The following is a 107,323-nucleotide window of genomic DNA, read 5'->3' as shown; positions in this document are numbered from 1 at the left end:
TTATCAGAATTTCAAAAACAAAAAAGGATCAACTTATGAGAATGGATAATAGAGGATAAAAGTGTAACAGACTCGAATCATATCAACATTCTTGTGTACCAGTTTTTTCCAAACAATATACATCTAAATATTTACAGAGATTCCAAAATGTAGAATCACATATTCCCAGACTAAATACTTCATTTAATCAGTTATGCAAGTCTTAAATAGGAATAGTGTTAAGAATTTTACAAACATCTTCTAAAGGGAAATTAGTAAGAATTATCAGACTTGCAAGGCTCAGAAGCCATACAAATATTAGTCAAAAAAAGAAAAAAGAAAACATTAATCAGAAGCAAGGTTAAAAAAAACAAACGCAAAGAGCTTAATTGCTTGTATAACAAGAGTTTTTGGATTGGAAGATGGAAACACAGTCAAATAAAAAAGCCAAATTCAAAACCAGGAAGTGAATTAAATGAAATACCAATGCCAAAATGCTAAATCTCAACAGTAGGAGAAAACATGTCAATGAAAGACATGAAAAAATCTTTAGTGAAATCCACAATCTTGGATAACTACTAAGTGTGTGGTGCTGACATTTATAGTGTTGACCAAATGGTGTCACAGGCCCCATGCTGTCAACCACCTTAGCAACAGAATGCAAAGAACTTACAAAATTGCATCAGAATAGATGCGAACACCTTGCAAATATATAAAACAACTTCAAACAAAAAATAAATATTGGAAATGGAAACTACAGCCCAAAACCATTCATTGGGAATAAAAAGTGAGCATAGCATTGTGTTTTTGAAAAAGCCAACAGTGTTGTCCAGCTGCATATCATCCTTAAATTTGCAATACCAATCAAAGATCAGCATTAAGTGCTTTTTGAAGTTAAAAAAATAAAGAGGGAATAAAAAAGAAAAAAATAACAATGCAAATTAATTGATACATCCAAGGCATTATTGAACAGAATGAAGTTTGATTTTTGTTTGTAATTTATTTTACAGATTTTTTTTCACAATGCGATAAGAGATGAGCAAGATAGTTTTACTCACTCAAAAGCCTAAATAGCAGCTTTTGGTTTTTTTTGGTAGGCATTTATCCAAATCCAATGCACCATACCATAATGCTAATGGGGAGTCAAGATTTTTAGCAGTTTTTAGCTTTGAATGAATCAACTTCAAATCATCTTTGTAATATTACCAAATACCGCTTTAATGTAGAGTTGTTCTGCTATTTCACACTAACACCACCAAGGACTGTATGTAGCATTTTCAGCAGTAAGCAACTCAAAGCTCCTGGTTAAAACAAAACAAAAAACACACACACACACATACTGTACATAGATACTCGAGTACACAGTTGCATAGTACTGTACTTCTGATATATCCTGTTAACCAGTCCCATTGACTTGAAAAATTTCCTGGTCTAGCACAGTGCAACAAATAAAAACAAGAAATTTCCCCGCATATTGATAATGTTTGCTTCGTGATAAACAAATATTTTCTTTTGGAGTTTAATCTAATTATAATTTGTTTTTGATTTGCGATTCTGTAGTTAATTGAAATTTGTCCTCTGTGCTTGCCACGTTGGCTGCATTGTTCTATTACTTCGCCTTCCTCGCTTTGCACCCGCCTTTCTCTGTCGAAGATTACGGAACTCTTTTAAGCGCGAGTTAATGAGTATGCGTAATAGGTATTGTTCAATGAAACTACATTTCCCACAATAACTCACTAAGAGACGCGGACAAGTTATTGTATTTTAAATTTCTATTACTATTCTTTGCAGCCATTTGTCATTTTCTCAAGCTTAGTACTTTTCATTTATTATATATATAATTAATTTGAAACTTGTTTTTCTTATATGTTGTTGTGAAATATGGTCAAATGTGAAAGGTTAAAGGTTGGCGGGAGATTTTGTTTTACTCCATTGTAGCGTATCGTAGAATTAAGTGATGCCGATTTTCAAAGTGCAGGATTGAATTTACACTGATAATGTGTAAACGCTAGCATAAACAATTAATATTTTAATATATATGTTAAAGAAGAAAAAAGACAGCAGGACGAAATTAACGATTGAAAAAAAAAAAACGCATTGTTAAATACATACCGTACAGATTTAATAGTTAATTTAACACGGAACGATTTAGCACTGAAGATTCTGCCATGTTTGTTGTTTTTTTTTTTTTGTGTGTTTCTTTAAATAATAAAAGCCAACTGAGGATGTTACATATGTAAACCAGCTCCAGTTTGCCTAGGCTCAGGAAGAAACTTTAATCTTGAAGAAGTATGGCTCCGATTAAAATTAAACATGTAGTATCTTTCAGTTCGCAGGTAAGTCACGATTCATTAAGACCTAATGATCATATATCTACTTCAGACGTCTGCTGTTATGGCATTGCTATAAAAATATTTTTTTAATCATGTAATTACAGTACATACTTTATGTGCGACTTAGATTCTCGTTTGTTGAACAATGTAATGCAGATTTGAAATAACCAGCGTTTTATTTGTCGTTTAATTGCAAAACATATGTATGTGCATCTGTGTGTTTGTGAAATATTAAGTGACTATTAAGTCCTTCGTTGTAAATTTGGCCGCGAATGGCAACTTATCACTAAATGGCATTTTGAGAGTTTTGTGGGTGGCCGTTGGCTTAAAGTAAAGGTCACACAGACGTATCGTGTGTGTGTATGTATGTATGTATATATATATATATATATATATATATATAAAATACTGTATATAACATATATATATATATACACACACACACACCCAATAATATGGTAGTAATTTTAAAAGGTTCATTTGTTCTTGTGGAAGTATTACTAACGGACAACTATGCTGGACTGTTAATCAGAGTTTCATATCAGAAAATGAGAAACGTGATTCCACATTTTCAGAACATGAAAGCATACTTCACCAACCTCTTTGCTTTTCATTTCTTGTGCATTTTTATCGTTAAGAACAGGCAATCCACCTGAAGGTAAGCATGTTTGGGCTTGGCCAGTACTTAGATGGGAGACCAAAAAACACTTGGGTTGCTTGTGGAAGAGGTGTTGGTGAGGCCATCAGGGGGCACCACTGTAGTCTGTGTGGCTCAAGATGCCCCACTTCAGTGACAGTAATGCTGTGATGTAATAAATGGTGCTGTCCTGTGGATGAAATGTAAAATTGAGGTCCAGAGACTCTTTGTGTCATTAAAGATAACTGGGCATCCTTCGAAAAGAGTAGGGTGTTTTCCGGCTAATATTGGCCACTACAGCCTGGTCATTCTGCCCCCTAATCATTAAAGTGAGAGAGGATAAATTTAGTATAATGATGTATAGAGGTATTAAAGCAAATCTGTTCTTAGTGAAATAGGTGGCTTATGGATATACAGTAAGAGACATTGTACAGTCTCCCTTTTATTTATCACAGTTTTTTCTTAAGTACATTGCCTTGTGAAAGCATTCATCCCCCTTAGGTGTTTGTCCTGTTTTATAACTTTAAAATGGATTTTTGGGGGGTTAGTACCATTTCATTTACACAGCTTGCCTATCAGTTTGAAGGTGAAACTTTTTTTTTTTTTTTGGCAACATAAACAATAATTCATGAAAAAAAATTGAGTGTGCATAGACATTCATGGCGGCACGGTGGCGCAGTGGGTAGCGCTGCTGCCTCGCAGTTGGGACACCTGGGGACCTGGGTTCGCTTCCTGGGTCCTCCCTGCGTGGAGTTTGCATGTTCTCCCCGTGTCCGCGTGGGTTTTTTCTGGGCGCTCCGGTTTCCTCCCACATTCCAAAGTCATGCACGTTAGGTGGATTGGCGATTCTAAATTGGCCCTAGTGTGTGCTTGGTGTGTTTGTGTGTGTCCTGCGGTGGGTTGGCACCCTGCCCGGGATTGGTTCCTGCCTTGTGCCCTGTGTTGGCTGGGATTGGCTCCAGCAGATCCCCATGACCCTGTGTTTGGATTCAGCGGGTTGGAAAATGGATGGATGGATAGATATTTATTCCCCAAATTCAATACTTTGTTGAGCCATGTTTTGGTGTAATCACAGATGCAAGTCTCTTGGGGAATTTCTATGTTACCTTAGCAAATCTAGCCACTGGGATTTTCGGCCATTCTTCAAGGCAAAACTGCTCCAACTCCTTCAAGTTAGATGGGCTGCATTGGTGTACAGCAATCTTCAAGTCATGCCACAGAGTTGGATTGTGGTCTAGGCTTTGACTAGGCCATTCCAAGAGATTTAAATGTTTAAATCTTTAGCATGTTTATATTCACCGTCCTGCTGGACGGTGAACCTTGATCCCAGTCTCAAATCTCTGGCAGACAAAAACATATTTTCCTAAAGAATTGCTATCCATCTTTTCTGCAATTCTAACCCATTTTCCTGTTCCTGTTGATAAAAAAAAAACATCCCCACAGCATGATGCTGCCATCACTATGTGTCACCCTGGGAATGGCGTTCTTTAGGTGATGGGAAGTGTTGGGTTTATTCCACACATGCAGCTTCCTATGATGGCCAAAAAGTTCAGTTTTAGTCTCATCTGATCAGAGAACTTTCTTCCATGTGATTGGAAAGTCTGCCACATGGTGCTGGGCAAAGTCCAAATGTGTTTTCTTAATTTTTTCTTTAAGAAATGTCTTCTTTTCTTGCCACTCTTCCATAATTCCCAAATTCCCCATGTGTGGAGTATATAGCATAAAGTGTAGCTGTGGACAGATACTCCCATCTCCACTGTGGATCTTTGCAGCTCATTCATTGTTATCCTAGGTGCCTTTGCATCTCTGATCAATGCCCTCCTTACCCGGTCTTTGAGTTTTGGTGGGCGGCCTTCTCATCAGGTTTGTACTGGTGCCATATTCTTTCCAGTTTGTTATGGTGAATTTAATTATGTTTCACGGGATATTCAAAGTTTGGGATTTTTTTATAACCCAACCCTGATCTCTATTTCTCTACAACTTTGTCTCTGACCTGTTTGGAGCTCTCCTTGGTGGTCTTGTTCTTTGCTTAGTGGTGTTGCATAGTTGGGGGCCCGTCAGAACAGGTTTGTTTATACAGACATAATGTGACAGATCATTGGTCACTTTGATTGCACACAGGTGGACCTTTATCAACCAATTATGTGACTTCTGAAGTTGTGGTTGGACCAAATGTTATTTAGGGGTTTCATAGTAAAGGGGCTGGAGGTGGGGCTCAATGGCGAGCGCCTGGTGGCCGGGCTTGCACCCATGGGGCTTGGCCGGGCACAGCCCGAAGAGGCAATGTGGGTCCCCCTTCCCATGGGCTCACCACCTATGGGAGGGGCCAAGGAGGTCGGGTGCAGTGTGAGTTGGGTGGTGGCCGAAGGCGGGGACCTTGGCGGTCTGATCCTCAGCTACAGAAGCTGGCTCTTGGGACATGGAATGTCACCTCTCTGAAGGTGAAGGAGCCTGAGCTAGTGCGCGAGGTTGAGAGGTTCCGGCTACATATAGTCGGGCTCACCTCGAGACACAGCTTGGACTCAGGAACCAATGTCCTTGAGAGGGGCTGGACTCTCTACCACTCTGGAGTTGCCCCTGGTGAGAGGCTCCGAGCAGGTGTGGGCATACTTATTGCCCCCCGACTTGGAGCCTGTACATTGGGGTTTACCCCAGTGGACGAGAGGGTAGCCTCCCTCTGCCTTTGGGTGGGGGGACGGGTCCTAACTGTTTGTGCGTATGCACCGAACAGTAGTTCGGAGTATCCACCCTTTTTGGAGTCCCTGGAGGGGGTGCTAAAGGGCATACCTTCTGTGGACTCCCTCGTACTGCTGGGAGATTTCAATGCTCACGTGGGCAATGACAGTGAGACCTGGAAGGGCGTGATTGGGAGGAATGGCCCCCCCGATCTGAACCTGAGTGGTGTTTTGTTTTTGGACTTCTGTGCTCGTCACGGATTGTCCATAACGAACACCATGTTCAAGCATAGGGGTGTTCATATGTGCATTTGGCACCAGGACACCCTAGGTCTCGGTTCAATGATCGACTTTGTGGTCGTGTCGTCGGACTTGCAGCCACATGTCTTGGACACTCGGGTGAAGAGAGGGGCGGAACTGTCAACTGATCACCACCTGGTGGTGAGTTGGCTTCGATGGTGGAGGAGGATGCTGGAGTTTGGGGAGGCCATGGAGAACGACTTTCGGACGACTTCGAGGAGATTCTGGTCCGGCGTCTCAGGAGGGGGAAGCAGTGCAGTGTCAACACTGTGTATGATGGGGATGGTGCGCTGCTGACCTCAACTTGGAACGTTGTGGGTCGGTGGGGGGAGTACTTCGAAGACCTCCTCAATCCCACTAACATGCCTTCCAATGAGGAAGCAGAGCCTGGGGACTCAGAGGTGGGCTCCCCCATCTCTGGGACTGAGGTCACCGAGGTGGTCAAAAAACTCCTTTGTGGCAGGGCCCCGGGGGTGGATGAGATACGCCCGGAGTTCCTCAAGGCTCTGGATGTTGGTGGGCTGTCTTGGTTGACACGTCTCTGCAACATCGCATGGACATCAGGGACAGTGCCTCTGGGTTGGCAGACTGGGGGGTGGTCCCCCTATTTAAGAAGGGGGACGGGTGGGTGTGTTCCAACTACAGAGGGATCACACTCCTCAGCCTCCCTGGAAAAGTCTATTCGGGGGTTCTGGAGAGGAGGGTCCGTCGGATAGTCGAACCTCAGATTCAGGAGGAACAGTGTGGTTTTTGTCCTGGTCGCGGAACAGTGGACCAGCTCTACACCCTTAGCAGAGTCCTGGAGGGTGCATGGGAGTTTGCCCAACCAGTCTACATGTGTTTTGTGGACTTGGAAAAGGTGTTCGACCGTGTCCCTCGGGGAATCCTGTGGGGGGGTGCTCTGGGAGTATGGGGTACCAGACCCCCTGATAAGGGCTGTTCGGTCCCTGTACAACTGGTGTCAGAGCTTGGTCCGCATTGCCGGCAGTAAGTCGAACCCGTTTCCAGTGAGAGCTGGACTCCGCCAGGGCTGCGCTTTGTCACCAATTCTGTTCATAACTTTTATGGACAGAATTTCTAGGTGCAGCCAAGGTGTTGAGGGGGTCCGGTTTGTTGGACTCAGGATTGGGTCACTGATTTTTACAGATGATGTTGTCGTCCTGTTTGCTTCATCAGGCCGTGATCTTCAGCTCTCTCTGGATCGGTTCGCAGCTGAGTGTGAAGCGGGTGGGATGGGAATCGGCACCTCCAAATCCGAGACCATTTGTCCTCAGCCGGAAAAGGGTGGAGTGCCCTCTCAGGGTTGGGAGCGAGATCCTGCCTCAAGTGGAGGAGTTCAAGTATCTCTGGGTAATTGTTCACGAGTGAGGGAAGAATGGAGCGTGAGATCGACAGGCGGATCGGTGCGGCGTCTGCAGTGATGCGGGCTCTGCATCGGTCTGTCGTGGTGAAAAAGGAGCTGAGCCATAAGGCAAAGCTCTCAATTTACCAGTCGATCTATGTTCCTACCCTCACCTATGATCTTGAGCTATGGGTAGTGACCGGAAGAACGAGATCCCGAATACAAGCGGCTGAAATGAGTTTCCTCCGCAGGGTGTCTGGGCTCTCCCTTAAAGATAGGGTGAGAAGCTCAGTCATCCGGGAGGGGTTCAGAGTAGAGCCGCTGCTCCTCTGTATCGAGAGTAGTCAGATGAGGTGGCTCGGGCATCTGATCAGAATGCCTCCTGGACGCCTCCCTGGTGAGGTGTTCCGGGCACGTCCAACCGGGAGGAGGACCCGGGGAAGACCCAGGACACGCTGGAGGGACTGTCTCACGGCTGGCCTGGGAACGCCTTGGAATTCTCCCGGAAGAGCTAGAAGAAGTGGCTGGAGAGAGGGAAGTCTGGGCATCTCTGCTCAAGTGCTGCCCCTGTGACCCGACCTCGAATAAGCGGAAGAGGATGGATGGATAGTAAAGGGGATGAATACATATGCAGTCACAATGTTTCAGTTTTTATGTTTTGTTTTTTTAAATATACTGTATATACAAGGTATTTTATTTTCATTCCACTTCTGTAATTTGGACTATATTGTTAAGCCCATTGCATAGAATCCAAATGAAAATCCATTTTAATTACGCATTGTAATGCAACAAAACAGGACAAACACAGGGTGGTGAATACTTTCACAAACCCTTCCCTGTTGTAACAGATAACTCAATAATGGCACACTTCTAACTAAAGTGAGTGATCTTAATATCTAGTACTTGCTTCAAGGGGAATGTATATAAGTGTGTGTGTGTGTGTTATTTGTTTATATACAGTGGGGGAAATAATATTTGATCCCCAGGTGAATTTGTAAGTTTGCTCACTTACAAAGAAATGAACAGTCTCTAATCTTTGTGGTAGTTTCATTTTAATGGAGAAAGACAGAATATCAACCAAAAATCCAGAAACAACACATTACACAATTCATGAAAGTTATGAATTGATTTGCATGTCATTGAGTGAAATAAGTATTTGATCCCCTACAACCAAGTCAGAATTCTGGCTCCCACAGATTCCCTGTGTGCTCATGTGGATCACAGATTACAATTTGTCAATCAATCAATCAATCAATCAATTACAGATACTCCTGATCTCAACTCGTTGTGTATAAAGCACACCTGTCCACAGAATCAATTTCTTATATTCCAACCACTCCACCACCATGGGCAAGACCAAAGAGCTGTCGAAGGATGTCGGGGACAACACTGCAGATCTGCACAAGGCTGGACTGAGCTACAAGACCATCAGCAAGAAGCTTGGTGAGAAGGTGACAAATGTTGGTGTGATTATTCGGAATTGGAAGAAATATAAAATGACCATCAATCACCCTCGGTATGGAGCTCCATGGAAGATCTTGCCTAATGGGGTGAGAATGATCATGAGAAAGGTGAGGGAGCACCCCAAACTACACGGGAGGAGCTAGTTAATGATCTGAAGGCAGTTGGGACCACATTCGCCAAGCGCACCATTGGTAACACACTATGCCATAATGGATGGAAATCTTGCAGCGTCTGCAAGGTCCCCCTGCTTAAGAGTGAACATCTAATTGATTCAGAGAAGGCTTGGGAGAAAGTGCTGTGATCAGATGAAACCAAAATCAAGCAATTTGGCATCAGCTCGACTCGCCGTGTTTGGAGGAAGAGAAATTCAGAGTATGACCCAAAGAACACCATCACTACAGTCAAGCACAGAGGTCAAAACATTATGCTTTGGGGCTGTTTTTCTGCTCAGGGTACATAATGACTTTACTGCATTGAGGGGCCATGTACCATAAAATCTTGGACGAGAACCACCTTCCCTCAGCCAGAACATTGAAGATGGGTCTTCCAGCATGACAATGACCCAAAACCTACCCCCAAGGCAGCAAAGAAGTGGCTAAAGAAGAAGCACATTAAGGTCATGGAGTGGCCTAGCCAGTCTCCAGACCTAAATCCTATAGAAAATCAGTGGAGCCAAGAAACCTAAAGGATTTAGAGAGTTTCTGTAAAGAGGAGTGGGCCAAAATCCTTCCTGAGATGTTTGCAAACCTGGGGGGTATTTTCCGTACGTTGCTTAAATCATCCGAGATCAGATGCCTCATCTTGGATGAGTTAATGCTGGTGAAATTCATCCAGATAAGTCGGTTTTTCAAATGCAGCCGTGTAGTAGATTAGTCGAGCTGGATCTAATCATCCAAGATGAATGCGCGCGCTCATGCTGATTGAAAAGCCCATATATATTGAGTCTAGAAAACATGATCAGCAAGTCTTTGATAGGCTGTAACAAAATGACGAAAGAACGGGTGCATTTTTTTTTTTTTTTTTTTTTTCTTCTCTCACACAAGCGGAGCAAGACCTTTTATTCGAAGGACATGAAGAATTTCAATGTTTAATATGCACAAGGGGTAACACTGCAAAAGCAGCCCAAACCAGAAAAGACGGCTGGCAAAAAGTGGCCGACAAATTAAACGCGTGTGCATTGTACTTACTGAAATGTCAGATTATTATTTAATATGTCATAATTCCAGATCAAACGTGAGCACAAGGAGAACATGGAAACAGTTTAAAGTGAAGTACAAGAATATACTTCAAACTGGTAAATATCGGTATATAACTATTTAAAGAATTGTTGACATAAAGAATCATATATAATGTAAAGAACATTAATTTTAAAGCTAATAAGAAGGCAGACAAGCAAAAAACAGGTGGAGGTCCACGCGGTCCAGACCTAACCCCTGCAGAAGAGTTGGCTCTCCAGCAAAATGCCCATCGCCCTGTTTCTGAGAGCATTCCAGGGGGAAGCTCCTCTTCAGAACCAGTGGCAGGATGCAGTGGTCACTTCATTTCAGATAAAGGATGGCCAGTGCATATATTTTTCCTCAATGTGTGCCATAGGTAGGTTCCATATAGCCCTCTTTTTTGGGTCAGTTGCAGGGAATGTCATATCCCTAGAACCTGTGTCTGACCAACGAGATATTGACAAAGGTCAAATATTTGATGAAGACACTTTGTACCTCTCCTCCCGATGAATAATCAGACATTTTCCAAATAATGTTTGATCAAACTCCACTGTGATCAGTCCCATGTGCCCCAATCACATTTGGAAATCCTGGGTAATAAGAATGTTAGGCTGATTGTGAGATTCTTTATGGAACTGTGGGTGTTTTTGCCTGTGTATTCCCCATACCTGCAATGGCATGAAATGCCTCTTTTATTGTCTGCAGACACAGGTGTCCAGGAAACACTATGAAAACCCGAAGGAAATATTTCAGAGCCAAACAAACTTTACAAATTGCCTGGCAAACTGCACTTTTAGATAGATTTTCCGCATCGCCTACAGTATATAAAAAAAGTGCCACTTGCAAAAAACCTCAAAGCAATGCATACTGTCTGTGTGGTTGTGAGAGCCCGACTTCGAATATAAGGTCCTAATACATTTTTGAGGTACAATATTCCCCCTTGGCTAAAGCGGTATCTTTTGAAAAGAATTTCCTCCGGGAGCAATAAAGGATTTTGCCGATTGCGCAAACCCCTCTCTATATGACATTCTTCTCTTATAATTTGCGTACCGATATCAATTGGTCGCTCATTCATGAACAGTGAAGTCATGACTGAATGAATTCCATGCACGGACACTGATTAAGTGTGTGAGCTAATCCTTGTTTACATAGAACAAACCTGCTCCGAGCAGGTTTGAGGATTAGGATGTGTTTCTATGACCACGCTTCCAGCAAGAGTTTTGAAAAACCGACAGATCCAGGATCGGGCCAAATCATCAACAATTACATCCGGCTAAACGAGTAATCCACGTACGAAAAATACCCCCCTGGTGACCAACTACAAGAAACATCTTGCCGCTGTGTTTGCCAATAAGAGTTTCCCAACCAAGTACTGAGTCATGTTTTGCTTGGGTATCAAATACTTATTTCTCTCAATGACATGCAGATCAATTTATAACTTTTATGTAATGTTTTTTTTTTTATGTATTTATGGCTGATATTCTGACTCTTTCCATTAAATTGAAACTACCATAAAATTAGACTGTTCATTTCTTTGTAAGTGAGCAAACTTACAAATTCAGCAGGCAATCAAATAATTTCCCCCACTGTGTGTGTGTGTGTGTGTGTGTGTATGTATGTGTATATGTATGTATATATATATATAATATAATATCCATCCATCCATCCATTTTCTAACCCGCTGAATCCAAACACAGGGTCACGGGGGTCTGCTGGAGCCAATCCCAGCCAACACAGGGCACAAGGCAGGAACCAATCCCAGGCAGGGTGCCAACCCACCGCAATAATATAAAATATACACACACTTTTTTTTTTTTTTTTTTAAACTCACACTAGTGTTGGATCTGTACCAAAATTTTGACTTCGGAATTGATATCAGCTTTTAAACCTTAGGACCTATACCAATTCAGTTCTGAAACGAATAATGCCTAAATGCAAAACTCTTACTTCACCTTCACAGGAGCGTGAAAAGCTGTCTCTTTATGTAAATTCCAACATGCTGGCACTGTGCTGTTTTAAAATGTGGGTTTTTCTGTACTTTTCCAGTACTGTGCAATCCTAATACACACACATTAGATTTATACCCCATCACATTCTGCACGTTTTATTGTATAGCATCCTAATTTTAAATTTGATCAGTGTTCCATTTTTGCACTTTAGTCAACACTCTTATAATGACAAATTGAAAACATGTTTCTACAATGGTTTACAAATGTATTAAAAATCAAAAACTGAAACCTCTCATTTATCTCTCTATTATAATAAAAAAATCTTGGGTCGATACGTGATCTTCTCGGAAGACACTTTGACATCCCGCGAGAGACAAGGCAGTGAGACAAAAGGACAGCTGCTGTACAGGCTTTTAAATGATCGACGTGCAGCACGACAAGCAGAACACGCAGCTCTGCAGCAGCAGCAGAAAGCCAGCAGCTGATCCGTTTGCATCTCCTTAGCATGTGTTCAGCGCCCCCCCCCCCCCCCTTCACAATTCGAGTGGCAGAGACATGAAGTGGTGAAATGGCAACCCGGGGGGTGTGGGCGAGTGAAGCGAGCAGGGGGCAAAGCCCCCTAGTATTGCATACATTCAGTGCATTAGCTGTGGTGCTCAGTTGTGATGAAGTGTGTTAGGTTTGCTTTAATTGTTCTTAAAATGTGTCTAAAAGTGTATTGGAGTCCACCTGTGGCAATCTGAATTGACTGGACATCATTTAGAAAGGTACCCACCTGTGTTTATAAGGTCCCACAATTCACACTGCATGTCAGTACAAAAACCAAGCCATGAAGTCCAAGGAACTCTCTGTAGACCTCTGCTCTGATTAAAATTTTCAATGTTCCCACTAGGGGTGGGCGGTATGACCAAAATTTTATATCACGGTATTTTTCTAAATTATCCCGGTTTCACGGTATTCAGCGGTATTTTTTCCCCCATGCATGAGTGGATGTTTAACCACATTTTCCACTGCAATTACTGGCTAAGAATAACCTATTCCACTGTCAAGAGTATTGTACATTGTACAAAAAAAAACATTTTAATGTGCACACAAGTATTCATACAGTTTTGCATTGCCCCATAAAGTGATAGTTTTCAAGGGGGTGGCACTAATGGAGAAGGTATCACATTGCATGACAGATGCAGTCAAAATATAGAACCTTTTTATTGAACAAATTTTGCAAAAACAAACTAATTTTGACAACATATTTTCAACCATACAAAGAGGCATTTAGACTTAGTAAAATATCCAGAAGTGCTTGTCAAAAATTGTATTGCACCGAATATCTCTTAGAAAAGGAATAAATAGTAAATATTTTTTGTAAACCAACTACACTTTCCGTTAATGTTAACAATCTCTGTCCACTGACACGTTAAAGTGACTTTTTAAACAACTTTATCATCATTAAACTGCATAATATTTAAACTAATAAATAATAACAATAAAAATAATAGTATTATTATTGATAGTTGCACTATTACTTCAAGCCCAGGTGCATTACACAGTATTCACCAAATTAAAATAAAATACAAGTGCAACTTGGTGATGACATCTTTACCAGCTGAACCATCATTTAGGCAAACTGCATTAATATGGACCTTGCTTCAAGCTAAGCTATACTGGGAAGAAAAAAACAAACTATATGTCGAGAACAAAGTCAACATTTCTTCTTTATTCTCGCCGTTTATGTTGAGATTAAAGTCGACATTTCCACTTTATTCTCATAGTTTACTTCATAATTAAAGTAGAATGTCGTAAACTAAACTTCTTCCTAAAATCAATGTTTAATCAATTACTTAATTTACCCCGTCATAAATTAATGCAGCACATTAAATGCTTTGTGTTACGTTCCCCGACCCAGTGGTTAATCACTACGCTTCTTAAACTGACTTCCTCCGCACTAAGAGAAGACAGCAATCACCATACAGGATCCATTCACTTCATGATATTCCTGCTTTCTGAAAATTTAGAATGCTAAGATAAATACTTGATATCATTTTCATGATGAAATGCATTAAAGCAGGTATTACACATGCACGGTAGTGAGGTGGTAGTGCTGCTCCCTCGCAGTAAGGGGTCCCCAGGTGTATGTTCAGTGTAGAGAACTTTATGGCAGGTGTGACGAGGCTCCAAAAAACTGGATGTATGAATAGCTATCACACAGGTTTAACTTTAAATATTGTGTAAATGTTGGGTTTGTGATCTGCTGGTCGGAGACACGAACACAGAATTCAATGCATGTTCTTCTGAGCGGGCTATCTTTATTGCATGCATGCTGTCTCTATCTGACGTAGGCTACCAAAACCCCAGTTACTATCCTTCCTTTTTCTTTCACCACATAACCAATCACCACTCGATAAACGTCTTTGTGAAATTAAACTATTTATAAACTTAGCCCACGGAGTGTTCAGAACTTTAAAAATATCTTCGTTATACATGTTTAATTATGCCATCCATTCAGAGTTGCGCCCATCTCTGAACAAATCACTTAACACAAAGCATTTAATGTGCTATATAACTTATGACGGGGTTTGAGAAAATCTAGTAAATATTCATTTTATGATGAAGTTTAGCTTACGATGTTCTACTTTAATGACAAATTACGAGAATAAAGTCTGTAGTACTAGGGTGTTGTACCGTCAAAAGAATATATTCTCGTCATAAGCGTCAAGATTAAAGTGGAAATGTCGAGAATAAAGTCAAAATGTCGTCACACTATTACACAGTACCCAGGTACGTTACACTGTATTGAAAACAAGTACAACTTGGCTTGCAGTATTACCCAGTAGTATAGAAACAGTATTTACACATCTGACCTTTTAAAACTAAAGCATCTCCAGGCGACAGACGTGACTGCTTTTTTTTGGCTCTTTGGAGTTTGAATCCATCCGGAGACAAGGAAGAGTTGGACATCTAGCCAAACTGAGCAATTGTCAGGGCAAAAAGGGCCTTGGTCAGGGTGGTGACCAACAATGAAATGGTCTCTCTATCAGAGGAGTGAAATGGGAGAACCTGTTGAAAGGACAATTATATCCACAGTGCTCTATCAATCCAGGTTCTGATGGCAGGAAGTGGAAAGTGCAGGAAGGAGTGGTGGTGGCTGCAGCAGAGTCTCGGCATCAGCCTGGATCATCATCATTGGGCCTGCTCAACACCACATCACATTCAAGCTGATTTGGGAAGGCAGCTGAAGTTTCTTGCACACATAGAAACAATTTCACTAAGGCCAGATGTAGTTCTCTTTTCATTGTCCACAAAGGATATTATCCTTATCAAGCCGACAGTTCGCTGAGAGGACCACATTGTAGAGGAAAAAGAGCAAAAGTGAGCCAAGTACCAGGAGCTGGTGAAGCACTGCCGGAGGCAAGGTTGGTGGGCTCCATTGTAGCAATAGGAAAGCCATCAGGGCGAGCCTGGAAGCTGCTGAGAGTGCCCCCAAATTGTTGTATACCAGAATGGCTGATCCATTGGCAAATGCTGCTAGGAAAAAAGCTGGGGTTTGATCAACCTTCGCTGCGTTGCCTGGGCGAGGGTGTATGATGCTGAAGTACCCAATGCCCCATGGTAACATCACTGTTGATGTAGGGTGTATGATATAGCTCTGTGTTTTATAGTATATGTAGTATTAGTATTGTCATGTATACAGAGTGTGCAGGCAAGTAACTAATCAACAGTTAAGTACGGCAAGTCAGTGTTTATTTAAAAAAGTGAATAAGTGAAAAAAACTGTGCTCTAAGTATTATTCTCAGAGATACAAACCTTTAGTAGTTGACTTCATACAAGACCGAAAATGTACTGCCTCGGATAAGAAATAAGAAACTGTATACAGTACATCTAATGGCCAAGGTTAGTCAGTAAATCAATCATTTCTTGAAACAAAGAATCAGTCCAATTATTCTCATATCTTCACATATTTATAACCTGTGAGGTCAAATAAAGTTTACAGCACCTTTAAATAAATGAATCATTCTCTCCTTCTATGCATCAGGTGCTGGACACAGAAAAACCATGGCAGGCAAAGTAATGTCAAGTAACAAGTTTTACTGTATTTCCAAAAGCAGAGTGAAATTTTTACTTAAATGTCCAACCAATATGCAATGTGTCACCATTGTATGTCATCGTGAAAAACAAAAATGTATTAAGCTGTACATTAATATGATGTAATTAAGTTGAGAGTAGTTTAAGTCTCAAGTCTATTGCACTAATTTTTAAGCAGTCGCTGGTGTGCTTATTGGGTAAAGCAGCAGGAGAATGGCTCTGCTGTGTAAACTGCCTTTGCAAACACACTTTTCCTGGCGTCTGATTCACTTGCAGATGATTAAAAGATAAAAATATACAAGTTCAAGCGACTGCTGTCAAGGTAAAATTGAAATCTAATTTGCATTTGAAGTTGCACAGAACATTGCTCTATTTTAAGTTACAAGAATCTGCAAATTTGCCAGTGCTTTTCAATGGAAGATTTAAAAATTCCCAAGACTTTGTATAGCATGAGCATTTCAGGATACCACAGCAAAACTTAGACTGTCTTGATAAATTTCTTTGAAGAACAAGTGAGTTACTTTCAAGAAAATCTGTCTTTGAGGGGTGGTTGTTGTTTCATGTGGACAGATGGATGGACGGACAGACAGACAAACAGATATGGCTATTGCAATAGGTGTTTTGTGCATTATATGTGAACACACCAAAAAAGTTGTAAAGAAAACTGCAGAATTTTAAAGAAGGGCTGCTGTAAGTAATTTGAAAGGAATGTGGTGGCCACCGGGAAGAAGAACAAACCCTGCAAATGTAAAAAGAATCCACAACCTAAACAGCAAATGTACAGAAAAGTATGCAGAGAAAGTAATTTTCTTATTTTGCCCCTTTTCTCATTGAGAATAAAATGTGGACAACCTTTTCATTTTTTTTTTTCTTTTGTCAAGAATAGTAGTTATTTCATATTGAAATATTTAAATAGTGAATTGTCCATTTATGTTAAGGCAAAAAAAAAATATATATATATTTTTTTTTTTTTTTTTTAATCGCCTAGCCCTGAGTGTAGGTGTGGATGTAGGCACAAGGGTACCTTTCAATTGAAACACATTTTGCTGAAGTTTAACTCTTGTGTTGTGTGTAACAGAAAATTCACGTTTTCTGTATAAATTGATGTTTTATAATGCATTCATTTTACTGTCATTTAATTTAGGAAATATGAGTGAAAAGGTTACATCTGTGTGTTGTATTTTTAGGACCCTAAGTACTGTGTGGAAAACATTTTCTGTAGCGATGCCATGAGGCCCTGGCTTTGTTCTTCTAAGGACCACAGTGGTATATTAAAGGTTGATCTACAACTGGAGAAGGTCTCTGCTATTGGATATATAGATATAGGTAAGCAATGGAGAACATAATTTCATTACTGGTATGATCTTATGTATGCATGGTATGTTGTTGCCTCTTTGAATCCGCATGCTTTTTGAGTAATGTTTAAGTAGTCAATTTCTGTAATTTGTTTTTCATTTTTTGCTGTTGCGTCTAGTACCATGATACAGGTTAATGAGAGGAGAACACATCATTTTTGGAGATCCTGTAGATTAAATTTCAGTTTTCTTGTCTGGTTAACAGGGAATTGTGGGTCTGCCTTGATTCAAGTTGATGTTGGTCGTTCTTCGTGGCCACATGACGTACCATATGAGGCGCTACTGGCTACTGCAAGCTTGATGTCCCCTGTAGAATCCCGGCAGGGTATAAACCGAACAGGTGTACGTATGTTCAAATCAGGTGAGACTGTCAGTTTTTAGTGTATCATTATTGATTAATAGGATATTCTACTTCACCATAATTTCAGTTCTGTTTCTAAATAAACAATGTAAAGTGCTAGTCAATTAATCCCTTTTGTCATGAGTATGTTTCTTTATCAGGCAAAAATTTATCTACTAATGAGAATAATTGCCCATATATTTCATGTTATGTTATTGAAATACTTATTTGTTGATCCATGCACATTTTTAATACGTTGTTTATGATCAGTGTTAATGAATATAATTTGTATAAGTTAAACTGCCTGAGATAAACATAAAAAAATAATTGAAGTTATTTTTCTATAACATGAGTCAACACTTTAAGTTTATGTAAAACGGCATGCTAATTTCAGTTATTCTATGCAATTACAATTTAGCCTTGCATTGTTATCCCTTTAAGCCGAATATTTCATCAATTTGATTAATATTTGGCTGTGCACTGCAATGGGAAGGGGTTCGCTGGTAAGGACTCTGATGAAAAGGAAGAAAGGGCATCATAATGTTACAAAATAAAACACGCAAGGGAGTGAAACACACAGAGCATGGAAACTGCTGCTTTTCTGGACTTGTCACAACAGGTTTTGAACCCTGTCATGTGGAGTGGCTTGCCCATTTGCCCTCTGCTAAATATCACAAAGCAGTTCCTTTTCCACCTCCTGTCACTCTTTCATATAAACCTAGCCTCCTCTTCCTGCCGGTGATGTTTACCAAACTCTTCTCCTAACGCCATACCTAAACAACTCCTCCGGCAGTAGGTACCTATGAATCTACTCCGTCTAAATTCTAAACCAATCCCATAAACACTTTTGGGGACAGTGAACGACCTTATTTAGGTACAGGGAAACCTTGGGCCCACTGTAGTTCTTCAGGCCTTGGTCTCTCAAATTTTCTGGGATGCCTGCTTTCAAAAGGCAACACATTTCCTCTTGAGTTGCATTCTGTCAATTAATCAGCTGGAGAATTATAACTGGTTTTCTACCGGTCTGTGTGGACCTCATACTTTAAAAGGCTAATATGGTCTCTTTTCCTCCCATTTTTATTGGGGGGATTTTTGCCATTTAAAAGTTTCTCTTTAGACCTGCCTCATCCTGAGTGTAGTGATCAGCACCCTGGCCCATACTGTTGCCTCATCTCTAACATCCTAAAGGAAATCTCTTCTGAATATTTCATTTTGGGGTATCTACAACATGTGTAGAGCCTACTGCCATCTGAATGTCTCCCTTTTCCTATACTGACATGTAAAGGTGTATTCACATTAATACCAGTGAGGAGGATGATCTCAGTATAGGAATGTGTACTGGCCTGTGCCAGCATTAGATTATACTTTATTTGTCCCCAAGGGGAAATTTAAACATTTTACAGAAGTTCCAAAAGAAAACATTAAAAACAAACAGCAACCCAAACTGGATTGGATAACTGAGAGCTGCTATTGTCAATACAGGCTTGTAAGATGAGGTCAGACCTGCTCAGATTGTGCCACAGGTTTATATTTTAAAGTCATTAATATTTGGATAGAACAGTGTCCATGAAAGGAACAGGCCTAATAGGCCTTGAATTCTTTCTTTCTTTCTTTGAAGTCACCAGCATTAAGAACGATCCATCAAAAAGATGATGATACAGAGTGAATCATTTTTGTTGCCGAGTCAGCAAGGATGATGTAATTTACTGTCCTGGGCAGTAACATGGACATATTCAGTCTGTAATTCAGTGTCTGGATCACAGATTTAGTTTTATTTATACTGTGCTCCATTTTTTCTCACACATTCACAACAGTCCCCATTCCTCTGCTTTATCCACTCAGTCTGATGAAACCTGTCCAGTACAGTATTAAAATTGCGTCTGAAATAAAAGGTGTGTAAGCCTTTTCTCCGCAGTACTCCAATATCACAATATGCTATAACTCAATATGGGATGTAACAGTTCAAATAAAGTCAGTCCAGGTCTAGTCCCATTTACTAATTAAAATTACTATATTGCACCTTTCACATTATTGGGAATGGGCACGAGTAACTATATATTAAACCTTTTTTTAAACCTTGTTTATATAAAAAAAAAAAAAAAAAAGTCTTCGACTGAAAATAATACTTGGTGACTACATAATACAATAAAGATGAATTTTCCAGTAAATGCCTCTTAGCTTTGGTTATATACATTTGTGTGTAGGTGTGTGTATGTGAATGCATGTACTATATATAAATTTGAAGCATTTAATAATATAAAAAATCCTCATACATCAGGGTGGTGGTGTTGCAATGCTTGTGTTTTGAACACACCACTAGAAGTATGATTAATTATCAATAGCCCACCCTTGTCCCCAACTACCACCACCCTAATCTTACACAGTCTGTAATCAGCTTTAATTTTCTATAACAGTTTGCAATGCCAAGCTGTTCTTCCAGAAACTAAGCAAATTCCAGTGTTCCTTACTTTTCAGAGCAGGCTAGGCAGTGCAATCAGACTCTACCAGCTGACAAGGAATAATTAAATGCATAAAGAAACAAACTTGGCAGGGATAGAGAGCATTACATTTTAATAAATAAGCAAATTATAACATGCTAATGTGATGTAAGCCTTTATACCACCATTCTGCATTCTGATATGACTTGATTCTGTAAACAGCCAAAATCCATATGGGGTGTGTATATCTATTTCAATTCAAATTACCCATATGTGATCATATTTTAAAAGTCAGAATGAAATTTTGCTCCAGGAGTTAACTTGATTACATAATATTTGTGCATCATGTAAGATGTTAAAATGATCTTGGCCAATGAAACAAATTTTCAGTGCCACAGATGTTGAAACTTTCTTTGTCATTTGAAAACCGCTCAGCCACAGGGAGTTATCAAAGCAGCTAATAATAGTCACACCATTCTTGTCACTTGATGAGTATCCAGATTGGTTGAGGAAATCACAGTGCAAAATGTCAAGGCATACTGCTGCCCTTTTCTGACTCATTGTATTTAGCAAATGGGCACCTAAATTGTAGAAAACTTACATGCAGGGCCATGTTTACGCCTTACCTGAACTGTACATTCCACATAAGCAGAATGTGAATATAAATGCTCGGGCCATATCTTGACTGCGTATTATAAAAAACACAGACATCGCGTCAGTTTTCTTCACCAGTTCCAATATGGGCATCAAGACCTTATATTGTAAACGCAGCCTAAAGTAGCCTAAGTAATACAGAGACTTACTACTCACGTCAAAGTCCCCTTAACTCTTAAATTCACAAAGGGTAAGCTAAACTGTCAATGATGATGAAGTATAAGAAAATATATTTTCCTACTCCTCTCAATCACTTTGTCACACACAGGGAAAGGCTGCTTCAAGCATGTGAGCTGTATGTTGGAAAACACTGCTGTAGCTTCTGTGGGAAAAATATATATTTTCTTTATAGTAGCAATGTTGCAAGATTCATTAAGTCTTACTCTGTCCTCCTTTGATATAAACCACATCTGTCATTGGTACATGAATAGAAAGCAATCAGCTGTCCACTCTTATAAATTAAAGTGGATTGTTACAGTGTTACATAAGTTTCAATATATTTGTTATAATGCCTTGTGATATTTAAAGATAACACACCACCAAATTCAACTTAGATTTTTTTATTAACTAGGCTATTAAAACTTTTTTTTATTTTGAAAATTTAGTCTGGATCATGATTCCTTGTTGGTACATTTCTGTTTGAATTGTATGTGTTGTCGGGTAATGGATAACTTTAAATTAGCCCATTGTGAATATCTGTAGGTGTCTACAGCACAGCACTGTTTTCTGTAAAGAAGTGGAGTTATCTCTCTTTGTTAGTTTCTTCCTTGTGCTCATGGCTACTAGCATAAATGCCAGCTTCTAATACCTCTGTATAGGAAAAGGCAGGTTCTGAAAACTTTGGCACAGATGGAAAAACTGCATTACATCCACACAAGATTTAATTGTCATAGTTGTCTTATATAAAGATATGCATGAGAAAAATACAAATACTTTACTAATATATAACATTAAAGAAATAAAATATTGCTTGCTTCCTCACTCTTTAAGGAGATTTTCTAAGTCAAGCTCGTAATGAACTCTGGGACCGTGTGCGAGTGACCTGCAGCCAGCCTTTCAACAAACATACTCCGTTTGGCCTGTCTTTTCTAAGGATTCGCACTCCAGAAGATGAGAGTGAACATTCTGAGAGCACAGAGACTCAGGTATCGTACCTGTAGCATGAAGTTGTTTGCAGTACAGCTGACAATGGATTTAAGTTTAGGACTCTGCTGTTATTAAAGATTGTAATTTTTAGGGTGTTTTTGCCAAATATACATTACATTAAGGAAGCAGTTCTTCTAACATTCTGTTAATTAAACAAATGACTTAATTTGCAATCGATTCTTTTCACAGATTGTTCAAGAGAAAAGCAAGTCTAATGATATAAGAAAACAAGCCCAAGATTGGTTGTCAAGTCCTACTGTTCAAAAGATTTTTAACGGACAGATGCAGATGTAAGTGAAAAGGGTATTTTTTTCCCCACAGCTAGGGCTGCACTGTTAGTTGTATTTGGTTTGTCAGATCAAGTTTTCCCAGTCAGAAACTGCTCTAAGCAGCATGTGAGTGTTGTAACTCATAAGAAATGCATTCGCTAAGCCTGAGTGTATTGGGAAATCCAAGGGGCTCTCATCATATGACTATAGAAGCGACCAGGGTGAATGAATTTTTAGGATTCTGATCATAACATTGTCTTTTTAAAAAGTTAAAATTTCTTTCTCTCCTGTTTGCAGAGGCTTCCCGAAAAACTGGTAATTGTAGATATATTTAACCTAGATTGCCTGACATTTTTTTTTAACATCTTAGAAACCAAATGAAGAGAATTGTCTGTAATATGCACTTATTTTGTTTTCAGTAGCAATGATGTTGATCAAAAAAGAATACAGTGCAAACTGCTGGACCGCTGAATTCAAATACTTGTACAGCTTGTACAACCACATACTCTTCAAGGTTACATGAAAGCTAAGCAAACAGCACCAAGTCCTAGAAACGTTAGGTCTGTGACACAGAAAACCAATACCTGTTTACACCGTATCTAGCAGGCTATTGAAGCCAAATTCAGATAACTAAATCGTGAAGACTTTGGTTATCTAAAGACAAGAGCATGCGCTGATAAAGCACGATGCTGCACCCCCACATGACAAACCACCTCAAGATCCTAGATTAGGACCCGAGTGTGGCCATGCAACGGGTGACACCTCGGCACCACATTAGTTCAGATCGAATGGAGCTCTGTGAGGTTTTTTATGGTGACTGGAGTGCCAATTTAAAAGGCAAGGCTCTGATTTAACTCTGCCATCAATAATTGGACCAGACTCCTGAGCTTTGGTAATATGCCACGTGTAGCCATTGGTTGAATATGCTGTGATATTTATGGTAAACCTAAACACTGTATTGCATGGTGTCTTTGCAGTTGAAATATTGCCATATCTTACCCAGGACAACTCATTACCCGATATTGTGCAATGTAATTAGTGAATGTTAAAAGCTCGTATTTAGACAGTGATGGCCTTTTTTAATTTCATAGTGCTGTATGTATATTCTAGCACATTCAATAAATGATACCATGGTACCAGCATGCAAAAATATGTTACTATCTAAACAGCTCCTGAGTTTGCTATATACTAATATTACCTTTATTGTTGTTACATACCAGTAAAATGGAATTATTAGGCTGTGTTTAACTTGCATTACTGTTAAAATTTTATTCTGTGCTTTAATTTTACATACTTGTGCAACTTTTTTGTTTTCTTAATGCAGTAGAACCCAAATTAAACATTCCCATTCTCACAATTTGCATTTTTGAATGGTGAGTGGTGGTGATATGTGGTTTTTTAACCCCCCCCCCCCCCCCCAACTGAAATAAAATTTGTTTTGGGGTGGGGGAAAAAAATCTTGGTTTATAAACAATAATTTGTTTCAATTTTTCAATTAATCCCGCATTTACCAATTTCACATTAATATATATTTAATAGTGCTATTAATTTACATTAATAACAATTGCAATATTTATGGCAATATTCATCAGCTGTGCACAATTACCACAAAATTCCCCCCAATCTGTAATCAAAGCTAATGAAATTGTTAATAATCCTATGTAGTGAGAAGTCAAGGAAAATGACACCTTTTATTGGCTGACTAAAAAGACTGTAATATGCAAGCTTTCGTGACAACTCCGGTCCCTTCTTCAGGCAAGATATAATACCTAATCCTATGGTAACAGAACATATTTCTTGCTCTGCATACTCGCACCTTTATAGTTAGGAGTTTTTGTACATTCATTTCAAACAATATAGTTGTTCCATTGAAGAACATACAGTGTATAATGTATATCTTGTGTATAATATATGTATCTTTACTTTTACAGGCTTGAGAGCATTGTACTCCATTTGAAATTATTTTGTTTCTGTAAAGCCACTCTAATGTAGCCAATTACAAAACACAAATCAGATTGATTTTATGGAAAACTGTTATTCGCAGATTATTATTCTTTATTGGGTGGTTTACAAAGAAAATTGTCAAGGTGATTTACCAAAATGAAACCTAATACATAAAGGTCAAGGCCAGTTAGAAGTATTGTAAGCTTCAAGTAATGTGATTAGAAGTGTACAAAATAATGTTGGAATTTTGCAGCAATACATTAATTGTCATAATTGTGAAGTCAAAATATCTGAATGTTTAGACTACTAGGTTTTTCCTGTTTTCACTACAGGAAATGTTCTACAGAAGTAACTCAAACAAACTTGCTGAGCATGGATTCCACATCTAACTGTTGTATGAAAGATCTTGCCTTCCTGAGCCGAACAGCAAGGATGGTGCTTTCTGCTAGACAGTCTCAGTTACCTGACCGCAGAATGTCCGGCACGGAATCTTTTCACTGTGAAGACAGCAATGGTAAGTTATATTTAAAAAGAGTAAAAAGAAGTGCTTTAGAAATATAGAAACATTTCACTAGAACAGTGGTTAGTCTTCCTTCCTTACAGTCAAAGGAGTCTAGATTCTTAGCCTGCACATTCTCCCCATGCACATATTTTTTTTCAGGCCTGAAGAATGCAGTCTCTTCAAAAACCAAACAGATGAAAAACATTATGTAACTTTGGTTTCTTCTTTCCATCTAAGACTCCTCTTTAAAATCCAAGAAAAGATCCTGGGAGGGTGTTCCACGAAGTATGCTTAGCAAGTAAGTCTTGCTTAAATGGACAGGATGGGCTTATTTCAGCCACTTTCAGTTCCACCAAAGGGGATTAGGGTAAATCGTGCTTTGTAACTAAGGCACCTAGGCGTCAGTGAGGATTGGGCAGAGTATTACGGATTTAGAGTTCATGAAACTCCTGTTCGATTTAAAAGAAAATCACAGACAAAGGTTCCAAGGATTTTTAAGCATATCTAATGCTGCTGAATTCTTGTTGAAATTAATCATATAGGTTCTTTACAAAATGGTAAAATATCATAAGCTGAACTGTCCATTGAAAATACCAAGACTTAGTTCTATACAACCTTTACATTATGTAATTTGTCACCACAAATTTTTTTGTGAGAGAATATTTTATCATATTTAATGTTAATCCATTCCTAGTTACATTATCATTTAAATTAATCTGCTACAAAATGATAAAACATTGATATATTATCTGTTGAAAATGACAAGAATTATTAATACATTTCAATTATGTCATTTGTCCTTATTGTTTTTTTTTTTTTTTTTTTTGGCAAGTGGCAATACAAAAATTTGTAGTAATACAAAATAGGTTTTGGTGTGTTCCGTAATGTTAAAATCATCACAAAATGAATATCACCAATTCTAAGTCAGTAAGTCTCTTAACACTAAGTAGCAAAGATAAATATTCATAGTAATGTCCAAGAAAAAAAAATGGCTTATTTCAAGACCTTTTAGGATCAGTCATGATGTGCTGTGTTCCGTATAATCTCATTAAAGTGGAAACCTGCTTACTATATAGAGCTTTTAAACCACCAGCACAAATAATGGTTAAGACAAAAGCCCATTGTCATTTCTGATATACTGTATATTACAACAGTATTTTGTATGTATATTGTAATAGAGTAACAGATTCAATAATTCATTTGACCAGTTAGGTGTTTTATAGTAATCCATTTTTTCCAATGTTGATATATTATAATTTTTAATATTTTGTAATTGAGGATTCACTGGTAAAATAGAATCATTATAAAAATTGGCAAATATGGTCTGGTACTCTTGCTGATGATTTTCAAACAGATTTTTGTGGTTAGATTCAATGCATAAAAAGTTAAGGTGCTTTCAGCAACTCTGTGGGATCATCCTTTGCATGTGTATTTTGTGAAAATCCGATGAATGAGGTACCTCTGATTTTTCGTAATAAACATATATTAAATGACAGCACTGACCCCTTTGCATTTCCTGGTGACTGCAGAGTTCAGAAAAACAACTTTAGATGCAATTGATTGAAGCCAAACATTGCCAAGTCATCTTGCTACAGGAAATGCCTGACCGTTGCACAAACCATCTTATCAATTTAATTTTTTTTTTTAATAAATATAGTGTGTCTATGTAAAATACATTCGTCCAAAGTTGTGTCAGTGATGCTGGGTGTTTAGTTTTCTTAAGTATTAGTAGACAGAATAGACCATATTCATGCTAATAATGACACCAACAAATTTATTAAAAAGCTGACCATGTTAAATACAAATGATTCCATAGCATTAGGGCTGCACGATAACAGAAAAAATGATCATCACGATTATTTTGCTCAAAATTGTTATCACGATTAATAATGACGATTATTCCTTTGGTAAATGAAGTCTGTGACCAAAGCAGTGTAGCCTTGGCCAGTTATTCACAGATGCTGCCCTAATCATATTAGCTGCGTTGTCCGTTGTGATGCACACAAGTCTTTCTTCCACCAAGCCCCAAGTGGACATCGCTTCTTTGAGGCCCACTGCAATAAACTCCGCTGTATGGTCTTGTGGGAAAAACGAAGTTTGCAAAAGCTTGCTTTTCATCTCAAACTCGCTGTCAATAAAATGAACTGTCAAGCTCAAATACGGTTCCGCAGTTCTGCTTGACCATAAGTCGGTCGTGGCAGCAAAATATTCAGCCTGAGAATTTCTCTTTCTATTTCTTTTCGGCATTTCGCATACAGCGAGGGCAGCGCAACATTGGAAAAATGGTTGCGTGAGGGAATGCTATATCTTTTATCAAGTGTTGCGATCATTTTGTTAAACCCCTCACTGCTCACGGTGGTTATTGGACACATATCCTTGGCTATATGGTACGCGATCGCCTCTGTTATTTCCCGGTGTCTTTGCGAGCTAGGCAGATATGGTATTGCGTTGAACAATGTCCCTGATATTGTTGTCTGTGTTGTGGATGGCTGGTAATTTTTTGTTGTTGCTGTTTGTGCCTTCAGTCGTTGAAATTCTTGATAGTGTACTTTGTGGTGGCTTGATGAGGTTTGTTGTGTTACCTTGGGATGTTTGGACGGAACAGGAGCAAAGTTTGCACAAGACTCGTACCTGATCAACATCACATTCCTCGAAATCGAAATAGTTCCAGACAACTGAGTATGACCCCTTTTTAGGAACTAACGATCGCACTTCTGCAAGTTGCTCCGCCATCATATGTTTATTCTGACTGACTGTTATTGCTGCTATCGACTTCTACTGCTTCAGAAAGCGCTTGCAATCTAGACGCAGTAACGTCATAGTGACGCAGTCCAATCCGTAAACTCAGCCCATAAAAAACAGTTTGGTCTTTATACTGTAAAATCGCGACGATATTTATTAACTGATCGTGGGTCATAAATATCGTTATCATGAGAAAAAAAAGATTAATCGTGCAGCCCTACATAGCATTACTGCACAGGTAAATCATTTTAAATGTCATTGATATGTTTGCCTAGTTCTATTGTGCAATCAACATTCTAATGAGGACAAACTCCTTCAGCAGGACTGACACTAGTGTATCACATCAGTGGCAGATGCAGCACCTATTGTTTGGTTGCTAAATGCACTATATACAGTATGTTTACATACAACTGTACATTCTAGTAATTATGAACTATGTTGTTATTGAATTGTTAGTGAATTTTTACTTGCTGCAAAATTTGCTTCACCTTGCTGATGAATATTTCATTGTTTGAAGTATGACATTCACAGACTAGTACATATAAAATCAAACTAGATAATTAAAATTAAACGTTTTTTAATCTAATTAATTCCATTAACATTTAATTATAAAATGCACAAATTTAGAACTATAATGTACTTTGGCATTTAGTCCGTCTTCTCTAGATTGCCACACTGCCTCTCTTCCTTTCGTAATAACAGATGGATTTCCTTTTTGTAATGTTATAGATCAAGAATTGCTTCTTGTTAAACTGCAGTAAATGATACCACACATACTCCAGCAGCAGCATACTGATAAAGAAAATATTAAATTAAAGAGTGATAACAATGCAGGTATACAGACAGACAATATCTTTGTATAATGTTAACGTCCCCCCCCCCCCCCCCCCCCCCCCCCCCCCGGTGGAACTGAGGAGTCGCATAGTGTGGGGGAGGAACGATCTCCTCAGTCTGTCAGTGGAGCAGGAAAGTGACAGCAGTCTGACGCTGAAGCTGCTCCTCTGTCTGGAGATGATACTGTTTAGTGGATGCAGTGGGTTTTCCATGATTAACAGGAGCCTGCTCAGTGCCCGTCGCTATGCCACAGATGTCAAACTGTCCAGCTCCATGCCTACAATAGAGCCTGCCTTCCTCACCAGTTTGTCTAGGCGTGAGGTGTCTCTCTTCTTTATGCTGCCTCCCCAGCACACCACCACGTAGAAGAGGGTGCTCGCCACAACCGTCTGGTAGAACATCTGCAGCATCTTATTGCAGATGTTGAAGGACGGCAGCCTTCTAAGGAAGTATAGTCGGGTCTGTCCTTTCTTACACAGAGCATCAGTATCGGCAGTCCAGTCCAATTTATCATCCAGCTGTACTCCCAGGTATTTATAGGTCTGCACCCTCTGCACACAGTCACCTCTGATGATCACAGGGTCCATGAGGGGCCTGGGCCTCCTAAAATCCACCACCAGCTCTTTGGTTTTGCTGGTGTTCAGTTGTAGGTGGTTTGAGTCGTACCATTTAACACAGTCCTTGATGAGATTCCTGTACTCCTCCTCCTGACACAGCCCACGATAGCAGTGTCGTCCGTGAACATTTGCACGTGGCAGGACTCCGAGTTGTATTGGAATTCTGATGTATATAGGCTGAACAGGACCGGAGAAAGTTCAGTCCCCTGCGGCGCTCCTGTGTTGCTGACCACAATGTCAGACCTGTAGTTCCCGAGACGCACATATTGAGGTCTGTCTTTAAGATAGTCCATGATCATAATAAGTGATGGATAATAACATAATAAGTGATGCATCAATGTTGTTTACCTTCTCTTGTAAATTCAATTTATTTGAGCAACTATTAGTTTAAAGAATGAGTTTTGTATTGTTGAAGTTCTTTTTTCAGTCATTGCATACATTTACGGAAACTTGGGCAATTAAGTGAAGCAGCAGCTTACACCGATTGACTATATGGCAGCAAAGAAAATCTGCAATAAAAGCCTTAAACTTTTAAAGCTGAGAATGTATTGATTCACATCCAGAGACTTCATATACAATTTATTGGACAAAGTGTGTACCCATATTATTTTTACAAAAGTGTCATTTATTTTTTGGTACGCTTCCATTTTTAAAGAATTCTGGCTGTCCTTGTCACTTTATTACATATCGTATGCAGCAGCTTTTCACCAGCAGACATGTTGTTTCTTGCTTGTTTCATAAAGCATCAGTAGATTGAGGCAGTTTCTATCCATGGATCATAAGGTTACTGTACAAACTGTCATAATAACTAATACTTTACATGTTATTCTATATGCATGTATAATTGTTAAATTTAATTGCAATAAAATGCTGTATTCTCCATTTTTCACCTGATATTCTTTATGTACTGCCACATTATTTTAATATAATTTTTGATTAATAAAACAGTCCAAAACTCTGTTGGGAGTTCAAGCTTATTGGCAGTGGCTCTGGTTATTAATTGGCTACCAAATGTTTTTCAGTTAACAATGTTGATTAGTTAACATTTCTTGTTCTATTGTACCGTATGTGATTTCCTCAGATAACTTGTCATCATAGTGTTCTCTTCATGTGCTGCTAGCATGGTAGGTTTATGTAATCTGACCTTTTAAACCAGCATGCATTTCAGCATATTTATTCTATAATCTATATATATAAAATCCCTATGTGCATCCAGGTGTCTGTGTGTGGGTGTCTTCTGGTGAAGTGCGCATGCGCGGGGCACGGTGCGATGCGCGATATTACTGTCAGAGAATGTTAGAGGCGTTTTACGGAAATACAACCCAGTATTACTGCAAGAGGAAATTAAAGGTACACAATACAGTGATGCATATTACAGCCACATACAAGCCAGTATTACTGTCAGAGGAGATTAAAGGCATATTACCGACACGCACGCCTGTATTACCGCCAGAGAAAATTAAAGGTATATTACGGACGTACAAGCCAGCGGACGTACAAGACGGTATCCTTCAATAAGGGCGCGCACAGGCATCCTTCAATAAGGGCGCGCACAAAAAGGCGAGCCTCAAAAGGGCGACCTCAATTGGGCGCAGCGAATAAAGGCGCGCGTAAATAAAGATCTGCACCTTTGTTGCTCTTCACATATTCCAGAGCCATTTGAACTAAATTATCTATGAACGCCTTTATTCGCCGTGCTCAATTGAGGTCGCCCTTTTGAAGCTCGCCTTTTCGTACGCGTCCTTATTGAATAGAGCCGTACAAGCCAGTATTACTGTCAGAGGAGATTAAAGGCATATTACCGACACGCACGCCTGTATTACCGCCAGAGAAAATTAAAGGTATATTACGGACGTACAAGCCAGCGGACGTACAAGACGGTATCCTTCAATAAGGGCGCGCACAGGCATCCTTCAATAAGGGCGCGCACAAAAAGGCGAGCCTCAAAAGGGCGACCTCAATTGGGCGCAGCGAATAAAGGCGCGCGTAAATAAAGATCTGCACCTTTGTTGCTCTTCACATATTCCAGAGCCATTTGAACTAAATTATCTATGAACGCCTTTATTCGCCGTGCTCAATTGAGGTCGCCCTTTTGAAGCTCGCCTTTTTGTACGCGTCCTTATTGAATAGAGCCGTACAAGACAGTATTACTGTCACAGAAAATTAAAGACACACAATACACGGCGGCAGCCCACGAAGAACGGTCAGCTCAGCAAGTAAACATCAACAAAAGAAAGGCTGAAAGAAAGAAAAATACGACCACCAAAAAGAATGAGGTCAAAGTCCCTTGCCATTTAATGTGGACTGTTCCTACTAATGGTTATGCACTACTGTTCTAGCGCCCATTATTGTAACGGGCTAAATGACTAGTTTGCAATAAACTTGGCTACACTTAAAATACTTTCAGATTGACCTTAATTTAGCTTGCCACATTTTTATTGAAGGCATCTGTTCAACCAGACGTAAAACATGTCTCAGCTTAAGTGTACATCAGGCATTACAGTGAAACAAGACAATTATTTTAACTTGCATTGGTTTATTTAACTTGTATGATCTTCAGCTTAAATCCTTAAAGGTTAATGATTAACATCCATTATAAAATCAAATCTAATTAGTTTAATTCTAGTGTAACGTGTGGATGTTTATGAGCATTTTCTTTTCTGAAGAGTTGTTTGTTGGCTTATTGAATAATTACTCATAGCTTGCAATCTATCAATTTCATTGTTAACATGGCAGCTGACATTTCTTGTGTGAATGGGTTTTCAGAGATAGTCTATCAGCAATTAAGTTCTTCATGATCTGTCAACCAATCGTATTTGAAAATTTTCAACCTACACTATAGACTGATCTTAAACTTTGCTGTAGGATTTGTTTCTGTTGAGGGAAATAACTTTCTTTGTGTTTTTATGTTTTAGTAACCGATCAAGTTAAGAATGAAAAAGATAATTCAGCTGGCTGCAAGAATAAGCAGGTGAATAAGAAGAAAAAAACTGGAGACAGTATTTTAAGGTATTATGTGGATAATGTTGGTGTACTTTCTAAAACCAGATTTAGTCATTTCTTGTGTTTCAGTCTTAGCTTGGAATTTGAGCACATGTAATCTGCTATCCAAATGTGAACACCAGGTCTTGTATTGCAAAACAGTGTGAAGGAATGAAACTGACACCTTCTATAAATATGCAGCAGTTTGGAGCTGTTTCTGAGCACATTGTTATGCAAAAAGAATTAATATTTTTCTGAGTTTGGTAATGATTCCTTTTCTTTGCTAGTTTAGTGCACTAAAGAAAGACATTGCCTACATGCACAAGACTCGAAAAAAGCAAATATTCTAATCTGAATCTTGGACCACCAGTCACAAACCGTTTCTCAGCTCATATGCAATACACCTACCAACCCTTAATCAGTCTTGTATAGGCTCTTGAACCCTGCTTCCGTTCCTTGTCAGTCTTGATCTGTGTATGTTGCATTGGATAGGAGCTTTGAAGTTGCTTTCCAGATTCTTCTCCTCTTTTTTTCTTATACAGCAGACTTGTACCTACCCCTGTGGTGGTGGGTTGTAAGAATATGAACTACAAATTTTAATTCAATTATCATATTCAACCCCAAATGATAAAATGGCCACAGTAATAGATTTAGGGGTAGCAGGACTGAATTGAATGAATGTTAGTCACACTTTGGCACAAACCCATTCTAGGCCTGTTTCTATTCATTAGTTAGCATCACCTATAAGTAATTGGAATATGGAACAGTACAGAGACCCTGGAGAAAATCCCTAAACAGAGGAAAAAGTACACATCAACAGAGACGGTGACTTCATTGTGAATTGAACCTGTGTCCCTAAACAAAAAAGGCAGCAGTGCTATCAACTTCATTGTAATAATACTCTAAATTAGCTTTCAAGTGGAAAATTTGTAGCGTGTACAAAATGCACAGTTCCACGCAAAACTCTGTTCCCACTTTTTTTTTTTTTTTTTTTTTGCATTATTGTATACTAGCCAACGCCCGTTGTAGCATGCGGAGGTGTAAGAATATGAACGGAAATCAGTGAGAAAGGAATTCAAAAATCAAGAAGAAATAAATACTTCTTGAAAGACGCAGTGTGCATGTAGAATTTCTGGCCAAGTAGGATTACATGTGAAAGTGATAAATAAATCAGGCTTTCCGAATTTACGTACTATGGCCATGGCATCCTGAGAGTTTTGTTGCATGTATCTAGGACTTCCTGGAAATGTGGACGGTAATATGATCATTTTGCCTACACGTACGTTGTTATTTTCAGCGGTTGCTTGCAGTGCGTCTGATAGTTCTACGCGCAGATCTTGTTGATGTAATCTGAGATAGTTGAGACATGGCGCCCTGTTTTAACATACGCATCTACGATGTACTGTTGGAATAGTTTGCCGCTGGAGTGCAAAATACTAAATGTGTTCCTCATTGCTAATCTGTACGCGTTGTGGAATAGGGCGACCCGGACACAGGCAGGCAGACACGTCTAAGTCCATCACCACACGTTTATTATACACACTATTATTTACAAAGTCAATAAGTGCACCAACACTACTCCCCACAGTCCTGGCTCTCATTAGCCATCTCTCTTCTTCCCAAACTCTTCTCACACACAGGGCCTCTCTTCGCCCCCTTCTTTCACCGACCTCGTCCAGCTCCTCACCTGACTCCAGCCTTGATTGTCGGGAGGCGGACCTTTAAATAGGCAGCTGATTGCCGACCACACCCAGCCACCTGTGACATGACACCCGCGCAAGCTGAGACCTCCAGGGGCCAGCGGACCGATCCGCGAGGACTGGCCTTCCTCGGCGGCAAGCCGACACACTGTAGCCTAGGGCCCGATCCTATAAAAAAAAAATAGAAAAACAAGGGGCGGAGACGTTGCCCTGACGCAGCCCCTCGGCTCGTCTTCTCGGTTGGGCCAACGCTCTCCGCTCCGATCGGCACCCCGAAGCTCCCTTTTCTGGCTTCCCTGCTCAAGCAGTCCGTGATCCCCGCCACGGGACCACCAGCGGGAGCACACTCGCTCGTCTCCTCTCAGAATGCGGGTTATTCCTCTGCCCCCGCAGAGGACGGCCCTTCGAGGGACGTGCGCACCCAGCTGCATGTCCCTCCCGTATCGGAGGAACAGGCTTTCTCTAGCCGCTTCCTCCTTTCACTTTGGGACGCCGTGACGGTTCGGATCTGCCCATTGCCAAAGGGCAGACCCAGCCCCGCTGGCGTCCGGAAGCTTCACGGGGTCGGTCTCACTTACCTTCCCCGCTGTGCCTCTCCAGTCAGAAATTCCCGCTGCGTGCCAATCCTCCTTCGCCAGCGGCTCTCGATCGCACGCCACTGCCATCCCTCCTGAATCCTGCGTCTCCGCCCGGAGGGCACATCGCTCGGCCGGCAGCGATCGCACAAGTTGTAGGCTTTCCTGCAGAATCGCTGCCAAGGAGCGAGAGAGAGCCGGCGGTGAGCTTACCTTTTGAGCAGCGCCACTCGCCAACTGCTCTCCATGGGCCCTTCCCTCCGTCCCACTCGGGTTTCTTCCAGGCACGAGACGGACATTCCCTGCTCCCGCCTCCGACCAATCGTTGGCAGGAAGACAGGACACGCTGTCCAATCCCGTACCTGTCACGAGGAGGGACTTCCTGTCGGCGGCCATCTCGTCGTCCTCCTCTCACAGGGGAACAAGCTTTTGGGCAGCTCCGCTGCTGCTGCGACTTTCCCAGCTGCAGCCTCTCCTTCCCGGCAGTTCCTTGCGTTGCCACCGAGTTGGTGAGCCGCCCCTGAAACACACAGTCCTCCCGTGGACCGCTAATGGCCCGGGTTACCATATGCCCCTGCGGGGTTAGGTGCACGGCGCCCCTGCGGCACGTGTGTGAGGTCTCCTGCCGTGCCGGGTCGTCCACAGACAATTTCTTACTCGCAGGCCCCCACCTTGACCCAGGTGGAGCATCCTGCTGACTACGCCACTGTGGAATAGGGTGACCTGGACACAGGCAGGCAGACACGTTCTAAGTCCATCACCACACGTTTATTATACACACTATTATTTACAAAGTCAATAAGTGCACCAACACTACTCCCCACAGTCCTGGCTCTCATTAGCCATCTCTCTTCTTCCGAAACTCTTCTCACACACAGGGCCTCTCTTCGCCCCCTTCTCTCGCCGACCTCGTCCAGCTCCTCGCCCGACTCCAGCCTTGATTGTCGGGAGGTGGACCTTTAAATAGGCAGCTGATTGCCGACCACACCCAGCCACCTGTGACAGCGTAAAATTGGCATTGAGTAAGCCTTATTCAGTTGGTGGTTCTTTTATCGGGAACATGTTGTAAATCTTTGTGCCAGCCAATGTCTCCGTAAGGGAATAAAGTGGATAAACCATAGGATCACAATTCATATTGAGCGTGGAAATCTGTTTACAGGAGTTGCCTATGGGATGGATGCAAATGTCCCTTTCGGCAGGCGTTTCGCCATCTTCTCCAACGAAAAATCGCTGAAATGTCGGGGCATTGTATTGTCGTAAATCTTGCCCAGGGTTTCCCTTGAAAACCATTCATACAGATGCTGTTGGATTGGACTGAGCGATTTCATGCATGTGTTTGTATGATTTAGCGAAGGGGTTGATGGTTCTGAGCATGGAATCTAGCTGGAGAAGTACATTTTCGCTGCATGCAGAGTTTGCTTTATTTTGTAAGTGTACTTCAGTAGCTTGCGCTGTGTCAAAAACATTCAACTATCCATATCATGGAGAGGTAGAAGTGTTAGCGTATAGTAGAGAGATTTGGTGATAAATTTGCCTGTGTATTTTAAAACAGTATGGCCCGTGGCCAGGAGGTTGAGTTATCTATGCACCCATGGAAGCAAACGCTAGAGAAGAGTTGTATTCTCAAATGTGTTCACAATAATTTTTAGCTTCTGATGATTGCTGCTGTAAAGACACAGGTGGCTCCTGCAAAGGTGGTAAAGCTACTTTATTGTTGTGGCAGCACCTCGAGTACTTGTTGAATGTATTACGCTCAGCAGGCCAGTATAGTGCATGACATGGAAGAGGACGAATAGGAATCGAGAAATGCCAGTCGGTTGCATGTGGGCGGGACCGGTTTTGAAGTGGAAGCAGGACGAACCAGAAGAGAAGTATATAAGATTTTTCACCGTAAGTTTAGTCGTTTTTTTTTTAATAAATTGTGATATTTTATATGAGACTTGAAGAAAATGCACTGATGTTTAGTGATTATCTTTCCTTTCCTTTCTGTTTTGATTACCTTACAAACCAATCATCAGATATTAATATTTGAATAATGTATTTTAGAATCAGGCCTGATTTAGTTTTCCAGCAAAGTGAAATTATCAGTATACAGGCACATCATACCAATAAGTATGGAAGCAAAAATTATTTAAGCCTTCAGCAGGACAGAGGGTTGTTGATCACTATCAGCTTTGGTGAGAGAAAACTATTCCTCTAAGGTTGTAGTGCTGCAGAATGACAATTTGTGCCATATTGGTCAACTACCTTGACAAAAATCTCTTCAAGATGCAAGTATAAAGTTACAAAACTGGGCAGCAACATTTAGAAATTTGCAGGCTTTTATCTTTGACAAAGGATTATGTTCATGATACTGCTGTCAAAAACTGTATCCGTGGTACAGTGATTCTGGGAAACTCCTTCCTAACATTTATACTGTATAATGCCTATAGGGACAGATGGCCAGTTGGCCTAACACAGCAAAACCGTTAATTTAACAGTTGTAAATGACTGGTTACTTCTGTCACTCAATTCTACATCCAGAGGTTTACTTTCTTCAGAACAGATGCTGTAGAGATTGATGTTTTACTCCTTATTTTCTGTCATCCAGCTTCATATCAATTCTTATATTAATGGAAATTTATTGTATGATTTTACTTATGTCTAACCATTAAAATCTACTTTATGTGTGTACTTTGATATGTGTTTTTAGATATCTAATTGTATTTTTTTTAGCTTTAGTTATTATAGTTGGAAATGTGTGCAAGAGTCTGTACTTCATGAAGACTACCAAATAATAATAAACTAAAATTAATATCAGTGCTTCCCTAGGGTTCTTGTTCTTCTTCTTTCAGCTGCTCTTGTTAGGGGTTGCCACAGCAGATCATCTTGTCCGCATTGTGCATCTGAATAACCTTCAAGAATTCAGAAGTTGACAGATGAGTAAAAACAGTAGGTTTTCACCTCTGCTAGCCCTGTTATGTCTGAAAAAATTGAAAACGATTGTCAGAAGTAAAATCTCATTCCAGCAGTCAAACATGAAGCTGGTAGTGTCAAGGTTTAGATGGCCTTTGATATATTAGAACCTGCATGAAGGGCAGAGATTAAAGTATCCATAATGAAAATTATTTATCAGAGAATGTTGAGTTTTGGAATGGGTTGGTCAAAATAAAACCTGAAAACTATTGGGTTAGTATGAGAAGACGTATAAAGTAATTCATGCTCAAATCTGCATGTGTTGTTAAATATGCAAGGAGTAGTAGGCTATAGCTCTTTACCAATATTGTGAGATACTAATAAGTAAGAGGAATTGTTTGTTTTGGTGTAGTTACTACTGCTAAAGTTGGTGTTACCAGTGATATCTTTTTATGTGGGGCATTACAATGGCTATTGCATTATTCTTTAATACTAAAATTTTGTTTCAGGTAACTTATATAATTCAAAGTTTGTTCTTTTTATGATCTGATAGCAATCACTGTGGAAATGTCCAATAATGCTGATAATAAGTCGGGGATGAAATACTTTTTCACTGAATGTTATGCTACTTGTGTGAATTTATAGTTCCTAAGTCAGTAGTACTAGGGTATTGTACTGTGTTAGCCATTAAGAATGTAGTGAGAAGTCAAGCAAAATGACACCTTTTATTGGCTAACTAAAAGATTACAATATGCAAGCTTTCGAGGCAACTCAGCCCACTTCTTCAGGCAAGATGTAATCAGTAATATAGTTCCTAAGTCAGAAATTTAAATTTTAAAACAACCACCAGGAACTAAGGCATTTACTTTTTGAGTTACCTACAATACCATAAATATTACAAGGTATGAAGGTTCCATCTACTTGTATTATAATTACATGTTGTTTGTGATTGATTGGTGTAGTTTTTAAAGTTTTGTTTGTTATTTATACAGTTTATATATTGTATTTTAGATGTAAATCTAGTTTATACTAAATCTAGTATAAATTGGAGGTTTTTGTTTTGTGGTTGTTACTGGTAGAGTTAAAAAAAAAAAAAAGGCCACAATTTGAGGTTAGTCATAGTTATAATAGTCTAAGAAGTCTAAAATAACCGTGATATTCTTATACACATTACATGTGCATGGGATTCCTAAAAGTCTTCCGTTAATTTGTGCACATTTACTGTTCCTGATTTCCACTGGGCATATAACTAAAATCCAGTGCAGGCAACTAGTGTGTATCAGATATCTAGCTATTTATTGTTTTAAATTAAATAAGGTGCATTGTTAAATATATCTCTGCAGAGATTAGCCCTAGATGGTAATCCATTCTCCAGATTTTTTTCTTCTAGACACACCTATAACACACACACATGCAGTCACTTGAGTATAACCAATTTAGAATTACCAAGATGCTTGATTGCAAGTTTTTACTGTTCATAAAGAAGTGAGTGTCTCTGGAGGAAATCAACAAAAACATCAGAAGAGCATACAGGCTACACATAGAGGACACCACAGATACCCTGGTGCCAAAGATAACTGTAACATATTATAATGTGTTAATTTTGTCTGCTTTGCCATTTGCCTAAAGAAGATTTTCAGTAGCTTAAATTGGTGCTATAGTCGTAATGATTTTGTACTTGGAATATTCCTTTAACATGTTAGTCCTTCAATATACTGTACTGTATAATATTGATTTCTATTATTTTCAGCCTCTAAAATATGCCATTACTGCATTTTTGTAAAATTCCTAAGAAGAAAAAAATCTCTCCTAAAAAGAAAATGCTGTATTTGTGAATAACCAGCAAAGTCCGTTTCCTGGGGACCTAAATTAAGATTACAAAATTTTATAAATGTCTGATTACATCTTGCCTGAGTTGCCTCGAAAGCTTGCATATTGTAATCTTTTTAGTTAGCCAATAAAAGGTGTCATTTTGCTTGGCTTTTCTCTACATAAATGTCTGACAAAGTTAGTACTGCAGAATTCCCCTAGCTTAATTTTGAAAATAATTATTTCCTTCCTTATTATTTGACTGATGCCTTTATCTAAGGAGTCTTCTGGCATCTGAGATGTAGTTGATTTAAATCTGAGCTACAATTGGTTACTTTTTTTTTTTGTTTTTTGAATTGGAGCTCTGACAGGTGAAGTGACTTTATCATGGACACACAGTGTCAGTAGCAGGATTTTTAACCCTCCGTGTCATGGTTTAAAGGCCTAGGTCCAAAGCCCTTAACCACTACACCCCACTGCCTGCTGGAACACCTCCACACACAAAAGTAAAATTCTCTTTTGCGCTATGTAATGGCTTATGTATTACTTGGTGAATCTCTTTATAATTTATTTTTTATTTATAGAATATAATGAAATCATGTAGCCTATTTGATAAGGTATATGATCACAAAACCTACTTAACAATGTGTGCAAGAATAGATAGAAAAAGGAGTGCAAGAATGAAATATAACCAAGAGAAGAAAGTGCCAGATTAAATTTGAATTTTGAGATCAAGAACTCTTCAGACAATGGGGGAAAAAATATTTAAAGAATTTAATTTTTTTATTTGATTTTATGAAAAATCAAATATTCCATGCAAATAAATCAAGTTTTACGAAAATAGGTTTGAAACAAATCGGCCCCCACCCCTGAGAAAGAGAGGTATGCCAGCAGAGTAAAACTTTAAGCTAGTAAAAATAAGTAAATTAGTATCAATAAATGAATAAAGATAAATGGAGTAAAAAAAAAAAAGAGGGGAGAGAATCTGCTTCCTCAATTTAAATGCTTATTCTAAAATGTTATTGATTAGATCCTGCCAGGTTTTGAAAAGGTTTTATACAGATCCTCTAAGTGTGAATTTGATTTTTTTTTCCAATTTCAAATAGTATATAACATTGGTTACCCACTGACTTGGAATAGGAGAGTTAGGATTCTTCTAGTTGAGCAAGATAAGTCTACGTGCCAATAGTGTAGTAAAGGCAATTAGTTTGTCCTTCACCACTTTAAGCCCATCTGGAAGTACACCAAACACAGCTGTTAATGTGTTAGGAGGGATTGTGACTCCGAGGCTGTCTGAAAAGCATTTAAAGATTTTGGTCCAGAATGATGTTAATTTGGTGCCCATCTAAAACATGTGGCCCAGTGAGTCTGGAACTTGATTGCAGACTTTTGCAGGTTGGATCTTGCCCTGGAAATATTTTGGACAAATTTAATTGAGACAGATGTGCTCTATATATAATTTTGAGTTGAATACTTGTATGCTTTGCACATATGGAGCTCGAGTGAATTCTGTGCATTGCTACCTCCCTGTGTGGATAGCGCTTTGAGTACTGAGAAAAGCGCTATATAAATGTAATGAATTATTATTATTATTACCTTCCACTCCTTTTCTGAGATGTTGAGTGAGAGATCCTTTTCCCACTGTACTTTTGGATCTTGAAAGGGAGGGACTGTAAAATGGTTTTATATATTACGGAAATGCTGTCTGAGTCCTGAAGACTAATCAGTATTTTTTCTGGCATAGAGGTAGGTGGGAGGTGAGGAAAATTGGGCAGGTTCTGTTTAACAAAGTTTATAATTTGAAGGTAGTGAAAGAAATGTGTTGCTGGAAAGTTAAATCTATACTAATTAATAAAAGGCAAAGCCCTCACTGACTGACTGACTCATCACTAATTCTGCAACTTCCCATGTAGGTGGAAGGCTGAAATTTGGCAGGCTGATTCCTTACAGCTTACTTACAAAAGTTAGGCAGGTTTCATTTCGAAATTCAACGCGTAATGGTCATAACTGGAACCTCTTTTTCACAATATACTGTAATGGACGGCAGCTCGATTGCCGTGGGGGGAGGAGTTGAGTGTCACGTCATCACGCCTCCCACGTAATCACGTGAAAAGACTGTGAATGCAGTCGGGAGAAATGAAGGAGGAGCCGCAAACAGCGAAGAACAAAAAATTCATTAAACAATTGAGAAGGGAGTGAAATAATAAGAAGCGAGCGAGTGAAGCATACAAGCATCTTCATAAGGGAAAAAAGCACGGTGTAAAACGTAAGTTTAAATTAAGTTTATAGAAACGCTCCTGCTCGGCGGATTGCAATAACATATTCGCGAGATAAAAGTTTAATGAGAAGACAACAGGTATAAACGAACCACACGCCGTAGCGCAACGTTAGGGGCTTCACCTCTGGCGCTGACGTTCGAGATTCGATTCCCGAGAGCGGATGCAGTGAGTGTGTACGCCTGATGAGTCCAGAATTAGGGAGAAACACGTGTCGCATACTCTTTGCATTATTTGAAAGTAAACTATTAAAACCATTCTATGATCTGCTTCTCGCAACTGAAAGACGGCACATGGCGGATGTTAGCCGACTTGCTGACCGCAACGTTAGGGGCTTCAACTCTGGCGCCGCAAACAGAGAAGAACAAAAAATTCATTAAACAATTGAGAAGGGAGCGAAACAATAAGAAGCGAGCGAGTGAACCATACAAGCATCTTCATAAGGGAAACAAAGCACGGTGTAAAACGTAAGTTTAAATTAAGTTTATAGAAACGCTCCCGCTGCGGATTGCAATAACATATTCGCGAGATAAAAGTTTAATGAGAAGACACAAGTATAAACGAACCACACGCCGTAGCGCAACGTTTAGGGGCTTCACCTCTGGCACTGACGATAGAGATTCGATTCCCGAGAGGGGATGCAGTGAGTGTGTACGCCTGATGAGCCCAGAATTAGGGAGAAACACATGTCGCATACTCTTTGCATTATTTGAAAGTAAACTATTAAAACCATTCTATGATCTGCTTCTGGGAACAGAAAGAGGGCACGTGGACGACGTAAGGCGACTTGCTGACAAACCACAAGCGTGACCTGGCAGGTAACCACCCATACAATCAGATTGTGATTCAGAAAACGAATGCCATGAATGTAATTACCACGATCTACATACTGTCAAATAAACGAAACACACGCTGTAGCGCGACAGCTGTGAAAAGGGAGCTTCACAAAAAAACAGATCCTTAACAAATTGTTATTGGTATATTTTCGATCCGTTTAAAAAGGTTTTCTTTTGTTCTTAATAAAAAATTAAAAGCAGTACTTCGCCGCAATGAAACGCGAGAATTTGGCTATATATATCTGCTTCTCGCAATTAAAAGAGGGCACGTAGCGGATGTTAGACGACTTGATGACCAAGCATAAGCGTTACCTGCCAGGTAACCACCCATACAATCAGATTGTGATTCAGACTAGGAATGCAATGAATGTAATTACCCCGATCTACATACAAGGCGAAAGTCTTAGCAACATTCAAAGATGATGGTTTGGGATAAGTACACCATGGAACATAAAAGAGCTTATGAAGCCTTGAACCGAAAAAAGCAAGATCTCAGAGATCGTAAAAAAAAAAAAAAAAAGGAGGTAATGTCGGTTTACTCGCTGTAGATTTTAGTCAAACATTACCAGTTATTCCACGAGGGAGACCAGCAGATGAACTCAACGCGTGTTTAAAATCCATGCTTCTCCCACGGTCGGTTATATGTCGCGTGTTCTCGGGTAGGTACACCAAAAAATGTATACATTTAAGCATGTAATGGGCAAAGAAAAAATGAGGTATACCCGAAGGCACTGCAGTAGTACTCAATGTAACTTTACTTCTTAAATGTTAATGTTTTTACTGTTTAATAATTTATACGCTTCTTATATGTTGTTCAAATTCTTTTATCAAAATACCAGTGACAGCGGCAATGCACGATAACATGGAGTGAATACACCAAACGCATCCGCCCACGGCCGCCCTGGGTGTGCACAGATAGGAGTTGATTCTACAATAAAATAAAATAAAGATAAAAAGAGTAATACAATCATCACCCATAAAGCGGATAGCAGACGTGACGTACTATATGTGTACCAGATTTCAAGTCAATAGGTGAAACGGTTTGCGAGCTACAGGTGATTTAAAATCCTGGACAGACAAACGAATAGCCACGGTAGCAAATTATAGAAGAAGATTTTACTGTTTAATAATTTATATTTATATGAAATGTGCTTCTTATATATTACTTCATATTCTCATATGATAATGATGTTAATGTTGTTTATATTGATTTCTATGTTATTGTAAGTGCATGTATGTGTGTATATGTATGTATGCATGTATGTGTGTGTGTGTGTGTGTGTGTATATATATATATATATATATACACAATTACATTGACAATCATGTTACGTTATTTTTAAAATGTTTCCTTTACTTTTTCATAACCTCTTTAACACACTACTTCTCCGCTGCGAAGCGCGGGTATTTTGCTAGTTTGGAGTATAATTGTTCGTAGGATGCAAAGATGTTGTCTATGTACAGATCTCTAAGTGATTTAATCCCGATTGTTTTCCAGACGTTAAAAACTGCGTATGTTTGAGAGGGTGGAAAAAGGTGGCTCTCATGCAGAGGTGCCACAGATAAGTTTCTCTATCTTAAAATACTTTCTACATTGGTTCCATATTCTGAGTGAGTGAAGCACAATTGGGTGGTTTGTATATTGCCGATAACTTTTATTTACCAACTGGCTCCAGACTGTGACACTCGGCCCCTACCTCCTCCATTCACACACTGAACACCGTACCCCACAAGGCTGTGTGATGAGCCCCCTCCTGTACTGTCTCCACACCCACTGACTGCAGTCCGGCCCACAACAACCACCTCCTTGTCAAGTTTGCTGATGACACCACAGTGGTCGGACTCCTCTTCAAAGGGAGACGAGGCAACTTACAGAGAGGGAGGTCCTGAAGTTGGCAGCCTGGTGTTCAGAGAACAATCTGGCTCTGAATACCAGGAAAACCAAGGAGATCATTGTCGACTTCAGGAGGCACAGCACAGACTTAGCCCCCCTTTACATCAACGGCGAGTGTGTGGAGATGGTTCATACCTTCCGGTTTCTCTGCGTCCTTATCTCCGCTGACATCTCCTGGACAGACAACATCACAGCAGTCATCAAGAAGGCTCAGCAGCGGTTACACTTCCTGAGGGTCCTCAGAAAGCACAACCTGGACTCCAACCTGCTACTGACTTGACGCTCGTCCATCGAGGTGCTGCTGACGTACTGTATCACAGTATGGTACGGCAGCTGCACCATGGCAGACGGGGAGAGGCTTCAGAGAGTAGTAAAGGCAGCACAGAAGATCATCGGCTGCCCTCTCCCCTTCCTGATGGACATTTACACCCTCCCGCTGCCTCAGCAGAGCAAAAAACATTATCAAGGACAGCTCCCACCCTAGCTCTGATCTTTTGACCTGTTGCCCTCAGGGAGGCGCTACAGGTGCATCACAACAAGGACAAACAGACTCAACAACAGTATTTTCCCAAAAGCCATAACCATTCTAAACTCACACATGCACTGACTACACAGTCTAACCCCCCAACCCCTGGACGTCTTTCTATTCATCAACTATGCAGTATCCAATATCTAAATGATATTGATAATAACTGTGCAATATCTGTATACTGTACAATATCATTACTCTCAGGGTCCAACATCCACTACTCGCTGCACATGATCATCATTATTGTGCAATATATTTTTTTTATATTATTTAAATAATGTACAATAGTTATTTATTCTTTCCATATGTATATAGCATTGCAGAACTTTTTTTGCAACTTTTTGCACCATTTGTTTGTTGTGTTCTACATACATGTCTGCACTAGAGGAGCTGCTTTTAATCTCATTGTACATGTGTATAGTGACAATAAAAGGCATTGTATTCTACAAAGCAAGGAATATAAAGAAGTACTGGCAGAATTTTATTTTTATTGCGGACCAAGCCTGTGTATGTCCATCTATTTGTGTCCATGTCCAGGTTTTTATAGCTTGTATATTTGCTGCTCACTAATAAAATTGAAAGTTAGGTAGTGCAATACCACCTACCACCTTAGGTCTTTGTAAGGTTGCCCTTTGGATATGTGGATGTTTTGAATTCCAAGTAAAAGAGGTTATGGCTGAATCTAGTTTCTAAAAAATGATTTCTTGATGTACAGTATATTGGAATGTTTTGAGTAAAGAGAAATTTTAGGAAGAATATTCATCTTAACAACGTTAATTCTTCCAGCTAGAGAGAGATAAAGGGTTGACCATCTGTGCAAGTCTTGCTTAATTTTTTCTATACAGACGGCAAAATTTTGTTGATGAAGAGCTTTGTTTACTTGTGATGTTTACCCCTAGGTATTTAAACTGATCTGCGATGATAAAAGGGAAGGTGTCCAATCTAATATTGTGTGCTTGAGAATTCACTGGAAAGAGCACACTTTTATTCAAATTAATTCTGAGACCAGAAATCTTTTGGAATTCTGTTAGTGCTGTTAGGAATGCAGGCACAGTATTTTGTGGATCCGGTATATACAGTTCCATATCATTTGCATATAGAGAAATTTTCTGTTCATGTCCTTCTCTGATAATCCCCTTTATCTCATAAGCATTTCAACATTAAACTGCCAGTGACTCAATGCTGATTGCAGAAATCAGTGCTGACAGGGAGCATCCATGTCTGGTACCATGTTCTAGTTTAAAGTAGTCTGAATTAATGTTGTTAATACAAACTGAAGCTCCTGGCTTGGTATACAGTAGTTTGATCCATGCACAAATGTTCAGGCCAAACCCAAATTTCTCCAATGTCATAAAAAAATAGTTCCATTCAACCATATCAAATGCTTTTTCTGAATCTAACGATAGTATCATCTCTGGGGTGTTCGCCTTTATGGGCGAATATATTACATTCAACAGTCATCGAAGATTGGAAGTTAAGTGTCTGCCTTTAAAAAAAAACAAAAAACAGTTTGGTCTTATGGTATTAACGAAGGGAGCACTTTCTCCATCCTTCTAGCAAGGACTTTAGGGAGTATCTTAAAGGAATTACAATGTGCATCATACAGACCAATTTCACTTATGAATAATGATATTATTTTGTTTAGGAAAGGTGGTAATTAAAGCTTGACGAAAAGTTTGAGGTAGAATTTTATTGTCTCTAGCTTCTGTAAATGTTGCTAATAAAAGGGGAGCTAGCTGAGTTAAGAATTTCGTATAAAATTCAACAGGGTAGTCATCCGGGCTTGCTGCTTTCCCACTCTGAAACGAGTTTAAAGCATCTAGTAATTCTGATAATACCAGAAGTCTATCCAATTCCTCTGCACTAAGCATCTATTTGTGGTATCTGTTATGCATCCATAAAGCATTAGATTGTGTATTGTCTTCTTTAAACTCACTAATATATAAGGATTTATAGTAGTCTCTAAATATGTGCATTATATTTTTATGGTCAATGATTTTGTCTCTGTTTGTATTGGTGATCTGCGGTGGGCTGGCACCCTGCCCGGGGTTTGTTTCCTGCCTTGTGCCCTGTGTTGGCTGGGATTGGCTCCAGCAGACCCCCGTGACCCTGTCGTTAGGATATAGCGGGTTGGATAATGGATGGATGGATGGATGTATTGGTGATTACTGGGATTGCATTGTGAACTTCTTCGTTGTGGATTTGTTAAGCTAAGATCTTAGCTTTCTCTCCATGTTCATAGTATTGATGTCTTGATTTACAAATGATTCTGTTTCTTTAGTTGTTGAGAGGTTAAGTTCTGAATGCAGAGCCTGTCTTTTCCTATGAAGTGCCTCACTTGGTCACCTGGCATATTCTTGATCTATTCTAGCAATTACGCTAATTAGCTCTGATATCTTCTTGGTTTCCAATTTATTTCTATTGTAAAGATATGAGATAATCTGTCCTTTTAAAGTCCTTCAGGGTTTCCCAGAGTTTTCCTACAAAAACCACTGAGGATGTATTTGTCTCCAAGAAAAAAATTATTTGTTTGGATATAAATTCTATACAGTTTTTGTCTGCTAATAAAAGTGGGTTAAGACGGCATCTGCGATTTGAGTATGTGGGGCATAATAATTTTAGCTCCAAGATCAAAGGGGCATGGTCAGAAATAACAATAGCGTTGTACTTAACAATTTCTTGCCCAAGATTAAATCTTGTATCTACAAAGAAATAATCAATTCTTGAGTAGCAATGATGCACTGGTGAGTAGAAGGAATTGGTCTTGAGTTTGGGTTTAGAAATTTCCAGGGGTCTGATAAGTTGCAGTCAGTTACAAACTGCATAATTGTCTTTGCAGTGTTAGTTGTCATCGTCCCTGTGGCAGGAGACATATCAAGGTCTGGATTTAAAACACAAAGTCCCCAGCCATTATAATTTTATGAGTGTTCACATTGGGAATTGATGTGAATACATTTTGGTATGAAGTCCCTATCGTCGACATTGGGTGCATAAATATTTATCAAAATCACTTTAGAGTTATATAAATTACCTATGACAATCGCATATCTCCCTTCAAGATCAGATACTGCATCTGATACTGCAAATGAGACTGTTCTATGTATAAGAATTCCTACACCTCTAGTTTTCTTTGTAAAGCTGGAATGGAACATTTTGCCAGTCCTGTCTTTGTGCAGCCGAAACTGATCCTTGCTTAATAAGTGGGTCCGTCCATCCATCCTCTTCCGCTTATCCGAGATCGGGTCGCGGGGGCAGCAGTTTGAGCAGAGATGCCCAGATTTCCCTCTCCCCGGACATCTCTTCTAGCTCTTCCATGAGAATCCCAAGGCGTTTCCAGGCCACCCGAGAGACATAGTCCCTCCAGTGTGTCCTGGGTCTTCCCCAGGGCCTCCTCCCGGTTAGACGTGCCCGGAACACCTCACCAGGGAGGTGTCCAGGAGGCATCCTGATCAGATGCCTGAGCCACCTCATCTGATTCCCCTCGATGCGGAGAAGCAGCGGCTCTACTCTGAGTCCCTCCCGGATGACTGACCTTCTCACCCTATCTTTAAGGGAAAGCACAGACACCCTACGGAAGAAACTCATTTCAGCTGCTTGTATTCGTGATCTTGTTCTTTCGGTCACTACCCATAGGTGAGGGTAGGAACGTAGATCGACTGGTAAATTGAGAGCTTTGCCCTGCGGCTCAGCTCCTTTTTCACCACGACAGACCGATGCAGAGCCCGCATCACTGCGGATGCCGCACCGATCCGCCTGTTGATCTCACGCTCCATTCTTCCCTCACTTGTGAACAAGATCCCAAGATACTTGAACTCCTCCACTTGGGGCAGGATCTCGCTACCAACCCTCAGAGGGCATTCCACCCTTTTTCGGCTGAGGACCATGGTCTCGGATTTGGAGGTGCTGATTCCCATCCCAGCCGCTTCACACTCGGCTGCGAACTGATCCAGAGAGAGCTAAAGATCATGGCCCGATGAAGCAAACCGGACAACATCATCTGTAAAAAGCAGTGACCCAATCCTGAGTCCACCAAACCGGACCCCCTCAAAGCCCTGGCTGCGCCTAGAAATTCTGTCCATAAAAGTTATGAATAGAATCGGTGACAAAGGGCAGCCCTGGCGGAGTCCAGCTCTCACTGGAATTGGGTTCGACTTACTGCCGGCAATGCGGATCAAGCTCTGACACCGATCATACAGGGACCAAACAGCCCTTATCAGGGGGTCCAGTACCCCATACTCTCGGAGTACCCTCCACAGGATTCCCCAAGGGACACGGTCGAACACCTTTTCCAAGTCCACAAAACACATGTAGACTGGTTGGGCAAACTCCCATGCACCCTCCAGGACCCTGCTAAGGGTGTAGAGCTGGTCCACTGTTCCACGACCAGGACAAAAACCACACTGTTCCTCCTGAATCTGAGGTTCGACTATCCGACAGACCCTCCTCTCCAGGACCCCCCAAATAGACTTTTCCAGGGTGGCTGAGGAGTGTGATCCCTCTGTAGTTGGAACACACCCTCCGGTCCCCCTTCTTAAACAGGGGGACCACCACCCTAGTCTGCCAATCCAGAGGCACTGTCCCTGATGTCCATGCAATGTTGCAGAGGTGTGTCAACCAAGACAGTCCTACAACATCCAGAGCCATGAGGAACTCCGGGCGTATCTCATCCACCCCCGGGGCCCTGCCACCAAGGAGTTTTTTTGACCACCTCGGTGACCTCCGTCCCAGAGATGGGGAAGCCCACCTCCGAATCCCCAGGCTCTGCTTCCTCATTGGAAGGCATGTTAATGGGATTGAGGAGGTCTTCGAAGTACTCCCCCCACCGACCCACAACGTCCCGAGTCGAGGTCAGCAGCGCACCATCCCCACCATATACAGTGTTGACACTGCACTGCTTCCCCCTCCTGAGACGCTGGATGGTGGACCAGAATCTCCTCAAAGCCGTCTGAAAGTCATTCTCCATGGCCTCCCCAAACTCCTCCCACACTCAAGTTTTTGCCTCGGCAACCATCAAAGGCACATTCCGCTTGGCCTGCCGGTACCTATCGGCTGCCTCCGGAGTCGCACAGGACAAAATGGTCCTGTAGGACGACTCCTTCAGCTTGACGCCATCTCTCACCGCCGGTGTCCACCAACTGGTTCGGGGATTGCCGCCGCGGCAGGCACCGACCACCTTACGGCCACATCTCCGATCAGCCGCCTCAACAATAGAGGCACGGAACATGACCCATTCGGACTCAATGTCCCCCACCTCCCTTGGGAGGTGGTCGAAGTTCTGCCGGAGGTGGGAGTTGAAGCTACTTCTGACAGGGGACTCTGCCAGACGTTCCCAGCAGACCCTCGCAACACGTTTGGGCCTACCAGGCCTGACCGGCATCCTCCCCCACCATCGAAGCCTACTCACCACCAGGTGGTGATCAGTTGACAGCTTCGCACCTCTCTTCACCCGAGTGTCCAAGACATGTGGCTGCTGGTCCGACGATACCACCACAAAGTCGATCATCAAACTGCCAAGTGCACATATGAACACCCCTATGCTTGAACATGGTGTTCATTATGGACAATCCGTGACGAGCATTGAAGAACAATAACAAAACACCGTTCGGGTTCAGATCGGGGGGGGCCATTCCTCCCAATCACGCCCTTCCAGGTCTCACTGTCATTGCCTACGTGAGCATTGAGGTCTCCCAGCAGAATGAGGGAGTCTCCAGAAGGTATGCCCTCTAGCACTCCCTCCAGGGACTCCAAAAAGGGTGGGTACTCCAAACTGCTGTTCGGCGCATACACACAAACAACAGTTAGGACCCATCCCCCCCTCACCCGAAGGCAGAGGGAGGCTACCCTCTCGTCCACCGGGGTAAACCCCAATGAACAGGCTCCAAGTCGGGGGGCAATAAGTATGCCCACACCCGCTCGGCGCCTCTCACAGGGGGCAACTCCAGAGTAGAGAGTCCAGCCCCTCTCAAGAAGATTGGTCCCAGAGTCCAAGCTGTGCGTCGAGGTGAGCCCGACTATATCTAGCCGGAACCTCTCAACCTCACGCACTAACTCAGGCTCCTTCCCCTTTAGAGAGGTGACATTCCACATCCCAAGAGCCAGTTTCTGTAGCCGAGGATAGGACCGCCAAGGTCCCCACCTTCGGCCACCACCCAACTCGCACTGCACCCGACCTCCTTGGCCCCTCCCATAGGTGGTGAGCCCATGGGAAGTAATAAGTGGGTCTCCTGTAAAAATACTATTTTAGCGTTTAGACCTGTTAGGTGAGAGAATACTTTTTCTCTTTAATTCGTGATTCAGGCCTTTAGCATTCCAGCTCACAAAGTTAACTGTCCAGTCATGGAGACATTGCTTCTAAACTTTTGTTATCATTTTGTAGTCTTAACTGAAACTAAGACAGCTTTGACCTTAATTTCCAGTTTTCCTAGGAGTTATTGCCATGAAGCCTATTGCTATGTTGGCACTTATAAGGATTGAAAGGATAAATTAGAGATAGCTTAGTCTCTTTGTCCCCCTACCCCCCCCCCCCATTTTGCCTCCCTACATGAGGCTGAACCACACTTCACAAAGTCCCAGTCCACTGACATACCTAGAGAAGAAACACGTCCAAATCAAGGCCCCCTGCAGTGGCGTATGAGGAATTAAAATTGTGATATCTAATGCCACTACATTCCAAATACTATAAGCATAAAATTTAATCTTCAACAATCCTGAGATAATAAGATGGTAAACCCAGGAAATGGTGTTAAAAAGTGGCCCTGGATATGCATGATAAGCCCTAATACAATAATAACAATAAACCAAGGGTATGATGTTAAACAGTCTCCTTTTTTTTTTTTTTTTTTTTTAAAAGATTAATTTCTTCCCCACATACATGGCGCCCTGCCTGGAACTTGTTCCTGCCTTGCGCCCTGTGCTTGGCTGGGATTGTCTCCAGCAGACCCCCATGAACCTGTGTTAGGATATAGTGCGTTTGATAATGGATGGATGGATACATACATATACGCATATACTGTAATTGTAATTAAAGACTAAACAAGAATTTCATTTCTATCCAGACTTCAGTTTTCTAAACATGCATTAACCATGTCTGGATTATGACCTTTCTTGGCATTTTTGGATATAGGGGAAGGAACCATTTCTAATCAAGGAAGTACTCCAGATAAAACATATCTAGACATGGAAAGACTATGTAATCATGTAATCCACTGTTCATACTACTCTTTTTGTTTTTTGATATATATAATATTTTAGGTCATCCTGTCGTAAGAGGCTGTATAAAGGACAAAGAAATCTAGTAAATATTTCATCATCTAGGCGGCATACAAGAAGGAATTCTCCCAGCTTACCTGATGATGAGGAAGAAGCCCCTCTTGAATGTTGTCCCATTTGCAGAGGTGAGAAAGCTTTGGTTTTTTTTTTTGTGTGAAGAAAAGGCTTTTATTGAAGGAGGTTGAAAGGGAGGTAATGGTAAACTGTGAATTAGTAGCAAATGTGAATTACTGTTTAAAAGTTAAAATGACTGAAAGAATGACAACATCACGTTTTGTAAATGCAACAATAATGAATGGAACTGTAACATACAGCTTCTAGAAAAAGATTTGCTTCCTTACTGGTGTGTGTCAGAAGTCACATGGTATATTTAGAGGAGATCTGAGTAATTAAAAAAAAAAAAACAAATAATAATAATAATAATAATAATCAGGAATATAGTCATTTTTTTTTTATAGTATAGTCATTTTTTTTTTTTTTTTTTTTTTTAACAGGTCATGTCAGTTTTGAATACCTACCATTACATGCTTCTTCGTGTCATGGTGCAGGAGACATGGGCATTCCAGATTTGGAACAAGACTATAATTTTCCTTCAAGCTCAGAAGAGCGGGTGCAGTGTCCTGTTTGTGGATTCCGCTTTCCCTTATCTGAAATTGAGCGCCATGCCAGTGACTGTGGAGAACCAAATTCTTCTAGCTGGATTTTTGTGGACTGACCTAAATGATTTAAACTAAACTTTAAAGTTCCCTGTCTTCACAAATAACTCATTTACTGAAGTTTGTGGAAGACAACATATCTTTTGCAATTAACGGGACAGTTGGGACATCAATAATAATAATTAATAGTAACTTTTTCCAATATATTAAAATCTGAACTTTTTTATAAATTGGTTACAGTATCATTTACTGTATAAACAAAAGAAAAATTTGTAAATATTCTTTTCAAAACAATCTCATTTTGTCTTTTTCTGTGCCTTTTCAATTATAGGTGATGTACAGCAAATGTTAACCTAAGAAATCAACAAAACATTTATTGTCATTTTTCCTATGAAGCTTGTACTGATAATGGCTAAAAATTTTAAAGACTCTGCAGCTGAACATGACTGATGTATGTCATGGGGGGGGGGGGGGGGGATTAGTTTTTTATTTTATTTTTTGTATGTTTTGATAAATCTTTTCTTATGTTTTGATCTTACTGCTAAAGGCTGAAGTATGAATCCGTAACAATGTTGACTGTTCCATTCATTCGTCAAAAAATGGTGACAAAATTAAGTTTCCATAAAGAAGTGAAGCTCATGTAAAATGGTTCATAACACGGTTCACAATCTATATCGCCAAGCATCTTCAAAACGATAAATCGCTAAAGGTTGATTCTACCAAGGAGAGCAAACTAAAAGTGAAATGTTCTTTATAACTTTATTTTTCAATGTAGAATTAACCTTCATCCATTTCTTTTTTTATTATATCGTATCCGTTGGTGTTCAGCTTTGCTGCCTACTTGATGTGTGTTACATGATGGTCCGACATACAAATAAGAATTTCACCATGCTCTGTACATGTTATAATGAACTGGCACTTGATAGTTGTCTTTCTGTAAATGAACACCACCATTATTGTTACTGCAGCATACCATCTCACATTTATCCTCTAGAGGGCATCATTGTATTTGAAATTAATCTGAATTAAGTAATGACAGTTGCTTTATATGTCATCAGAAAGATACCTTCTTCCCTAATGTTGAGGAAATTGAATGCTCTCCATACAGCATGTATTCCGACCTGGCATTTCATGTCATCCAGGGAATGATCTGACGTAATTTACATGTAAACGCTAAACCCTGCCACTTCTTCTGTTTTTCTATTTTCAAACCTGTCTGTTGTACCATATGAGACACACCAGATAAGTGAAAGGAACACTTTCGTTTTCCCAAAAGATATTGGTGGCAGAGAAATTATTCAGAGTTCAGTGCATTTCTCAGAAATATAATACAACAAAGCAAAAGCATTCCTGAACTTGCTTGGGGAAATTATTTTAAAGGATTTTGTAATGAATGCTATAAAGTAGTATTTCTGTGAATGTTCTACCTACATCTTTAGGCATTTTTGTTGGAAATGCAAAAACAGTCTCAGAGGTCTAAAAGGATACTTATTACCAGCTTGGTCCCTGTGTGCCACCCTTGAATTGTTGACGTTACTATTTTATTTTATTTATTTATTTTTTAATTCCCAGCTCTGGAGATGTAGCAGAGGTGTGTTCTCTTTATTTAATTACCTCAGAAGCGCAAGAGCTTGGAGCTATCTAAAAGACAAAGATTAAAGACAGAGCAGTTTTTTTTTTGAGTGTCCGTGCATATGTTTGATTATTGTCTAAGGCATACTTTTTTTGGAGCATCAGCAGCGTTCAACTGAAGGATCATGGCAGAGCCATGAGAATGTGAATTTATTTTTGACAGACCAGAACAAAGACAATTGTTTTGTACTTACTGACTCATCTGGACTGGAATCATGGAGCATCTCACTGTAAGAAAACTTTTTTTTCTTGTTAGTGTAAAAACAACTGATGTTTGTTTACACACAACACCACAATAGTGGTTTTAGTAGTCAAAGTTGAAACTAACCCTCAATTGTTTTAAAATTAACTGTTATTTTAAATAAAAAAAATACTTTATTCATTTAAAATGTGGGGAAATGTGCTACAGTACGTTTGAACTATTTAGTAATTGAACTGTTATGTACATTTTTCGTTACAGGTCTGTTAAAAAGTGTGTAGTTCATAAAACTGCAAAGCTTTGCTGTATTTTACTGATATATTAATATGCCAAATGCTTAAGTAGCTGAATTTCTAATTTGCACAGAAAATGCTGTTAAATCTGAGTGAATCTGAATGGCATCCTACAAGACTGATAAAATTATTTTTTAAATGAGGTTTTGAAAAATATTCAAATATGGGTTTGCATAACTTTTTTCCACTGCATTCTAAAGATGTGTATATTTGATTATTGGTAACCCTAAATTGGCCTAGTGTTAGTGGGTGTAGAATTTACGGAGCAGCCTCCAGTGGAAGCTTGGTTCCTGCCTTGTGCCTAATGGTCCAGAGATAGGCTTCACCTCCTTTTGACCCAAAAATAGAGCTTAGAGAGTTTAGAACATCGATACAGGGTTGGATGATTTTAAATATTTAGTTCAGTTATTTATTAACTTCAAATTAAGAATTTTGCTTTGACAGATCAGCAAAAACTCAACCATTTTCTCAACACCAGAAGTGTATACATTTTATATAAAAATCTGTTTTTTATTCACACATTTTCCAAGGTAGTCCTTGATGTTATCCTTCACTCTGTAAAGCTAATGTCACAATGATTGCAAGGCATGCAGTTAATTAAATGACTCTTTTTCTGATATATTCTTACATAAATTTGGAAGTGTTGTTTTTTAAAGCCCTTGAAATAACATAAATAAATAGTTGGACTACTAAAATGACATTAGGATCTTCTCTAGGTGACTTTTTGTACAATAGGTTTTTTTTTTTTTTTTCTTTCTACTGCTAGGGATGTTTGGTAGGTTTTACACTTCATTTGAAGTGACATGACCATCCAAGTCAAGTCAAGTTGGGGAGCATGCACTGGTGCAGTGCGTTGCTGTACCTACAACACGGCGAAACAACTCGGGATCCTGGTTTGCAACCCCCCAGGCAAACATGCAGTCCAGTCCCACCCTCCGGAAATGACCTTCTATCTGCCGCAGCCAGGTGTTACGGGGGCGACCCCTTGGCCTGATCCAGCCACTCGGGTCCCTAACAATGAGGATCTTACGAGCTGGATCACCCTCGGGGAATCGCGCCACATGGCCGTAGTGCCGTAACTGACGCTCCCTCACAATGTAGGTAATGTGCCTCATTCGGAACTCCATAAGCAACCGCACATTCGACACAAAGTCAAACCAATGGTACCCAAGGATTTTCTGGAGAGACACAGTACCAAAGGAGTCCAGTCTTCGTCTCAGGTCACTGGATAGCATCCATGTCTCGCAACCATATAGCAAGACGGGAAGCACCAGGACTGTAAAGACTTGGACCTTTGTCCTTTTACATAGATATCAGGAACGCCACGCACCCCTTTCCAGCGACCTCATAATCCCCCCATGCTCTCCCAATCCATCTGACTTCACAGGAAGAGTCACCAGAGACATGAATATCACTGCCAAGGTAAGTAAACCTCTCAACAAGGTCAACACTCTCCTCAGACAGACACACTGCTGATGGCTGTGCCCAAGAGCTCATTAAAGGCCTGGATCTTGGTTTTTATCCAGGACACTTGCAAGCCCAGACATTCAGACTCCTCACTCAGTCTCTCGAGCGCCCTGATCAGAGCCTCCATTGACTCCGTGAAGATCACAGCATCATCAGCAAAGTCAAGATCCGTGGATCTTTCTTCACCAACAGATGCCCCACAGCCACTGGACCCCACGACCTTGCCCAACACCCAGTCCATACAAACATTGAACAGAGTAGGAGCAAGAACACACCCCTGACGAATCCCAGAATCAACTGGGGGAAAAACACAGAGGTCCTGCCTCCACTCTGCACAGCACTCACAGTACCAGTGTACAGGCCAACCATGATATCCAGCAACCTCGAGGGGATCCCACAAACTCTCAGGATGTCCCATAGGGCAGCTCGATTAACTGAGTTGAATGCTTTGCGAAAATCGACAAAGGCTGTAAAGAAACTGCCAATATTCGCGTTTGTGCTCCATGAGAACCCTCGGTGCCAGGATGCAGTCGATGGTAGACTTCTTAGGTGTAAAACCAGACTGTTCCAGTCGCTGGTAGGTGAGCAAGCGATCACGGATCCTATTGAGGACGACCCTAGTAAGGACCTTACCTGGCACAGAGAGCAGTGTTATCCCCCTGTAGTTGCTACAATCCAAGCAATCACCCTTCCCTTTCCAGATAGGGATGACAAGTCCCATTTCAAATAATTAAGTGGTATTGATTGATCAATCCCATATTTTCCTTGACAGTGAACCTGGATGTGGCGACAGTCTGTTACAGGGCATGCTCATATCCACTCATACACTGCCATATTTAAATTACGTTAGATCTAAAGTTGCTAGTTAATTATGCATACATTAAGAAAGTAAACTAGAGAATTCCCAGAGGAGAGTTAGGAGAACATGCAGTGCGACTCCACACAAATTGTGGCTGAGCTGGAAAACTAACACAGGTTTCTGAAGTTGTGATACAACACCACTAACCACAGTATACTTGTTTAGTGAATTTGAAAATGCAGGTTGTTTTAACCATTGCAGAAACTGAAATGTAATTGGATTTTCTCCTAAATAAGCCTTTATGTTGATATTGCATTTGTATTTATGGAAATAGAGAAGCTAAAATTATTTTGATGTTTTAAGCTAAATTGTTTAAAGATTCTTGTACTATTCATCCATCCTTTCAGACCCACTCATCCTGAGTAGGGTCACAGTAAAACTAGAGCATATCCCAGCAAGCATCGAGCACAAAGGCATTAACAATCCCAAGACAGGGAGAAGCCAGTACATCGTAGGGTGAACACACACACTTATGGACAAATTTAGCATCAGCAATCCACTTTACAGAAATTTTTTATTGTTAATACAATATCTTCATTATGGACATTAATTAGCAAGATAACAACAGGGTTTCTTTCTCATGTTTGTAAACTATAATTTGATGTTGGTTGAAAGAAATTATTCCCTGTCCTATGCACTGTGAATAAGGCACTATATACACGCCCAGCCTGGCACAGATTCACACTGAGGCACGTGTTAAAATGACACTTTATTTTTCTTCACCTATGGGGCACGTCTTCCCTGTGAACCGCAATGGCACAACACAGTCCTAAAAGCACTCCAGTACAGCACAAACAAACCAATCCTCTGGCATCACATTCCTCCCAGGCAACCTTGTCCTCTTTCCACCTGACGCTGGCCCTGAGTGGTGGTTGCTGTCTCCTTTTATAGTTCACTTGGAAGTGCTCCAGGTGCTTGATCACAATGTTACCTAGTAAGAGTCTTGATGCAGCGAATGACTTAAGTAGGAGCTTAATTTTTATTTGAATCTTTCAAGGAGTCAGTTGATCTGTAACTTAAATTATTACTTTAAAAACCCTAAACTTTCTCCTCTTTTTTTTTTTTTTTTTTTTTTTCCTCCACAGCAAGCGCAATGGCGGGAGATTATGAACAGAAAGATGCACTTCCCACCAGCTTTAATCAGTGCTATTCAAGATGGGAATGTCAACCAGGCCTCCAAACTGTTGCAGCCAAACGACGGTATCTTGCGCCAGCTGGATGACTCCGAAGATCGGCAGTGGCGTGAAGCTTTAAATCTTGCAATCCGTTTGGGCAATGAAGAAATGTTTGACCTCCTGCTACGTTGTGTCAAATTTGATTTCCGCCAAATCCATGAGGCCCTACTGGTGGCTGTGGACACTAACCAGCCTCGAGTAGTAAAGCGCCTTTTAGATCGTCTGGATCAGGAGAAGGGCAACAACAAAGTTGACATCCGCTCATTTTCACTGGCCTTCTTTGACCAATCTATTGATAATTCTCATTTTGCCCCTGGTGTAACTCCACTCACATTAGCCTGTCAGAAAGACCTTTACCTGATTGTGGAAATGCTGACCAAGAAAGGCCACAGTATTCCCAGGCCTCACAAGATCTCATGCTCATGCCTGGAGTGCCGCAATGGTCGCCAATATGACTTGCTCAAGTTCTCACTGTCCAGAATCAATACCTACAGAGGCATTGCCAGTCGTGCCTATCTCTCTATTGCCAGTGAGGATTCCATGCTAAGTGCCTTTCGACTCAGCAGAGAACTCAAAAGGCTGTCCAAGAAGGAACCTGAATTTAAGGTTAAAACTCTACATCTAAATCTTGTACTCTGCTTAACAGTTAAGTGAAGCTCCTGCATCCTGCTCTTGTACACGTCACTATAATACACAGGAAAGGAGCAATGCAAGAAAAATAAGCAACATGGAACTAGAAACAGATGTGCGGAAACCGTATAATCCTATTGGCCACAATAGCTGTTGTAATAGCACAGTTTTTCCAAAATTTTCGAATCATTAACCTACAGACCGTGCTATAAAACAAAAAACTTTCACTCATCATTCTCTTTTCCTTGCCTAATAGCATGCCAATCACCATGCCTTTGGCCAAACTGTCCTAGTATAGTGTGTTATTGCCTGGTGATGGTACTAATTCAACCATTCCTGTTGTTTGTTTGAGCTTATTTGGCTTTACTTAAAAGTGATCCTTTCATCATTTATTATTATTCAACATCACTAATGATGTCACAAACATACACCTGGTCTCCACCATCCTTATGAATGACCTGCAGCAGAAAAGCATATGTTAAAGTGTCCAGACGTGTGTTGATTGAGGAGTCTGAGGTTTGAAGCCTGTGTAGATTATCAGTTCAGGTCCCACTTCAGACTTACTGTGTGACAAAGCACTTCCAGTGTTGCGTATATATATATAATATATATATATATATATATATATATATATATACAGACACACACACACAGTAGAGTCTCGCTTATCCGACATAAACGGGCCGGCAGAACGTCTGATAAGCAACAATGTTGGATAATGGGAGGTGTTAAGAAAAAGCCTATTAAACGTCAAACTATGTTATAATTTTACACATTACGAACCTAATAATCATGTTTTCCAACAAAACAGAAAAAATGAACTTAAGTTAAATACAGTATGTACTGTACTTAAAAAGTTCAGTCCTGTGATGATTTAAAAAAAATGTTGATTGTATTCTGCTTTCCTGACGAGTGCCGTTTCTTCGCTGCCAAATCTCGCCATCTTTGCAGCATCATTATGTCGATTCCTGTAGCTTCTTGTTGCTCAATGTATTTAATTGCAGTTTCTAGAGCCTTAACTCCGTCATTATGTGAAATTCTGAGAGGCTGAACAGTTGGTGCTTGATCTTGATCTTCAATTTCGTTGCCATCGCAATTGACAAGAGTGACAATTTCTTCATCAGTTATTTCATACTTATCATTATCCTTCATCCAACTTTCGATTTCTTGCAAAGATGCATCCTCACATCCAGGGATACGTTGCACTAAAGGCAGAATGGTTTCTTCGTTTTGATCTGTGCTTTCCGTTTCCATACTTTCATCATTGCCTAGCAGCTTCTTCCTTGATTTGGCAATTGTTGGAGCCCTTACATTAGCCCAGGCCCTTGCATCCCAATAAACAACATCCTTTACATTGATGCGTTTCAATTTTTCAATCATGTCTTGTCCTTCTTCAATTTCTTCTATCACTGTGGGCAGTAGCTTTCTGCGATTAGTTCCTTTTTATCATTTCCAAAACTCCCTGATCCATGGGTTGGCATATGGCGGTTACATTGGAGGGGCAGAAACATTGCCTTAATGTCTCCATCTTTAAGCTCCTCTGCATCAGGGTGCGTTGGAGTATTATCTAGCAACAAAACTGCTTTTCTGGGTAAATTTATTTTCTTTCAATCCCTTCTCTGTTGAAGGAATGAATTCCTTAAAAAAACAGTCTTTTCAAATTTTGCTGCTTATCCATGCGCTTTTCTGACCGTAGTATTTTACAGGAAGAGCGTTTTTTGAAACTGTTTCAAAGGCTCTAGGATTTTTGGACTTTCAAATCATTGCAAGGTTCATTTTGATGTTTGCTGTAGCATTGCTGCATGCTAAAATTGTTAGCCTTTCCTTGCTACGCTGCCGCTTCAGTTCTGGCTGCAAGACTCTTACTAGGTAACATTTTGTAATTAAGGCCTGACTCATCACAGTTAAATATCTGATCACCCGTTAGGTTTTCAGTTTCAATAAATTCCTGAAATCTTTTCTTGAATGCTTCCATTTCTTCAAAATTCGATGACAGTTTTTCACCACAAACTCATAACTGACGGATACCGTAGCGTTTCTTCCATCGGTCGAGCCAACCGATACTTGCTGTGAAATCTGGGTTCAATACATTACGAAAATGCAACACCTTTTGCTGTAAAATAGGCCCTGAAATAGGCACACCTTTGTCCCTGAACTGTGTAAACCAAACATACAAAGCTTCACTAACTTTTTCGTAGTCACATTTTTTCATAGTTTTTCTTTCTTTTAGTGCACCCTCCATAACTCTTGATGCACACCATTTTTCTATTTCTATTTGTTTCTTCTTCCGGTCTCCTACTGTTACCTGTCCAACTCCAAAGTCATCAGATACCTTCTGCATTGTCTCTCCATTGTCCAGTCTCTTGATTGCCTCAAGTTTTTGTTCCATTAATACAACAACTTTCTTTTCGTCGCCATACTACTGTACTTGCGTAAATTTCAACTTTTAAACCACACAACAATGTCTGTCAAATTAACGCACACAGACACATATGCATGTAACAGACGATAAACCAATCCGCATACAATGATAAACTGCGCTGCACTGAGTAGTGAGTCGTGACAGTGAGTGAGTGAAGGTGGGACAAGTGACAGACACGTGAGTTATAGTGTAGACAGGCGCGCACCACTGTACAGTCGGGGTAACTAATTAGCTGCGGTAGAGTCGGGAGCAACAAAAAATAGACTACGCTCACGCTCGCAACTTGCAGTTCTTGTTGGCGATTGATGTGTTTTTTTTTTTTGTTTTTTTTTTTATGTCCACCCAGATGTGCTCCAGGTGCTTGTTGATGACCTTCCGGTGGCACTTCCTGGTGTGGCGGAAGTGCCGCACGAGCACCCTGGAAGGTTCTTCCTCCACCTGCCTAGGTGTGGCGGAAGTGCAGGTCTCCCGGGCTCCACGACGCTCAGAGCGCCCCTGGCAGTGGCCACGGGCCCCAATGGGTTTGAGCCTCTTTGCTCCGTCCCTATGATCCCCTCATCCAGGGCGGTGGCCCGGGAAACGTATAGACTGCCTCCTGGTCCTTCCAGCCTCCTGCCCCTATATAGCGGTATAAGAAAAATCCATATCTCCATATCATAACACAAAAAAAAAACGGTTTTCGGTATGAACCGGTATAACCTCACTGCACAAGTTTCTAGCAGCTGGGCTTTTCACGTATATACATATACACACTGCATATGTATAAATAGGTGTTGTAGATGTATATAACAGGTGCTGATGTAAATGGCCTCTTACTGCTTTAACCTCAAGGGCAGGTACTTTTTTTATATATAAATTCTAACTGATGAAATTCTATGTCTGGGCATTCTCTGTTGACTAGTAATTTCAGATTTTTTTTTTTTAAGCTATATATCTGTTCTATGAAATTTTCAACATGGCCTTTGTAAAGCTCCTTCTGTAAATTGGACAGTCCTCAATTAACTTAATAGTTGCCTTTTTCCACACCTCCATGCCCCTCCAGTTCAAATTTAATCTGGACATTTCCTGCCACATCCGTTTCCTCAAAAAGTCCCAGTGTTTCGGCTCTACATACATTACACCAGATTCTTTCAAATGTGAACTAGCAATTCATATACAGGTAAAATTCCATTACAACGAATATCTGTACAACAATATTTTCATTACAACGAAGTATTTTTATGGTCCCAACAGTTTCCCCATATGACACGAGTCTATAGAAATCTCATTACTACAAAGTACATTCAGCAGATACTTTCATTACAACGAAGTGTCCTTGAAATGCCTGAATGAATCATCCACAGAGCAGCTAGTTCTGTGGTCGCAACTCAGTTGTGCACAACAATCCCCAAACAGAAACATTGTTAAAAAAATTTTCTTTCTTTGGACGTTCCTTGTACTTGTTTTTTTGCTGTTTTTGTTTTCGGTGGTTTCCAGCGATGCCTTTTGCTTATTGCTCGTCAACATTGGAATCGGAATTTAACTCATTGTCAACTTCCTATGGAAACGACAGATATGAAAAAATAACAGTTCATATTAGGAAAAAAAAAACTTTACATTCACTTGCAGCAAAAAGAAAAAAGATGTTGCCAGTGAAATCGGAATTTCGCAATTCGACACTGTCAACTTTCTTGAAAGACCGAGCAAAAAAAGTAGTAGTAGTTCAGGTTGCAAATGTATGAGAACTGCTGCATTTGAAGATGCAGAAAAAGCAGTTTTTATGTGGTTCAGTGATGCTCATTCAAGAAACATTCCTATTAATACAGCACTCGTTCAAGAAAATGTGAGGTTTCTAAACTCTCTTGGGACCTCCCCCAAGTCGACAACGCGCCGAAGAGCGTCCCGAAGTGCGATCACCACGTCTGTGGAAGATTGTTTATCTGTTGCCGGGGCAACAGCAGGCTCACAGCTCTGCTGAGGCTGTTCACCGAAGGAAAACAAAAAAGATCTCGATGGGTAATGCAAGGAACATTGTAAATGCAGGGAACAGGATTACTTGGCCACTAACCTGGTCACAACCGTGTCTGACTTCTGTGTCTGTTAATAGGAGAGTGGCAGATCCCGCTACAATAAATAACCTTACTGTTCCTGTTTCAAGCTGAATAAAGCTGGTTTTGCTAAAGTTCTGAGACTAAGCCTCGTGTTTTGTGGTGTAAGACAGGGACTTGTAGCGTGCCCACAGTCTTTTAGGATTCGCTGTGAGCCTGTTGTAGCCCTGCCCCGGCAATGGACAAACAATCTTCCACAGACTCTGCAATTGCACTTTGGGATGCACTTCAGCATGACGTTCCCGTTGGAACGTTCAGAAACCTCACAATATGAAGAAGAAGAAAAGGATGATTCAGCTTCTGATTAATAACTGTGCTGCCCACAGCATGCTTCCGCATTTAGATAACGTTCGCGTTGAGTTCCTCCCATCCAATTGCACAGCAGTGCTTCAGCCATTGGATTTAGGCATCATTCGCACCCTGAAAGTGTATTATCGCAAGGAAATGCTGAGAAAAATTCTTGCCAGCATAACTTGTAGATAGGAGAAGATTAAAATTAATGCGAAAGAAGCTATTGAAATGATTGCAAATGCCTGGACGCAAGTTAAAGAAAGCACTATAGTGACAAATACAGAATCTCATTACAATGAAATATTTTTTAGGTCCCTGGCAGTTCGTTGTAGCTGAATTTTACCTGTAGTTAAGGTTGTCTTCTACAAATTTCTATCAGTTTTACTGCTAAGCTGAGCACCTAACTCTGAAAGTGTATCCTGCAGAACTTGTAAGCAACCCATCATACAAGACTGTCTGTCTACCCTCTCTGATAATAGTAACATGCTGGAACTCCCCAGTTTTGCCTAGCACCACAGGATATCAGAGTCACTTAACAGCTCTGGAAGGTTCTCAAAATGTTCGGACACCTCTAAGGAAATGGAGTGCAAAGCCAAAAAACACAGACCATGACCAGCACAAGACTACAGCATACGTCTCTGAAGATGTGGCATGGCGGTGCTATCCACTACCACCTGCATGTCACACCCACAATGTAACTCCACATTTCTGGTTTATTGATGGTACAAATAAACTATGAAATCCCAAACCTCTAAAACTGGAAAAATATCTTAAAACAGAAATACTGTAAATTTGCTTAAAATCTTATGTAACTAGCATTATAATACTTTGGTGACACACCTGAATATTTTCTGACCCTTTCAATTTGTCTTAATTCAGATGAGGAAAAAAGTCATTTACTGTGTTATTATAACAATGACTAACCAGTGATGGCAATTAAACAGCCACCTTTTATTGCCATGGTTAACAATTCTTGATGATAGTGAACAATCTTCTCCAGAAAATCTGTCACTGCTTACCTTGTGAGTTCTGAAAATTGTTATATAGTTCATCATACAAATAACCTGGAGTCACTGAGGTGCTTTAAAAGGTGCGTGAGACAACCATTATGTCATTTTCTAAGGTTGCACTTGCACCAATAACCAGTGCATGCATGGAACCACCAAGATGTGCAAGGAACAGAAATTTTCTGCAGAATATTCAATTAGTGTTTAGGACAGATGTTATAGCAGATATTTATTTTGCTGTTACATATTTGTTGACTGAATGGATGTTTTGCGCTGTTTCAGCCACAGTACCTGGAACTGGAAAACCTTTGTCAAGAATTTGCTGTGGAACTCTTAGGAATGTGCCGCAATCAAAGTGAAGTGACAACTGTTCTCAACAACTGTGGTGAGGATAGCGATGAAGAGATGGATGAGCATGGATTTGAGGAAGGCATTCCAAACTTGGCACGGCTGAGATTGGCAGTCACCCTAAACCAGAAACAGGTATGACTTCTCAGTTCCTTTTATGGAAATGTGCTGAAACTAAGGCCCAAGTGAAAAAACACTCTGGCAGGATAACTCCTGTTAGAGTTCTCCTTATTAATAGAGAAGCGAAAGCCTCTGCAGCTATATAATTGTAAAATATTTAATCTTAATGGATTACAGCATCTTTCACATTGAACCTTACATGCTTTAGGGCTTACATTTTACTGCAATAAATCATATAATGTGTTGCATTTTGAGAGTATAGATTATACAAAAGAAAATTATTTGTCACATAACTGTTTAAACCAAGTTTGAATGTTGTGAGGGCAGGAACTTCACAGATAGGCAGGAAAATCTTCTGTGATGCTTTTTCCACTTACTACTCTTTCTGTTTTGGTCACATCCAGCATCCTTGCTGGGATCTTCTCTGCTTGCTAGGTGACACTGGTTACAAATATATCCCTCTTGATTAAGAGCAAGTCCCCTGTTTCATTTGATTACTCCTGGAATTTCATATATCCTTATTTGCCTTTGTGAAGATACGGTATCTGATCTTGTGGGCCAATGGATTTTTTTATTTTGACTTAGAACCAGTTTATTTGCCTAGTTTTTACACAAGTCCCTTATTTTACAAACTCCGTCATTTTCTCAGATGTTTGCTTGTACTGCTTTAGTTCTCCCTTTAATCAGAATCTCCTGTGCTTTTGCACAGCTTCTTGCAAAATCCTCTGTACCCACAAGACAAATCGGAACTCAACCATGTACAATTAAAGCCTGCAGTGCTGTGATATTCTTCCATCACTGTGACACTCTGTGAAGGTTAATGGCTAGTAAGAAATCTGGACTCAACTTTTATAATTTACAACTTCTGTTTTGGTAAATAACAGGCAAATAATAGTATGAATGTATAAAATAAACCTGTGGCAGAAACACATTACTTATTGGAATGGTTTTAAACTGTTTGATGATGCATGAGAGTCATTCTAAATTATAGAGTTAAAAACATGCAGATTTATTTGTATACAAATAAGACCTTGGGTGACAACAATAATTGGATGACTTGCAGAGTCTTCCCTTCCTTATGTCACCTTCTAGATCCTTTGACAAACTGAATGATCCCAGTGTTGGTCCAATTAAGCTTTTGTAGACATTCATGAAATGCAGAGTTTATGTAACACAGGGGACTTCTTTTATGGCCTTTGGGGATTATTCTAAATACCGTAGTGTAGTTGGCTAGGCCTGTTACAAAAGTTTTCATTGTAAAACATGAATTTAGGTATCATAGCAAATTTCTGGAGAATTATACAATGTCATACTTTCGACCTCAAAAAGCAATTGCTTCAAAGTCAGGTCCCAACTTCCAGTTTCTCTCCATATTTCAAAAAGTGACCCTCTATTTAGATACAAGGATAGAAATCCCTTTAGACTTAAATAATGAAACTTATCAACCCATCAAGTCCGCTAAGCTAAAAGAATTAAATGTTGTTTTTAACATTGTTTTAAATTAATATGAAGGGCTACTCCGCTGGCAGTGGTTCCATATTTCCTCACTTCTCTGCATGGGTTATCTCTGGGTAGTCCTGCGTTCCACAGACCTGCACACTAGATTGGTTAGTGTGCAGAGTGTCACTGAGTGTGTATCTGTGCACTTCATTGGACTGTTGCCTTGTACATGGCTAATTTTTGGTCCTTGTGTTTGAATAGGCAAATTTGAATAAAACTGTTAAAAGTGCATGTAATTTTCTTCTAAATCCTTTTGGTTTCATTCAAAAGTCACATGCTAATAGATTCATTTCTGATTTTAAACTGTCCCGTTGTTGGGGTGTACATAAGAATGCCCAGTGATGGACTGACGTACCTCCTAGGTGGAGCTGTTGCCTTCCTCCTGATGTTGAAGGAGGCCAGGATTTTGTTCAGCATACTGTATCAATTTAACTTGCAGATCACTTAGTTGAGGAAGGCAAGTGGAGTGAGCAGAGTTAACACACTCTACATATGTGGAGGTTGTGCTGGGAATTTAACCAGGGCTCTGGAAAAATGAGGCAGCATTGCTAACAATTGTGTCAAAAGGAACAAATAAAGTGCACCAAGATAAAGGGTCTGATGCATACAATGGCGTGAAGTCCTCTGCAAGCAAAAAAAACCAAAGCCTTTAAAGTGCACATCACCTTAAACATAAGAATAAATGTGACCCTCCAGCCCAAACTACTGGCTTTGCTAAAACCCCAAGACCAAAATCTAATTTCCTGGGCCACCTAAACCAAGCCCACAGATCACCTTTCAAAAAGCTCCACCTGCACCATCACATAGGAAGCCACTGCATCAAGTTTTTGAATAACAGGGCACAAAGCACAGGACAAAAAGATGCAGACAGACACAAAATGCACAGTTCTATAAAATCGTGGTATTGCGTCTGGTGGCTATTTGGACATTCAAGAGTATAAATCACAAAAAACTGACACATAGTGGAACACTAGATTGCACAATTAATTTCAGTTCATTTTTACTTTCTCATATATGAAGTATAGGGAAATTATTGTAATCATCTAAAGATTCAATGTTGAGATTTTGATGAATCTCGACATTTTAGACCTCCCTGACTTTCTCATATATGAAGTATAGGGAAGGTATTACAATCCACCAAAAATGCCATTTCAAAATTTTGATGAATCTCGATGTTTTAGACCTCCCTGAGTCCAAAAATACAATTTTTTGGAATTATGTCCGTGTGTGTATGTGCGTCTGTGTGTTACCAGGATAACTTTCACTCTGGTCAACCAAATTTTGCGTAGAAGTATTAGGTAGAAAACATAGATTTCTGTCAACATTTGGGCCATTTCCATTAATGGGAAGTGGTACTTTACCTTTTATTCATGCAGCTGCAGAGTCCGATTTTTTTCTTTTTTTTTTTTTTTTTTCTTTTCAACTTTACTTTTATAATTGTTCAATATTTTATTTATTTGATTTGATTTGTTGTTGATGGTTCTTTAATGTACATAATATAAAATATAATAATTGTCTTGCAGTTTACTCCTCAAATATCCATCCCTATATCTGAATATACGAGAAAGTCAAGGGGAGACCACTCCTGATTTTTTATTTTTTTTTGTATAGTGTTCTTCACTGAGTTCAGGCATAGAGTGCTGTGACAAGTTGTCATGTAAACTGCAAGTATACATTTACAAATTACTAAATACAGAGTACACAAAAATAGAAATTTGCTCATCCATCCATCCATCCATCCATCCATCCTCCACCGCTTATCTGAGGTCAGGTCGCGGGGGAAGCAGCCTAAGCAGGGAAGCCCAGACCTCCCTCTCCCCGGCCACCTCCTCCAGCTCCTCTGGGAGGACCCCGAGGCGTTCCAGGGCCAGCCGGGAGATATAATCCCTCCAGCATGTCCTGGGTCTGCCCCGTGGCCTTCTCCCAGTGGGGCATGCCCGAAACACCCCCCCAGGGAGGTGTCCAGGGGGCATCCTAACCAGATGCCCGAACCACCTCAACTGACTCCTCTCAATGCGGAGGAGCAGCGACTCTACTCCAAGTCTCTCCCGGATAACTGAACTCCTCACCCTATCTCTAAGGGAAAGTCCAGCCACCCTGCGGAGAAAACTCATTTCGGCCGCTTGTATCCACGACCTTGCTCTTTCGGTCACTACCCAAAGTTCGTGGCCATAGGTGAGGGTAGGAACGTAGATCGACTGGTAAATCGACAGCCTCGCCTTTTGGCTCAGCTCTCTCTTCACCACGACGGACCGTTGCAGAGCCCGCATTACTGCAGATGCTGCATCGATCCGTCTGTCAACCTCCCGCTCTATTCTTCCCTCACTCGTGAACAAGACCCCGAGATACTTGAACTCCTCCACTTGAGGCAGTACTGTGCTCCCAACTCAGAGAGAACATTCCACCCTTTTCCGGCTGAGAACCATGGCCTCGGATTTAGAGGTGCTGACTCTCATCCCTGCTGCTTCGCACTCGGCTGCGAACCGCTCCAGTGAGAGCTGGAGGTCACTGTCCAATGAAGCCAACTGAACCATGTCATCCGCAAATAGCAGAGACGAGATTCTCAGGTCACCGAAACAAGACCCCCTCCCCTCCTTGACTGCGCCTAGAAATTCTGTTCATATAACTTATGAACAGAATCGGTGACAAAAGGCAGCCCTGGCGGAGTCCAACCTCAACAGGAAACGAGTCCTGACTTATTACCCGCAATGCGGACCAAGCTCCTGCTCCTCCTGTACAGGGACTGAATGGCTCGTAACAACGAGCCTTGTACCCCATACTCTTGGAGCACACCCCACAGGATGCTTCGAGGGACACGGTCGAATGCGTCAGAATTGCGATCTATGAAAGCAGCTGGCCGACGCCTTGAGAGAATGTCACGTAAGACTGGCCTTACCGTGCACATCCAGGCTTTCTCTCACCACCAAAGAGCTTACAGAGAAACACTAACTTCTGCCAAGAACACCCATTACGGCAGAATAATAGAAAGTGGCCATGATAACCCAAGGGTTCTGTTCTCTGTAGTTAATAAACTACTTGAACCCACATCTGGTCCAACTACCTCTTCTACTGAAGTCTGTGAGAAATTCCTCCACTTTTTCCATAACAAAATTAACGATCTAAATAATTCAACTAACATAAATACATCATCTGTTTATATCTCTCCCTGTTTTCCCACTCCATCCAGCTCCTTCTCTAAGTTCTCACCAGTCACATCTCCGTTTGTTAATAACCTGCTTTGTAAGATGAGGCCGACTACTTGTGTATTGGACCCCATCCTCATCACACTACTTAAATCCTGCCTTCATGCCATAATCCCGACTGTTACAACAATAATAAACTCATCCCTTGACACTGGCTCTGTGCCACTCGCTTTTAAAATTGCTTCTGTAACCCCACTGTTAAAAAAGTCTGGTCTTGATGCTGACAATCTTAACAATTTCCAGCCTATTTCCCACTTACCTTTCCTGTCAAAAGTTCTTGAGCGTGTTGTAGATTCCCAACTCACCAATTACCTAACCTCTAATAATTTGATGGAACCCTTTCAGTCTGGTTTCAGGGCGCAGCACAGCTGTGAAACTGCTCTGCTACGGGTAACCAATGATTTGCTTATGGCAGCAGACTCTGGACAAACCAGCATATTAATTCTGTTAGACCTCAGTGCAGCATTTGACACTGTCAGACATGACATCCTACTGTCCTGAATGGAGAACATGCTGGGTATCTCTGGCACTGCCCTCCAGTGGTTCAAGTCCTATCTGACTGATAGGCAAGAGTTTGTTAGTCTTGGCAAAAGCAGATCCAGCTCAGCACCAGTCACACAAGGAGTCCCTCAAGGCTCTGTCCTCGGTCCTCTGCTTTTCTGTATTTACATGCTTCCCCTCGGCCATATTATCTGTAGCTATGGACTGGGTTATCATTTTTATGCAGATGATACTCAACTCTACTTCAATGTTAAAAGTGGAACTTCATCAAAGCTTTCTCAGCTCACAACCTGCCTTAGTGAAATTGAAAACCTGGATGGAGCAGAACTCTTTAAAATTAAATTGCAATAAAACTGAACTCCTGCAAATTGAGACTAAAATGCAACTTAATAAAATGAGCTCCTTCCCAGTCCATCTTGGTGATGATCCCATCAGACCTGCCTCTACTGTAAAAAATCTTGGTGTCATTTTTGATTCCTCCCTCTCTTATTCCGCCCACATAAATCACATTAAGAAACTTTCTTACTTTCACCTCCGTTAAATCCCGTGTTTGCTCCTTCCTCTCCTTCTCTAATGCTGAGAAACTTGTCCATGCTTTTATCACATCCCGCATCGATTATTGTAATTCCCTACTGGCAGGTGCCCCTTCTAATCTTATATCACAGCTCCAGCTTATTCAAAACTGAGCTGCAAGAGTCCTTACTCGAACCAGCAGCAGCGAGCACATCACACCCATCCTGCTCCGTCTTCACTGGCTCCCTGTGTCTTACAGAGTCGAATATAAAATCCTACTAATAACCTACAAAGCCTTAAACAACCTCGCGCCAAACTACATCAGTGACCTTCTCCATCACTATGTGCCTGCCCGCCCACTAAGGTCCTCTGATTCTGGCAATCTTGTTGTACCCCACACTAATCTACACTCCATGGGTGACAGGACCTTCAGCTGTATAGCGCCCAGACTCTGGAATGACCTACCGAAATTAATCAGGTCAGCTGACTCCTTGAATTGTTTTAAAAAACAACTCAAAACTCATCTGTTCAGGAAGGCTTTTAGCTCTATTTGACTTTATTACCCTTCTCTCAGTTTACTTCTCTGTCAAGATGCTAATGTAACCTGTGTGTGTGTGTGTGTGTGTGCTAGACCATCAATTATGTTGTCTGTTTTTTTTTTTCAGAATTCACTGTCTTAATCTTCTTTATTTTTTTATCTGGTTTGTACAATGCTATATCTATACTAATAAAAGGCAAAGCCCTCACTGACTCACTCACTGACTGACTGACTCACTCACTCACTCACTCATCACTAATTCTCCAACTTCCCGTGTAGGTGGAAGGCTGAAATTTGGCAGGCTCATTCCTTACAGCTTACTTACAAAAGTTAGGCAGGTTTCATTTCAAAATTCTACGTGTAATAGTCATAACTGGAACCTCTTTTTTGTCTATATACTGTAATAGACTGCAGCTCGATGGCCGTGGGAGGCGGAGTTGCGTATCGCGTCATCACGCCTCCCACGTAATCACGTGAACTGACTGTGAACTCAGTACGTAGAAAACAAGGAAGAGCCCCCAAAGAGTGCTGAAGAAAACATTCATTACACAATTGAGAAGGCAGCGAAACAATAAGAAGCGAGCGAGTGACGCATACAAGCATATTCATAAGTGCAGCTACTGCGGAAACAAAGCACGGTGTAAACCGTAAGTTTAAATTATTTGTAACGGAGTTAAAATTGCTGTAGCGAGAAACTTTTAAGTGCCGGGTCTTAGCTAACATTAAATAAAGCTGTGGACAAGAGCCCCAAAGAGCGCTGAAGAAAACATTCATTACACAATTGAGAAGGCAGCGAAACAATAAGAAGCGAGCGAGTACTTAAGACCCGGCACTTAAAAGTTTCTCGCTACAGCAATTTTAACTCCGTTACAAAGTGATCCAAAGTCTCGTTTATACCTTGTGTCTTCTCATTAAACTTGTATGTCGCGAATATGATATAGCAAACGGCAGCAGGAGCGTTTATATAATTTTAATTTAAGTGAGTCAGTCAGTCAGTAAGTGAGTGAGTGAGTCAGTGAGGGCTTTGCCTTTTATTAGTATAGATTATTATTCTCCAAATCCACAAAACACATGTGGACTTGTTGGGCAAACTCCCATGCCCCCTCCAAGATCCTGGCCAGGGTGTAGAGCTGGTCCAGCGTTCCACGACTGGGACGGAATCCACATTGTTCCTCTTGAATCCGCAATTCGACCATCGACCGAACTCTCTTCTCCAGCACCCCTGAATAGACCTTACCGGGGAGGCTGAGGAGTGTGATTCCCCCTATAGTTGGAGCACATCCTCTGGTCACCCTTATTAAAAAAGGGAACCACCACCCCGGTTTGCCAATCCAGAGGCACTGCCCCCGATGTCCATGCGATGTTGCAGAGACGTGTCAACCAGGACAGCCTCACAACATTCAGAGCCTTGAGGAACCCAGGGTGAACCTCGTCCACTCCAGGGGCCCTGCCACCTCGGAGCTTTTTAACTACCTCGGCGACCTCAGCCCTTGTTATGGACGGGCCCCCCCCCCGGAGTCCTCCAGCTCTGCTTCCTCTAAGGATGACATGCTGGTGGGATTAAGAAGATCCTCGAAGTATTCCTTCCACCGGTCAATAACGTCTACAGTTGAAATCGGCAGGGCCCCATCTCCACTGTACACAGTGTTGGTGGAGCACCGCTTTCCCCTCTTGAGGTATCTGACGGTTTGCCAGAACCTTCTCAGTGCCGACCGAAAGTCGTTTTCCATGGTTTCCCCAAACTCCTCCCATGCCCGAGTTTTTGCCTCTGCAACAGCCGATGCCGCGACACACTTCCCTCGCCGGTACCCCTCAGCTGCCTCTGGAGTCCCACTGGTCAACCAGACCCGATAGGACTCTTTCTTCAGCTTGGGGGCCTCTCGAACCTTGGGTGTCCACCACCGGGTTCGTGGATTGCCGCCACGAGAGGCACCGACAACCTTGCGACCACAGCTCCGTTCTGCTGCTTCGACATTGGAGGCTCGGAACATGGCCCATTCAGACTCAATGTCCTTCGCCTCCCTCGGAATGAAGTTGAAGTTCTGCCGGAGGTGGCAGTTAAAGATCTTTCTGACCGGTTCCTCCGCCAGACGTTCCCAGCAGATCCTCATTATTCGTTTGGGTCTGCCTGGTCTGTCCAGCACCCTCTCCCGCCATCTGATCCAACTTACCACCAGGTGGTGATCAGTTGGCAGCTCAGCCCCTCTCTTAACCCGAGTGTCCAAGACATAAGGTCGCAGATCTGATGCACGATTACAAAGTCGATCATCGATCTGAGACCTTGGGCATCCTGGCGCCATGTGCACTTATGGACACCCTTATGCTTGAACATGGTGTTCGTTATGGACAATCCATGGCCAGCACAAAAGTCCAACAACTGAACACCACTTGAGTTTAGATCAGGGAGGCCGTTCCTCCCAATCACACCTCTCCAGGTTTCACTGTCGTTGCCGACGTGAGCGTTTAAGTCTCCCAGCAGGACGATAGAGTCTCCAGGAGCTGCACCTCGCAGCGCCTCTTCCAGGGACTCCAAGAAGGCTGGGTACTCTGAACTGCTGTTCGGCGCATAAACCTGTACGTTGGGAAATTTGTTAAAACACACAAAAGCAAATTAGAAACTGATTAACATAAATTAAAACCATGAATATCTGTCTATTAATTTGTTGAACTATGACTGGTTGATAACTGAGGAGAGGAAAGCTAAAAAATCTCCAGTCGGCAGCATCACAGGAGAAAATAAACCTCTGAGAGGTCCATTGTTAATTGTAAGAGAGCAAAATCAAACACAATTGTAAGAGAGAAAAATCAGACACAGTCCCAGTCCTGGAGACCTCAGCTAAGTAGCCGCTCATCAGCTCCTGGGTGTTCTGTAGTAGAGTCGGTGCTCAACCTTCCAATCTGATGTCAGAATCTTTCCATCCGATGATTTCAATACTCCCTGTATCTCAAATGATTTTTTCATGGGCAATAGAACAGTTTTGCAGTAGAGCAGTGGCCACATCAAGATACTGAGATGAGAAACAGAACTGGTAACAATTTTATAAATATTTTATTATATTTTTTTTGCAAATGTCTAACAAGTCAGCTTTGCAATAAAATTGGGTTAAATTTAAGTTCTAAATTCATCCAAGCTTACATAATGAAAAGTATATTACAGAAATTATGTTTTAAGGCAACAGAGATAATTTTTCCTCAAGACTACGTTCTCCAGATAAATCATACACTTATGTCAATATTATTTTCTCTCTGCTGCAGTTTGTGGCTCACCCCATCTGCCAGCAAGTTCTGTCCTCTATCTGGTGTGGTAATCTGTCAGGGTGGCGTGGAAGCCACACCCTGTGGAAGCTACTAGTTTCCGTGGGAATTTTCATTACGATGCCTTTTCTCTGTCTGATCTACTGGATTGCACCCAAATCCAAGGTACTGTAATCAAGGGTCTATGGCCATACTGAATACTGTATAGTACCTGCACAGTACTTGTGTCTTGTTTTTGGTCAAAATTCTGTCTTTTGGGTTCCCATTTTTGCAAATATGATTTTGTAGAAAATTGGTGGGATTAAATATGGTTATAAATATTTTGCATTTTTTCCCACATTAGCAATAAAACACTGCTAATTATTAATAAGCACAATATTTTAACATTTTGGTGGAGATTAACCAGGTGGTGCCATATTTGATTAGCATTCTGTAGAGTTACTTAATGCTAGTTGTCAATATTTAATTGTTGATTCTGTATTATGCACAAGATCATACTTCCTTTGCTATACTGAAAAGATTTATTACTTAAGGTGTTTTTCTTAATCATTTACATGTTTTTTTCTAATACGTACTGTATACAGTAATCCCTACTCCATCGCGGGGGTTGTGTTCCAGAGCCACCCGCGAAATAAGAAAATCTGCGAAGTAGAAACCATATGTTTATATGGTTATTTTTATATTGTCATGCTTGGGTCACAGATTTGCGCAGAAACACAGGAGGTTGTAGAGAGACAGGAACGTTATTCAAACACTGCAAACAAACATTTGTCTCTTTTTCAAAAGTTTAAACTGTGCTCCATGACCAGACAGAGATGACAGTTCTGTCTCACAATTAAAAGAATGCAAACATATCTTCCTCTTCAAAGGAGTGCGTGTCAGGAGCACAGAATGTCACATAGATAGAGAAAACAATCTCTAGCAAACAAATCAATAGGGCTGTTTGGCTTTTAAGTATGCGAAGCACCGTGGCACAAAGCTGTTGAAGGCGGCAGCTCACACCCCCTCCGTCAGGAGCAGGGAGAGAGAGAGAGAGAGAGAGATAGAGAGAGACAGAGTTTGTTTTTCAGTCAAAAGTCAATACGTGCCCTTCGAGCTTTTAAGTATGCGAAGCACCGTGCAGCATGTCGTTTCAGGAAGCAGCTGCACAAAAGATAGCAACGTGAGGATAATCTTCAGCATTTTTAGACGAGCGTCCGTATCGTCTAGGTGTGCGAACAGCCCCCCTGCTCAATCCCCATACGTCAGGATCAGAGAAAGTCAGCGCAAGAGAGAGAGAGAAGAGTAAGCAATCTAGCTTCTCAGCCATCTGCCAATAGCGTCCCTTGTATGAAATCAACTGGGCAAACCAACTGAGGAAGCATGTACCAGAAATTAAAAGACCCATTGTCCGCAGAAATCTGCGAACCAGCAAAAAATCTGCGATTATATATTTAAATATGCTTACATATAAAATCCGTGATGGAGTGAAGCCACGAAAGGCGAAGCGCGATATAGCGAGGGATCACTGTATATGGCATGGAGGAAACAGAAATGGATTGTGCAACCTTATTGTATTTCAATAAATGCTCATTTTTATTATGACAATCCCATTTAATCAAAAGTTGTCATTTTCTGAAAGAAAGGGTTTATGTCCACAGAGTGAATGTATTTAAAAAAAAATTAGAAGTGATGCATTCAACAAGATGTGAGGTGCACTTAAGAATTAACTCATGTTCAGATGTACAGTAGGTGAAGGTATGAGAGGACAGCATGAAGAGCCAGTATCAAACAAATGAGAAACATAGTTTAGTTTGGTCATAACAATACTGGTGAGTAGTAGCAAGTAAAACGATCTTCCAGGGGTCATCAGAAAGAGATTTTTGCTAATGCCCCAATGACTAAGAGATATTACAGAGCAACTAATAGTGATTTTCAACTCTGTTGTCCCAAACCATTACAGATTACAGATTATAATGTGTACTCAGTGTAGACATTCATTGTAACTTTCCATGAAATCCATCCCATGTGCTGCTTTTAATGATAAAGAAAGGCCCAAGGGTACAGGACCTAAGGCATTTCTAGCCACAGTCCATGCTCACACGTAAGACAACTGTCACTGGAAAAGAAGCATATTTACTCCACTCTGCAATGGAAAATGTCCTTCATTGGAGTGTGGGTCTTATAGTCACTAGACAATTTGGGAAAGCAATGAAGGTAATTGAATGAGTTCTAAAGAAAAGTATTAGGGCTCAGGGGAAACAGAGTTTGGCCTCATCTCCAGGGTAAAGGACATCTGAGACATCACATTATCCAGTAAATGAAGGTGCAGCATCAGATGAGGGTTAAGAGCTTCATTTTACAATTGCAAACAGTAGGAGGCATTTACCATGGGCACCATAATACACATTGGAGTACATATTGAGAAAGTCAGTTTTTACAGAGCGATTGATATCTGCACCAATTAAGAAGTTTTGGTGGGAAGCTGAAGTTTCACTAAGAGTTGTCTAATGAGGCTAATAATCGGGCAAACAAGACATGATAGAGGTGGTAGTGGGAAGTCTGCTGTTGTGAAAAGGGGCTGAGCCAGCCAGAACAAACTCAAATGCCAACTGTTAAATCTATTGTTGTCATTATATACACCCCAAATTCCAATAAAGTTGGGATGCTGTGTAAAATGTAAATTTAAAACAGAGTGGAATAATTTGCAAATCTCATAAACCTATTTGAAAGTGAAACATTTTACTATTTCATGAAAAATATTAGCTCATTTTGAATTTGATGGCAGCAACATGGAAACAAGAAAAGGCTTGGAAATGTAAGCGGTACTAAAAAGAACAGCTGGAGGAACATATTGCAACAAATTAGGCTAATTGATAACAATTTAGTAACATGTCAGAAGTAAAGATGGGCAAAGGTTCATCCATCTGCAAAAAACGGTATCTACAAATTTAGAACATTTCAGAATAATGCTTCTCAACGTAAAATTACAAATACTTTGAATATCTCATCATCTACAGTACATAATATCATCAAAAGATTCAGAGAATCTGGTGAAGCCTCTGTTCGCAAGGAACAAGGCCAAAAATCAATATTGGATGCCTGTGATCATTGGGCCCTCAGGCGGTACTACATTAAAAATGAGCATGCCTCTGTCATGGAAATCACTGCATGGGCTCATGAACATTTCCAGAGATCATTGTTTGTGAACATGTGCCATCCACAAATGCAGGTTAAATCTTTATCATGCAGAGAAGCAGCCATATGTGAACATGATCCAGAAACACTGCTGTTTTGTCTGGGCCACAGCTAATGTAAAATGGAACGAGGCAAAGTGAAAAACTGTTCTGAGGTCAGACAATTGAAATTTAAAATTCTTTTTGGAAAACATGGACCTCCTGACAAAAGAGGAGAGGGACCATCCGGCTTGTTATCAGTGCTCATTTCAAAAGTCTGCATCTCTCATGGTAGTGCCTGTGGAATTGGCAGATTGAACATCTGGAAAAGCTCCATCCATGATGAAAGGTATATACACATTTTAGAGCAGCATATGCTCCCATCCAGATTCCATCTTTTTTCAGTGAATCCCCAGCATATTTCAGCAAGACAATGCTAAATGTCATACTGCTTTTATTAAAACAGAATGGCTTCATAGTAGAGGAGTCCGGGTGCTGAACTGGCCTGCCTACAGTCCAGACCTTTCACCAATTGAAAACCTTTGGCTTATCATGAAACGAAAAATACGACAGCTAGAATCCTATATCAGGCAAGAATGGGATAACATTCCTCTCCCAAAAGTCCAATAACTGATCTCCTCGTTCCCAGACATTTACAGACTGTTGTTAAAACAAGAGGGGTTACTATACAGTGGTAAATATGGCCCTGTCCCAATTTTATGAGCTGTGTTGCTGCCATCAAATTCAAAATTAATGTATCATTTTCTTAAAATGGTACATTTTCTCAGTTTAAACATTTGATATGTTTTCTATGTTATATTGTGAATAACATATATTTGTTCATGAGACTTGCAAATCATTGCAATCTTACACAGCGTCCCAACTTTTTTGGAATTGGAGTTTTAATTGTAATGGTTATGGGCACCTTGAGCCAGAACAAATGAGAAAGATGTGGGAGTCCTATTGTATTCATCACTTTCCTCATCAAGATGCCACCTATTTTAATGGGAAAATGCAAATACATGTAGTAGTTTTCTTAAATTATAATCTCCGATCTGTTATTCTGTGAAGAACAATCGACTTTCCGACAGTCTCAAGGATAATTTCATCACTATACGTGAAAGAATATTATTACAACAACCTGATATATTTGAGATTAAGATAATCTGAATATCCATAATTATTATATATTAATTAAAATCCTGCCTGATCTCATACTGCATTTTAGTGCTGCATGTTTTTCTTTTTTTAAAATGCTTTGTTACCTGTGCAACCATAATGTTACACATACTGCTACCCAAATGATTTCTGTTAAAAAAAATAATCCTGTATGTTTTTCCTGTTTAGGTTGGACAAATCTTAAAAATACCAGTAATAAAATTTCTGCTCCACTCTGGCTCCTACCTTTGGTTTCTTATAATTTTGCTTTTGGAATCCATTATTATGGAGAAAAATCAAAGTACCTTCTCAACACGTGATGAAGCCATTTTGAAGAACTCTTTCCACATGATTTGGGTATTGGGTATGTTCAGCTGCCATTTCCAAATGAACAGAGTAACATTTGCTCTTTGTACAATTTGGATATTCTGTGGCCATTTTTCTCTGGGTGCTCCAGGTTTCTCCCTCACCCCAAAAACACGTGTGATAGATTAATTGGTGTCTGTAAATTGGTCCCATAAGGACAAATGTTTGCCACAGGTGAAATAGGATCTAGTACCAATGACCCTGAATTAGATTAAACCAGCTTGATAATGTATGCATGAATAGAATTTCTTTTGCTGTTTTATTTGCTGATCTTTTTTGAGTTAGAACTTAATATTCAAGTATATTTTAAATAATGTGAACATTAGGTCCAGTATGCAAATGTTTCCTACACGTTTTAGTTGTGGGAAGGCCATTCTGTTAAAAATTCCACAACAGCAATAAGTGTTTTTAAAATAAATATTCTGTCTCATTTCTCATATAAACACCTTTGATTTTTAGGATTTTTCTGGTATGAGTGCAAGGAGGTGTGGATTGAGGGTTTACGCAGCTACCTCTTGGACTGGTGGAATTTCTTGGACATAATGACCCTCAGTATGTACGTGGCATCATTCACTTTACGTGTCCTAGTCGTCCTCAAAGGATATTTTTTCTGCCTTGATAAGAACACTGAACTTGAGTGCAATTACTTCACTAAACTTGGTAAGAAACTTTGTAATTTTTATAAACTGTGATGCAAAAACAGAACTGGATTGTGTTCTATTATTCATTCCCATGCAAAAAGAGCTTGATTTTTACCTTCAACTAAATTCATTCATGAAGCTTTCTTTAATTTTTATTTTTGTTCTTACCCTGTGCATCCAAAACTATTTCTGACATGTTTAGGCTAAGCATCTTAAATGAATTTTAAAGGAGTTTCCTCCCACATCCCAAAGATAATTAGCAACTGTAAACATGCCCAGTATGCAATTGGTATGCGTGAATGTGTGCTATGATTAACTGGCCTGCTTTCCATATTTAGTTATCATCTAATACACAATGCTGTTAAGCTAAGCACCATCTGCCCTTAACTTTGAGTAGGATAAGTGATTAGAAAATGGATGGATTGATGAATAGATGGCCAAACATTCATGCATATGCATTATACAAGATACAAGAAGTTTATTGTCATATACACAGTAAAAACACATGTTAAAACCGTGTAATGAAATTCTTACTTTGCTTGCTCACCTTCATATACAAAGACAGAAAGACAAAAGAAGTATAAAAACAAATAACAATTACAATTATAAGATTACAAAATAAGGTGCATAGTGCCTGATGACATACCGCATCAGTCAGTACCATTTATGAGTCTATGAGTTGTGGTTTGGATTGACTTTAACTTTGAGCATGTTGAGGAGTCTGATTGCTTGTGGAAAAAAACTGTGTGTCAGTCTTATGGTGTGTGATTTCATACTCCTGTAGCATCTCCCTGAGGGAAGCAGCGTGAAAAGTGTTGAATATTGTCTTTAATTATGTTGCACGCCCTCCTGATGACCCTACTAATGTAGATGTCCTGTAGGGAGGAGAAAGTTGCTCCAGAGATGTGCTGTGCATTTTTAATTACATGCTGGAGTGCCTTCTTTTCCTGCAAGGAGCAGTCACCGTGCAATACAATAATAGAGCAGGTGATAACACTCTCTATTGTACCCCTGTAGAAATTGGTGAGAATTTTGGTTGGCATGCCAAATTTCAACTTCCTTAGAACAGTCTTTTGTGTGCTTGGTTAATGAGGCATTGCGTATTGTAAGACCAAATCAGGTCCTCGCTGATGTGGGTTCCAAGGAATTTGAAGATTTTTACTCTCTCCACCTCAGCCTCACCGATGTAAATGGGAGTGTGCTGCAGCTTCCTCTTCCTTGGGTTGATAATCATCTCCTTGGTTTTATCTGTATTCAGGGCTAGAGGTTGTTTTCCTGACTCCAGGCCACAAGTCCTGCCACCTCTGTCCTATATTCTGCCTCCATCCCCCCAGTAATCAACCCTATGACTGTAGTGTCATCAGCAAATTTAATGATGCTGGTGTTGTTCTGAGAGGCCACTCAGTCATAGGTAAACAGGGTGTAGAGCAGCGGACTTAGCTCACAGCCTTGGGGGCAGCCGTGCTGATTGATCTTGTGCCTGATGTCCGGTTTCCCACTCTGAATGACTGGGGTCTGTCTATAAGGAAATTCAGCACCCAGCTGCAGAGGGATGATGTCAGTCCAAGGGAGAAAAGTTTATTGCACAGTTTCCATGGGACAAATGTATTGAACGCTGAGCTATAGTCAATAAACAGCATTCTTACATATGTGTCCCTTTTCTCCAGGTGTGTGAGGATTGTGTGGATGGCAGCTTTGACTGCATCATCAGTGGACCGATTTTGGCGGTAAGCATACTGTAGGGGGTCGAGGGTTTCTGGAATTGACTTCTGAATGTGTGCCATGACTAGTCTCTCATTTCATCCCAATAGAGGTGAGTGCAATGGGACAATAGTCATTTAGACAGCTCACCTGGGATTTCTTTGGAAGGGACATGATGGTAGTGGTCTTGAAGCAAGAGGGCACGGATGCCTGTGCCAGGAACAGATTGAATATGTCCGTGAGGACCCCAGTCAACTCCGATAAGTAGGCCCCGAGTGTATGCCCGGGATGGAGTCAGGGCCTGCTGCCTTAAAGGGATTGATGGCAATGGGTGGTAAGCTCCTTGAAACGAGCGTAGAACTCGTTAAGCTCATCTGGCAGTGTGGCCTGGCTTGCTGTACCCCGCAGTGTCCTCTGTTTATAGTAAGTAATATGCTGCAATCCTTCCCACATGTGCCAGGAATCCGGGGTGATGTAATAATCCTCCAGCTTCAGTCTGTACTGTCTCTTGGCTTGTTTGATAGAGTTACGCAAGTTGTATCTGGTCCTTTTATAGTTATCTTCATCAAATGAGATAAATGCAGCACAGCGGGCACGCAGCATAGACCGCTCCTTCCCATTAATCCATGGCTTATTATTAGGATAGAGCCTACAGCATTTTGTGGGAACGATGATGTCAGTACATGTGATGATATACCCAGTTACAGCAGCAGCATACTCCTCCAAATCAACTGTGGAGTTTCCCCTCAGAGAGGCAGTACTAAACACATCCCAGTTAGTACTCTCAAAGCAGTCCTGAAGAGTTTGCTCAATATTTTCATTCCATATCCTGATTGTTTTATTTACTGGTGGAGCTCTCTTGAGGAGTTATCTGTAGGCTGGATACAGGAACACTGACAGACCGAAATGGGGGCGTGGCACTGCTCTGTAGGCATCCTTCACGTTGCTGTAAACTTGGTCGAGAATGTTTCACTCCCTTGTTGGAAAACATACATACTGGTGATGTTTGGGTAGGACATTCCTCAGGTTGCAGTAATTGAAATCACCTGCCACAATGAAAACAGCATCAGGGTGGAGCGACTCATGTCCGCTGATGACATCATGCAGGGTCCCAAGTGCAGTTACACTGTCCGCCCGCGGTGGAATGTAAACAGACAGCAGATACACAGCACTGAACTCCCGCGGTAGGTAAAAAGATCTACATTTCGCACTTAACAGTTCAATATCAGCGAAACAGAATTTTTTGACTACCTGTACATCCACACACCATCTGCTGTTCATGTACAAGCAAACACCTCCTCCTCTGTTCTTCCCCGAGTCTAATGTACGGTCACCGCTGTGCAAGGAATATGTGTGCAGCTGCAGCGCCGAGTCCGATGTACAGTTAGAGAGCCAGGTTTCCGTGAACATAAGAGCACAACAATCCCATATCTCACGCTGGGTGGTTACTCTGATTCTCAGCTCATCCATCTTGTTTACAAGCGAGTGGACATTAGCTAGTAACAGGCTAGGCAGCGGTGGTTTTGTAGCACTTGCCTTTAGCCTGGCGTGTAGCCCGCCTCTCTTTCCTCGTCTATATGCTGTCATATTCTTTTCCACCCATTTATCAAAATATACAACAAACTTCTTTTTGAGTTTACTCCTTAGATGTTCTCACACGCCTGATCAATGTACAGTAATAAAGATGCTTGCACACTTGAGCAGACATGTTAATTTAGTGCTTGTGCATACTTGTGATAAACAAGTGAGAATTTAGTCCAGTTTTGAATGGCGTGCAGGGCAACTTTTACAAAGACATGCGAATTCTTGTTCAAAGAAGTTCAGTAAGCAGGACAGTCAGTCAAAGGAACCACCAAGAGCATGCAGGAGGGCTGGTAGAGTGTCCAAGTGGCCTATAGATCTGCTGTGGAAAACGAAAGAAAATGTTTTGCGTTCTTCAAATGGTTACAGTAGAGGTTAAGTGTTTCAGGCAACTATTCTGCTTGAGCCCATTAAAAGAGCATTGTTTTTTTTCTTTTTATGGGAAACCTTTTATTGCACCGTTTGATAGGTGGATGTGTGCAATAGTGGATTTAGATTATTTATTGCACAAGTTTTTAAAAGGACACGTTGTTACCATTTTTATTGAGGACTTGTATATTACTTGTTAGCACGTAGTACTGTTTTTAATTATTTGTTACACATTAAATGCATTTGTTTTCTGCATTAGCACCTCCTTTGTCTACCTCACTTATTGTCCTGCTGATTCTTGGTCCCTGCTATTTGCCTCAGGTTGAGGCTCCTTGGGGTGTGACAGTTATGTATTTAGTTATAAGCCTTCGGTCTTCCCAAGAGATCTGGCAAGCCATTCTGTGCATATAGTATGATTCAGATTTCTTGCACTCATATAAGTAACTGTTTTTGACATACACAATGTTTTATGTACAGTGCCTAAAACATAAGTGCTCTAGGAGTTTCTTGATTTTATTATGTTTTTATTATTTTCATTTTTTTAGGGTTTCCAGAGGCAACAATACTATTAAAACATTGTAAGGCAAGGTGCAATTCTGCAGAAAATAATCACAGAAAAGATAAAGACTCTGGCAGGGATAGAAATTGTATGGAAAGACAGGAGCTAGACAGGTGATGGTGAATTCTGCCCCTTGGATTGAAAGACTGGGGGTAGAGACACAGACAGCCCAGAAGTATGGTAGAGGATGTTAGAGGTCAAGCAATGAAACAAAGGCTCAGTGGTGCATGACCCCTTACTCAGATAGTGTTCAGGGGGTAGAGGTATCATTGAGTAGATGGGACCGTATCATAAGACACCCTAGACAACAGCACTTCATTCCTATGTTGTTCTTTTAAGGTTAAGACCACTCAAGACTATTCGGTCAGTAGAGCGAAGTACACAATTTATGAATGAAAGGAGTGGAACTGTGCAGCACCTTAACTAGGAATTGAGACCTGGCCATAAAGCAGTTCAATTGAGTCTGAAAAGGAAGACTGAATGGAAGTACAGTAGAAGAAGAATATTATAAATGTCATTGTTGTTATGATTTGTTATGTATTATACCTTCTTTTAGACCGACAAGATTGGCGAACTGAAGACCCTCAGTTTATTGCAGAGGTGCTTTTCGCTGTGACAAGTATGCTGAGCTTCACACGACTGGCATATATTTTGCCAGCACATGAATCTCTTGGAACACTGCAAATTTCTATTGGAAAGATGATTGATGACATGATGAGGTGAGAAACATTGAAGCAGGACTTTGGGGATCACACGGAGATCACTAGTTTGTCAGTGTGAAACCTGCAATAGCAGTAACACCTTAACCCAAATTTAGGCAAAATCAGTCGTAGAAACCCAGGTTGTACTATATGACAGCACAATACAAACAGAATAGGACATTAAATCTAATGTTAATATATGCTGCCTCACAGCTACAGGATACATTTCAAATCAGAGGCTTTTGACTGCCAAAGTGGAGTTTGCATGTTTTGGTTATGGGCCTTGGGCTTTTCTTTATAGAAACTTGTGGTTTCTCCCATATTCTAGAGAATTATATTTTAAGTTAATTAGCAATGTTGCAACAGGTCTTGAATGAGTGAATGTGGTAAGTGCACGTGATTGTTTGCATTTAATATTGTTAGGATAAGCTTGGTCCCACAAAACCCAGAGTTGGATAAGCGTCTATAGAGAATGAATGAAAGGTATTGATTATATTATTCACTTTGTGTCTCTAGTCACTCTATAAATCAATTTGAGTTAAGCAAGTTTCAAGCGTTTATCTATCTTGTTTGATGGGCTAAACATCAGTCTTATATTTTTGTTTTGGTTATTTGGTTACTGTTCATTATTTACATGTATCCATCCAGTTTCTGGCACATTTATGTCCATTTCAGTGTTGCAAGAAGACCAATTCTACCCTGAAATTATTAGGCTAAAAAAATACTAGTACTGTCACATAGCACGTTCACAATCTTACTTATTCGTACCATTCCAAATTAGAATCAACCATTCATCAAATATGATCAACTTTTGGGAAAAAAGCTCATGTCAATATGTAGAAAACATGCAGACACCACAGGTACAGACAAGTAGGCAGGCTGGGAATTAAAAGAAGGCTTCCTGAATCTGAGGGGCAGTACTGCTACATACAGAATCTCAGATGCTGCTCTAATTATTCACCGTTCAGGTAAGAGTCAGTGCAGTCAAATTACGTACCATAATGTAAAAGTTGTAGTTATCCTCAGGTTTGTTTGACACTCCCAGAAATCATAGTGCAAACAAGGACAGGGATTATGTTAAATGTATTTGGCAAATAGGGAAATGTTGCCTTTTACATTTGTTTATATGATCATCTTTCCCTTTTTAAGGTTCCTGTTCATCCTGATGATCATTGGCACTGCCTTCCTCTGTGGGATCAACAACATTTATGTGAATTATATTGATTCACCACACCTTGGAAAGTACGTATTGCTTATTATTTGCTGTCTTAGCGTATAATACATTTTTGAAATATATTTAAAGCAGATTTTGATTTTAAAAATGAAATGAAATAACTCACAAAAGGCAGGTCTGAGACAACATCAATTTTTTTTTCTTTATCTTCTAGAATCTTTAGATTATTAATCATGCTGAGATGATACCTTATCAATGAAAACAGTTATTTATTGGATGGCACTTTTTACTTTTTTCTGTAAATCGGGCTTTCTTTTTGTAGACTCAACTGACAATTCTCACTGATAACAACATAACATTGTGAAACCCACTTCAAATTTGTGGGGAGCCTGAATCTTTCCTGGCAGCATTGGGTGCTAAGCAAGAACCAACATTGAAATGGGGCACCTTTTCAAAAATTACTTTAAATATTCACAAAAAAGCTCTACATAGTCTTGTTTTGTTTTTCTTTCACAGTACATTTTTATCAAAGTGATAATTTAAATTGGTGCACTGTATGTATTAAACACAATGACATTTCAAGGTTCTATAAATTCATCTTCATTTTATATACAGTCATCAAAAGCTTACTTTCAGTGAGGCCATGGTGACAGTGTAGTCATGGATTATTTTTAGCCGATGTCAACATACAATGATAAGATGGAGTGAAAGCACTGCCTTTCTAAGCACCATGTTTAAACCCTTTTTAAAGTTAGTTTTCATTGCTTTTAATCAAAAGTGGAGACACACGGGCTCTGGACTGCAGACAAAGTGCAAGCACTGCTTGTTGTAAGTTTCATTAAACTCTGTTGTCAGCCCAAACAACGTCTGATCTGTAACAAGAAGGTGTAAAGGTAATTATTGTAGAAGCTGGAGAAAATAAGCATCCTGTGCAGTACTGAATAGTGCTAAGAGAATAACGATGCAGAATAATGGGTACCGTGCTGTTTTCCTCCATATGTTCCATGTGGATAAGAGCACAGATATCCATTACTTACTTTGGATGCTGTACAAGTTATGTTTCCTTTTAGCCTTTCTACATTTAATTGAATAATGCATGGAAACAACTTACTTTGGATTCCTGGTGTTTCTGTAAAAATGTCATTCATTTTTTAGTTCTTGGAGGGAGGTTGATAGTTATCAAATGGTTGGAATAGTTTCTGATATTTCTGCATATTAGCAACAAATCAGAATTTGCAGAATTCTGTGACATGTAATCAGGGTAACATGTGAAGTACTCAAACTTTATTTTATAGAATATATACTTAATTACCTAAATATTTGCCTGTTTGCTGTGTTTAGTTTATGTGCCAAACTGTCTGCTTCATAAGTCTTGTCATGGTTCTAGTTATACGTTTTGAGATTATCCTTTGCTTACAAGCTGTTGCTATTTTTTGTTGATAATTTATTATTGCTTTTCTTTTTAGGTTTAATGTTACTTTTCGTTTTTTGTTCTGGACCATGTTTGGTGTAGCAGATGAAAGCTTTGTGGATATGCAGGATTATGCAGTAGCTCAGTGTGTGGGCCAAATACTGTATGGCATTTTTACTTTAATGATCGTCATTGTCTTGCTCAACATGCTTGTTGCCATGATCACTAGCTCCTTCCAGAAGATTGAGGTAAGATATTAACACTTCAACCTCCTGTCATTCCAAGAGGTTGTATTGCCTCACATGACAGTGTGGCATAGTGGATAAGAAACTAGACTCTAAACCACAAAGCTGCCTCTTCCCCACTCTATGTCCCTAAGTTAGTGGCATAACCAGCCTGTGCTCCAGCCGAAAGACGTTTATGTAATCAGTTGCAGTAATTCACAATTATACTTTTAAAAAAACTGTATTGATGGTAGTTATTTTTTATATGCATTCGTAAAAATATAATTAGAATGTTTCCATCACGTCACATTTAAGTACAAAATTTAGAAATTTGATTAAAGTTGAACAAATTTAAAAATGTATGTATTCATACAATATTGTTCTAAATCAATTTAACATAAATATTTTGTCAATCTAATAGTTTAGACATGTATGTAAAGATAAAAACAATAAATACTACTTGACTTACATGTAACTTCTCTAGTTTTTGTCACTTCCTATTTACATCATTTGGTGGCCTGTCATTTGTCCACTTTTCCTGGAGTTTGCCTATGAATCATCCAGCTGTAGTCCGCCATTACACTGACATCCCCTGGTGCTTTCCAAGTCATATAAATCCTGTTGGGATCTTCTTCTTTTTTTTTTTTTTTTTTTTAACCCTGCTTTTCACACACCACTCCAGGGTTTTCAGGGAAAAATTCCAAATGTGAACTTTGAGACTTTTGTTCCCACCCAATTAGTTAAACTTAACCAATACATTTTTCACAATTACATTATAATTTGGATCTTTATTACTACCTGAAAAATTAGATAAAGATACTTAAGCCTCTTGTTCCAGGTTCTTTATCACACCATCACATTCTGCATCTGAAATTATAATATCAAATGTGGTAAAAATGACCTCCTTCAATTTAGTCATGCACAACCGTGAGAACATTTTGTACAAATCCATAGGGCTTTGACAAACTGCTTCATTAAAGTATGAGCTTAATATGAAGTGGAGGTAGCAGCACTTTATGTAGATCCACTACATATCAGATGTACAGATCTGATAAAGTTTTTGCCATCAGGCTTTTTCCTAGCTGACCATTCCTTCTAATCCCAATGTACAGTAATGTCTTGATTCTGCATGTCCCATTTTCAGAGAAAACATGGGAATTGTATATACCCTGACTGACCCAGTAAGATCCACATAATTTTAAGCAATATTCTGACCCTTTTAGCAAATGAAATAATTGTTTTGCTTTAAACACAGATTTTAAATTTGTGTTTTATTAAAAAAAAAGTTACATGATGGAGAAAAAAAAACTTCATTTTTGATTTCAGTGCTCCAAAAAATATAAAAATCACATGAATAGAAATTTTTTATGTAAGGGTTATCTGGTATTGGTGAATATAATATTTTAGTCACAACTTATGTGTCATTTACACAGTATAAGAATGTTTATACTGAGAAGAAATGTTAACATATTTAAATAAAAAATTATCTTGCCATAAATAACATAGTCAGTTAGACAAGGAGATGCAATGTCTTGAAGCTGTATCATGAAAAATTAGCTGTAAGATTGCTGGATGATAAAACAGTCAGGGGTATAAAAATACACTGAAAAGGCGGCCATCAGAAATTTTAATAACTTTCTGGTGTTTGTTTTTTGTTTTTTTTTTTAATTGAATATGTTGGTTTGAAATAAAATATTTTTAACACAGTAATTGCATTGGATTTTTCTGTCATATTATTACAGAATTATGAGGTGCTGCATTTAATACCACCTAGAAAGCACTACTGTAGAAAGATAGAATGATATTTACTGTACCTTCTTCTGTGTCACAGCCTTAAGAATGTCAGGTTATTGCTACTAAGTATGGTAGTTTGTGAATGAGAATGAACATTCACCAAATCATGTCTCATGTTGTTTATTAATTATTTAAGAGTTCGTTCTTTTCATCAATCCATTGTTGTGATCTACCTCCCTCCATTGTGTAACACCAATGTGGTTTGTTCTCAGGATGATGCTGATGTGGAGTGGAAGTTTGCTCGTTCAAAGCTTTACCTTTGCTACTTCAGGGAGGGACTAACGCTGCCTGTCCCCTTCAACATTATTCCTACCCCGAAGGCCATCTTCTACTTAATAAGGTACGATTAGTGAGTGCTGGTGTACTGAAGTAAAAGGGCAGGGGCACTGATCTAAAATTATACTACTATATATCTGAAAACTAATAAGTCTGTTTTGTTTTGCTTTGTTCTAAAGGAAAATATTCAGAATACTCTGCTGCTGCTGTAAATTTGACCGAAAGCCTGATTACCCGCCTATAACGTCTATTGTGAGTAAGCTCATTGCTGATTTAATCAATGACTGCTAATTCTTTTATTTCCTCCATGGTTTTGTGTTATGTGACAGCATATGTTGGATGTTCCAGTGCAAAGGCTCTAAATATAAACTTATAAAGTGCAGTCAAGGATTTTTGGAACTACAGTGTGACTACATTTGGTTCCTCGTGAGCTTTTTAGTTGTGAATTACTTGAGAAAACACTTCAAAAAATTGCTTGCTTTTCCATCCATTTACAACTGAAAGTAATTGTAAAAACTGCTATTCAAAAGTTATTTTTTTGACATTTATTTCAGTTTGCTCACATTAATGTGTAGGTTATTGGAATTTTTTTCCCCCTCCTTTCTGAGTTTTTGAATGACAGAACAGCTCCAATATTTTTAAATTCCTTAAAGAGAATCCATCTGAAATGTATCACAGGTACAGAATGCATACAAATTGAGTTAATTGTACTACAGCGGAATTCAAAAGAAGGAAAGGGAAATTCTGTCATATTCTTTGTAAAACTGAAATCGACAAAATAAGTAAATGGTTCCTTCATTTATTTATTGAAGTAATTTTAGATCTTAAAGTGGTAACAGTTTTTATTAATAAAAGTTATTATAAGCCTTTCCATGTCAATGCAATAAGATCTGCAACTAATGAGTAAATGATTTATAAAGGTATAAAGAAGCATTTTGAATGTTTAAGGCCTATTAATGACCAGTTTTTATTAAAACATTTGAACAGTTCTGACAAGAACCAGCCATTCAGCCCAATAAGCTGGTCCATTGTATTCCACATTTATACACACCAGTGTTTCATTTATCAGCTAGTGTTCAATTGAGTGCTGGAATAAGCAAAACGAGTGACCTTTGAATATTGCATGATAGTGTACACCTGGTGTGCTGGTTCTAGACCCACTTCAACAGCTGTCATCATGGACTTTTCACACACAACTGTTTGAAGGGTTTACTGAAAAATGATACTAAAAAAGAGAACTCTACCAGGCAATGCTGTGAAAGAAAAAAAAAACTTATGGATCAGAAGTGTCAAAAAAGAATGGAGGAGAGAGCCACATCCAGGAAAATCATATCTGAATTCTACATTAGTGTCCTGAGTATTAGCTCAGAATGCACCATCTATCTGACTTTCCCTTGGACAAAAAACAGCTGAAGACCATACTGGGTGCAAACAGTGAAAAATATAGAATGGGAAAATATCTATTAGGCCCACTGCAGTGGGCTGGCACCCTGCCCAGGGATTTGTTCCTGCCTTGTACCCTGTGTTGGCTGAGATTGGCTCCAGCAGACCCTCGTGACCCTGTGTTAGGATATAGTGGGTTGGAGAATGACCGACTGACTGACTATATTAGGCCCAGAAACATCAAAACTGGATTGTGAAGGCATGGAAAAAAGATTTCTGGGTTGAATGATTCCAGGTTCCTTTTGCATCATCCTGATGGATGATCAGAATTTAGCACTAGCAACATGAGTCTGTGGAGTCAGTTTTTTTTTTATCAACAGCACAATACAGGCCAGAGATGGCAGTGTGATGGTGTGGGCAATTGCTTCCTGGCACACATTAGATACCATGATGCCCAGTGACTAACATCTGAATAGCAAGGTGGTACTTAACATCATTGCTGACCAAGTTCATGCCTTCATGGGTACAGTTTATCCACACTTTGATGGACATTTACACCATGTCACAAGGCACATACCACCAAATGGTTTCTGGAACATAACTGTTTATTTGCATTAGTTTAGTGGCATGCACGGTCCCTGGATATCATCCCTGTTAAGCATCATTGGGATGAAAAGATCTGTCCTCCAGTTTGTAACGACTGTGCAACATAACCATTTCCTCAGGTACAACATTTCTGAACAAAACATCAAGCGTATTTTAAAATCCATGCCTTGACTAACTCGTGCTGTTCTGCAAGTCAAATGAGGTGCAGTATGCTACTAGATAGGTAAACCTAATAAAATGGCAACTTCATTTATATCAACATGCATGTACAATAGGAAAAATAGGTGGTTAATTCAACTCAGGGGGGTGGGGGGTCTGGGGGGGGGGGAATAAAGGTATTTATTTTTTAGTGCAGAATTAACCTTCTCCTGCTATTTTCCATCATGATAATGTGCATGTTGGTGGCCAGCATTGGAGCCAGCTTGATGACAATAGATGGTGTTGCATGTTGGTCAGATATGCATGTAAGAATTTCAATGTATTTTGTACCTGTAACACTACTACTATTTCATTTTTTCTTATTTGCACAACTCACATTTTTTAGCAGCCTATCTCCACCATATTCATTATCCATGGCTAAAAAACAATTAGAAATGCCAGTGCTCACTTTTTGTTTGCACAGTGCAAATGCAGGCAAGTTCATAAAATTTGTCAATCAAATTCAGCACACAATGTCTTCCTTTTTCTTTCATACTTTTAGTCAAATACAGCTTTGCAAATTAAAGGTGGAGACGAGAGAACATCTTACCGAATGCAGGTGATCAAGGCTCTGGTGCAGCGATACATTGAGACGGCCTGCAGGGAATTTGAAGAAGCAAGGAGAAAAGGTAAGGGAGTGGCTAAGCAATTCGGAATCAACAGCATCATCAACAGCAATACAACCACCATATGCACAGAGTTCTGTTTCTTTTTTTTAATTGCTTAGAAGCAAAGTACCTCTGGAGTGTACTGTTAATTCACACACCAGTTTAATATGCCCTAGTTAATCAATCTTGTGCATTTTTTACGTTGCAAACAGATTACAGTATATTATTATTAATACTTTTACAAAGTCCTTTTTGTTGTATGCAGCATTAAAGGCTATATAATTTATTAATGTCAAACCACCATGAAATAGTCCAACCTCACCTCAGGGGCTTCAGCTGCTCATACCTCATGGGAAATCAAGTACAAATAACATTTAAAAATGGAAGCTTTGGCAAAGTGAACTGGGAACTTCAGGGTCATAGTGGCATGAAGTACAATCCAAGATTAGCAATCCAAATGGGTTTTGATTAGTTCTGGATATGTGCGTGTTTGGCTGTATGATGGCACTCTGTCTGGTGCTGTTCCCTGCCATGTAACCACTGAATCCAGAATGGGCTTCAGCTCACTGCATCTCTGGAATGAGTTAAGATGTTTTGAGAGGGGTATGTTGTTGTATAAATCAAACAAAAAATTTTGATGTTAAAAGTGTTCACAAAAGGCACTATAACCTGCATATGTTCTTTTTGACTGGTGATCAGGTTAATTCTGGAAATGTCTAGATTATTAGCCTCGGTTTACGTAACCCCAAATGCCTAGAATTCCTTGCTAGATGTCAGGAGCTCCTCCCTCCTACTGGAATTTGCAGATGTGGCACTTCACTCCTGAATTGCTTCCTTTGAAAGGGCTCCAAAAATACTTTACTAGAGGCCAAGGTCTTGCTTGAAACACTTCCCTTGTCGAGTTATGTATATGGTAGTCCAGGTTGCAATATTAACAGTCCTCCATCATTGCCAAATTTCAGTAAATCTTGTGAGGTAATACCCAACATTTTATTTTAATCATTATTTGTTTTTTTCAGACATGCCTGGCATTAATGTTACAAATTAAAAACATAGAACAAAATCAGGGTCACACAGCAAATGTTGTGTCAGGTGACTATAGCTTTTACTTGTTGCAGTCTTTTTTTTTTTTCCCCCTTCTTAAGCTAGTTGTGATTCTTGTGAGTGTTGGAACGGTTTGTAGCTGGCTTTAAAAAGCTAAGGAATGTAGAGAAAAGCCAAGCAAAATGACACCTTTTATTGGCTAACTAAAAAGATTACAATATGAAAGCTTTCAAGGCAACTCAGGCCCCTTCTTCAGGCAAGATGTAAAAGCTAAGGAAAAAATATAAGGTTTTCAGGCAGGATTTAAGTGACCAAAGTTTTTGCTGACCTAATAGCAAAAGGTAGACTATAATCCAAAGCTTAGGGGCAACTACTGCAAAAGCATGATCTCCTTTAAGCTTAAATCCAACTTGGCACAACTTCTGTTCGGAGTAGCTCAGTGATCATTAAGGAGAGTAAGGGTGTAAGAGGTAAGTAAGATAAAAGGGGTCTGAACCATTCAGGGACTTAAAAACAAACAGTAAAATTTTAAACTCACTCCTGTAGCGAACAGGAAGCCAGTGAAGAGAAGCTAAGACTGGTGTGATGTGATTCTGGTTTTATGTGCATGTTAGAAGCCTGGTAGCAGCGTTCTTGACTAGCTGAAGACAAGCACTACATCAAATAGGAGCCAGCCTAGGGTTTAGAGTTTGGAAGGTTTGGTGCTCAGTTTCCCGCTACATATGTACAAACTGAAATCTCTGTATTTTGCATTATTAGGAAATTGTTATTAATGTGTTTTTGTACTTTTAATTTGTCTAATTACACGTGGATAATATTGACAGTGCTAATATATCAGACACAGACACTATTGTTTTAATATAGCTTAGTTTTAGAGCAAGGTAAATGTTTAATATTCAGCAGTATTATACAAAAATGTTTAGACAAAGCAATCCATAATATCTAAACATTCATTTGAACATTTGAAAACTTTTGACAAGAATAGGCCATTCAGACCAACAAAGCTTGCTTATCCTATCCACCTAAATCCTCCAAAACAACATCAAATCTCATTTTGAAGATCCCTAAAGTCCTACTGTCTACCACATTGTTTGGTAACTTGTCCTATGTGTCATTTCAGCTATTATTATTCAGTCAGACTGATCCAGCAATAATCATCATTGTAGTGTCTCACAATGGGGTGTCTGTAATTCATCTGAAAACTTGATGGCACTGGCTGTTGGTATTAAATCATTTGTCAACGCTGCCTGTGTGTTTGGCTGTTGCTTCACTGACACTGCATCGCCGTCTGACTGTTCTACTGCTGAGGCTACTGGTTGTAGTAACAGCCCAAATTGAGCAGGCTAATTATCACTCTCTATAGATATGGCAATTCATGAAGTCCACCATTTATTGTTACTATAACTGTTAAGGTGCAACAATCATTTGAAATGTTTTGCTTCTCTGCATTTCCAATAAAATCAAGGACATCTAAAAAAGGCATTATGCAAATAAATGCATAAGTAAGTAAAACTATGAGAGGTCAACCTTACCAGGCTAAATATAAGTTGGCTATGTAGCGACATATATTAACCGTTCTCAAGAGATGCTGAGTGAGAACGTGAGCCACACAAATGTTAGCACTAAACAAATCTATTGCTCTTTTTTTTTATTATAACAAAACCAGTTATTGTCTGCTGGCCAACACTTGGTTGGAAGCTCCTTTTAGAAGCCATGATGAACTTCGAAGAGAAAAATTAGTAAGCAAGCACATTTGCCTCCTGAACACTTTGCCATTAAAGTAAAGATACAGCACTGGAAAGCAAAGGGTGGGCTTGTTGGCGCACACTAGTCCCTTTATGCAATATTTATTAGATAGATAGATAGATAGATAGATAGATAGATAGATAGATAGATAGATACTTTATTAATCCCAATGGGAAATTCACATTCTTCAGCAGCAGCATACTGTTACAATAAATAATATTAAATTAAAGAATGATAATAATACAGGTGAAAAAACAGACAATAACTATGTATAATGTTAAATATTAACGTTTACCCCCCAGGGTGGAATTAAAGAGTCGCATAGTTTGTTTATTATTATTATTATTTATTATTGTTAAGCTATTTGTTCAGAGAATGTAGAATTAACTATAAAAATATAACATAGAAAAAACTACCAGTCCTCCCAACTATCAGAAGAACTAGAAGGTCAAAGGTCTAATTAAACTTACAACCAAAAGCCAGCTTAAGCAAGTGTGTCAGTTATAGGAAGCCACAATTCTGAACATGCTGCCTACTGCATGAACTTTTATTGGCTGAGAGGATTAGAGGAAAAATATGTGGCCAAGTGAATTGGATAAATCAATGCCACGTTATGTCGAGTTGCTGGCTAATGCACCTTTTTCCACACAAATGTGTCCAGGAAACACCCCATAAGTGATCAATTGATTGATTGAACTAAACATGAAAAATGTGTTCAGCTTTGACAGCCTGCATTGCAGATGTGTTGTCCTCTCTGCACTGTAATACGCTGACATGTTGAGCACTGTTACGAGGTTATGATTACTGGTGGGAGTGGATTCAAAGCTGTTTGGAAACAGTGTGTTGTTGAGTGAGTAATGCATGAAACTTTGCAAACAGTATCCTAAATGTGAAAAATGTCAATCTGTGGGTTAAAAGACAATAATCCAGAGTTGCTGTGTGGCTTTTACTAAAATTATCGGCTCCTTTGGCATCCCAATTTCCTTGATTAAGAAAAATTGTAAAATGATCTAAAAGCCATATACAGCACAAAAAAAAGTTATGATTCAATTTATTATGTAAGTGTTTTACTTAATTTAGTATTTTCATTTGCTCTCTTTCTGAAAACGTTTCTGTGATATAGGGTTTTTGGGGTCCGGCTACATCAAGTGGTGGCTAGGATCTGGCCGTTTATAGGGTAGGGTACACTCCTTCAAGACTCAAATGGGGCCAGTTTAAAGACACCTACAAACATAAAATACCCACTCCTGGGATGTGAGTGGAAATCTAACAGACGTGGGAAGAATATGAATACTCTACACGGACAGTGCTGAAGCACCAGACACAGCAACATTAACCCCTGCACTCTGTACTGCCCAATATTTCAAACATGTATTCATGAAAAGTATTATGGGTACAAAAAGCTCAAGTAAATCTTCCTGTACAGGATTCCTGGGCTTAAAACTAATCTGCCAGGTGAGCAGTTCAGCAGCTTGGGCAGACGTCAGAGTAAAGCTGCTTCTCCTGTAGGTCAAAAAACGCCTGCTGAAGTGTTGTGAACTTCTGATAAGGATACACTCTGGTGGTCTTGCATTTGTAATTTACTACATGAGACTTGGGGAGGAGACCCTTGCATGCTATAAGAGTTATGTTTCATACCTGCCATTGGAATGCCTTTTTCCAAATAAAAAAAATCTTTTATCTATGCTGAAAAAAGGACATTCTCAGCTTATTACCTTGAGAAGATTACTAGGACAGGGTTTGGTGAGGTACAGGTGAATGGACATAATAAACAACAATTTCTTGGCTAACTGGACTAATTTGAATGGCTGCAGCTTTATGAAAATGCAGTATACCTACCAGAATGGCCTGTTACTGCAGAGTTGTCCTTAAGTTAAACATGACTATGAACTAATATGTGGATAAACTAATAAATGGACCCTGTGTGTATGTGTGTGTGTTAAAAGTTCCAGTTAAATTTTCCAGATTCCTTACTATATTTTTATAGACTTGGCTCTTATTCCCTTTAATATAGATGACTACATTAATTCCGCTTATCAGATTACTGTATATGGGGCGGCACAGTGGTGCAGTGGGTAGTGCTGCTGCCTCGCAGTTGGGAGACCTGGGTTCGCTTCCCGGGTCCTCCCTGCGTGGAGTTTGCATGTTCTCCCCGTGTCTGCGTGGGTTTTCTCCAGGTACTCCAGTTTCCTCCCACAGTCCAAAGACATGCAGGTTAGGTGGATTGGCGATTCTAAATTGGCCCTAGTGTGTGCTTGGTGTGTGGGTCTGTGTGTGTGTCCTGCGGTGGGTTGGCACCCTGCCCAGGATTGGTTCCTGCCTTGTGCCCTGTGTTGGCTGGGATTGGCTCCAGCAGTTTTGATGTTACACTGGTCTGATGTGCATGAGTGTGAGTTTGCATCATCCTCTTGTTGTTGTAATTATCAGAACTCAAGGGGTATTGGCAAACCTCAAGGGCAGGGTGCATTATGAAACAACATCTTTTAATCAAACAGAATAAAAGGAAGAAAAATAATGTAAAAGGTAACCACATATTACATAATATTGGATAAGAATATTAAGTAGTTAAGTTTTAACATGGTAAGGCTTCCTCTCTTCAGAATTGTAATGTAGCTGGACAACAGAGGCATTTTGTACGCTCATTTTTGCACATCCCCTAGTTTTTGACACCTGCTTCTCTATACTACCACAAGTGCAGATTTGTTTTCAAACCTGTTTTCTTTCTAGATGTGGGCAATCGAATCACAGAGCTGAATAAAGTAGTGGGGCGCTTACATGTAGAGATGAAGAACATGCGAAAGAACATGAGGAACGAGACCAATTCTACTCCAGATACAGAAGGTTCTAGCATCCTTGGGAAGTATATTCTAGGAGCCAAGAATAAATTCCGAGGCTTTGATGAAGAGTCGCTCGGGTCGGGAGATGGATCAGTTAAGGTCACTGTGCACTTCAAGAATAAAACAGAAGAGGAGGAAGATGATGAAGCCGTGACCTCTCCGACAGACAGCAAAGCTTCTGATGACACGGACACTGGATTTGGCTCTCAAGTCGGGGAGGACTCCATCGATGGGGGAGAAGAAGGGCTTGAGCCAACAGCAGAGTGAGACACCAGGCCGAATTATTGAAGTTTTACTGTTGTTTTTTGTTAGATATACTTTATGCTTTTGAAAACTAAATTCTTGAAAGCCTTTATATTTCCTTCAGTAGAAATATAAATAATCAGTCTTGCTAATGCAATGAATTATATTTTATTCTGCAGAAATTAAATATATATATGTATGCATTTTTAGATGTATTTAAGTCAAATCTTATAAACTAGAATTCTTTCTTAATGTGGATATGAGAGCATTAGAAGGAATGACTAAAACAAAGCTAATATAATTTAGCAGGCACAACTTGGCATGCTGGGAGACAAGCCAGTTGTATACTTTACTGGGTTTGTCACTAGCAGAGTACATGGGACCAGGAGTTTGAGGTGGATTGGTGGTGCATCTTTAGCGTCCTAACCCACTCCTTCTGTAATAACTTACTGTTCTTTATGAGAACAGTGCTGACATGACAAGAGTGGCTTGAAGTATGAGCTGAAAAGGAGGCCAAGTAAAAGTTATTAAATTGCTTGTGCTTTTACTTATTAATGCTGCACAACAGTAAATAAATTTAGACTACAGAGCAAAGCCATCTTGGCATGTTTTATTTTTTTTCTTATTGTGACTTCCAAGGTTTACCTTTTCATCTTGGAATATGAGGTGTTCAATAAACTCACTATTCTTGTAGATCACATCCATCTTTCTAATAAATGACAAAAATTTAATTCCATAACAGGCACATTTTTCTCTCTCTGATAAAGGTTTATGCAGCTGAAGCATTGTGTCTTTAACCTTCTTTTCTATTTTATTCCATTACTGGAATAACCTTTACTTTTTTGCCAGATTTTGGTGTAAATCAATAAACAATGGACTCTATGTGAAAGGATAATGCTGTATACGTGCTTTTAGTAAGTAGTGTTTCTGTGTGTCAAATGTGGTGACACTTTTGGCTTGCTTGATTCAGTTTCTTGTGTTTCAGTATTTTGCAGAACTGAGTGTTTTGATCAGCTTCATCAGTGTAACACAGCAGTTTGTTTCCAAATCCCATAACCCTTTGTTTTAAATGCACATCATCTTAACTTCCACTGGTGTCCTTGAGTACACTGTTATGGCCTGAACTAAAGGATTACACCGCTGAAAAATTATGTATTTTTTTTACATTACTCAGTCCATTTATTTATTAGCCCAGTTATAGTGTTGGCTGTGAAACATTGTTAATCTCATGTTTCCTTGGAGAAAGGATTTAACAAAGTTTCTGGTACAACAGTACCCAGTAGCGACCAAGACTGGATAATGGCAAATGAAAAACGTCCATGGAAAAATAATCCACATTTCAGTTATTAAGTCATATGCTCAAAATGTGCAAAATGAATGCTTTTTTTTCTGAAATATTGATAAATAATTCTGGAATTATCAGGGCGCACCATAGCCAGGAAACCTAGAGCCTCATGGGAATGACTTTTTGAATTAGAGACAGGACTCTTGACCAATAAATTAAGGGGTGAGGTGGCTCATTAGGTCAAAAAAGCATTCCCATGAGGTTTTAAGTTTCCTGGTTATGTTGCACTTTGAAAGCGACTGCTGTATTTAACAATTAATTATGTGACACAGGTAATGTGAGTTTTTCTTTTTTTTTTTTTTTAAATTTAATTTTTCTCCCAGGATTCTTTGCCGTTGTCCAGCAATGGTCACTATTGGGTCCTGTTCTATCAAAATCTTTGTCCTTTCTCCATGAAAACGTCAGGTTTAAAATTTTTCTTGGTCACCACTATAACTGCATGGGCCAAGTAATATAAAACTTGTTGAATTTTTGCATGAAATATTTCGTTACATCATTTTCAAAGCTCTATGGGTATCAAGTGGTAGTTAGGATTTTGGTGCCTGTTTATTTGAATGTGCTTCCAGGATTTCCCCTTAAAAGATGGGATTGTCTTGCTTACTAACTGAGCTAAAAATACTTTTAAACACTTTAACAACTTTCAGAAAGAACAAATTCTCCTGTATCTTTATACTGCTAGTCTCTTATCCAGTTCAGGTTTGTAGTGAGCTGCTGGCCAGTAGAACAACCACAGGAGAACTAATATTAACATAATACAACATGACCACTTAATCTGGTTCAGGGTCACAGGGGGTCTTTCTATTGACCCACTCAGTTATATCAGGTTGTGGCTCCACGTCCTTGTTAATTTGCTGCAAACACTGTCTAGCGTGTAGAGACTTGCATGTTTTACTGTACATTACAAAAGTGAAGTTGAAGTTGAAACAAGGGACTTCAAGTATCAAGAGCCCTTAAACCTCATGGAGTGCCACCTTCTCCTCACTGCCGTCTCTGTCTGCCACTTGCAATCCTAGTAATCGTGTTGAAAGTCTGTTTTCCCAGCTCAATAATGGGCACATCCTTTTCATCACTGGTTACACAACTCTGTTTTCAACAGGCTTTTTGTCCCATGAGGAGTGGCATGACGAAGGTGTGTGTTCAAGGCCAAAAGCAGGCAATGAAAAATTCTGTGGCTGAAACTCCTTAAGACCACTCAAGAGAATGACAAATCCTTTTTAAGACTAGAAACATTGACCCAATTAAAGATATTTTGCTGGAATTACTGAAAAGAGCACTTAAAGAGCTTCATGTCACTGGTTAGGATGATTAGCCCGACACTCCCCACAGAGATGTACTCATAATTAATTTCTTACAGAAGCCTCAACTCACTAAGCTGTTATCATTTGATCTTTTGTATTCCTCTGGTAGATTTGCATCGTTTGGTTACTTTTTAACTGTGATATTAATTACTGCTTAATGTGTAAAAATGAATCCAATTTAATTTTGTATTCATTTGCTGTTTGAACTTAAGCTTCACATTCACACTTTTGATTCGTCCTCCAGTATATAAATACTATTTCATCTTTTACTTGCCTGCAATTTAAATTAATTCAGACTATGCTCAGTGAACCTTGAAATAGAGTAAGGATTTTTGAAAATAAATAGATGGATAGATGGATTCTGAGACATTAAATGGGTAAGCAGCAGTTCACAACAGGAAACAATGGGAGAAATGGTGGCACAAATGATTGACTTAATTTGTCCTCAGTGAGCCACTTTGGTTACATTAGGGTGGTGCCTTATGGGTGGGCAGCAAGCAGGGAATCAGTGGTCAGTGCAGAGGGAGATGTGGGCTGTAGTTGGCATCCAGAATATCCAGGGTGTGCTCTTAGAAATGCATTGAAAGATGCTGATGTCATTTTTGGTTGCTGGTGGCCATAAATTACTGGGCATTGTTCTGCTGGCAAATGTTACCAGGCCAATCTGCCATAAGTGTGATGCACTCCTAACTCCTAACAGTACAGGAATTTGGTTTTTTTAGTCAGACCACATCAAGAGATGGGAGACATCAGATTGTAAGGCTTTACAGTAATCCAGTCCATTCTGCTGCAAGTTTTTAGTAATAATTTTACATCACATTTCTGGCAACATGGTCTTCCTGGACTGCATTTATTCAAATTTTTTTTTGTTGTTTTTAATTAAATTTGCTCCTTTCTTGTTGTCATTCTCAACCGAACACTGACACAGGTCTTGGCACGCCCAGAGATGGATATCTACAATGGGATTTATGCCTCTCGTGGGGGTCCCTTGAGTCTCCATTAACATCCATTGCCTTTGCAGGCCTCACACCTGGGCTCTCAGCTTGGAACAAAATAGGCAACCCAAGGGGGATGAGCACAAGATTGATTTAAAAGCAACTCCTCATGCAGGCAGCGTCACCTGCTGGTCAAAGTGAGAAGTTCAAGATGTGCAACAGAAGGAAGACTCTGGGGAATTTAATTAGAAGGGGGTCTCAGATTGAGAGATTAAATTCGGGTTTATGTTCGAGGTGTTCCAAAGATTGCTTTCTTACTTCAAAATCTGCTTTGCTGTTAAACTTCTACATTTTTGTCCTCATTCTTACCATGCTACGTATTTTTAATGATAAAACATAATCTGCATTTTAAAGGATTACCATAACATCTTCACTGAATTTGGTTTTATGTTTGCCCTCATGATTTCCCCCTATTTGTTTACATTTGTTTTAGGGATGTCTGGATTTTTCCAATATACAGCATATAAAGCCAAAGGCAATCCTTAATCTTAGCACAAACTCTGCTTTCTTATAAAATGAAATTAATAAACATGTTCTTTTTAATGTTGTTCTTTATAGATGAGATAAAAAGAATGTTTTGCTTAATGTATTTTTTATTTTGATAAAATTCCCAATAAAATGAAAAGTCACATTCTTCCCATATTACTTTATGCAAATGTCTTTTTGCTTAATTGTATTTAGATAACATAGGAGTTAGCTTCCCATCTTCTTTAGATATTTTAGCACCATCACAACATCTTCTGAAGGGTGGGGTGGCCGCTAGGGGTGGGCAGTATGGACAAAAATGTATTTCACCATATAATTACAAATGGTCCCAGTTACTGTACATCTCACGGTATAATCTATGTGCATATTGTTTTCAGACTGATTCCAGTTTAGGTGCTTCTGTTGGTCCACTTCCATAGGTTAACAGTAGGTAGTGCTGTGATGTTTCTTTTCATAAGGATCATTTTAATTAACTGAAGTAACTCCAAGTATCTGTGCCGTGCAAAATAATAAAGAACTGAACAAGAAATACACATGTATTGTACATGCAAAGGCAGTGTGCAGGAGGAACTGTAATCTGCTGACCTCTGTTAACTCTTTGAGGGATGAATATTTTTTCCAAAAAACAATTTCTGAAAAGCAATGGTTCCACACAGAAATCAACATAAAACGTCTATTGCTGCATGCTGTGGCTGCCAGTTTGCCAAGAATGTGCAGCAAGCTTGCTGCCGGACTGTTTTCATGTGGCTGAGGCAGCAGCAGCAGCAGTGATCACGGTCGCAGTGCATTGCAATGTAGTTTCTACCTCTTATCATTGTTAAGTGGCACTTCTACCTGGTGAACATTGTCAGTACAGTACCACGATTAGCTGGGGACCAATCAGCTGAAGCTGGAATCTCACATTCATTTTCGATCACTTGTATCGGAATCCAAATTGGTCATAGTCCAGTTCAGAGATAATAGGCAAAATGTCATCTGCGGAGTATTTTGCTTTACGTATTCCCTTTGATCTCTTGCCAGATGTCAGTCCCATTTTTGCCGTTGTTTGCACTACTCACGCGAGCGCAGGAAATCTTGGTCAGACCAATGAATCTAACATTCCTTCAGGCAACGAGAGTGCAACTAAAACATAACAGTTGGTTTTGTCACAGTTTAAAGTTGATTACCATCGTCCACTCCTCCTTTTAACAAAAGTTGACATCAGCCCTGAAAGAGTTAACCAGGTGTATACTCATGTAAACCACCTTTCTTTGGTTTCTTCTCTTAGTGTCCATTTCCCTTACTGAATCATTTCTATTACTTTTTCCATGCGTTTCTGCATTACCATATGGCAGATCTCTGTGGGCACCATCTATCTCCTGCTTTGGCCTTTACTAGGCCTCAGCTTGAAGTACAACAAACAACCATTGGCCATCTTACTATAGCAGCATCCATTTCAGACATCAATCCCAGCTCTTCTCACTTTGTTACACAGTAAACACACTTGTCTCTCCTTGGACGGTTCTGTAATACTACAAAGGATATATTCAACTCGCTTTTAAATACTGCATTCACTCCCATATACAAACAGGTGAATGGTGCCCAAAGCACAGTATGGTTGTCTGACGAAGTTTTGTCATTAACTATCATGGGCGTTGTTGCCATTTTACCAAGCATTACAGCAGGGGATATCTTTGATTGGTCCATAGGTAAGGTTTGAAATTCAGTGGGCTATTTAACTTTTTAAAACTTGTCACTGATCCTTACACGTTTCACATACTTCTGTAAACCTTCTGCCAACCACCACTCCACAATATACCCATTAGCCTCCATTAACCTTACTGCATGTGTTACTAAAACCTTTCATCTGTCTTTTGAAGCGTCTTCATTTGCAAATGTAAAAAAGCCCTTTGTTTTTGTCGACTGTAAACCAGTAACAGTGAATGTGTCTCAGGTGTGCCCAAGGCACCAGATTTCTGTGACCAAACAATTAGATTAGGAACACTGCAAAAAATTGTTGATGTCAAAAACGCCAGGCAAATATCATCAACCTTTATTCCCTTAACTTTTGTAAAATATCATCCTGTGGAGTTTTGATATTCCCAAAGTACAACTGTTTGGTCATTTATCTACAAAATCTATGGTTTTATATACAAGTATTCTTGAATTAAAAGTTTAAAAGGCGGAACTCCAAGTAAAACATAACAATTTTCATGCAAGTTTCTGGACTTCATCATCATAAAAAAACAGCCAGGTATCCTGCTGGTCTGTGGAAGAGGCTGTTGTTACATTTTTATTATTTAGCAATTGGAAGTTCTATGGGTGGCGCAGTGGGTAGCGCTGCTGCCTCACAGTTGGGAGATCTGGGGACCTGGGTTCACTTCCCGGGTCCTCTCCCCGTGTCTGTGTGGGTTTCCTCCGGGCGCTCTGGTTTCCTCCCACAGTCCAAAGACATGCAGGTTAGGTGGATTGGCGATTCTAAATTGGCCCTAGTGTGTGCTTTGTGTGTGTCCTGCGGTGGGTTGGCACCCTGCCCGGGATTGGTTCCTGCCTTGTGCCCTGTGTTGGCTGGGATTGGCTCCAGCAGACCCCCGTGACCCTGTGTTTGGATTCAGCGGGTTGGAAAATGGATGGATGGACATATGTAAACCAGGTCCAGTTTGCATAGGCTCAGGAAGAAAGAAGTATGGCCCTGATTAAAATTTAAACACGTAGTATCTTTCAGTTCGCAGGTAAGTCACGATTCATTAAGACCTAATGATCATGTATCTACTTCAAACGTCTGCTGTTATGGTATTGTGATAAAAATATTTTATGTGCAACTTAGATTCTCATTTGCTGAACAATGTAATGCAGATTTGAAATAACCAGTGCTTTATTTGTTGTTTATTTGCAAAACATATGTATATGCATCTGTATTTTTGAAACTTTTTTGTTGCTCAATAGACAACTGTTAACTGTTAAGTCCGTTGTAGTAAATTTGCCTGCGAGTGGCAACTTATCACTAAATGGCATTTTGAGAGGTTTGTGGGTGGCTGTTCATTTAAAGTAAAGATCACACAGACGGATTGTATGTATGTATGTATACGTGTGTGTATATTTATATATATTATATATTTCCTTTAATATGGCAGTAATTTAAAAGGTAAATTCGTTCTTGTGGCAGTATTACTAAATATTTCTAATATTGGCCACCACAGCCTGGTCATTCTGCCCCCTAATCATAACAGTGAGAGAGGATACAGTTAGTATAATATTGTATAAAGGTATTAAAGTAAATCTGTTCTTAGTGAAACAGGTGGCTTATACACACTTGCCTGTCAATTTGAAGGTGAAAAATATTTTTTATTGCGACACAAATGATAATTAAGACCAAAAAAACCAAGAAATCATGAGTGTGCATATGTATTCAACCCCCAAAGTCAATACTTTGTTGAGCCACCTTTTGGTTACATTACAGATGCAACTCTCTTGGGGAACTTCTCTGTTACCTTAGCACATCTAGCCACTGGGATTTTCGGCCATTCTTCAATGCAAAACTGCTCCAACTCCTTCAAGTTAGATGGGCTGCATTGGTGTGCAGCAATCTTCAAGTCATGCCACAGAGTTGGATTGTGGTCTAGGCTTTGACTTGGCCATTCCAAGAGATTTAAATGTTTCCCTTTAAACCACTGCAGTGTAGCTTTAGCAGTATGTTTACAGTCACTCTCTTGCTGGAAAGGTGAACCTTGATCCCAGTCTCAAATCTCTGGCAAACTGAAACATGTTTTCCTAAAGAATTGCCCTGTATTTGGTGCTATCCATCTTTTCTGCAATTCTAATCCATTTTCCTGTTCCTGTTGATAAAAAAACATCCCCACAGCATGATGCTGCCATCACTATGCGTCACCCTGGGAAAAGCATTCTTTGGGTGATGGGAAGTGTTGGGTTTATTCCACACGTGCAGCTTCCTATGATGGCCAAATAGTTCAGTTTTAGTCTCATCTAATCAGAGAACTTTCTTCCATGTGATTGGAAAGTCTGCCACATGGTGCTGGGCAAAGTCCAAATGCGTTTTCTTATTTTTTTCTTTAAGAAATAGCTTCTTTTCTTGCCACTCTTCCATAAACCCAATGTGTGGAGTGTACAGCTTAAAGTGTAGCTGTGGACAGATTCTCCCATCTCCACTGTGGATCTTTGCAGCTCCTTCAGTGTTATCCTAGGTGTCTTTGCATCTCTGATCAATGCCCTCCTTACCAGGTCTTTGAGTTTTGGTGGGCGGCCTTCTCATCAGGTTTGTACTGGTGCTATATTCTTTCCAGTTTGTTATGGTGAATTTAATTATGTTTCACAGGATATTCAACGTTTGGGATTTTTTTTATAACCCAACCCTGATTTCTGTTTCTCCACAACTTTGTCTCTGACCTGTTTGGAGCTCTCCTTGGTCTTCATGTTCTTTGCTTAGTGGTGTTGCAGAGTTGGGGGCCCTTCAGAACAGGTCTGTTTATCATCACCACCATGTGACAGATCATGGATCACTTTGATTGCACAAAGGTGGACCGTTATCAACTGTGATAAGAAAGAGTCATAGACATCATAAAGATTTGGGGCAGCCACCCATATATTGTTTTACCGGCTGCAAAAGTTGATTTAAAGTAGCATGATGTGCATAGAACAGAGTCCACAACAGAACTGACTTGCATTGAATGAAGATGGCGGTTTTAACAGAAAGGATGGGAAATGATGTCATCAGGGCCAGAACTGGAAGTGGCGTCATCGTTGGCGCTGGAACCAGGTGGGATTTCCCAAGAAAGGTCTGCAAGAGACTGAGAGAGACAGTCGGCACACTCCGCTGCTCCCTGGTCTGGCGTATGATTACTATTATTAGGCCCATTAGCTGTTTCTCATGCGCACGTGTGCGACACAACTAATTATGTGACTTTTGAAGTTGTGGTTGGACCAGATCTTATTTAGGGGTTTTATAGTAAAGGGGATGATGTGGTATAGCAGGTCCACAGCTCATGTCAAAATGGCCAGTTTTAAAATAAATCGCTGCACTCGCGGCTAAGCGAGGGGGCGTGGTGGTGTGTGGCCGAGTGGTTCTTGGGGAATTCGTGATGCGGGCGATTCTCACTTAAATGCACAGGTGAGGAGTCGTCTGCATCCGTAATTGTTGCTGGGAGCTGCT

General features: G+C 40.0%; 1 protein-coding gene across 1 annotated transcript; it reads left to right on the top strand.

Annotated features, from left to right (window-relative positions):
• Positions 1-1,905: 1,905 nt before the first annotated feature.
• LOC114644650 (short transient receptor potential channel 2-like) lies at positions 1,906-98,647 on the top strand. The gene is made up of 21 exons (XM_051926153.1): positions 1,906-2,315; positions 17,164-17,302; positions 17,537-17,692; positions 21,754-21,908; positions 22,099-22,199; positions 24,455-24,636; positions 31,733-31,826; positions 51,565-51,707; positions 52,077-52,294; positions 57,774-58,469; positions 64,583-64,783; positions 74,279-74,443; positions 78,781-78,955; positions 79,417-79,617; positions 84,365-84,527; positions 85,659-85,751; positions 87,150-87,342; positions 89,325-89,452; positions 89,568-89,640; positions 92,078-92,204; positions 97,701-98,647. The coding sequence occupies exons 1-21, from the start codon at positions 2,271-2,273 to the stop codon at positions 98,075-98,077; spliced, it is 3,825 nt and encodes a 1,274-aa protein (XP_051782113.1). The 5' UTR covers positions 1,906-2,270; the 3' UTR covers positions 98,078-98,647.
• The last annotated feature ends 8,676 nt before the right edge of the window (positions 98,648-107,323 follow it).

The sequence above is a fragment of the Erpetoichthys calabaricus genome, chromosome 4, assembly GCF_900747795.2.
Source record: "Erpetoichthys calabaricus chromosome 4, fErpCal1.3, whole genome shotgun sequence".
NCBI lineage: Eukaryota > Metazoa > Chordata > Cladistia > Polypteriformes > Polypteridae > Erpetoichthys > Erpetoichthys calabaricus.
The sequence above is the reverse complement of the archived record's forward strand: the minus strand, read 5'-3'. Positions and strand labels throughout refer to the sequence as shown.

Bases quoted from the DNA above. Each gene is read 5' to 3' on its own strand.
- LOC114644650 (XM_051926153.1), top strand. From the start codon at position 2,271: ATGGCTCCGATTAAAATTAAACATGTAGTATCTTTCAGTTCGCAG. The intron at 74,444-78,780 runs GTACTGTAATCA...TTTCCTGTTTAG, and splicing joins GGATTGCACCCAAATCCAAG to GTTGGACAAATCTTAAAAAT. The intron at 89,453-89,567 runs GTACGATTAGTG...TTTGTTCTAAAG, and splicing joins GCCATCTTCTACTTAATAAG to GAAAATATTCAGAATACTCT.